Source organism: Phyllobates terribilis, unplaced genomic scaffold (assembly GCF_046119375.1).
Source record: "Phyllobates terribilis strain yellow unplaced genomic scaffold, ASM4611937v1 Scaffold_2__4_contigs__length_985480577, whole genome shotgun sequence".
In the NCBI taxonomy this organism is placed as follows: domain Eukaryota; kingdom Metazoa; phylum Chordata; class Amphibia; order Anura; family Dendrobatidae; genus Phyllobates; species Phyllobates terribilis.
The window spans coordinates 690,631,029-690,775,207 of NW_027362762.1; the positions used below are offsets into that span (position 1 = coordinate 690,631,029).

Consider the following 144,179-nt stretch of genomic DNA (forward strand, 5'->3'; position numbering starts at 1 on the left):
GTTTTCTAAATCTGCAGCATGTCACTTCTTTCAGCATTTTCGTAATCTGCAGCATGTCACTTCTTTCAGCGTTTTCTTAATCTGCAGCATGTCACTTCTTTCAGCGTTTTCTTAATCTGCAGCATGTCACTTCTTTCACCGTTTTCTAAATCTGCAGCATGTCACTTCTTTCAGGGTTTTCTTAATCTGCAGCATATCACTTCTTTCAGCGTTTTCTAAATCTGCAGCATGTCACTTCTTTCAGCGTTTTCTTAATCTGCAGCATGTCACTTCTTTCACCGTTTTCTTAATCTGCAGCATGTCACTTCTTTCACCGTTTTCTTAATCTGCAGCATGTCACTTCTTTCAGCGTTTTCTTAATCTGCAGCATGTCACTTCTTTCAGCGTTTTCTTAATATGCAGCATGTCACTTCTTTCAGCGTTTCCTAAATCTGCAGCATGTCACTTCTTTCAGCGTTTTCTAAATCAGCAGCATGTCACTTCTTTCAGCGTTTTCTAAATCTGCAGCATGTCATTTCTTTCAGCGTTTTCTAAATCTGCAGAATGTCACTTCTTTCAGCGTTTTCTAAATCTGCAGCATGTCACTTCTTTCAGCGTTTTCTAAATCTGCAGCATGTCACTTCTTTCAGCGTTTTCTAAATCTGCAGCATGTCACTTCTTTCAGCGTTTTCTTAATCTGCAGCATGTCACTCCTTTCACCGTTTTCTAAATCTGCAGCATGTCACTTCTTTCACCGTCCTCTGAATCTGCAGCATGTCACTTCTTTCACCGTCCTCTGAATCTGCAGCATGTCACTTCTTTCAGCGTTTTCTAAATCTGCAGCATGTCACTTCTTTCAGCGTTTTCTAAATCTGCAGCATGTCACTTCTTTCACCGTTTTCTAAATCTGCAGCATGTCACTTCTTTCACTGTCCTCTGAATCTGCAGCATGTCACTTCTTTCACCGTCCTCTGAATCTGCAGCATGTCACTTCTTTCACCGTCCTCTGATTCTGCAGCATGTCACTTCTTTCAGTGTTTTATAAATCTGCAGCATGTCACTTCTTTCAGCGTTTTCTAAATCTGCAGCATGTCACTTCTTTCAGCGTTTTCTAAATCTGCAGCATGTCACCTGTTTCAGCGTTTTCTAAATCTGCAGCATGTCACTTCTTTCAGCGTTTCCTAAATCTGCAGCATGTCACTTCTTTCAGCGTTTTCTAAATCAGCAGCATGTCACTTCTTTCAGCGTTTTCTAAATCTGCAGCATGTCACTTCTTTCAGCGTTTTCTAAATCTGCAGCATGTCACTTCTTTCAGCGTTTTCTAAATCTGCAGCATGTCACTTCTTTCAGCGTTTTCTAAATCTGCAGCATGTCACTTTCAGCGTTTTCTTAATCTGCAGCATGTCACTCCTTTCACCGTTTTCTAAATCTGCAGCATGTCACTTCTTTCACCGTCCTCTGAATCTGCAGCATGTCACTTCTTTCACCGTCCTCTGAATCTGCAGCATGTCACTTCTTTCAGCGTTTTCTAAATCTGCAGCATGTCACTTCTTTCAGCGTTTTCTAAATCTGCAGCATGTCACTTCTTTCAGCGTTTTCTAAATCTGCAGCATGTCACTTCTTTCAACGTTTTCTAAATCTGCAGCATGTCACTTCTTTCAGCATTTTCGTAATCTGCAGCATGTCACTTCTTTCAGCGTTTTCTTAATCTGCAGCATGTCACTTCTTTCACCGTTTTCTAAATCTGCAGCATGTCACTTGCTTCAGCGTTTTCTTAATCTGCAGCATGTCACTTTTTTCAGCGTTTTCTTAATCTGCAGCATGTCACTTCTTTCAGCGTTTTCTTAATCTGCAGCATGTCACTTCTTTCAGCGTTTTCTTAATCTGCAGCATGTCACTTCTTTCAGCGTTTTCTTAATCTGCAGCATGTCACTTCTTTCAGCGTTTTCTAAATCTGCAGCATGTCACTTCTTTCAGCGTTTTCTAAATCTGCAGCATGTCACTTCTTTCAGCGTTTTCTAAATCTGCAGCATGTCACTTCTTTCAACGTTTTCTAAATCTGCAGCATGTCACTTCTTTCAGCATTTTCGTAATCTGCAGCATGTCACTTCTTTCAGCGTTTTCTTAATCTGCAGCATGTCACTTCTTTCAGCGTTTTCTTAATCTGCAGCATGTCACTTCTTTCACCGTTTTCTAAATCTGCAGCATGTCACTTCTTTCAGCGTTTTCTTAATCTGCAGCATGTCACTTCTTTCAGCGTTTTCTAAATCTGCAGCATGTCACTTCTTTCAGCGTTTTCTTAATCTGCAGCATGTCACTTCTTTCACCGTTTTCTTAATCTGCAGCATGTCACTTCTTTCAGCGTTTTCTTAATCTGCAGCATGTCACTTCTTTCAGCGTTTTCTTAATCTGCAGCATGTCACTTCTTTCAGCGTTTTCTAAATCTGCAGCATGTCACTTCTTTCAGCGTTTTCTTAATCTGCAGCATGTCACTTCTTTCAGCGTTTTCTTAATCTGCAGCATGTCACTTCTTTCAGCGTTTTCTTAATCTGCAGCATGTCACTTCTTTCACCGTTTTCTTAATCTGCAGCATGTCACTTCTTTCAGCGTTTTCTTAATCTGCAGCATGTCACTTCTTTCAGCGTTTTCTTAATCTGCAGCATGTCACTTCTTTCAGCGTTTTCTTAATCTGCAGCATGTCACTTCTTTCAGCGTTTTCTAAATCTGCAGCATGTCACTTCTTTCACCGTTTTCTAAATCTGCAGCATGTCACTTCTTTCACCGTTTTCTAAATCTGCAGCATGTCACTTCTTTCAGCGTTTTCTTAATCTGCAGCATGTCACTTCTTTCACCGTCCTCTGAATCTGCAGCATGTCACTTCTTTCACCGTCCTCTGATTCTGCAGCATGTCACTTCTTTCAGTGTTTTCTAAATCTGCAGCATGTCACTTCTTTCAGCGTTTTCTAAATCTGCAGCATGTCACTTCTTTCAGCGTTTTCTAAATCTGCAGCATGTCACTTCTTTCAGCGTTTTCTAAATCTGCAGCATGTCACTTCTTTCAGCGTTTTCTAAATCTGCAGCATGTCACTAATTTCAGCGTTTTCTAAATCTGCAGCATGTCACTAATTTCAGCGTTTTCTAAATCTGCAGCATGTCACTTCTTTCACCGTCCTCTGAATCTGCAGCACGTCACTTCTTTCACCGTCCTCTGAATCTGCAGCATGTCACTTCTTTCAGTGTTTTCTAAATCTGCAGCATGTCACTTCTTTCACCGTCCTCTGAATCTGCAGCAAGTCACTTCTTTCACCGTCCTCTGATTCTGCAGCATGTCACTTCTTTCAGTGTTTTCTAAATCTGCAGCATGTCACTTCTTTCAGCGTTTTCTAAATCTGCAGCATGTCACTTCTTTCAGCGTTTTCTAAATCTGCAGCATGTCACTTCTTTCAGCGTTTTCTAAATCTGCAGCATGTCACTAATTTCAGCGTTTTCTAAATCTGCAGCATGTCACTTCTTTCACCGTCCTCTGAATCTGCAGCATGTCACTTCTTTCACCGTCCTCTGAATCTGCAGCATGTCACTACTTTCAGCGTTTTCTAAATCTGCAGCATGTCACTTCTTTCAGCGTTTTCTAAATCAGCAGCATGTCACTTCTTTCAGCGTTTTCTAAATCTGCAGCATGTCACTTCTTTCAGCGTTTTCTAAATCTGCAGCATGTCACTTCTTTCAGCGTTTTCTAAATCTGCAGCATGTCACTTCTTTCAGCGTTTTCTAAATCTGCAGCATGTCACTTCTTTCAGCGTTTTCTAAATCTGCAGCATGTCACTTCTTTCAGCGTTTTCTAAATCTGCAGCATGTCACTTCTTTCAGCGTTTTCTTAATCTGCAGCATGTCACTCCTTTCACCGTTTTCTAAATCTGCAGCATGTCACTTCTTTCACCGTCCTCTGAATCTGCAGCATGTCACTTCTTTCACCGTCCTCTGAATCTGCAGCATGTCACTTCTTTCAGCGTTTTCTAAATCTGCAGCATGTCACTTCTTTCAGCGTTTTCTAAATCTGCAGCATGTCACTTCTTTCAACGTTTTCTAAATCTGCAGCATGTCACTTCTTTCAGCATTTTCGTAATCTGCAGCATGTCACTTCTTTCAGCATTTTCGTAATCTGCAGCATGTCACTTCTTTCAGCGTTTTCTTAATCTGCAGCATGTCACTTCTTTCAGCGTTTTCTTAATCTGCAGCATGTCACTTCTTTCACCGTTTTCTAAATCTGCAGCATGTCACTTCTTTCAGCGTTTTCTTAATCTGCAGCATGTCACTTCTTTCAGCGTTTTCTAAATCTGCAGCATGTCACTTCTTTCAGCGTTTTCTTAATCTGCAGCATGTCACTTCTTTCACCGTTTTCTTAATCTGCAGCATGTCACTTCTTTCAGCGTTTTCTTAATCTGCAGCATGTCACTTCTTTCAGCGTTTTCTTAATCTGCAGCATGTCACTTCTTTCAGCGTTTTCTAAATCTGCAGCATGTCACTTCTTTCACCGTTTTCTAAATCTGCAGCATGTCACTTCTTTCACCGTTTTCTAAATCTGCAGCATGTCACTTCTTTCAGCGTTTTCTTAATCTGCAGCATGTCACTTCTTTCACCGTCCTCTGAATCTGCAGCATGTCACTTCTTTCACCGTCCTCTGATTCTGCAGCATGTCACTTCTTTCAGTGTTTTCTAAATCTGCAGCATGTCACTTCTTTCAGCGTTTTCTAAATCTGCAGCATGTCACTTCTTTCAGCGTTTTCTAAATCTGCAGCATGTCACCTGTTTCAGCGTTTTCTAAATCTGCAGCATGTCACTTCTTTCAGCGTTTTCTAAATCTGCAGCATGTCACTTCTTTCAGCGTTTCCTAAATCTGCAGCATGTCTCTTCTTTCAGCATTTTCTAAATCAGCAGCATGTCACTTCTTTCAGCGTTTTCTAAATCTGCAGCATGTCACTTCTTTCAGCGTTTTCTAAATCTGCAGCATGTCACTTCTTTCAGCGTTTTCTAAATCTGCAGCATGTCACTTCTTTCAGCGTTTTCTTAATCTGCAGCATGTCACTTCTTTCAGCGTTTTCTTAATCTGCAGCATGTCACTTCTTTCAGCGTTTTCTTAATCTGCAGCATGTCACTTCTTTCAGCGTTTTCTTAATCTGCAGCATGTCACTTCTTTCAGCGTTTTCTTAATCTGCAGCATGTCACTTCTTTCAGCGTTTTCTAAATCTGCAGCATGTCACTTCTTTCAGCGTTTTCTAAATCTGCAGCATGTCACTTCTTTCAGCGTTTTCTAAATCTGCAGCATGTCACTTCTTTCAACGTTTTCTAAATCTGCAGCATGTCACTTCTTTCAGCATTTTCGTAATCTGCAGCATGTCACTTCTTTCAGCGTTTTCTTAATCTGCAGCATGTCACTTCTTTCAGCGTTTTCTTAATCTGCAGCATGTCACTTCTTTCACCGTTTTCTAAATCTGCAGCATGTCACTTCTTTCAGCGTTTTCTTAATCTGCAGCATGTCACTTCTTTCAGCGTTTTCTAAATCTGCAGCATGTCACTTCTTTCAGCGTTTTCTTAATCTGCAGCATGTCACTTCTTTCACCGTTTTCTTAATCTGCAGCATGTCACTTCTTTCAGCGTTTTCTTAATCTGCAGCATGTCACTTCTTTCAGCGTTTTCTTAATCTGCAGCATGTCACTTCTTTCAGCGTTTTCTAAATCTGCAGCATGTCACTTCTTTCAGCGTTTTCTTAATCTGCAGCATGTCACTTCTTTCAGCGTTTTCTTAATCTGCAGCATGTCACTTCTTTCAGCGTTTTCTTAATCTGCAGCATGTCACTTCTTTCAGCGTTTTCTTAATCTGCAGCATGTCACTTCTTTCAGCGTTTTCTTAATCTGCAGCATGTCACTTCTTTCAGCGTTTTCTAAATCTGCAGCATGTCACTTCTTTCAGCGTTTTCTAAATCTGCAGCATGTCACTTCTTTCAGCGTTTTCTAAATCTGCAGCATGTCACTTCTTTCAACGTTTTCTAAATCTGCAGCATGTCACTTCTTTCAGCATTTTCGTAATCTGCAGCATGTCACTTCTTTCAGCGTTTTCTTAATCTGCAGCATGTCACTTCTTTCAGCGTTTTCTTAATCTGCAGCATGTCACTTCTTTCACCGTTTTCTAAATCTGCAGCATGTCACTTCTTTCAGCGTTTTCTTAATCTGCAGCATGTCACTTCTTTCAGCGTTTTCTAAATTTGCAGCATGTCACTTCTTTCAGCGTTTTCTTAATCTGCAGCATGTCACTTCTTTCACCGTTTTCTTAATCTGCAGCATGTCACTTCTTTCAGCGTTTTCTTAATCTGCAGCATGTCACTTCTTTCAGCGTTTTCTTAATCTGCAGCATGTCACTTCTTTCAGCGTTTTCTTAATCTGCAGCATGTCACTTCTTTCAGCGTTTTCTAAATCTGCAGCATGTCACTTCTTTCACCGTTTTCTAAATCTGCAGCATGTCACTTCTTTCACCGTTTTCTAAATCTGCAGCATGTCACTTCTTTCAGCGTTTTCTTAATCTGCAGCATGTCACTTCTTTCACCGTCCTCTGAATCTGCAGCATGTCACTTCTTTCACCGTCCTCTGATTCTGCAGCATGTCACTTCTTTCACCGTCCTCTGAATCTGCAGCACGTCACTTCTTTCACCGTCCTCTGAATCTGCAGCATGTCACTTCTTTCAGTGTTTTCTAAATCTGCAGCATGTCACTTCTTTCACCGTCCTCTGAATCTGCAGCATGTCACTTCTTTCACCGTCCTCTGATTCTGCAGCATGTCACTTCTTTCAGTGTTTTCTAAATCTGCAGCATGTCACTTCTTTCAGCGTTTTCTAAATCTGCAGCATGTCACTTCTTTCAGCGTTTTCTAAATCTGCAGCATGTCACTTCTTTCAGCGTTTTCTAAATCTGCAGCATGTCACTAATTTCAGCGTTTTCTAAATCTGCAGCATGTCCCTAATTTCAGCGTTTTCTAAATCTGCAGCATGTCACTTCTTTCACCGTCCTCTGAATCTGCAGCATGTCACTACTTTCAGCGTTTTCTAAATCTGCAGCATGTCACTTCTTTCAGCGTTTTCTAAATCTGCATGTCACTTCTTTCAGCGTTTTCTAAATCAGCAGCATGTCACTTCTTTCAGCGTTTTCTAAATCTGCAGCATGTCACTTCTTTCAGCGTTTTCTAAATCTGCAGCATGTCACTTCTTTCAGCGTTTTCTAAATCTGCAGCATGTCACTTCTTTCAGCGTTTTCTAAATCTGCAGCATGTCACTTCTTCAGCGTTTTCTAAATCTGCAGCATGTCACTTCTTTCAGCGTTTTCTTAATCTGCAGCATGTCACTCCTTTCACCGTTTTCTAAATCTGCAGCATGTCACTTCTTTCACCGTCCTCTGAATCTGCAGCATGTCACTTCTTTCACCGTCCTCTGAATCTGCAGCATGTCACTTCTTTCAGCGTTTTCTAAATCTGCAGCATGTCACTTCTTTCAGCGTTTTCTAAATCTGCAGCATGTCACTTCTTTCACCGTTTTCTTAATCTGCAGCATGTCACTTCTTTCAGCGTTTTCTTAATCTGCAGTATGTCACTTCTTTCAGCGTTTTCTTAATCTGCAGCATGTCACTTCTTTCAGCGTTTTCTAAATCTGCAGCATGTCACTTCTTTCACCGTTTTCTAAATCTGCAGCATGTCACTTCTTTCACCGTTTTCTAAATCTGCAGCATGTCACTTCTTTCAGCGTTTTCTTAATCTGCAGCATGTCACTTCTTTCACCGTCCTCTGAATCTGCAGCATGTCACTTCTTTCACCGTCCTCTGATTCTGCAGCATGTCACTTCTTTCAGTGTTTTCTAAATCTGCAGCATGTCACTTCTTTCAGCGTTTTCTAAATCTGCAGCATGTCACTTCTTTCAGCGTTTTCTAAATCTGCAGCATGTCACCTGTTTCAGCGTTTTCTAAATCTGCAGCATGTCACTTCTTTCAGCGTTTTCTAAATCTGCAGCATGTCACTTCTTTCAGCGTTTCCTAAATCTGCAGCATGTCTCTTCTTTCAGCATTTTCTAAATCAGCAGCATGTCACTTCTTTCAGCGTTTTCTAAATCTGCAGCATGTCACTTCTTTCAGCGTTTTCTAAATCTGCAGCATGTCACTTCTTTCAGCGTTTTCTAAATCTGCAGCATGTCACTTCTTTCAGCGTTTTCTTAATCTGCAGCATGTCACTTCTTTCAGCGTTTTCTTAATCTGCAGCATGTCACTTCTTTCAGCGTTTTCTTAATCTGCAGCATGTCACTTCTTTCAGCGTTTTCTTAATCTGCAGCATGTCACTTCTTTCAGCGTTTTCTTAATCTGCAGCATGTCACTTCTTTCAGCGTTTTCTAAATCTGCAGCATGTCACTTCTTTCAGCGTTTTCTAAATCTGCAGCATGTCACTTCTTTCAGCGTTTTCTAAATCTGCAGCATGTCACTTCTTTCAACGTTTTCTAAATCTGCAGCATGTCACTTCTTTCAGCATTTTCGTAATCTGCAGCATGTCACTTCTTTCAGCGTTTTCTTAATCTGCAGCATGTCACTTCTTTCAGCGTTTTCTTAATCTGCAGCATGTCACTTCTTTCACCGTTTTCTAAATCTGCAGCATGTCACTTCTTTCAGCGTTTTCTTAATCTGCAGCATGTCACTTCTTTCAGCGTTTTCTAAATCTGCAGCATGTCACTTCTTTCAGCGTTTTCTTAATCTGCAGCATGTCACTTCTTTCACCGTTTTCTTTATCTGCAGCATGTCACTTCTTTCAGCGTTTTCTTAATCTGCAGCATGTCACTTCTTTCAGCGTTTTCTTAATCTGCAGCATGTCACTTCTTTCAGCGTTTTCTAAATCTGCAGCATGTCACTTCTTTCAGCGTTTTCTTAATCTGCAGCATGTCACTTCTTTCAGCGTTTTCTTAATCTGCAGCATGTCACTTCTTTCAGCGTTTTCTTAATCTGCAGCATGTCACTTCTTTCAGCGTTTTCTTAATCTGCAGCATGTCACTTCTTTCAGCGTTTTCTTAATCTGCAGCATGTCACTTCTTTCAGCGTTTTCTAAATCTGCAGCATGTCACTTCTTTCAGCGTTTTCTAAATCTGCAGCATGTCACTTCTTTCAGCGTTTTCTAAATCTGCAGCATGTCACTTCTTTCAACGTTTTCTAAATCTGCAGCATGTCACTTCTTTCAGCATTTTCGTAATCTGCAGCATGTCACTTCTTTCAGCGTTTTCTTAATCTGCAGCATGTCACTTCTTTCAGCGTTTTCTTAATCTGCAGCATGTCACTTCTTTCACCGTTTTCTAAATCTGCAGCATGTCACTTCTTTCAGCGTTTTCTTAATCTGCAGCATGTCACTTCTTTCAGCGTTTTCTAAATTTGCAGCATGTCACTTCTTTCAGCGTTTTCTTAATCTGCAGCATGTCACTTCTTTCACCGTTTTCTTAATCTGCAGCATGTCACTTCTTTCAGCGTTTTCTTAATCTGCAGCATGTCACTTCTTTCAGCGTTTTCTTAATCTGCAGCATGTCACTTCTTTCAGCGTTTTCTTAATCTGCAGCATGTCACTTCTTTCAGCGTTTTCTTAATCTGCAGCATGTCACTTCTTTCAGCGTTTTCTTAATCTGCAGCATGTCACTTCTTTCAGCGTTTTCTAAATCTGCAGCATGTCACTTCTTTCACCGTTTTCTAAATCTGCAGCATGTCACTTCTTTCACCGTTTTCTAAATCTGCAGCATGTCACTTCTTTCAGCGTTTTCTTAATCTGCAGCATGTCACTTCTTTCACCGTCCTCTGAATCTGCAGCATGTCACTTCTTTCACCGTCCTCTGATTCTGCAGCATATCACTTCTTTCACCGTCCTCTGAATCTGCAGCACGTCACTTCTTTCACCGTCCTCTGAATCTGCAGCATGTCACTTCTTTCAGTGTTTTCTAAATCTGCAGCATGTCACTTCTTTCACCGTCCTCTGAATCTGCAGCATGTCACTTCTTTCACCGTCCTCTGATTCTGCAGCATGTCACTTCTTTCAGTGTTTTCTAAATCTGCAGCATGTCACTTCTTTCAGCGTTTTCTAAATCTGCAGCATGTCACTTCTTTCAGCGTTTTCTAAATCTGCAGCATGTCACTTCTTTCAGCGTTTTCTAAATCTGCAGCATGTCACTAATTTCAGCGTTTTCTAAATCTGCAGCATGTCCCTAATTTCAGCGTTTTCTAAATCTGCAGCATGTCACTTCTTTCACCGTCCTCTGAATCTGCAGCATGTCACTACTTTCAGCGTTTTCTAAATCTGCAGCATGTCACTTCTTTCAGCGTTTTCTAAATCTGCATGTCACTTCTTTCAGCGTTTTCTAAATCAGCAGCATGTCACTTCTTTCAGCGTTTTCTAAATCTGCAGCATGTCACTTCTTTCAGCGTTTTCTAAATCTGCAGCATGTCACTTCTTTCAGCGTTTTCTAAATCTGCAGCATGTCACTTCTTTCAGCGTTTTCTAAATCTGCAGCATGTCACTTCTTCAGCGTTTTCTAAATCTGCAGCATGTCACTTCTTTCAGCGTTTTCTTAATCTGCAGCATGTCACTCCTTTCACCGTTTTCTAAATCTGCAGCATGTCACTTCTTTCACCGTCCTCTGAATCTGCAGCATGTCACTTCTTTCACCGTCCTCTGAATCTGCAGCATGTCACTTCTTTCAGCGTTTTCTAAATCTGCAGCATGTCACTTCTTTCAGCGTTTTCTAAATCTGCAGCATGTCACTTCTTTCAACGTTTTCTAAATCTGCAGCATGTCACTTCTTTCAGCATTTTCGTAATCTGCAGCATGTCACTTCTTTCAGCGTTTTCTTAATCTGCAGCATGTCACTTCTTTCAGCGTTTTCTTAATCTGCAGCATGTCACTTCTTTCACCGTTTTCTAAATCTGCAGCATGTCACTTCTTTCAGCGTTTTCTTAATCTGCAGCATGTCACTTCTTTCAGCGTTTTCTAAATCTGCAGCATGTCACTTCTTTCAGCGTTTTCTTAATCTGCAGCATGTCACTTCTTTCACCGTTTTCTTAATCTGCAGCATGTCACTTCTTTCAGCGTTTTCTTAATCTGCAGCATGTCACTTCTTTCAGCGTTTTCTTAATCTGCAGCATGTCACTTCTTTCAGCGTTTTCTAAATCTGCAGCATGTCACTTCTTTCACCGTTTTCTAAATCTGCAGCATGTCACTTCTTTCACCGTTTTCTAAATCTGCAGCATGTCACTTCTTTCAGCGTTTTCTTAATCTGCAGCATGTCACTTCTTTCACCGTCCTCTGAATCTGCAGCATGTCACTTCTTTCACCGTCCTCTGATTCTGCAGCATGTCACTTCTTTCAGTGTTTTCTAAATCTGCAGCATGTCACTTCTTTCAGCGTTTTCGAAATCTGCAGCATGTCACTTCTTTCAGCGTTTTCTAAATCTGCAGCATGTCACTTCTTTCAGCGTTTTCTAAATCTGCAGCATGTCACTAATTTCAGCGTTTTCTAAATCTGCAGCATGTCCCTAATTTCAGCGTTTTCTAAATCTGCAGCATGTCACTTCTTTCACCGTCCTCTGAATCTGCAGCATGTCACTACTTTCAGCGTTTTCTAAATCTGCAGCATGTCACTTCTTTCAGCGTTTTCTAAATCTGCAGCATGTCACTTCTTTCACCGTCCTCTGAATCTGCAGCATGTCACTACTTTCAGCGTTTTCTAAATCTGCAGCATGTCACTTCTTTCAGCGTTTTCTAAATCTGCATGTCACTTCTTTCAGCGTTTTCTAAATCAGCAGCATGTCACTTCTTTCAGCGTTTTCTAAATCTGCAGCATGTCACTTCTTTCAGCGTTTTCTAAATCTGCAGCATGTCACTTCTTTCAGCGTTTTCTAAATCTGCAGCATGTCACTTCTTTCAGCGTTTTCTAAATCTGCAGCATGTCACTTCTTTCAGCGTTTTCTAAATCTGCAGCATGTCACTTCTTTCAGCGTTTTCTTAATCTGCAGCATGTCACTCCTTTCACCGTTTTCTAAATCTGCAGCATGTCACTTCTTTCACCGTCCTCTGAATCTGCAGCATGTCACTTCTTTCACCGTCCTCTGAATCTGCAGCATGTCACTTCTTTCAGCGTTTTCTAAATCTGCAGCATGTCACTTCTTTCAGCGTTTTCTAAATCTGCAGCATGTCACTTCTTTCAACGTTTTCTAAATCTGCAGCATGTCACTTCTTTCAGCATTTTCGTAATCTGCAGCATGTCACTTCTTTCAGCGTTTTCTTAATCTGCAGCATGTCACTTCTTTCAGCGTTTTCTTAATCTGCAGCATGTCACTTCTTTCAGCGTTTTCTAAATCTGCAGCATGTCACTTCTTTCAGCGTTTTCTTAATCTGCAGCATGTCACTTCTTTCAGCGTTTTCTAAATCTGCAGCATGTCACTTCTTTCAGCGTTTTCTTAATCTGCAGCATGTCACTTCTTTCACCGTTTTCTTAATCTGCAGCATGTCACTTCTTTCAGCGTTTTCTTAATCTGCAGCATGTCACTTCTTTCAGCGTTTTCTTAATCTGCAGCATGTCACTTCTTTCAGCGTTTTCTAAATCTGCAGCATGTCACTTCTTTCACCGTTTTCTAAATCTGCAGCATGTCACTTCTTTCACCGTTTTCTAAATCTGCAGCATGTCACTTCTTTCAGCGTTTTCTTAATCTGCAGCATGTCACTTCTTTCACCGTCCTCTGAATCTGCAGCATGTCACTTCTTTCACCGTCCTCTGATTCTGCAGCATGTCACTTCTTTCAGTGTTTTCTAAATCTGCAGCATGTCACTTCTTTCAGCGTTTTCGAAATCTGCAGCATGTCACTTCTTTCAGCGTTTTCTAAATCTGCAGCATGTCACTTCTTTCAGCGTTTTCTAAATCTGCAGCATGTCACTAATTTCAGCGTTTTCTAAATCTGCAGCATGTCACTAATTTCAGCGTTTTCTAAATCTGCAGCATGTCACTTCTTTCACCGTCCTCTGAATCTGCAGCACGTCACTTCTTTCACCGTCCTCTGAATCTGCAGCATGTCACTCCTTTCACCGTTTTCTAAATCTGCAGCATGTCACTTCTTTCACCGTCCTCTGAATCTGCAGCATGTCACTTCTTTCACCGTCCTCTGAATCTGCAGCATGTCACTTCTTTCAGCGTTTTCTAAATCTGCAGCATGTCACTTCTTTCAGCGTTTTCTAAATCTGCAGCATGTCACTTCTTTCAACGTTTTCTAAATCTGCAGCATGTCACTTCTTTCAGCATTTTCGTAATCTGCAGCATGTCACTTCTTTCAGCGTTTTCTTAATCTGCAGCATGTCACTTCTTTCAGCGTTTTCTTAATCTGCAGCATGTCACTTCTTTCAGCGTTTTCTAAATCTGCAGCATGTCACTTCTTTCAGCGTTTTCTTAATCTGCAGCATGTCACTTCTTTCAGCGTTTTCTAAATCTGCAGCATGTCACTTCTTTCAGCGTTTTCTTAATCTGCAGCATGTCACTTCTTTCACCAATTTCTTAATCTGCAGCATGTCACTTCTTTCAGCGTTTTCTTAATCTGCAGCATGTCACTTCTTTCAGCGTTTTCTTAATCTGCAGCATGTCACTTCTTTCAGCGTTTTCTAAATCTGCAGCATGTCACTTCTTTCACCGTTTTCTAAATCTGCAGCATGTCACTTCTTTCACCGTTTTCTAAATCTGCAGCATGTCACTTCTTTCAGCGTTTTCTTAATCTGCAGCACGTCACTTCTTTCACCGTCCTCTGAATCTGCAGCATGTCACTTCTTTCACCGTCCTCTGATTCTGCAGCATGTCACTTCTTTCAGTGTTTTCTAAATCTGCAGCATGTCACTTCTTTCAGCGTTTTCTAAATCTGCAGCATGTCACTTCTTTCAGCGTTTTCTAAATCTGCAGCATGTCACTTCTTTCAGCGTTTTCTAAATCTGCAGCATGTCACTTCTTTCAGCGTTTTCTAAATCTGCAGCATGTCACTAATTTCAGCGTTTTCTAAATCTGCAGCATGTCACTAATTTCAGCGTTTTCTAAATCTGCAGCATGTCACTTCTTTCAGCGTTTTCTAAATCTGCAGCATGTCACTTCTTTCACCGTTTTCTAAATCTGCAGCATGTCACTTCTTTCACCGTTTTCTAAATCTGCAGCATGTCACTTCTTTCAGCATTTTCGTAATCTGCAGCATGTCACTTCTTTCAGCGTTTTCTTAATCTGCAGCATGTCACTTCTTTCACCGTTTTCTAAATCTGCAGCATGTCACTTCTTTCAGCGTTTTCTTAATCTGCAGCATGTCACTTCTTTCAGCGTTTTCTAAATCTGCAGCATGTCACTTCTTTCACCGTTTTCTTAATCTGCAGCATGTCACTTCTTTGACCGTTTTCTAAATCTGCAGCATGTCACTTCTTTCACCGTTTTCTTAATCTGCAGCATGTCACTTCTTTCAGCGTTTTCTAAATCTGCAGCATGTCACTTCTTTCAGCGTTTTCTTAATCTGCAGCATGTCACTTCTTTCAGCGTTTTCTAAATCTGCACCATGTCACTTCTTTCAGCGTTTTCTTAATCTGCAGCATGTCACTTCTTTCAGCGTTTTCTTAATCTGCAGCATGTCACTTCTTTCAGCGTTTTCTTAATCTGCAGCATGTCACTTCTTTCAGCGTTTTCTTAATCTGCAGCATGTCACTTCTTTCATCGTTTTCTTAATCTGCAGCATGTCACTTCTTTCAGCGTTTTCTTAATCTGCAGCATGTCACTTCTTTCAGCGTTTTCTTAATCTGCAGCATGTCACTTCTTTCAGCGTTTTCTAAATCTGCAGCATGTCACTTCTTTCAGCGTTTTCTAAATCTGCAGCATGTCACTTCTTTCAGCGTTTTCTAAATCTGCAGCATGTCACTTCTTTCAGCGTTTTCTAAATCTGCAGCATGTCACTTCTTTCACCGTTTTCTAAATCTGCAGCATGTCACTTCTTTCACCGTTTTCTAAATCTGCAGCATGTCACTTCTTTCAGCGTTTTCTTAATCTGCAGCATGTCACTTCTTTCAGCGTTTTCTAAATCTGCAGCATGTCACTTCTTTCAGCGTTTTCTAAATCTGCAGCATGTCACTTCTTTCACCGTTTTCTAAATCTGCAGCATGTCACTTCTTTCAGCATTTTCGTAATCTGCAGCATGTCACTTCTTTCAGCGCTTTCTTAATCTGCAGCATGTCACTTCTTTCACCGTTTTCTAAATCTGCAGCATGTCACTTCTTTCAGCGTTTTCTTAATCTGCAGCATGTCACTTCTTTCAGCGTTTTCTAAATCTGCAGCATGTCACTTCTTTCAGCGTTTTCTAAATCTGCAGCATGTCACTTCTTTCACCGTTTTCTTAATCTGCAGCATGTCACTTCTTTGACCGTTTTCTAAATCTGCAGCATGTCACTTCTTTCAGCGTTTTCTTAATCTGCAGCATGTCACTTCTTTCAGCGTTTTCTAAATCTGCACCATGTCACTTCTTTCAGCGTTTTCTTAATCTGCAGCATGTCACTTCTTTCAGCGTTTTCTTAATCTGCAGCATGTCACTTCTTTCAGCGTTTTCTTAATCTGCAGCATGTCACTTCTTTCAGCGTTTTCTTAATCTGCAGCATGTCACTTCTTTCATCGTTTTCTTAATCTGCAGCATGTCACTTCTTTCAGCGTTTTCTTAATCTGCAGCATGTCACTTCTTTCAGCGTTTTCTTAATCTGCAGCATGTCACTTCTTTCAGCGTTTTCTAAATCTGCAGCATGTCACTTCTTTCAGCGTTTTCTAAATCTGCAGCATGTCACTTCTTTCAGCGTTTTCTAAATCTGCAGCATGTCACTTCTTTCACCGTTTTCTAAATCTGCAGCATGTCACTTCTTTCACCGTTTTCTAAATCTGCAGCATGTCACTTCTTTCAGCGTTTTCTTAATCTGCAGCATGTCACTTCTTTCAGCGTTTTCTAAATCTGCAGCATGTCACTTCTTTCAGCGTTTTCTTAATCTGCAGCATGTCACTTCTTTCAGCGTTTTCTAAATCTGCAGCATGTCACTTCTTTCAGCGTTTTCTAAATCTGCAGCATGTCACTTCTTTCAGCGTTTTCTAAATCTGCAGCATGTCACTTCTTTCACCGTTTTCTAAATCTGCAGCATGTCACTTCTTTCAGCATTTTCGTAATCTGCAGCATGTCACTTCTTTCAGCGTTTTCTTAATCTGCAGCATGTCACTTCTTTCACCGTTTTCTAAATCTGCAGCATGTCACTTCTTTCAGCGTTTTCTTAATCTGCAGCATGTCACTTCTTTCAGCGTTTTCTAAATCTGCAGCATGTCACTTCTTTCAGCGTTTTCTTAATCTGCAGCATGTCACTTCTTTCAGCGTTTTCTAAATCTGCAGCATGTCACTTCTTTCACCGTTTTCTTAATCTGCAGCATGTCACTTCTTTGACCGTTTTCTAAATCTGCAGCATGTCACTTCTTTCACCGTTTTCTTAATCTGCAGCATGTCACTTCTTTCAGCGTTTTCTAAATCTGCAGCATGTCACTTCTTTCAGCGTTTTCTAAATCTGCAGCATGTCACTTCTTTCAGCGTTTTCTAAATCTGCAGCATGTCACTAATTTCAGCGTTTTCTAAATCTGCAGCATGTCCCTAATTTCAGCGTTTTCTAAATCTGCAGCATGTCACTTCTTTCACCGTCCTCTGAATCTGCAGCATGTCACTACTTTCAGCGTTTTCTAAATCTGCAGCATGTCACTTCTTTCAGCGTTTCCTAAATCTGCAGCATGTCACTTCTTTCAGCGTTTTCTAAATCAGCAGCATGTCACTTCTTTCAGCGTTTTCTAAATCTGCAGCATGTCACTTCTTTCAGCGTTTTCTAAATCTGCAGCATGTCACTTCTTTCAGCGTTTTCTAAATCTGCAGCATGTCACTTCTTTCAGCGTTTTCTAAATCTGCAGCATGTCACTTCTTTCAGCGTTTTCTTAATCTGCAGCATGTCACTCCTTTCACCGTTTTCTAAATCTGCAGCATGTCACTTCTTTCACCGTCCTCTGAATCTGCAGCATGTCACTTCTTTCACCGTCCTCTGAATCTGCAGCATGTCACTTCTTTCACCGTTTTCTAAATCTGCAGCATGTCACTTCTTTCAGCGTTTTCTAAATCTGCAGCATGTCACTTCTTTCAGCGTTTTCTAAATCTGCAGCATGTCACTTCTTTCAGCGTTTTCTTAATCTGCAGCATGTCACTTCTTTCAGCATTTTCGTAATCTGCAGCATGTCACTTCTTTCAGCGTTTTCTTAATCTGCAGCATGTCACTTCTTTCACCGTTTTCTAAATCTGCAGCATGTCACTTCTTTCAGCGTTTTCTTAATCTGCAGCATGTCACTTCTTTCAGCGTTTTCTAAATCTGCAGCATGTCACTTCTTTCAGCGTTTTCTTAATCTGCAGCATGTCACTTCTTTCAGCGTTTTCTTAATCTGCAGCATGTCACTTCTTTCAGCGTTTTCTAAATCTGCACCATGTCACTTCTTTCAGCGTTTTCTTAATCTGCAGCATGTCACTTCTTTCAGCGTTTTCTTAATCTGCAGCATGTCACTTCTTTCAGCGTTTTCTTAATCTGCAGCATGTCACTTCTTTCAGCGTTTTCTTAATCTGCAGCATGTCACTTCTTTCATCGTTTTCTTAATCTGCAGCATGTCACTTCTTTCAGCGTTTTCTTAATCTGCAGCATGTCACTTCTTTCAGCGTTTTCTTAATCTGCAGCATGTCACTTCTTTCAGCGTTTTCTAAATCTGCAGCATGTCACTTCTTTCAGCGTTTTCTAAATCTGCAGCATGTCACTTCTTTCAGCGTTTTCTAAATCTGCAGCATGTCACTTCTTTCAGCGTTTTCTAAATCTGCAGCATGTCACTTCTTTCACCGTTTTCTAAATCTGCAGCATGTCACTTCTTTCACCGTTTTCTAAATCTGCAGCATGTCACTTCTTTCAGCGTTTTCTTAATCTGCAGCATGTCACTTCTTTCAGCGTTTTCTAAATCTGCAGCATGTCACTTCTTTCAGCGTTTTCTAAATCTGCAGCATGTCACTTCTTTCACCGTTTTCTAAATCTGCAGCATGTCACTTCTTTCAGCATTTTCGTAATCTGCAGCATGTCACTTCTTTCAGCGCTTTCTTAATCTGCAGCATGTCACTTCTTTCACCGTTTTCTAAATCTGCAGCATGTCACTTCTTTCAGCGTTTTCTTAATCTGCAGCATGTCACTTCTTTCAGCGTTTTCTAAATCTGCAGCATGTCACTTCTTTCAGCGTTTTCTAAATCTGCAGCATGTCACTTCTTTCACCGTTTTCTTAATCTGCAGCATGTCACTTCTTTCAGCGTTTTCTAAATCTGCAGCATGTCACTTCTTTCAGCGTTTTCTTAATCTGCAGCATGTCACTTCTTTCAGCGTTTTCTAAATCTGCACCATGTCACTTCTTTCAGCGTTTTCTTAATCTGCAGCATGTCACTTCTTTCAGCGTTTCTTAATCTGCAGCATGTCACTTCTTTCAGCGTTTTCTTAATCTGCAGCATGTCACTTCTTTCAGCGTTTTCTTAATCTGCAGCATGTCACTTCTTTCATCGGTTTTCTAATCTGCAGCATGTCACTTCTTTCAGCGTTTTCTTAATCTGCAGCATGTCACTTCTTTCAGCGTTTTCTTAATCTGCAGCATGTCACTTCTTTCAGCGTTTTCTAAATCTGCAGCATGTCACTTCTTTCAGCGTTTTCTAAATCTGCAGCATGTCACTTCTTTCAGCGTTTTCTAAATCTGCAGCATGTCCACTTCTTTCACCGTTTTCTAAATCTGCAGCATGTCACTTCTTTCACCGTTTTCTAAATCTGCAGCATGTCACTTCTTTCAGCGTTTTCTTAATCTGCAGCATGTCACTTCTTTCAGCGTTTTCTAAATCTGCAGCATGTCACTTCTTTCAGCGTTTTCTTAATCTGCAGCATGTCACTTCTTTCAGCGTTTTCTAAATCTGCAGCATGTCACTTCTTTCAGCGTTTTCTAAATCTGCAGCATGTCACTTCTTTCAGCGTTTTCTAAATCTGCAGCATGTCACTTCTTTCACCGTTTTCTAAATCTGCAGCATGTCACTTCTTTCAGCATTTTCGTAATCTGCAGCATGTCACTTCTTTCAGCGTTTTCTTAATCTGCAGCATGTCACTTCTTTCACCGTTTTCTAAATCTGCAGCATGTCACTTCTTTCAGCGTTTTCTTAATCTGCAGCATGTCACTTCTTTCAGCGTTTTCTAAATCTGCAGCATGTCACTTCTTTCAGCGTTTTCTTAATCTGCAGCATGTCACTTCTTTCAGCGTTTTCTAAATCTGCAGCATGTCACTTCTTTCACCGTTTTCTTAATCTGCAGCATGTCACTTCTTTGACCGTTTTCTAAATCTGCAGCATGTCACTTCTTTCACCGTTTTCTTAATCTGCAGCATGTCACTTCTTTCAGCGTTTTCTAAATCTGCAGCATGTCACTTCTTTCAGCGTTTTCTAAATCTGCAGCATGTCACTTCTTTCAGCGTTTTCTAAATCTGCAGCATGTCACTAATTTCAGCGTTTTCTAAATCTGCAGCATGTCCCTAATTTCAGCGTTTTCTAAATCTGCAGCATGTCACTTCTTTCACCGTCCTCTGAATCTGCAGCATGTCACTACTTTCAGCGTTTTCTAAATCTGCAGCATGTCACTTCTTTCAGCGTTTCCTAAATCTGCAGCATGTCACTTCTTTCAGCGTTTTCTAAATCAGCAGCATGTCACTTCTTTCAGCGTTTTCTAAATCTGCAGCATGTCACTTCTTTCAGCGTTTTCTAAATCTGCAGCATGTCACTTCTTTCAGCGTTTTCTAAATCTGCAGCATGTCACTTCTTTCAGCGTTTTCTAAATCTGCAGCATGTCACTTCTTTCAGCGTTTTCTTAATCTGCAGCATGTCACTCCTTTCACCGTTTTCTAAATCTGCAGCATGTCACTTCTTTCACCGTCCTCTGAATCTGCAGCATGTCACTTCTTTCACCGTCCTCTGAATCTGCAGCATGTCACTTCTTTCACCGTTTTCTAAATCTGCAGCATGTCACTTCTTTCAGCGTTTTCTAAATCTGCAGCATGTCACTTCTTTCAGCGTTTTCTAAATCTGCAGCATGTCACTTCTTTCAGCGTTTTCTTAATCTGCAGCATGTCACTTCTTTCAGCATTTTCGTAATCTGCAGCATGTCACTTCTTTCAGCGTTTTCTTAATCTGCAGCATGTCACTTCTTTCACCGTTTTCTAAATCTGCAGCATGTCACTTCTTTCAGCGTTTTCTTAATCTGCAGCATGTCACTTCTTTCAGCGTTTTCTAAATCTGCAGCATGTCACTTCTTTCAGCGTTTTCTTAATCTGCAGCATGTCACTTCTTTCAGCGTTTTCTAAATCTGCAGCATGTCACTTCTTTCACCGTTTTCTTAATCTGCAGCATGTCACTTCTTTGACCGTTTTCTAAATCTGCAGCATGTCACTTCTTTCACCGTTTTCTTAATCTGCAGCATGTCACTTCTTTCAGCGTTTTCTAAATCTGCAGCATGTCACTTCTTTCAGCGTTTTCTTAATCTGCAGCATGTCACTTCTTTCAGCGTTTTCTAAATCTGCACCATGTCACTTCTTTCAGCGTTTTCTTAATCTGCAGCATGTCACTTCTTTCAGCGTTTTCTTAATCTGCAGCATGTCACTTCTTTCAGCGTTTTCTTAATCTGCAGCATGTCACTTCTTTCAGCGTTTTCTTAATCTGCAGCATGTCACTTCTTTCATCGTTTTCTTAATCTGCAGCATGTCACTTCTTTCAGCGTTTTCTTAATCTGCAGCATGTCACTTCTTTCAGCGTTTTCTTAATCTGCAGCATGTCACTTCTTTCAGCGTTTTCTAAATCTGCAGCATGTCACTTCTTTCAGCGTTTTCTAAATCTGCAGCATGTCACTTCTTTCAGCGTTTTCTAAATCTGCAGCATGTCACTTCTTTCAGCGTTTTCTAAATCTGCAGCATGTCACTTCTTTCAGCGTTTTCTAAATCTGCAGCATGTCACTTCTTTCAGCGTTTTCTTAATCTGCAGCATGTCACTTCTTTCAGCGTTTTCTAAATCTGCAGCATGTCACTTCTTTCAGCGTTTTCTAAATCTGCAGCATGTCACTTCTTTCACCGTTTTCTAAATCTGCAGCATGTCACTTCTTTCAGCATTTTCGTAATCTGCAGCATGTCACTTCTTTCACCGTTTTCTAAATCTGCAGCATGTCACTTCTTTCAGCGTTTTCGTAATCTGCAGCATGTCACTTCTTTCAGCGTTTTCTTAATCTGCAGCATGTCACTTCTTTCACCGTTTTCTAAATCTGCAGCATGTCACTTCTTTCAGCGTTTTCTTAATCTGCAGCATGTCACTTCTTTCAGCGTTTTCTAAATCTGCAGCATGTCACTTCTTTCAGCGTTTTCTTAATCTGCAGCATGTCACTTCTTTCAGCGTTTTCTAAATCTGCAGCATGTCACTTCTTTCACCGTTTTCTTAATCTGCAGCATGTCACTTCTTTGACCGTTTTCTAAATCTGCAGCATGTCACTTCTTTCACCGTTTTCTTAATCTGCAGCATGTCACTTCTTTCACCGTTTTCTTAATCTGCAGCATGTCACTTCTTTCAGCGTTTTCTTAATCTGCAGCATGTCACTTCTTTCAGCGTTTTCTAAATCTGCACCATGTCACTTCTTTCAGCGTTTTCTTAATCTGCAGCATGTCACTTCTTTCAGCGTTTTCTTAATCTGCAGCATGTCACTTCTTTCAGCGTTTTCTTAATCTGCAGCATGTCACTTCTTTCATCGTTTTCTTAATCTGCAGCATGTCACTTCTTTCAGCGTTTTCTTAATCTGCAGCATGTCACTTCTTTCAGCGTTTTCTTAATCTGCAGCATGTCACTTCTTTCAGCGTTTTCTAAATCTGCAGCATGTCACTTCTTTCAGCGTTTTCTAAATCTGCAGCATGTCACTTCTTTCAGCGTTTTCTAAATCTGCAGCATGTCACTTCTTTCACCGTTTTCTAAATCTGCAGCATGTCACTTCTTTCACCGTTTTCTAAATCTGCAGCATGTCACTTCTTTCAGCGTTTTCTTAATCTGCAGCATGTCACTTCTTTCAGCGTTTTCTAAATCTGCAGCATGTCACTTCTTTCAGCGTTTTCTTAATCTGCAGCATGTCACTTCTTTCAGCGTTTTCTAAATCTGCAGCATGTCACTTCTTTCAGCGTTTTCTAAATCTGCAGCATGTCACTTCTTTCAGCGTTTTCTAAATCTGCAGCATGTCACTTCTTTCACCGTTTTCTAAATCTGCAGCATGTCACTTCTTTCAGCATTTTCGTAATCTGCAGCATGTCACTTCTTTCAGCGTTTTCTTAATCTGCAGCATGTCACTTCTTTCACCGTTTTCTAAATCTGCAGCATGTCACTTCTTTCAGCGTTTTCTTAATCTGCAGCATGTCACTTCTTTCAGCGTTTTCTAAATCTGCAGCATGTCACTTCTTTCAGCGTTTTCTTAATCTGCAGCATGTCACTTCTTTCAGCGTTTTCTAAATCTGCAGCATGTCACTTCTTTCACCGTTTTCTTAATCTGCAGCATGTCACTTCTTTGACCGTTTTCTAAATCTGCAGCATGTCACTTCTTTCACCGTTTTCTTAATCTGCAGCATGTCACTTCTTTCAGCGTTTTCTAAATCTGCAGCATGTCACTTCTTTCAGCGTTTTCTTAATCTGCAGCATGTCACTTCTTTCAGCGTTTTCTAAATCTGCATCATGTCACTTCTTTCAGCGTTTTCTTAATCTGCAGCATGTCACTTCTTTCAGCGTTTTCTTAATCTGCAGCATGTCACTTCTTTCAGCGTTTTCTTAATCTGCAGCATGTCACTTCTTTCAGCGTTTTCTTAATCTGCAGCATGTCACTTCTTTCAGCGTTTTCTTAATCTGCAGCATGTCACTTCTTTCAGCGTTTTCTAAATCTGCAGCATGTCACTTCTTTCAGCGTTTTCTAAATCTGCAGCATGTCACTTCTTTCACCGTTTTCTAAATCTGCAGCATGTCACTTCTTTCAGCGTTTTCGTAATCTGCAGCATGTCACTTCTTTCAGCGTTTTCTTAATCTGCAGCATGTCACTTCTTTCACCGTTTTCTAAATCTGCAGCATGTCACTTCTTTCAGCGTTTTCTTAATCTGCAGCATGTCACTTCTTTCAGCGTTTTCTAAATCTGCAGCATGTCACTTCTTTCAGCGTTTTCTTAATCTGCAGCATGTCACTTCTTTCAGCGTTTTCTAAATCTGCAGCATGTCACTTCTTTCACCGTTTTCTTAATCTGCAGCATGTCACTTCTTTGACCGTTTTCTAAATCTGCAGCATGTCACTTCTTTCACCGTTTTCTTAATCTGCAGCATGTCACTTCTTTCAGCGTTTTCTAAATCTGCAGCATGTCACTTCTTTCAGCGTTTTCTAAATCTGCACCATGTCACTTCTTTCAGCGTTTTCTTAATCTGCAGCATGTCACTTCTTTCAGCGTTTTCTTAATCTGCAGCATGTCACTTCTTTCAGCGTTTTCTTAATCTGCAGCATGTCACTTCTTTCAGCGTTTTCTTAATCTGCAGCATGTCACTTCTTTCAGCGTTTTCTTAATCTGCAGCATGTCACTTCTTTCAGCGTTTTCTTAATTTGCAGCATGTCACTTCTTTCAGCGTTTTCTTAATCTGCAGCATGTCACTTCTTTCAGCGTTTTCTTAATCTGCAGCATGTCACTTCTTTCAGCGTTTTCTTAATCTGCAGCATGTCACTTCTTTCAGCGTTTTCTAAATCTGCAGCATGTCACTTCTTTCAGCGTTTTCTAAATCTGCAGCATGTCACTTCTTTCACCGTTTTCTAAATCTGCAGCATGTCACTTCTTTCAGCGTTTTCGTAATCTGCAGCATGTCACTTCTTTCAGCGTTTTCTTAATCTGCAGCATGTCACTTCTTTCACCGTTTTCTAAATCTGCAGCATGTCACTTCTTTCAGCGTTTTCTTAATCTGCAGCATGTCACTTCTTTCAGCGTTTTCTAAATCTGCAGCATGTCACTTCTTTCAGCGTTTTCTTAATCTGCAGCATGTCACTTCTTTCAGCGTTTTCTAAATCTGCAGCATGTCACTTCTTTCACCGTTTTCTTAATCTGCAGCATGTCACTTCTTTGACCGTTTTCTAAATCTGCAGCATGTCACTTCTTTCACCGTTTTCTTAATCTGCAGCATGTCACTTCTTTCAGCGTTTTCTAAATCTGCAGCATGTCACTTCTTTCAGCGTTTTCTTAATCTGCAGCATGTCACTTCTTTCAGCGTTTTCTAAATCTGCATCATGTCACTTCTTTCAGCGTTTTCTTAATCTGCAGCATGTCACTTCTTTCAGCGTTTTCTTAATCTGCAGCATGTCACTTCTTTCAGCGTTTTCTTAATCTGCAGCATGTCACTTCTTTCAGCGTTTTCTTAATCTGCAGCATGTCACTTCTTTCAGCGTTTTCTTAATCTGCAGCATGTCACTTCTTTCAGCGTTTTCTAAATCTGCAGCATGTCACTTCTTTCAGCGTTTTCTAAATCTGCAGCATGTCACTTCTTTCACCGTTTTCTAAATCTGCAGCATGTCACTTCTTTCAGCATTTTCGTAATCTGCAGCATGTCACTTCTTTCAGCGTTTTCTTAATCTGCAGCATGTCACTTCTTTCACCGTTTTCTAAATCTGCAGCATGTCACTTCTTTCAGCGTTTTCTTAATCTGCAGCATGTCACTTCTTTCAGCGTTTTCTAAATCTGCAGCATGTCACTTCTTTCAGCGTTTTCTTAATCTGCAGCATGTCACTTCTTTCAGCGTTTTCTAAATCTGCAGCATGTCACTTCTTTCACCGTTTTCTTAATCTGCAGCATGTCACTTCTTTGACCGTTTTCTAAATCTGCAGCATGTCACTTCTTTCACCGTTTTCTTAATCTGCAGCATGTCACTTCTTTCAGCGTTTTCTAAATCTGCAGCATGTCACTTCTTTCAGCGTTTTCTAAATCTGCACCATGTCACTTCTTTCAGCGTTTTCTTAATCTGCAGCATGTCACTTCTTTCAGCGTTTTCTTAATCTGCAGCATGTCACTTCTTTCAGCGTTTTCTAAATCTGCAGCATGTCACTTCTTTCAGCGTTTTCTTAATCTGCAGCATGTCACTTCTTTCAGCGTTTTCTAAATCTGCATCATGTCACTTCTTTCAGCGTTTTCTTAATCTGCAGCATGTCACTTCTTTCAGCGTTTTCTTAATCTGCAGCATGTCACTTCTTTCAGCGTTTTCTTAATCTGCAGCATGTCACTTCTTTCAGCGTTTTCTTAATCTGCAGCATGTCACTTCTTTCAGCGTTTTCTTAATCTGCAGCATGTCACTTCTTTCAGCGTTTTCTAAATCTGCAGCATGTCACTTCTTTCAGCGTTTTCTAAATCTGCAGCATGTCACTTCTTTCACCGTTTTCTAAATCTGCAGCATGTCACTTCTTTCAGCATTTTCGTAATCTGCAGCATGTCACTTCTTTCAGCGTTTTCTTAATCTGCAGCATGTCACTTCTTTCACCGTTTTCTAAATCTGCAGCATGTCACTTCTTTCAGCGTTTTCTTAATCTGCAGCATGTCACTTCTTTCAGCGTTTTCTAAATCTGCAGCATGTCACTTCTTTCAGCGTTTTCTTAATCTGCAGCATGTCACTTCTTTCAGCGTTTTCTAAATCTGCAGCATGTCACTTCTTTCACCGTTTTCTTAATCTGCAGCATGTCACTTCTTTGACCGTTTTCTAAATCTGCAGCATGTCACTTCTTTCACCGTTTTCTTAATCTGCAGCATGTCACTTCTTTCAGCGTTTTCTAAATCTGCAGCATGTCACTTCTTTCAGCGTTTTCTAAATCTGCACCATGTCACTTCTTTCAGCGTTTTCTTAATCTGCAGCATGTCACTTCTTTCAGCGTTTTCTTAATCTGCAGCATGTCACTTCTTTCAGCGTTTTCTTAATCTGCAGCATGTCACTTCTTTCAGCGTTTTCTTAATCTGCAGCATGTCACTTCTTTCAGCGTTTTCTTAATTTGCAGCATGTCACTTCTTTCAGCGTTTTCTTAATCTGCAGCATGTCACTTCTTTCAGCGTTTTCTTAATCTGCAGCATGTCACTTCTTTCAGCGTTTTCTTAATCTGCAGCATGTCACTTCTTTCAACGTTTTTTTCGCCCATAGAAAGCATTAGAGAAAGAACGCAACGACGTTTGTGAAGTGTTTTTTTTTTGTGGTAAAACTAACTTTATTAAACATCTACTGTAGACAAAGCACAAATGTTATCTGCACCCATAAAAAGCTGCAAAAAACGCATTGCAAACGCTGCATGTGAACATAGCCGTATATATATTTTGCCTTTATACAATAGCTTCACCAAATTATTTTTGTGTCATCATATTCTGAGCACCATAAATTTCATATTTATTTTTTGTTCACATCGGACCTGTAGAAGGGCTTGTTTTCTGAGTGGCAGGGTGTAGTATTGGGGCACATATGAGGTGAAATAAAATAAATACAGCATGAGAGCAGCATTGTAATATGTTGGAGTTGAAGTACGTCCTAGCTCAGTAAGGGCTTTCTGTAGCGCAGTCACGTCTCCGCCCTGCAGTTTGTGGTGCCGCTCTCTTCCCTCCTCTCCGCGGCTTCACTGCAGCGATTTCCCGGCTCAGAACTACATTTCCCTGCGCCCCCTTCGGCCGTCCCGCGCATGCGTGTTTCGGGGTTGCTGTCCGCCTCACCCCCGGGCGCTGATGATAAAGGTTCCGTCCCATGGGCAGTGCTCTGCCTGTTGTTGTGTGGCTTGGTGGCCGGGTGCGGAGTGCGCGGGTGCAGGGCGCTTGCTGACCGGCAATGGAGGAAGGTGATCGCCGGCACAGCTCCTCCGGGGGCTCCGGCTCCCTGCAGCGGGAGTTAGGCCGAGGCTTCGCCCATTACAATAAGCATCTGGCCAGGCTGCACCAGAATCTGCGGGACACTAAGAAATTCTTCCGGGACATTAAGCAGACGTACAGCGGGGGCATCGGGGGACCGGAGGCCGATCTGACTGCCGGGGAGCTCGGTAAGGGCACAGGTGCTGGACGGTAGAGGAGTGCGCACACTGTGGCTGCTGGGGAACTACTAGTTCCAGGATGGCTGCGTCACCGATCGCGCCTGCAGCAACAAGTGTGTAATACGCGATCAGCACTGGCTATGGCGTGTGTGCCTGCCCTGTCCATCAGTTGTCAGTGCTCCAGTCTCCTCTGGTCCTGCGGAAGTGGCAAGCAGGGCATTGATGGCAGGGATCAGGTTGCAGTGGTATTTTGCATTGGATCTTACCTGTTGGCGAAGTTTGTGATATGGGCATTGCAGGTTCTTCATTGTGGTGGTCTGTGACCTATCCATTATAATGGCTGCATGTATGGGCTCAGGTAGTTTTCTGTGAAAAGTAAAAAATGACTGCTGATTTGTTATCCTGCACTGACACTCTGGTGGTCCTTGTGTACAGTGCCCCTCTACCGATTCAGCCAATTGCAGGTCTCTCTGGTCACATGCTGTCCATCCATCCATCACCCCTGAGGCCAGTGATTGGCTGCATCGGTCACATGCTGTACATGCATGCATCCATCACCCCCGAGGCCAGTGACTGGCTGCATCGGTCACATGCTGTACATGCATGCATCCATCACCCCCGAGGCCAGTGACTGGCTGCATCGGTCACATGCTGTACATGCATGCATCAATCACCCCCGAGGCCAGTGACTGGCTGCATCGGTCACATGCTGTACATGCATGCATCCATCACCCCGAGGCCAGTGGTTGGCTGCATTGGTCACATGCTGTATATACATCCATCACCCCCGACGAGGCCAGTGATTGGCTGCATCAGTTACATGCTGTACATGCATGCATGCATCCATCACCCCCGAGGCCAGTGATTGGCTGCATTGGTCACATGCTGTATATACATCCATCACCCCTGAGGCCAGTGATTGGCTGCATCGGTCATCTGCTTGTACATCGTCACAGCTGCCCATGGGTTCTAGTTGTTGAGTGAACTTTCCCATTAAGCAAACAGATTTTTGTCTGATTTCAGATCTAGATGTGATCTGCAAGGGTTTTACTGAGAGACAAAGCACGGGGCGTATGACAGATACTGAGAAACAAACAAAAAAGTGAAGTTGTCTCCAAAGTGATTTCTTGGAGACCAACCGCTGATATTACACAGCAGAACATACAGTGCTTACAAGCTCTTTTCAGTTGTTCTTGTAAGTTGTAAGCACTGTGTTGAATCTGGTCAGGATTGCTGGAGGGCACTGTTAATATCCTAATGGCTGCAGTGCGGTGTTGCAGTGGTGGTCGGTTTCCTAGGAAATGAGCTGAAAATAATATCTCGAACTCTACAAAATGTAATAAGGCGTGAACGCAAAAGTTATTACTTTTACAAGTATCTGCAAATATCCATATATGAAGATGCGGAAAAACCTCTTAAATAGGCTAGAGCTTTCACAAAAAATTGTAATATCTGCTACCAAGATCCTGATGGTTGACTGTCCATAGTAATGTGCTGTCTGGTGCTGGGCAGAGTGGATTTGTAGGCTCATATTAAGAACATCCTTTACTTTCAGACTCCTTCATGTGTCAGTTCTTTCTTGGCTCGTGGATGATCTAAACAAAACCCTACAGAATTCCAGCTGTTATGCCTTGCCATGGGAGCGATCGTGATGGCTAACTGTGTGTGTTTTAGGCGACTGTTTGCTCATCAACAACATTGACGTATAACACATTTGAGTAATTTTGCATTTACTTTTGGGGCTCATTGTGTCAGTTTTTCTCAGACAAGTTCTAGCCATATTACCAACAAAGTTCCACACATGGAATCCTGAAACTTGCTATCGGTTGTTTAACTCATATAACATATGCACATATTCTCTTCTCAAATAGGACACTAGTCCCCCAAGAAAAGACCTGAAGCGAGTATTTCAACCTTAAAATCAATACTTTATTAACATATATTAAAGATTAGATAAAACGAATCACAGTGCTTCACGAATACGAATGGGCGAATATTGGTATAAATCCTACTGATACTCAAGGTATATTATGTTTTGGTTTGCAACATAAAGTTCACAATTGTAACCTATTGCTGTCCCCACATAATACGATAAATTATGCAGTGATAATCACTATTACTTATGACATATTTCTGTCCCCACATAATAAAATAATTTGTGCAGTGGTGGTCACTATTGGTCAATGTGATATAACGTAAGAATTCAAGTGCTGTTAAATATACAAATTAAGGGACTACCACTGTTAGGGTTATGTACCCATGGGGAGGTGTCCTAAAGGGATAGAGCATGGAAACCAATTGTCCGCAACGAAGCAGCACAAAGGTGAAACCAAAAACTGAAGGGAACTAAATGAAATACCTGGATCAGTGAAATAATGCTGTCGCCCGTCCGTGACCCCGACGTACGTTTCGAATATTCTTCTTCAGGGAGTTGAAGTATGTTAGTCGTGTGGTGGTATATATATGTGGGCCCGATCTCAGATAAATGTGTACGCTGCTATTTCCGGTCCACTTTGACCTCAAATGACGCATGCGCACAAATGACAACCTCCCAACCGGAACTTCCGTTATTGGCCGGTGCAACACTTACACGCTTACAGGCACATTGGCCGAGTCATGAAGAATCCAGGAAGCGGCCCTCATGAGCATGCGTACCGGTCCAAGACAGGGTAAGTGTATTAAGAGTTCCTTATGAAGGTGCTTTGGACCATTGAATGGATAAAACCTGAACAATTGAAATGAGAGGTGCGAACACTGTGTATGCTGTGTGCTAGTGATAGGATAATTGGGTGACTGAAAGTAAAAATGTGTATGTGATGTGTGTGATGCATAACGTGACAGATATAGTCCTAATGTTCGAAACGTACGTCGGGGTCACGGACGGGCGACAGCATTATTTCACTTATCCAGGTATTTCATTTAGTTCCCTTCAGTTTTTGGTTTCACCTTTGTGCTGCTTCGTTGCGGACAATTGGTTTCCATGCTCTATCCCTTTAGGACACCTCCCCATGGGTACATAACCCTAACAGTGGTAGTCCCTTAATTTGTATATTTAACAGCACTTGAATTCTTACGTTATATCACATTGACCAATAGTGACCACCACTGCACAAATTATTTTATTATGTGGGGACAGAAATATGTCATAAGTAATAGTGATTATCACTGCATAATTTATCGTATTATGTGGGGACAGCAATAGGTTACAATTGTGAACTTTATGTTGCAAACCAAAACATAATATACCTTGAGTATCAGTAGGATTTATACCAATATTCGCCCATTCGTATTCGTGAAGCACTGTGATTCGTTTTATCTAATCTTTAATATATGTTAATAAAGTATTGATTTTAAGGTTGAAATACTCGCTTCAGGTCTTTTCTTGGGGGACTAGTGTCCTATTTGAGAAGAGAATATGTGCATAAGTTCTAGCCATAGTTTTGACAGATAGTCTATGGCATTGATCTCAAGTTCTATAATTAATAGGTACATGACCATGTACTCTTGGACCGAGTGGTCTGCACAAAATATCAGACATGTCCGATTTTGATCCCAAAATAAACCTGCCTTTTTTTTTTTTTTTTTTGATCATGCATTATACGTAGTTGTGAGATATGGCTGTTTTAATAAATATCCTACATTCATACATGCTATGGGGTCTACATTCTATTTTTTGGGACAGTCCCCTACACTACTTTCCTTTCTTCCAGTATACAGATGTCCAGCTACACGACCGTTTGAGTTGGGCGAGTGCTACCCGTGATTTTTGACGGATATATTATTTTTTTTTTTCCTAGGAACAAGAAACTGCCACTGAGAATCAGATGGCTCTCACTAATTCATGCTATGGGTCCGTGATCTCACTCTGATGCCATCCAAGTACAGTCTAAATTTGATGGACTGTCAGAATGCAGAAAGTGAAAAAATTATATATATTATATTATATTTTTTTTTCTCTTCACCGCTGAGAAAATCAGATCCCACTCTGATCAGTATAATCGGACCGATTTGGGGTCTCACCTGCTGTAATGCTCAGACTTGGTGGTTGCTTTCTTTGATTATTCACAAATTATATGACTAATAAAAGCCACTGTAAAGGCGTAGAGTAGAAGCCTTCAGCCATTGTCTCGCACAGAAAATAAATGTGAAATGGTCATTTCAAAAGCTGTGCTGACTTGCACATGTCCTGGATATCTGCCGCATCTGTTAATATGTAAAATTCTGCAGATTGGAAAGTAAGAACCGTCTGTATTCCAGACTTTCCTGGGGCTGGAGTCTCCTAGGTAGAATCCCATTATATATGGTTGCGATTACTATAGCGCTGCATGGCTCTTTGATTCCTTCGTCTTGTGATTCAGGGGCACGTGATGTGATCTGGGGTCTTGGGAGATTTTCTTGGTGATGTTTGTAGTGACCTAAAGGCCACTGATATTTGCAGCGTTCTGTTCTTCACGTTGTATCTCTTCTAAGTGAATTAAGTGGATCTTGTTGTTCAGAATCATGTGCTTCATCGCCACTGTCAATCCAACAAGATGAAAGGGCATCTAGACCGAACTGATAACAATGTGCTGCTGCGTCCTTTTATTACTTTCCCGAGGGCTCGCTCACACAAGTGTATTTATTGGATAGCCCTAAGCCCAATTTTACACTATGGGCCTGAAAACAAATTGCAGCATGCTGAGAGCGCATCCAAAAAGTCTATGGGTGCATGTGAAACATTGGACTGCACTCTAATGTCATCCGAGTGCAGTCTGACGTCTGTGGACTCAGACAATGGAGAAATTAAGTTCTCCGTCTTCTCTGCAACTGTGATCCGATTCTCACATGTAAGAGAATCGGATCAAACTCTGACAGTGTCATCCAAGTGACATTAGCATAATCGTCCGATTCTCTTGGATGAGCGAACATGCGCTTCTCTGACCCCGGCCTTAGAAATCAGACATGCAGTTTGGGGAGCCCTTCATGGGAATCTGTCACTGTTGTGGGCCACGTTGTCATACTGAGCCAATCCCAAAGGCCACAATGAAAATTTAAAAGGATTTCCCTCTGTGACATATATGGTATGTAGAAAGTGGATACCATAAGGCTGAGTGCCCACGATGCAGATTTAAATAGTTTCCGCGGCGGCATTGCATTAAAGTCGCTTGTTAAGATGTCTGCCATGTTTCCCAATGATAATCCGCTGTGCACATTCTGCGGATTATCATTGCAGAAATATCCGCAGCACAACCAATTTGGGCGCGATTTTGCGGCGAAATCGCACCCATTTGCTTGCATTGAACCGCATAACATCCACATGTATATGTGCTTACTTAATGCAGTTCAATGTGCGGATGGTACCCGGGTCTGGAGAAGAGGAGACTCTCATCCGACCCAGGTACCATCATACCTGCAAGTTAATAAAAAAATTATAAATTAAAAAAATAGAAAAAATGATTCATACTCGCCTCTCCGGCGGCCCCCGGTCTCCTTCCGGCTGTCAGGTGATGGTTGCGTGACCATCAGCTGACTAAATGACGTCACTGCAGGTCCTGGCAGTACACCGCGGGCCGCCGAGGAGAGAGGATCTCCACCGGGAGAAGACCGGTGGCCGCCGGAGAGGTGAGTATAAGGTGTGGTATTATTATTATTAATTTTTTTTTTTTTTTTTCTAATTCTTTTTACTTACACTAGATGCACAATCCATCCAGTTACATGGATTTATATAGTGTGACCAACTTGTCAAGCAGTTTCCAAATGATACTAAAATCGCTTGGAAAAGCACTTGAAAAAAACGCTTAAACGCTTCTCCCTGGCAGGAAAACGCATGTACAATCCGCATGCGTCTTTTTTCTGCCAAGGAGATGCAGAAATGCTCAGGAAAATTTCTTCATCATGGGCTCATAGCCTAAATGTTTGGTGGAAACACAGGAGTCCTAACTCCAACAATCACCACTGTAATGGTACATTCATACAGAATAGTTCTTTTGTTTTCACATTATTTGCAGCACTTATCTGGTGGGAAGCAATTTTAACATTATTTTGTAGTAAAATCCACTTCTAAATCCTTGCCAAAAAGCTGTGTGAATATACCATAGTGAGGAAAGTCATGAACACCCATGACTTTTATTAGGGCTTTTGTGCCTAACATTTTATATCTCCCATAATCTGCAGTGGAGAGAGTCAGACATGGAAGGTCACCTGTCCAATTCATCCTCCTTCCGAGAGTGCTAAACTGGTGATGAGACCCCATTCTCCTGTTGTATGATGTACCCAGAGATGTCTGCACCGTGCACTATTGGTGCCCGCGGCTCACCACTACTCTTGTGTGGCTGCTCACATAAAGGGAACCTGTCATCAGTGTTGTATTGGGGTGCCAAGGGTCCACCAGTAACCTACTCCAGGGCCCCACTTTTCAGCAACATGCAAATGTGACATTATCCTCAATCACACATTTCTATAACAATGAACTGGGTAGATTGGTAATTGAATAAGATGCTGCCTTTGTACATAGTGAATCAAGTATATAGTGCCTAGTACTGCTCAGAGGGTGGGGGCCCACCAGAGGATTCTCCTGTTGGCCAGGCCAAGCCTGCCTGTCAGACAAGCAGTTTTGTGTCCACTTGGTTGGGGGCCGCACAGAATGGCATTGCTGGCCGCTTATGCTTTTCTGGCAGCAGGTTGTGCACCTCTGCTGTAGGGGCAGTGACCTTGATTCCAGCGATGTGTCACTTACAGCAAATATCCCTGTATTTGTTTTCTTTTTTTGTAAAATCATTGTTTGCTACTGCAGATCTGTCCATTCTCTGAATGCTGAGCTCTGTATAACCCCGCCCACACCACTGATTAGAAGCTTTCTGCCTATGCACAGTGTGCACTGAAATCTGCCAAGCAATGGTGGGGGTTATACAGAGCTCATGAATATTGAGAACTACATGACAGCAGGTTTACTAGTAGTAACCTCTCGCTGATAAAACAGTGATTTTATCAAAATTACATCATGGAGTCCAGTAAGTGACACATCGCTGGAATCAGGATCTCTGCTCTACATTATGCTGCTTATAGATTAGGTGGGGAAAAAAAAAAAACTGGTGTCCTGGCATCTACACTTCTGGCAAGGATCTGACACAGAAGAGCACGCCCATTTCTGTGTTGGCGATATGTATGAAAAGGGCAGGCTTATTTAAATCGCTAAGCCAGTCCCCTTCTTTGTTAGTTTACATAGACAAGCTCAGCTATTAGCCTTTCCCTGTAAGCTTGTCCACAACACAGATGAGTGGAATGTCACTGTGTGTGTATATATATATATATATATATATATATATATATATATATATATATATATATATATATATATATATATATATATATATATATATATATATATATATATATATATATATATATATATATATATATATATATATATATATTTTTTAGCCTGGAGCCCTGCTATCATGGAAATGAGGAATTTCATGGTGATGAACAGTCCTAGAGGCTCTTCGTAATCCATTTGGCTAATTGATTGCTGCTCTTCCTTTCCACTGATCCCTTAGCCGGAGTGAGCTCTCCTAGGAATAATCCAATAATCGGGCAGTGTAAACAGGCTGCTGATCGCCCTACAATTCAGCACGTTCTTTGGGTGAAATAACTTTTTAAGTTTACTTAAAACAGGACATGTGCTGCCGAGAACAAGGAGTCAGTCTATGCACACAGACCATCGTATTATTGAAAGTCTTGGGCGCATGGAAATGCAATCGGCCTGTATAAGCGGGCTATTAACGACTGCTGATCGGCCACATAGAAGTCAGTCAGCGCTTGTATAATGGCTGCCATCAGCTAGTGTAAAACCACCCTAAGGCCACGTTCACACATTCAGTATTTGTAAGCCAAAACCAGGCGTGGAACAATCAGGGGAAAAGTATAATAGAAACACGTCACCCACTCCTGGGTTACCAATACTGAAGGTGTGAACGTGGCCTGAGGCTGGCTTCCAATGAGCTCTGGCATTCTCTGAGCCAGTCACGTCCTCTGTTTAGGAGGGTAAATGTATCGGTAAATCAGACGAGAATACTGCATGCTGAGTTTAGTGGGGGTTTTTTTTTTTTTTTACTCCTGCTAAGGACTGTCAGGGGATTTTCACATGGAGTTTTTAGGCACGAAAAATGCCCAAACCTCTTACAATACAAGCTTGTTTGTTTTCATGCTTTCCTCCATGCCTCTGTGGCAACCACATCAATATCTGACTTCTCCTTCTGTGGGCAGCATATAAGGCACTTAGAGTAGCTTTCCACATTCAGTTTTGGAGCAGAAAAGCAAAATTCTCTGATTGCTGAGCTCTGTACAACCCCTGCCCACACTGCTGCTGATTGGCAAATTTCTGCCTATGCACAGGGTACACAAAGTGGTGGGGTCAGGGTTGTATAGAGCTCATGAATATGCTTGAGCACCTGGCAGCAGGTTGCTATCTCTCTAGTGATAAATCAGTGTTTCATTAGAAGATTATCAACTACAGCAAGCAGCCCAGTAAGTGACACAGTGCTGGAATCGGGGTCCTGTTTCTATATTATGCTGTGGTGACAAACACCTGGTGAAAAACTAGCTTAAAAGCGTACTTGTATTTTCAGGTAACTTCTAAGAATAAGCTGATGTGCTCGTGATCATACCATTTCTGGCCATTATGTGAGCTAGTGGGTGGAAAGTGGCTAATATATTGTCTCCTATGCACAGCACACAGAGAGATGGATTCCTGTTCTTTCTCTGAAGGAAACAGGCAGATGTAGCACGGTGGACATTATTCAGCAGTGTGGCTGTGAGTCCGGCACAAGCAAAGTATTTTTTGGTGAAAGCTGTGGCACTATTTCTCTGTATCTGCTTGGTTTCACTGTGTGGAGTACTCGCCCTTCTCCATAGCCCAATAGGAGATGTAACCTAATGCCTCACACTGCTGGCAGTCTATCTTTTTACAATTGTCCTAGTATTTTCCACTTTTGTGGCATAAATATGATTTTTTATTTTTTTTTTTGGCTGCACTTGACCAAGCCTCCTCATAGCTAAGCCTCACCCCTGTTTCAAAAGTAATTAGTACATTTAAAAATATATTATTGTGAACAAGTGTTCCTAGGAATGCTCTTTTCACAACAGTCTTTGTGTAGATTGGCTGCCTCCGGCTTTCAGTCATTCAGTGCTCAGCTGGCTGTCAGTCAGTACCGGGGAGTGGTTACAGCTGCCACACCGGTATGACTGAAAGCCGGAGGCAGCCATTCAGTGCTCAGCTGGCTGTCAGTCAGTACCGGGGAGTGGTTACAGCTGCCACATCGGTATGACTGAAAGCCGGAGGCTGCTGGGATGAATAAAGTTCATGTCCTCCCATTAGTCGTCCTGCAGCTGCACGGTTTTAGAACACTATTGACCTCACATCTGCAGGTTGATGGCTTTTTTTTTTTTTTTTTTAAATGATTGGCTCATTTAAGTGACTGATCAGTAAATAGTTACTGATTGAAGGTCCTTTAGTGCCAGTGGTCAATCTGTGTAACCAAACCTTAAAATTCTCCAAAAAGTGCAAAATTTTAACACGTCTATGAATCTGAGGAGTTAGTGTCCACAGTGGTGTTTCCTGCACAGGGGCCTGTAGAAAAGCTCCATTACTTTGTATGGGACTGTGCTGTAATTCTCTGCAAAATGAGGCTGTGAGCGCTGCTGTGCTGATAAAGGCTTTGGTCCTTTTGTTTCCTGGGTCAGTGGGATCCCAGCGGGTCAGACCCCCTATCCATGATGATGTTATATAAGGTCCTGGTTTTTAGTTAAGATTTAAGTTGTTTTGATATATTTTGTCTATTTCTGATAGTACTAGACTCCTTTCCACCCTCCATCAGATAAGACAGTGGAAAATCTGTCTGGTTGGTTGCTATGACAGCGTAATGACTTCTCTGGTGTATTTATAGACGACTGGATAATATGATGGCTGCGCCTTGGATCACATTTCTCTGCTTAGTCTTGCACGATGCCTCCTTAGGCTAGGCTCACATTAATACAGAGCTGTACGTTGGGGTTAGTCGAAATTCCCCCAAAAAAACTATTCTGATGGGTATCCTGACAGAGCCCGACAGCCATTTACATGAATGAGTATGATGGAGTATACTCCATCTTGTGCATATCTGCAAATTTTATTTTGCTTGTATCGATCCATTAATTTCCACAGCACTTTACAGATATTATCATCCCTGACCCCATTGGGGCTCACAAATTTAAATTCCCTAAAGATATGTCATTGGAGTGTGGGATGAAACCCTCTCAGACATGGGGAGAACATGGGTACTCCTTGGTGGAATTTGAACCTGAAAGCAACAGAGATCACCACTGAGCCACCATGCTGCCCCAAGAAACAAACCCTGCCAGGATGGAGGCCATACTTTGCACATCAGCTCCATTCTCGTGAATGGCTGTGTCAGAGCTCCTGTCAGAATACAGCTTTTTTGGGGGGGGATTCTACCACAAAATCCAAGTTGTTGCTCTGCACAGATCAGTATATTAGACCTCGCTCACACGAGTGTATACATCAGACGAGAGCTAGCTGATGGTTTTATCGGATAGCACTGAGACCAATGTTCTGCGGGGCAGTGCAGATCTGCGATGCCCCCCCATACCGATTCGGCATGCGAAAAAAAACAAACGGCAGCACACTGCGACTTGCTGTGCAAATTGGATTGTGCACACCCATTCAAGTCTATGTGTATGTGGAGATCATGATGCACTCGGATGACATCTGAGTGCAGTCTGATTTCCACAGACTTGCAAGATGACGAAATCTTGTTTTCCATACCTGTGCTGCGGTTCTCTCATCTGAGAGAATCGGATCACACGAAGCTGACATTCTGAACAACCTCTGACAGAGTTTAATCGGCGTGTCGTTACCATAATCTCTCCGTTTCTCTCGCATGAGAGCATCTACGCTCTTATGACCCCAGCCTTATTGTGAACTTGGCTTTAGTTGTGGACTTTACATTTACCTTCTTCCATGGTCTTCCATTGCAAGAAATAAATGTACACTTTTTATTTTCAGGATGCTCTTGTGTTGGAGACCTTAGTGTGGACTAAGTAGTCACATTGTGCTCACTTATGCCCAAAAAATAAGTGTTTGGTGGAAATGTCAGGACGTTTCCAGGTGTATACAGTAAATGTGGTGGGAGCTTAGCCCCTTTGATTAGATGGAATTTGTTCTTGTTGTCCAGTGTCATCCATCGCGCTCCTGTGCAGACGCACTTCTCTGACCTACCAAGTACTGTAGTGCGCCTAGGATAGGCCAAAGAGCGCTCAAGACCCGAAGGTAAAGCCGGTGCATGTGCATTACAGTACATTGCTTTGCCCTGCGCAGGAGTGCTATGGGGGACACAGTGTGGATGATGTAGGACGCGTCATACATTTGCATCGGGGAAGGAGGACGTCAGTTGTAAGAAGAGAGGAGGCACCGGATCAAGATCAGAGACTCCCATCTGACAGGACCGCTCCATCTGAGTAGATTAAAAGGTCTTTTTTGTGCCTTGCAGAGCAGATTGGGGACATGCATACTAGTATGCTGTAACAGTGGGCTTACAGGTGCTTTTCTCTACTTTATAAAGGGGGAAAATCTGGTGACAGGTTTCCATTAAAGCATGGCATAACAAAAAAGACAAAAACTGTATCAAAAAGCGATAAAAACAAATGTTAAAAACCACTAGTAACCTAATTTACACAATAGGTGCAGAAATTCTGCAACGTCTAAAGCTGAGTGTGGGAACAGCCATAGGGTTTGTGTACAATCTGTCATAGCGGCTTGGGGCCATAGTTTTTGCCAGCTTTCTGGTGTACAGCTGCTTCCAATGCTGCGCAAAACTGTGTCCACTTCTAGCGTTTTCACATCAGTGTCTGCCAAAACACCACTTTTTGAAAAGTGGTAGGAGATGGGGAGAGTGGTCAAGTACAGCTGGCAAATTCATGTGAAGGGGGGAAAAAAAGTAGCATAAATGACACCAGAAGTGTACTTTAATCACTGACTGTAGTAGATTTCTTGTGGTGGCGTATGGCATTGGAAAAATTATCTAAATTCCGTAGTGTAGCGCCTCTTGCTATTATTCCAGTGGACTCTTTACCACGTGAGCATGCCAGGCTTGGTGAAACTGGTCCTGCTTGTGCCTTCTGTGCCGCCAGCTTGCCACATCTCATTTTATGCATTGAAAAATCCCCAGCATAGACGGACGTGCTGCAGCTTTATGCCACACTGCATACATCTGCGCAGCAGATTTCCATCTGTATCATGTGCATGAGATTTTCTACAATTTCACCTCCTCATAGTTTTCTGTGTCATGTATGAAGTGCTATAGACTTGGCCCAATGTGGACAGTCACTAGAAGACTTGCTGACTGCTAATACCTTTCTCATACTTTGGATAAAAGAAGAAAAATAAAAAGGTTGGTGCTGTTAGCCAGTTAAAAAGATTGCTCTGTGACAGCAATCAGTAATACTTTGGAATAATGCAGAAAAAGTATAATACAGAATGATCTTTTATTATCGACCTTGTGGATGGGCTAGAAAGTAGTGACATTTTTATCTGATGCCTGTACAACATGACAAACACATTGATAAGCTGGCAACAATGTGCCAATTGAAATGTGAAGTAATCCGCCTAGGCTGCAACAATCTTATTCCTGTATGTACAGACAAATCTGGCAGAAAAAATAATAAATTGATAGGTTCAATTCTGCAGCATTTCTCAAAAAAATCTAAAATGTGCATTTATTTATGCAGCGGTTTTTCCTGCTAAGGCGCATGTGTCAAACTCTGGACCATGCGCCAAATCTGGCCCGCAGGGTGATTATATTTGGCCTGCGACGCCAGGACCACCACCCCATGTGGGGCCATTATTCTGTATGAAGGACTTTGTGGGGTCCATTATTCTGTATGGAGAACTGTGAGGCCCATTATACTGTAAACTGGTTGGCCTGCAACTTTGTCCAAGTTTTTCATTTTGGCCCTCTGTGTGTTTTGCGTTTTGACATCCCTGTACTAAGGGCTCACTCACACTGACGCTTTTTCTCTCATGCAAGGTAATCGGGCAGGTGAGGTTAATGACACTTGGATCAAACTCTCAGGGTTTGAGCCAAGTGTCATCCGAGTGTGATCCGATTCTCTCACATGAGAACCAAAGCATGGGTGCGGAGAAGATGGAGAACTTAATTTCTCTATTGTCTCGGTAAGCTTACATCAGACTGCACTCCGATGTCATCCATTCCACTCACACTCATAGACTTGTATGGGTTCGCGTGATCCGGTTATCGGACGCATGCTGCGATTATTTTCACATGCCGAATGTCATGAGATATTTGCTGATCTGCACTGCCCCATAGTATAACATTGGGCAGATTGCTATCCGATTAAACATCACATAGCACTCGGCCATGTTATATGGCAGTGTGAGCGAGCCCTAAGAGACCCAAAAAAATTATATATATATATATATATATATATATATATATATATATATATATATATATATATATATATATATATATATATATATATATATATATATATATATATATATATATATATATATATATATATATATAATTTACAAGAATACATTTATTAATCTCTTCTAGTGTGTATTCATCTGCTTCTCCTCTTGCTGGCAGCTAATACATGTACAGTTTTGGCTTGGTGTTAGTCTGCAGAGCACTGATCAGGCCAGTTGCTTGTGTTCAGTGTTCCACATGTCACGCTGCTCAGCTTGTTTCTATAACCCGTGTATGAGATGACAGTCAAGCCGAGCATTTTGGGGAATTGGCTGCAGTTCTCCCCATGGTGTGGAACTTGAGAGCTTGGTGTAAAATCTTGTACATTGGTGGCAAAGCCTTACAATCAGGTGCACTTGTAGAACTGTGCGTTACACAATAGTTTTATATTTATGTATTTTTCAGGTCTCTTAAAAACCAAGGCTCTTAGAGTACACGTTCTGAATCGCATACGACGTAATTAATGTGATATTTCTCTGACTTCTATAGTTATGGCGTGTACCTCAGATATGTCGTCCCTTTATAATCGGTATGTGTCTAACCACTGATCTGACAATTTAAGTTCTCATTCACTGATTAGTTTGAAGTGGAGGCAGTACTAATCTGTCAGCAGGATTGTGCAGAGTAAACTACATACTCTGTTAGGATGGTGACATTACACTGATTAAAATGATACCTGGGTTGATGAAATCCATCCTGTTGTTCTTGTTTAATCTTTATTTGCAGTTTTCAGTTAATGATCTGCTCGTGCTCCGGGGCTTTATTTGGTGCTTTGTTCTCGTATTCATCCTTATGATCCTTCAGTACCTGCCTCCTATTTTAAATACTGCGCTTGCGCAGTTCATATTGTGGTCTTTTAAAAAAAAAAAAAAAAAAAAAGTACTTTAGCAAAAGGGCAGGTGCGCATGCGCCATATCATCTAACCACAAGCGATAGATGCTACTGTGCAAGCGCAGATGGAAGGGAAAAAAAAATTGGCTGCCGCAAAATGGCGGCTGTACAATAGCGCCAATAGATGCTACTGTGCAATGCGGTGATGCCATTTTGCTGCAACCAATTTTATTTTAATTTTTTTTAAAAAGACCACAATATGAACTGCACAAGTGCAATATTTCAAATAGGAGGCAGCTCACTGAGGGATCAGTGGCCTGTCATTCTGTCATTTTAAGCCCATAAGGATGAATGAGAACAGAGCACCAGAGAAAGCCCTGCCCCGGAGCAAGAGAATCTAATTGACTGAAAACTGCAAATACAGATTAAAGAAGTTGTCCAGTACTTTAGATTTGCCCCCCCCCCCCCCCCCCCTCCAAGGCCCCTGGGGATTTTTGTGACTAGTTTACGTTGCCGATACTGCCTGTGAGCGGGGCTATCCTTGGCCGCTCACAGGCATCACATGACCCCCGCTGACGTCACGACAAGTGAGGCGTGACTCAGCGCTGGGGTCCCTGCGGTGACTGCTGGGTTGTGGGCGGGGTTACCCCCCCCCCCCCCCCCGTGTCACACCCAGCATCCACCGCTTCTTTCCTAATGAATGGGGAGAGACAGAACGCGCGGTGGATGCTGGGTGTGACGTGGGGGGGGGTAACCTTGCCCTCAACCTGGCATCCACCGTGGAACCAGGAAGACAAAGACCCCCGGCTGCTGCCAGCACTTGTCGTGATGTCAGGGCCGGCTGCAGCCGGGGGTCACGTGATGCCTGTGAGCTGCCAGTGATAGCGCTGCAGTATCTGCAACGTAAGCTAATTACCCCCCCAATGTATCCCACCGGGGCCCCTAAGGATTTTTGTAATCTAGAGTACTGGACAACCCCTTTAAACCACAACTACTTCATCAACCCAGGTATCAGCGCCAAACTGACACTGCCTATAGTTTACTTGGCAAAATCCTGATGACAGGTTCGCTTTCACTGTGGTTTTGCTAAATGGCAACTCCTCAGCCACTATGTGCAGAGAACGCAGTATGTCTTTAAAGTGAAAAGCACGTGCTGCAGCATCACTCCCAGCTACCCCGCCATGCCTGGAAGACCTAAAGAGGACAGAGTACTAATTCTCTGATGCAGTTTCCACACTTCAGAATTGGTGGGGATCCCTTAGATTAGACCCTTACTGCTAAAGTGCTATTGCTCGCAGTATTCCTTAATTTTATAAGGGCTCGCTCACATTAACATATAATATGGAGGAGAACAATGTGATAAAACATCGCATTGCACTCTGACCAATGTTGGTAAATGAGTCGGTGCCTTTTCACGAGGTTTTTTTCAGCTTGGATCGGACTAAGAAAAAAAAAAAAAAAAAAAAAACGCAGCATGCTGCAATTGACTTGCATTGGCAAGTGCAATCCAATTCTTGCAGACAACCGGTGCGCGACAAAAATCGCACAGCAAACGAGCCATGCGTGTGCCATCTGATTTTTTTTTTTTTTTTTTTTTTTTTTTTTTTTTAACATTTCATCAGCCAAGTACAGTAAATTCACAGCCTGAACCATCAGAATAGATAGAAATAGGTCTGTGAGATTTGTGTGTTGTTTTCTGCACTTGTATTTAGCTAATAAATACATAGTAAAGAATGGCGTGGGGTCCCCCTTATTTTTTACTAAGCAGCTAAGGGAAAGCTGACAGCTGTGAGCTGGTGTTATCCTGGGAAGGGGCCAATATATCCATGGAGCTTCCCAGCCTATTAATAACTATGCACAGCTGTCTGCTTACACTTTGCTGGTTATTAGAAACAAAGAGGATCCCACTTTTTTTTTGGTCCCTTCCCTTTTTAATAACAGCAAAGGCTAAGCAGACAGCTACGGACTGATGTTAATAGGCTGGGAAGGGCCATAAACATTGGCTAGTAACACACCAGCTTTCAGCCGCCCCAGAAATTGCGCATCCATTTGGAGGTCCCAAGACTATCCTTGACTGTTAACATCCGGAGGCTTTGATGAGTGGTTGCCTGAACACATTGAGAGTACCATGAGAACCTGTGGCAGTGACTAGCAATGACGTCATTAAGGTTATCACAGGTCACAGCTGGCGGTTCTCATGGTAACCTGTGTTTGAGCCGGCTAGCTGTGAACTGCAGTAACCTTACGGATTTCACTGCAGTTCACAGCTGGCATCTCACAGAGGTCACCGTGAGAACCGCCGGCTGTGACCTACGGTAACCTTAATGACATCACTGCCGTAGGTTCTTGCGCTACTCTCAGTATGTTAAGGCGGCCATGGTGAGCAGTAACGTTACTGATGTCACCGCTCATCACAGCCTCCGGATGTAGCAGAGTCGGTGATATACAGACAGACCAAAAGTTTGGACACACCTCATTTTAAAGATTTTTCTGTATTTTCATGACTATGAAAATTGTATATTCACACTGAAGGCATCAAAACTATGAATTAACACATGTGGAATTATATACTTAACAAAAAAAGTGTGAAACAACTGAAAATATGTCTTATATTCTAGGTTCTTCAAAATAGCCACCTTTTGCTTTGATGACTGCTTTGCACACTCTTGGCATTCTCTTGATGAGCTTCAAGAGGTAGTCACCGGAAATGGTCTTCCAGCAATCTTGAAGGAGTTCCCAGAGATGCTTAGCACTTGTTGGCCCTTTTGCCTTCACTCTGCGGTCCAGCTCACCCCAAACCATATCGATTGGGTTCAGGTCTGGTGACTGTGGAGTATATAATTCCACATGTGTTAATTCATAGTTTTGATGCCTTCAGTGTGAATGTACAATTTTCATAGTTATGAAAATACAGAAAAATCTTTAAATGAGAAGGTGTGTCCAAACTTTTGGTCTGTAACATACATACATACATACATACATACATACATACATACATACATACATACATACATACATACATACATCTCAAAAATATAAAGCGAACACTCAAATAACACATCCTAGATCTGAATGAATGAAATATTCTCATTGAATTCTTTGTTCTGTACAAAGTTGAATGTGCTGACAACAAAATCACACAAAAATCATCAATGGAAATCAAATTTATTAACCAATGGAGGCCTGGATTTGGAGTCACCCCCAAAATTAAAGTGGAAAAACACACTACAGGCTGATCCAACTTTGATGTAATGTCCTTAAAACAAGTCAAAATGAGGCTGAGTATTGTGTGTGGCCTCCACGTGCCTGTATGACCTCCCCTACACCACCTGGGCATGCTCCTGATGAGGTTGCGGATGGTCTCCTGTGGGATCTCCTCCCAGACCTGGACTAAAGCATCCGCCAACTCCAGGACAGTCTGTGGTGCAACGTGACGTTGGTGGATGGAGGAAGACATGATGTCCCAGATGTGCTCAATCGGATTCTGGTCTGGGGAACGGGCGGGCCAGTCCATAGCTTCAATGCCTTCATCTTGCAGAAACTGCTGACACACTCCAGTCACATGAGGTCTGGCCTTGTCCTTCATTAAAAGGGAACACAGGGCCAACCGCACCAGCATATGGTCTCACAAGGGGTCTGAGGATCTCATCTCTGTACCTAATGGCAGTCTGGTGAGCACATGGAGGGCTGTGCCGCCCTCCAAAGAAATGCCACGTCTGTCACATGTGCTCATTGTGAACCTGCTTTCATCTGTGAAGGGCACAGGGCGCCAGTGGCGACTTTGCCAATTCTGGTGTTCTGTGGCAAATGGCAAGCGTCCTGCACAGTGTTGGGCTTTGAGCACAACCCCCATCTGTGGACGTCGGGCCCTCATACCACCCTCATGGAGTCGGTTTCTAACCGTTTGTGCAGACACATGCACAATTGTGGCCTGCTGGAGGTCATTTTGCAGGGCTCTGGCAGTGCTTCTCCTGTTCCTCCTTGCACAAAGGCGGAGGTAGCGGTCCTGCTGCTGGGTTGTTGCCCTCCTATGGCTCCCTCCACATCTCCTGGTGTCTGCTCCGTGCTCTGGACACTGTGCTGACAAACACAGGTACCCTTCTTGCCACAGCTCGCACTGATGTGCCATCCTGGATGAACTGCACTACCTGAGCAACTTCTGTGGGTTGTACTGTAGACACCGCCTCATGCTACTCTACCTCTAGGGGTGAGAGCCATGGCAAAATGAAAGTGACCAAAACAGCCAAAAAGGATAAGAACAGAGAAGTGGTCACCACCTGCAGAACCACTCCTTTTATAGGGGGCATCTTGCTAATTGCCTATCATTTCTACCTGTTGTCTGTTCCATTTGCACAACAGCAGGAGAATTGATTCACAATCCGTGTTGCTTCATAACTGGACAGGTAGATTTCACAGAAGTGTTATTGACTTGGAGTTACATTGTGTTTAAGTGTTTCCTTTCATTTTTTTTGAGCAGTGTATATATAATACTATGCTAATGTGAGCGAGCCCTTACACTTAGATAAACCTTCAGTTACTCGATTTGATTTTCTTGTTCCCTTCTATCCATGCTTTTCCCAAAAAGCCAAGAGTATGAATTCTATTGGGCCGTTTACATGTCCCTTTTTTTTTTTTTTTTTGATATGCCTGTCATGTTTCCAAACGCGATTAATCTGCAGATATAGGGCTAATCTGCAGGCCAATAGCGTTCCAATGCTGTCCAGCCAGCTTACTGAAAGCCTGGCTACTGTGAGGAGATGCACTTTTATTCCTCCCTTAAGGCATCCGCTTTCAGTCATACATGGGTGCCTGGCTATATCACCCTGAGACTTTGACAGTTCTCTCTGCACAGATGCGCTGCAGAGCGAGCAGTCAGTACCAGGGCATGCTTACAGCTGCCAGTCGCTGTGTTACTGAGCAGTGACTGCTGCTTCATGCCTGCCTCTGTTCCTCCCGGGAGCCACCAGCTTTCAGTCATAAAGTTCACAAGATCATTTCAAAAAAGAGTATTTTTCATATAGAACGTCATCCATATGATATATTGTATAGCATCAATTCACTACATTATACAAGGTTTCCTTTACTAATTGCATTGATGGTGAGTGTGTCCTCACTGATTAGTCCTATGTTCGGGTACTTGGTTTTTGCTCTTTTTCTGTGTTTCTTTATACTGTTTTGTAGGATACATCCCATCATTACCTTGCATATAAAGGGTTTGCTCCTAAAGAGGAGCAATGTCAAATTTGTGTAACAATCGGTGGTTGTTCCTGGTTGTCCCAATAATGGCTGATGCCAGGTCCTTCAGTGCAGGGAACCAGATTACAATAAAAATGCTGTGCTGTGGCAGCCTTCAGAGCAACGGGATGGGAGTGTAAAATTCCCATAAACCCTGCTGGTTGTGCTGATGCCTCTGCTGCAGGAATCAAGTGTCCAACTGCGATTTGCCGAAAGTTCATAAGGCTGTGTGTGCACAGTGGCTAAAAGAAGTAAGTTTTGGAAGATGTATGAATGATTTGTCATGGCAGCGGTAAAAAGATGATGACTCTATACCAAAAATTCAGCAGATACGCCGGTGTCTGTAAGACTCAATGTGCACTAGCCCTAAGGCTATGTCCGCACGTTGCGTTTTTGCAGCGTGGTTTTTTTTTTTTTTTTTAATGCACATTTTTCCTCTGATTTACAGTATCGGCAAAGTCTGAGATTTCAGAAATCTGATAACACAAACAAGTGTGTAGAAAGAGCTGCGTTTTTGCAAAATGCAGCATGTCACTTCTTTGAGTGTTTTTGCAGCGTTTTTCACCCATAGAAAGCAATGGGTAGTGCAAAAAAACACAGGTATATAAGGTTTTTTGGTGAAGTTGAATCAGATTTATTTATTTATTTTTTTTTGTTTAAATGTTACTTCTTTACTGCCAAGAGACAGTTTTGCATGCAGGGAAAAAAACGCAATGTGTGAACATAGCCTTAGGCATCAAAGCTTTTATGCCAGAATTCTGACCTAAAAAGCTTTGGAAACACACACACACACACACACACACACAACTGTGCGTCATGTGAGGCTGAGCTAAAATTTTGCGACTTTTTGGGTCTCATGCCATTTTTGCCCTGATCTGACAATATGGGAGGAGCTGTGGGGGGATGGGATGTGGTAACACTTTCTGATACGTTCCACAAATGTTACTCCAGTCCCACACACACCGGATTCAGTAACAGGCATGGACCTCTTGATGAATCAGGAGCGTCTGACTCAAGCAGCCCCTCATCAAAGGCCAGCATGAAAAACGCTGGTCTTGATGAATTGTGTTTTAAGACTTCCAACATGTACAGAAGGTGATATCATGAAAATGTATATGTGGAATGTACTAGTAAAACTTTGTGGTTTTCACTTTTTTTTCTTCTTCTACTGTGTTTTTACCTGTCTTCATCGTTCTTTTTGTAATGTGGAAAACAAGACTCCCCCCTCTTCCCCTTTATCCATTTCCATGACCGCTGCTGTTTGTGCGAAGCTTTTGGCATCCACAGTTGCTAAAAAGTATTTTCCTTTCCGGTTTCTCAGGAATTCTTTCATCCACGGAGGTTTGCTTTCCCGTACGCTGGCAAGAGAGCTTTGTAGAAGTACATGGCGATACTTCTGTGAGATTGGTAGTAAACATTAGGCAGCAGCGCCTGCGCCCACATACTGCCCTACGGGTGCTTGTTTCTGGGGCAATGAGTGGAGATCACGTGGAATACCTCTGGGGTCTTTCTGCTCTCTTATGGACAAAGAGGATGTTATCTGGGTCTTCTCTTCTGCAGAACACATTCCTAGACTTCTTTGTGATGTAATGTCTTTTTGGCTTTAGGTTATAGATTAATTCATAAGAGAGGAGTGGAGTTAATACTTAGTCTACAGCAGTAGATAAGCCTTTATTTAACAACCTTTTAATGGCTACTTCAATGGCAATGCATACAAACGGCTTCATTTAGTATGAGGACACTAATCTTTACAGCCCTCTATCCTTGGGTGAGGGGTTGAAAATCGTTTGCAGTTGTATTTTTTGTGATTATAAAACCATAGTAAATTGGGGCAAATATTACTGTAAAGGTCCAGTTACACTCGACGCACTTTGTTTAAATTTTATTTTACTCACTAAAGGCCCCGTCACACTAAGCGACGCTACAGCGATCCCGACAACGATACCACCTGTCAGGGATCGTTGCTGCGTCGCTATGTGGTCGCTGGTGAGATGTCAAACAGTCAGATCTTCCCAACGACACTAACGATGTGGCGACCCATAACGATCTGTGTAACGATGCACGCTTATGTGTTTGTGTCTGAGTCGTCAACAAGGTCGTTGGTAAGGTGTCAAACACAGCGATGCATGCTACCCAGCGGGGCCTCAACGATCAAAGAAATGTCCACACCATTCTGACACGACCAGCGATCTCACAGCAGGGCCTGGTCGCTGCTAAGTGTCAAACGTAGCGAGATCGCTACTGAGGTCGCTGTTGCGCCACAAAACTTGTGACTCAGCAGTGATCTCGCTTAGTGTGACGGGGGCTTTATACAGCACCATTAATTCCACAGCGCTTTAGACATTATCAGCACTGTCCCCATTGGAGTTCACAATCTACATTCCCTATCAGTATGTCTTTGGAGTGACCAATTAATAACTTGTTTACACAGACCAATCAGTATGCATAGGCTGCCATTGTTTTCGGCAGCCCAGGTCCCATGTACACAGGACGGTGCGTTGCTGGCAATGATTATCTTTTGTGCAAACCAAAAGATCATTTTGCTCCTTCATCATGTGATTGGCGCCTGTTTAGACTGCACAATCATCATGATGATCTGTGACTTTAGACTTCCATAATGGGACAGTGCTTCACATGTGGTGACGTGACTGAATGTGTGTGATTTACCTACATGCGATTGCGTGCCGACTAGTCTCCTCACACTTCTCTCGATTTGCTTCTATTGAGTCACGAGACTGTAAGTATGTAAATCGCACAGACTGGAATATAGGGGAATCTCCGCTGTCAAAATGTCATATAACAGAACCCATGTGTATGGTGTGGCATGAATGCCTCTACCCTCCATTGGTGCAGTTGGATAATTAGTTTACTATTTGCATAGGCTTTTATATCCAGAGCTTATAATACTGAATGTCGCGCATAAAAATTGGCTGTCTGGTTGTTATTGGCAACATCACATTCCTATCAGATCACGTCTTTTAGGCCATGGCCCCACTATCAGTATTTGATCAGTATTTTTTCTCAGGAGTTGGAGCCGAAACCAGGAGTGGATGATAAATGCAGAATTGGTGACTTGTTTCTATTATACCTTTTCTCTGATTGTTCCTCACCTGGTTTTGGCTCATACTCCTGAGAAAAAATACTGACCGAATACTGACCAAATACTGATAGTGGGGGCCATGGCCTTATGATAAAATCTGCTATGGTAAAATGAAAGTGGTCCCGTGATTGGTTGCTGCGGGAGATGCACCCTTTCGTAGGCCCTCTGTTCTGTCTGTGAAGCGGCAGTGTATTCCCACAGAACAGACTGGAGAAGACTAACTTGCTCTTAGCTCGGTTGCTCGGGGTTAATCCGTATTAAAATAACAAGCCTTCATACTTTAGTTAGGAGCAGTTTTCTATTTTCACATTTTTCTTAATTGTTCCAATTCCTGTTCAGGACATATTAGTTAGCCAAATTCTTAACGCTGCTGGTTAGCATGTGACTCTAGTTAGGATTTTATAACCTCATTACTAGGATTTAACCCTGCCAGCCCTAGACACTCAAAAAAAAAAAAACAACCAACCTTTTACATTTTGCTTCTGAGGCTGTGATTGTAATCTGAAGCAATGTTACACAAAAACTGCAGCATTAAAGGAAATCTGTCATCCAGTATCTGCAACCCCCATCTGAGAGCAGCATGATGAAGGGAATGATTCCAGCGATGTGTCACTTACTAGGCTGCTTGCTGCAGTCTTGATGAAATCCATTTTATCTACTGTAGATCTACCAGTTCTCTGAATGCTGTGTAAACCCCCCCCCCCCAAATCACCACTGATTTGCATATTTCTGCCTATGCACAGTGTACACAAAGCTGCCAATCAGTGGTGTGGGCAGGTTATACAAGGCTCATTAATATGGAGAACTGCCTGGCAGCAGGTTTACTAGTTATGACCTCCTGCTAGTTAAGACTGATTGTATGAAAAGTACAAGCAAGCAGCCCAGTAGGTGACACATTGCTGGACTCAGTCTGTCTATAAATTTTTCTAAAACCAGCAACCCTTTAAAAAATTTAGTATAATGAACCCTATTAACGAGTCTACATGGACATGCAGGCGATGGGAAGTTGAATAAAATTATATATCACACTGGTAATGCTCCTTTTCATTTAAAATAACCCCTGGAGGCAGATTCTTGGGGAGATCTATGTCCGGCCCATAGATCTTTCCAGCTCATTTAAATCTATAAGTAAAATGTGGTTTTCTCTAGAATAAGACATCAGATCGCAGATATCCAGGTATCATTTTATTCCGCTTCCTATGACTTACATGCTCGTACAGACTTGGGGGGAGTTGATCATATTGATGGATTCCCTTTAAAGTGCTAGGTACTTTTTGTCTTTGCACTTGAAACAATGCACCTTTGTTCATTTCATCTAAGATAACTTAGCCAGTGCTTTCACTTATTTTGTGAACCTTATTTCTTTCATTCTTGTACTTTTTTACTGATGGCTGGTGACCATGAGATGTACAAGGGGTTTTCCCCTGTTAGAGCTTGTTGTTCCAGTTAGTTTTCTTCATATAGTGACAATAGAACTCCGCTGCTCAATATAAACCTGAGCATTTCCGAGGGTTCCCATTATTTGACTACTGGTATCCAGAAAAGTCACGTGTATTGGGTTGAGGAATCCACAGCAGTTAAGAAAATGATCAACATGGAAACTCCACTATAATATATGTATAGACAAAAATATGGATGTTGAAGTTTTGCATTTTTTTTTTTTTTTTTTGTAATTTCTCTTTTCTTTAACTTGCAGGTCAGCTGAATTGCATGAGTTTTTCAAGACAAGAAGAAGACTACTTGAAGATGACTGTTCGCTGTCGGCCATGTCTGTTTGTCCTGGGACAGAACTGTGGTGCTAGAAGCAGATTGGTCAATGCACTTTTAGGGGATCATCTTTTACCAGTGGGTGGGTGTGGCGATCCAGAAACTTGCAAAAGAAGACGCATCCGCTTTAGGCATGGGCAAAGGACACTGGTCAGCTTGGCATTGCCGGAACAGTATGAACTAGTTCATCAATTAGTAGCCCATCAGGGCAAGTGGCACACCATTCCTGATGAAGACTTGGAGATACCAGAGGATGAGGAGGATCCTGCACACAGACTGGCAGAGCTTGAGGTGACTCTGCCGCATTCGTTGCTTCAGGTAGGTATCAGTCACTTATTTCTGGCAGCAGAATATGGTTAAAAATGAATTTGTTAAATAGCCAATTTCCAGACAACCATTCCTACAGTAAAAAGCTATCTTTGTGATTGGATGAAGAATAACATGCATCCAATATGGCAGAAAGGGACGGTAGGTCTTTCCATCCTAATCCTGCTGACTCTCTTCCAGAGGCTATGTGGAGTGTTAATCTGTCCTGGTTTTCTAGCATTTCATGGCTGTTGGTGATTGTGTATGAACCTCCGTATTTGTTAGGCCAGATAATTGGAATCAGAAACTTTTTTTTGAACAAACTGTAAAGTGATTTGTGCTGCCCAAACCGCAGGCAGCTTGATTCACAGCCTGGCTGCAGTTAGCTATATTTTTCTCTGAAATATTCCAGTGAGTCAGAGAAAAGCTACTTTGAAGATCAGCTGGTTATCATAGCCATGCACAATACTAGGCCTGCTCTGCCAGTCGGCTTATCAAAACACTGCTTCATGTGATTGACAGGTCTCTCCCCATATACTTGCAAGGGAGAGACCTGTCAATCACCTGTAGCTGCGCTGGGAAGAGCTGGGCAGGGGCGGAGCTGGACTGGTTTGCTCTCACTATGGTTCTCAATCAGATCTTCAAAGTAGATCTTCCCTGAAATGTTGAATCGTTTCAGAGAGTGATCGATCCGCCTGCGATTCATGCTGTCCACCTAACAGGTTCCCTTTAAACATGATTGTTCGCGAGAGGAATGAAACCCACTAAACTTAACTTGATTTTCAGCATTTTGGTTAGTTTTGTGGAACCCTGGTATGCATAAACTATATACTGCCTGTACTGATCCTCATTAGATGTAATGTATAGCCTGTACATACCAGGGTGTCTGTGCTGGCTGCAGTATTCATTAGATCAAAAAGGGGGATATGTGCCAACAGGCTGCTTGAAGCGGATAGATATTACACACTATCAGGAACGCTGTTGCAAAGCTTGCAGTGCGTATGAGCAAGTTATGCATGTTTATGTGAGAAGCGGGCCGGCCATGATGGAATGCTCTGCTCCGGAGGACTGCATGCATGTCTTCTATATATTAGAAGACTGCTGACATTGTTTTTAATATTCTCGATTTACAAAATTTAATCATGACCTGTATTCTAATCATGAGTGCCCCCCCACTTTTAACAAACGACTTGTAATGATGATGCTAAGGCCACTTCATGGGGGTCTGGCTATGCTAAGGGTGCACCGAGCTCCTGTGCTTGGTTTGAACAGTCAATTCCGTGTACATACATATGTGCTTTGCACCTACAGGTGCATCTCACTAGATTAGAATATCATCAAAAAGTTAATTTTTCAGTTCAATACAAAAAGTGAAACTCCTATATTATATAGAGTCATTACAGAGTGATCTATTTCAAGTGTTTATTTCTGTTAATGTTGATGATTATGGCTTACAGCCAATGAAAACACATTATCTCAGTAAATTAGAATAATTTAACAAAAAAACACCTGCAAAGGCTTCCTAAGCGTTTAAAAAGGCCTCTTAGTCTGTTTCAGTAGGCTCCACAATCATTGCTGACTTGACAGATGTCCAGAAGGCAGTCATTGACACACTCCACAAGGTCCCAGAGTCTGGAGGAAGAGTGGAGACGCACACAATTCACGCTGCTTGAGGTCTAGTGTGAAGTTTCCATAATCAGTGATGGTTTGAGGAGCCATGTCATCTGCTGGTGTAGATCCACTGTGTTTTATCAAGACCAAAGTCAGTGCAGCCGTCTACCAGGAAATTTTAGAGCATTTCATGCTTCCCTCTGCCGACAAGCTTTTTGGAGATGGAAATTTCATTCTCCAGCAGGATTTGGCACCTGTCCACACTGCCAAAAGTACCAATACCTGGTTTACAAACAACAGTATCACTGTGCTTGATTGGCCAGCAAACTCACCTGACCTTAACCCCATAGAGAATCTATTGGGTATTGTCAAGAGGAAGATGAGAGATAGAAGACCCAACAATGCAGATGAGCTGAAGGCTGCTATCAAAGCAACCTGGGCTTCCATAACACATCAGCAGTGCCACAGGCTGATCGCCTCCATGCCACGCCGCATTGATGCAGTAATTGATGCAAAAGGAGCCGACCAAGTATTGAGTGCATTTACTGAACATACATTGCAGTAGGCCAATATTTCGGATTTTAAAATCATTTTTGAAGCTGGTGTTATAAAGTATTCTAATTTACTGAGATAATGACTTTTGTGTTTTCATTGACTGTAAGCCATAATCATCAATACTAACAGACATAAACACTTGAAATGGATCAGTCTGTTTGTAATGACTCTATATAATGCGTTTCACTTTCTGTATTGAACGGAAATAAATAAACTTTTTGATGATATTCTAATTTTGTGAGAAGCACCTGTATCATCGCCCTCCTCTTCCTTGATTGACAGCTCTAATTTTTAGAGGGCCAGAGAAGGGTGTAGGTTGATGGAGGGGGGAAAAGTTGGTGAAAATGTCCACTGTTTGTTTAGCCACGATTGCCCTGAGGACCACATCTTAGTTTGAACAGACACCCTTTCACTGCCGATTGTACTGGATGACACTGGACTCTTCTCCAGTAGTTTACGTATAGCGCTCTTTGTATTAACTTTTTTCATATATCGAGCTGAAATGGCGACTTTTAACACACACATTTTAGACTGCTTTTCCCCCAACAGTATAATGACATACTGATGGTTTATTGCACACTGTTCTATCAACGGGTTCCCTTTAAATCAAAGCTGTGGTAAATTGGCAAAAAATCTGAATAGGACATGGATAAAGAAAACCAGCGAAATCTGAATATCATGACTTTCAGCAAGTCTAAATACGAATAGTGATATGACCTGTTTAAAATGAAAGGGGTACTAAATGTTAGAAACCACTTATAATTGATGAATGTGATCAAATGTTTTTTATTTTTTAGTCCATCCCTTACCTTCTTGTTTCCTCTGTTCCTCCTCCGTCCAGGCAGGACACAGTAAGCATACAGGCCCTGTTTTAATTTGGCTGTTCATCTAATGTTAGGTTCACACTTGGGCTAGCTATACACATTATATGGCTATCGGCCAAACAATGCTTTAGCTGATCAGGTGGTCGACAGCCGTCTCGGCCAACTCTCCATACGTAGGATCGCTTGCTCGTTAAAGCGCTATTGTGTTCCCTGTGAGAAAGGGAACAACTGACACGCCGGCCGATGGCACTATCTCAGGATGAACAATGTGGTCGTCAGTCTAAAATATCACATTCGTGATTAACCTCTCTCCCGACAAATAGTCGGCCAACGCCTCACTACACGTTGGACCAGGGGTCTGAAACTCTGCTGGGTATATGGGCTGTGGCGCACATTTATTTATTTATTTGTTTTTTATATATAGCTTGAGTCGTTACGAATGCGGCAATAAAAAAAGTGCATTTTTTTGCGTTCTTTAGTTTCTACATAACAGCATTTATTCATAGCAATTCTCACCAACATTTTTGAACTAATGTCCCCCATTATGCCGCAGGTTACATACACATTAAAAAAAAACAAAAAAAAAACAACCACCTGACCTCACTTTGTTCTTTCTTCCACAGCTGGGGCAGCGCATGGCAGTGGCGTCATGTCACCCGCAGCAGGTACTGACATCAGATGCTGGCCTCTGGCCGGTAGCTGGTATTGATAGTGCGGTGCAGAGAGCTGGTCTCCATGCCGTAATACATTTAGATTGAATGAATGTGCATCCATAGACGCATCTTCAATTGAAAAGAGGCGCTGGCAACGGCACCCCCTGAATGGGCCGTGATTGTCAGGGGAACTCCAGTGCCTGCATGCCCCAGGGGCTGCATGCAACCTGTAGGCAGCGTGTTAGAGACCCCCTGGATTAGACAGTCACCTGAACTTTCAGGATCCCCCAAAAAAAAAACAAGGTAGTGCCTCATCCAATGTTCTCATCACAATCTGGCCTCCTTCCTGGCAGTAGTTGTCTTTTAGACCTCAATGAAGTATTTGTCTTCTATACTTCTGTCCATAGCTGAAAAAGCCAAACAGTGACGCCGTCGGCTTCATTGAAGCAAGTGGCTACATCTTGACTCTGTCCTGGTTCCTCTAAAATTCCTGTTTTTCGGGGACTCCATGAAAGTGTGAGCTTATGTTTGTGTCCCTTGTCTTAATTCAGAATTACTGCATGGACTTTGGCTTATTTTCTTTATGCCAAAAATGTTAACTGGTATACTGTCTCTCCATGTCAAGGAGCTTGCAGTCTTTCCCATGCTTGTGATGGTCTCCTCCCTGCTCCCAGACAGAGGTCTCTTTTGTTCCCACAGGACTAATTTTATTCCCATAATATATTAGACGTAACTTATTGCTGCTTCGTTCCTGGGTTCATGTACAAATAAGCATACATGGGGTGAGAACAAGTTTGGATAGTCCAAGCTGAAATGTCATTTCTGGGAAGAGGATGCCTACTGTTGTGGTAGAGAACCACACTAAGGAGCCGTAAGGCCCTTTACGCTACCGTACATCTGCATGGAGTAGTATGCATTTTATAAAAAGATATATATTTTTAGCGTCATCTTAGCTGTAAGAATCGTTAGTATTCACAAACCTGAAAAACTGTGTCAAATGCTCTTCAAATATACCGTAATTCCTATTTTCCACATGGACATAGAAGAAATCTGCATTCTTGAGACCTTTCTTTTTTTTTTTTTTTTTTTGCAAAATCGGACACCTGTCCTCTTTTTACTGCCATTAAGGGTGCTAATTACCCATACAAATCTATGGGTCCCTGAAAAATTGTGGTCAGCACACGGATGTGTATAGTCTTTGTGCTGTCATTAATTAACCTTGTAATGGATTCTCCCCATACTCTTGAATGAGACAAGGAAAATCCTTAGATAAACGCATATAGTCAGCATATAGTTTTGATAGTCAAGTAACAGAAAGTTTCCAAAATCTAGTAGGTTTTATTTAAATCTGAAATACCAAACAGACAAACGCAGCAAAAAGAAATGTATGTAATGAGTCACAATGAAAAAGGGCAAGTAACCTAATTTAGCAAATTGGTGCAAAAAAATCCAGTTGGCAACTGGAGTACATTTCTATCTAAGCTTTTGCCACTTTTATGGCCTAAATATGATGAGTTTGTTGTCCTGGCTTAGCCACACCACTCCTAACAAAGCTGTACCATAATGTTTGGAAAGTGGACAAACTGTTTGAATGGTCACCCCAACTAGAAGTATCTAGACTGACACCCCCTTCAGTTAATGGTCATACCATGTAAGAATCTCCTAAAGTTTCCAGTATAACACACCAATAGAAGTCTTTTTAACCTAGTATCAGAAGGTCAAATATTGCATCAGCCGCTAATACATTAAGGCCCCGTCACACTTACCGATGCAGCAGTGATCCCGACAACGATACGACCTGTCAGGGATCGTTGCTGCATCGCTATGTGGTCACTGGTGAGATGTCAAACAGGCAGGCTCACCAACGATCAGGGGAGAAGCGACATCGTGGAAAGAATCTTTCCATCCACGATGTCCTGCTCCTGGTTACCAGCCTGCTGAAGCAGGAGCAGGCTGGTAACTATGGTAAACATCGGGTTACTAGGGGCACACGCGCTCCTAGTAACCCGTTGTTTATCATGGTTACCACTCTGCTACAGTGAGCGGGAGGTTACCGCTCACTTTAGCAGGCTCGTAACCATGATAAACAACGGGTTACTAAGTGCGCGTGTGCCCCTAGTAACCCGATGTTTACCATAGTTACCAGCCTGATCGCTGCTCCCGCTGGTCACACACAGCAATGTGTGCTGACCAGCCGGAGAGCAACGACCAAAAAATGGTCCAGGACACTTTGCAGCGATCAGCGACCTCACAGCAGGGGCCTGATCGTTGCAAAGTGTCACACATAGCGACATCGCTGGTGAGGTCGCTGTTGCGTCACCAAAACCGTGACACAGCAGCGATCTCGCTATGTGAGACTAGGGCTTTAGACCCAACAGGGGAGCACTTAATCCAACCCCCACCATCCCCCATTGTTCCCCAAATTTCATGTTTTTCACGTACATTGTAAAAGAATAACATAACATTCAGGACTAATTTACTCATAGGTGAATGCTGCTGGGTTGGAGGACCTGGGGGACCTGACAGGTTCCCTTTAAGGGAATATAGTCGTTAACCTCTTTCCTAATAATTATGCCCAGGTATTTACATCTATTAACCACTGGAATACTGAAATAATTCCTAGGGGGATCTTTTACAGGAAGCATGGCAAGTTTTGACTTGTTAATGGATAGTCTAGAGTGAGAAACCCCCAAATTTTCCTATTTCCACTATGATGGCGAGAGAGTGAAGTCTTTATTCCTTGATCAAAACGTCTGATATGCAACTAGTTTCAGACGGTTGTCTTTTGAGTATATTGTCCCGGTCCTACATGCTAGATGTGAGTCCTGTGTCTTTTCAGAATGCTGCAGCTTCTATGAACGTCTATGTACTAGCGCAGCTTTATTCCTGTAGCACTTTACCCATCTACAGCTCATGGGTTCTCTTCTCCTTTGTCCTAACACACTGTTGTCTCCTGAAGTCTGCCTGGGTAGTCTCCTCTCTTTAAATGGATACACATCCGCTGTAATTCACCCACTGCAGACCAACATGTGTACTTTTAATAGGGTTCTACTGTGATACAATATAACCTTTGTGATCTGCCCTCCCTGATGACTTGGATGCTTTCTTCACACTTTTGCACCACAGATCAACCTCTTTTTCCCCTTCCCACTGCCATCTCCAACACTGGGAGATGGGAGGGAAAGAGCAGAGAAATCTGAAATCCCCAGGGGCAGTATCCTGTCAAATCTTTGTCAAGCGGCTGAACCATGTTGTGGGAAAACGGTAAGACCACTTTCATTAAAGGGCGTCTTACAGCATAGAATGATTGTGCAAACCAAGCACAAGTGCTCAGTGCACCCTTCGTGTGGTCAAACAGTGCAGTGAGCCTTCCCAGTTACTTGTTTTTTTTATCTATCTCTGGCTGTATAAATCCAGAGCTGTCAAAGAGGGAGTGGGAGGATGTGTGGTGATAGGGAAGGAAAACAAGCAGGTCTGAAGGTGTACTGGCAATACAAAGGATGCACCGAGCACATGTACTTGGTTTGAACAGTCATTCTGGGCTGATAGAATCAACTTTGATGTGGGCTGAACCCCACCCCCCGAATTCATAGGAACTGGCCCGTCAATTTGTGTCGCGGCTTCGTGGCTCTTCCCCCTACACATCACTCCCCTCTACCGATTGAAAATACAGTCAGACATGCATGTGTATGAGGGGACAGGAGAGATGACTATTGTTTGGACAAGCTTTAGGTTGACCTCTTTCTAAAATTTTATGGGCTCCTTTTACACAAATTCTATGACCAAATGGTAGGAAACTTTAATAAAGAATATTTAGAAAGTTGATTTCTTTTTTTTATATAGGCAGCAAATGAAGCATACAAATTCAGTGCAAGTTGTATAGTCTATAAGGGCTCTTTCACACGTCTCCGGTACAAGTGGTGATAGTTTCCACACATACCGGAGACACTGACACATGAAGACCCAGTCGAATGGGTCTGTGCACCTCAGTGTGTTTCCACGGACCATGTGCTCTACACGGAGACAAGTCCGTGTTTTTGCAGATACTCGGTCCGCAAAATATGTCAGCCGTGTGTCATCAGTGTGACACATACCGGCGCCTGGGAATCAGCACTACAGTTAATGCTGTTCCCAAGCGCCGGGTGCTGAACACTGTCCTCATCATGGTTTCCTGCCGGCCCTGCTATCCGCACCAGGAGGGACTTTGAGGGTAGTGGTAGTCTTCTCTCGCAGTGTCCCCACCTGTAAAAATAAGAATAAAATAATAAAAACTCATGTACTTACATCTCCTAGGTGTCCCCCGCTGTATCCATGCGACCGCTGCTGCTTGGGAGAATGAGCTGCTCTGGAGTCGCTCGTTCTTCCCTGCTCCTCGGCAGCAGTCGTATGGATTACAGTGGGTGACACCTAGGAGAGGTGAGTACATGGATTTTATTTTTACAGGTGGGGACACCAGGAGCAGACTACCACTACTGTTATCATTGTCCCTGCTGGTGGTGATTGCAGCGCCGGGAAGGAACCATAAGGGCAGCGTTCAGCACCGGCGCTTGGGAACAGAGCTAACTATAGCACTGATTCCCAGCCGCCTGTCCATCTGATCCTGATGTGGCACACGGTTGACATACGGGACACGGATATCTCCCGTACCGGAGATATGCAGATGTGTGAAACCAGTCTAAGGTACATTTCCACTCTGTGTATAACCGTATCCTGTGGTAAAAATGTGCAGTGTAATTTGACACGTGCTTCAGGATTTACAATGCATGCATGCAAAAAAGATACACATTCTCCACAAAGACATGACTTCAGATTTGTTTTGTTTCCTTTTTTTTTTTTTTTTTCTCCCCACTGTAAATTCCATTATATGGCGACATGCCCTTTGATAAAAATATAACTATTACCCTATTATATTATCTATCAACACTAAAGTGTAACTTTTTTGGAGAAACTAATACCTGCTAATGAACCTTCAGAAGGAGGCCTGACTATGGTCGCCTCTCTGTATTCACCCGATGAACGAGCAAAACTCTTGTTCGTCAGGTGCCATGATTTTTATGCTAGCATGATATTCCATGCACAAAGGATGATTTTTATTAGTGCTTGTCCTGTGCGCATGCAATGTTCATAGTCCTGTCTGAATGGGCAAGTAAACGACCACCGATGGGCTTGTATATAGCCCTTCAGAAATCGTTTTAAGGGTTATTACCAGCTTCATAAATGAGTATCGTCTGATAGTTCTTGTAAATGCAATCCATTTTGCAACTTGCTGCTTTTTAAAAAAATTTCAGCCATTCTTAAATGTAAATATCATGTATTTTTTATTTTTCAGCTGGTTACTTTGGAGATATTCTATTGTCTAGCAGAGGTAGTCTAAACACAGCATTTACAAACTCTCTTCTGTTGAGCTTGTAAGCACTGCTTTGAAGCTGGCCAGGTCGCGGGAGTGCACTTCTCTCCTAATCCTGCCCACCTTCAGCTCAGTACTTACAGGTTAGACGGCAGCAGTGGTCCTTTTCCTAGGGAACGCACTGTAAAGGGGAAAAATGAAGGATACAAGTTTGCAGCTGTTCATGAGATATTAAAGAAGTCCATCACAAAAGGTTTTGTTTTAATGCCCAACTATGAGGGTGGGGGAGGATCTGTGGTCTGTGGCATCCATGTGCCATGTGTGTTTTTAACATTGCAAAGTATAGGAGAAGCTTTGTAACTTTCATTCATTCTTTATCCATTCCAGATGACACACGGATGGAAACACTGCCACCGGTACCGGTTTTATACGGACGTATGCAGGAGGCCGCACCATTAATTTTACAGCCAATAAAGACATTATCATCTGTCCCCTTAGGGAATTTAGATTAAGGCCCAATCATTAGGTCTTTGGAGTGTGGGAGGAAACCGGAGAACCCGGAGGAAACCCACGTAAACATGGGGAGAGCATACAAACTCCTTACAGATGTTGTCCTTGGTGCTAACCACTGAGCCATCGTGTTGCCCAATATTGTTCTATGTTGATTTGTGTAAGGATTTGCCTCTGGTCCTGGTAAAGAAAATACATGTGATCTGTCTGTGACTTGCACAAATAAAACAGTAAAAATATTTTACTACAAAGTAACAAACTCAGCTGAGCAGCATCTACATATGTGTAGACTTTCCCATCAGGCATACTTCACATGCTAGAGAGCTGAAGTTCTGGGAAAAAAATCACAGTGAACTTGTTACTCAGAACGGTTTCTGCATCTTCTCCTGCTGCTTTTGATGGCTCTTTGCTTCTCCCTTTTCAGTAGGGTTTTGTTTTTGAGTTCTGGTTTCCTCCTTGTATAACGGTCCTGAGTCTGACTCATCAGTCCCGTCTCTCGCTCTCATGCGATCCCCCGCCCTTCCCTTCCCCCGGCCCAGAAGACATTTCCTTTTGGGAAGTTGCAAAGTGGCGCAATGCGTTTTTGATATTACAGCAACATTTGTGCAGCTTTTTACATTCAACTTTTATCTTTGGAATTGTTAAATATATTAACAGAAGGAAAAAAATATGGTTTTAGGCTAAATTTTTACATAGTTTTACAAATGATCAACGTGCAAGACTTCTTAAATTGCTAACTATTTTCTATATCTGTCACCAGGTTTTTGCTACCTTACAGTCCTGCTCCTTGTTATTGGCACCCATTAAATTTAAGTAAATAATGTGGAATATCTCCTGGAAAAAAAAAATGAATCAAGTGAAGCTTTTTATTTTTTATTTTTATCTTTTGTATATAGGGCACTCGTGTTAAATACAAAAGAGCAAATGATAAACAATTTTAAAGCAAACACTGGTATTGGCACCTTTTACATTAATTTAGTATGGAAACACATTTTAACTCGCCTGTGGTAAATCTCAAGAGATTCACCTGTGATTTAGGCTATGTGCCCACGATGCAGAAATGCTGTGAATTTTTCCTGAGCATTTCTGCATCTCCCTGGCAGAAAAAAACGCATGCAGATTGTCCATGCGTTTCCCTGCCATGGACATGCGGATGTGAAGCGTTCTTCACTTGCATTTCCGCATGCGGGTTGACAAGCTCTTTCCAAGTGATTTTAGCATCACTTGGAAAGTGCTTGACAACTTGGTCACGCTATATAAATCCATGCAACCGGCATAGATTTATATAGTGTGATCCGACAGAATGTAAAAATAAATATATACTTACCCTCCGATGGCCCCCGCAGTCTTGCTTCACCGTCCCGGCTGCCGGCAGCGGTGGATTGAAGGACCTGCCGACGTCAGCGTCGCGTGACCCGTCACATGACTCTGATGTCAGCGCAGGTCCTTCATTCCATCGTGAAGTGCCGGGAAGCAAGAAGGAGCGCACCGTGGGCCGCCGGAAGGTAAGTATATATATATATATATATATATATATATATATATATATATATATATATATATATATATATATATATATATATATATATATATATATATATATATATATATATATATATATAATATTATAATAAATATATATATATATATAATATTATAATAAATATATATATATAATATTATAATAAATATATATATATAATATTATAATAAATATATATATATAATATTATAATAAATATATATATATAATATTATAATAAATATATATATATAATTATAATAAATATATATATAATATTATAATAAATATATATATAATATTATAATAAATATATATATATAATTATAATAAATATATATATATAATTATAATAAATATATATATATAATTATAATAAATATATATATATAATTATAATAAATATATATATATAATTATAATAAATATATATATTATAATTATAATAAATATATATATTATAATTATAATAAATATATATATTATAATTATAATAAATATATATATATATTATAATAAATATATATATATATATATTATAATAAATATATATATATATATATTATAATAAATATATATATATATATATTATAATAAATATATATATATATATATATATTATAATAAATATATATATATATATATATATTATAATAAATATATATATATATTATAATATATATTTTACAGCTTTTGTAATGGTACCTGGGTGTGGATGAGACTCTCCTCTCCTCTACACCCGGGTACCATCCGCACATTAGAACGCACCAATTACGCAAGTACAGATGCAGTCTTCAGAATTGGCGCGTTCTAATGCAAGTCCATGGCGGTGAAAACACTGCGCTTCCGCAAAATAATTGGTAGTGCTGCATTTTTTTCCGCAATGATAATCCGCAGCGGAAATTTCCGCAGCATGTGCACAGCACATGCGGATTATCATTGGGGACCATGGCAGACCTTCTACCATGAGTTCTTAAGCGTTTCTGCAGCTTTTTTGCCGCTGCGGAAACTCTTAAAAAACGCATCGTGGGCACACAGCCTAAAGGGAATCTGTCACCACTTTGGAGTGATCAGACCTCTACTTTGGGCATACAGGGTATAGAAAAGTAAATCTATACCTACCTGTATGGCCCATAGTAGAGGTTTGATTGCAGGGAAAAGCGCTTTAATCAATTTTATTTTGTACAGGCTTGGCGTCTGGGGGACGCCAAGCAATCCCCGCCTATATGCTTATTATTCCCCCCAAATCTTTGCCTAAATGCTTAATCATATCCCCCCCCTTCCCCTGCACGTCACAGGGCCCTGTGACAGGTCCAGTGCTCCCTCACTCCCGGGCATGCGCAAAGTGCCGCTCACATAGAGCTCTTTGCTTCATCCCGGCCCCGTCTGCCTGTGCCCTGCGCCGAAGGTTTCTATTGCACCGGGGAAGGGGGGGGGGGTCACTGTCACTTGCCTGTGTAATAGAACCCTGCAGCGCAGTTCACAGGCAGACGGGGCCAGGATGAAGCAAAGCGCGCTCTGTGAGCGGCGCTTTGCGCATGCCCGGGAGTGAGGGAGCACTGGACCTGTTACGTGCAGGGGAAGGGGGGATATGATTAAGCATTTAGGCAAAGATTTGGGGGGAATAATAAGCATATAGGCGGGGATTGTGTGGCGTCCCCCGGACGCCAAGCCTGTACAAAATAAAATTGATTAAAGCGCTTTTCCCTGCAATCAAACCTCTACTATGGGCCATACAGGTAGGTATAGATTTACTTTTCTATACCCTGTATGCCCATAGTAGAGGTCTCATAACTCCAAAGTGGTGACAGATTCCCTCTAATTGTTGGTGCCCATGTGAGATGAATTGGCCAATGAATGATGACTTCAGTGTTTTAAACAGCCACATGGTAGGCCCTGTTCCTTTGTCATAATGGTGAAGACAAAGGCACTGCATTAGGACCTCAGAACTGTTATTAGCAGCCACAAGATTTCCAAAGGGTATAAGGCCATCTCCAAAGACCTTGGTATCAGGGCTGTAGAGTCTGTATCCATTTTGGTGGAGTCGAAATCTGAGTCTGTATAAAATGGACTGACTCCAACTCCTATAATATATAATAAATTGAGTACAGTAGTTCAATGCAGTTCGTGGAGAATATTTTTTTCAGAAGAATTTGAGGAAGTTATGAAATGTCCTATTCCTGATCTAAGGGTCTAGACTTTTAGCTGAGATGAATCTGTGCTACAGTAAATTTATCACTTAAACATGAGCCATGTATGTCGGAGTCTGAGGTTTGGCTTTCCGACTCCACAGCCCTGCTTGGTATCCCAGTTTCAACAGTGCACAATATTATTAACAAGTTTGCCAAGCATGGAACCGTCAAGAACCTCCCTGGACGTGGGGGAAAGAGGAAAATTGACAAGAGATGTCTTCAAAGGTTGGTGCGAATGGTGGAAAACACCATGTCAAACATCCAAAGACCTGAAGGCCAACCTGGAACAGTCTGGAGTCATGGTTTCAACAAGTGGCATACGCCGCACACTAACCAAGCAGAGCTTTATGGGCGAAGGCCAAGGAAGAAACCATTGCTGAAGAAAAGGCATAAAAAGGAACGACTGATCTTTGCCAAAGAGTACCTTGACAAACCACAACCCTTCTGGGAAAATGTTCTGGGGACAGAAGAAAAAAAAATGGAGCTTTTTGGCAATGCAAAGCAACTGTTTGTTTACGGACGACGCAATGAAGCTTATAGGGAAAAGGACACCTTACCAACAGTTAAGCATGGTGGAGGATCCATAATGCTGTGGGGTTGCTTTGCTGTGTCTGATACTGAAGGCCTTTACTGTATCACAGGAATAATGAAATCAGAGAATTATCAAGAGATTTTAGAGCGAAATGTCCTACCAAGTGTAAGAAAACTTGGTTTGAGTTGAAGATCATGGGTCCTCTAGCAAGACCCAAAGCGCACATCCGAAAGTACACAGGAATGGTTGAAAGAAAAAAACAGACTATTTTAAAATGGCCAGCAATGAGTCCTGACCTCCATCCTATTGAAAATCTTTGGGGTGAGCTGAAATCTGCCATTGGGAAAAAGAACCCTACAAACATTCAAGAGCTTGAACAAAATGCAAAAGAAAAGAGTGGGAGAAAATTCCAGCTGAGAAGTGCAAAAAGCTTATAGATGGCTACAAGAAACATTTGGAGACTGTCATCAATGCCAAAGGGTGTGAAACCAAGTATTAATTAGGGGTGCCTTTATGGCTGCACACGCTGTTTATTCTGTTTCTGCTTTGTTTTTCAACTTCCATGTTTCAATTTCAATGTTTTATTGTTGTATTACTTTGGACCACTAATTAAAAAATCTTGAGGATGTAACTTTGGTACATTTCCATTTATTTCTGAAGATATTGTATAGTCTATGAAAAAATGAATGGGTGCCAATAATGGTCAGCAGCACAGATCAGCATAATATAGGGAAAGATTCCACTTATGTGTCACTTTATATCACAACTGCAGCACCTATTAGAGTTCTTAGCTTTCTGAGCTCTGCTACATCTAAACCCACCGACACCACCGCATTCTGTATATATTGAATATTGACCGTGAGCTGCTATTCGATTCAATGCTGGGGGTGTGATGGACCAGGATGCATGTGGGAAGTTAGTCCGGCCGCGATAATCTCCTGCTGATAAAACACTTAGGCTATGTGGCCACGATGCAGAAATGCTCTGGATTTTTCCTGAGCGTTTCTGCATCTCCTCTGGCAGAAAAAAACGCATGTGGATTGTACATGTGGATTGTACATGCGGATTGTACATGCGTTTTCCTGCCAGGGACATGCGGATGTGAAGCGTTCTTAACTTGCATTTCCGCATGCGGGTTGACAAGCGCTTTCCAAGCAGTTTTAGCATCACTTGGAAAGTGCTTAACAACTTGGTCACACTATATAAATCCATGTAACCGGCATGGATTTATATACTGTGACCGAGAGAATGTGAAAAAATTAAAAATAAGCCTATACTTACCTTCTGATGGCCCCCGCAGATTGCGGTACACTGAAGGACCTGCCGACGTCAGCGTCGCGTGACCCGTCACATGACTATGACATCAGCGCAGGTCCTTCAGTCCATCGCGATTTGCCGGCAAGTGAGGAGGAGCGCACCGCGGGCCATCAGAAGGTAAGAATATATTTATTTATCTTTTATTTTATCCTTCTTTTTTTTTTTTTTTTTTACAGGTTCTATGGTACCCGGGTCCCATCCGCACATTGAACCGCATGGATTCCGCATCTACATATGTAGTGATGCGTAATCCATGCGATCTAATGCAAGTCAATGGCGGCGAAAACGCAGCACTGCTGCGTTTTTTTCCACAATGATAATCCGCAGCGGAAATTTCCGCAGCATGTGCGGATTATCATTGGGGGACATGGCAGACCTTCTACCATGCGTTTTTGCCGCTGCGGAAACGCTTAAACGCATCGTGGGCACACAGCCTTAAAATATTGAAACAGCACACAGACTAAGTGACACATCTCTCAATGTCTCAACCCCTACCACATGTTGCCCTCAGATTATATAGCAAAAACCTGCCGACAGATTGCCTTTAACGTATCTGTGTACGTACATGTAGATTATATTGTGTTTCTATGCCTGACTGAACAGACTTGTTCAGGGGGGGGGGGGAACACTCAAGAAGAAATCAAATTAACTCTGTTTGTCATTGCAGTCTATGGCCCAATTGGCAGTTTGTCTGAATCCTGTTTTTAGGGGCATTCGGAGGGAGTTGCAGAAATGTAGTGTGAACAGAGCCTAAGGATTTATTGTGCAGTAGTTCTGAAACTTGTTGGGGTATTTTGGATCTCCTAAACTTTTCCATAATTATTATTGACTAAGCTTTTATGCGCGGTTTGCCTTGCATTTTTAAAAAGATGCTAGCCAAAGTGTGAGACGTGTCTTTTGTGAGGCTGGCATATATCCAGCATAGCTTTCGCTTGTTAATCGAGTGAGACCTACAAGACAGATAAGATGATGGTTCTGATTCCTTATTCATTGCCAGATTGCTCTAAATGCAGAGTGCTGCTTCCTTCCTCTTATTTTTTTTATTTTTTCTTAATCTGTTACTCTGGGTTTTATTAATCAGGTCTGTAAGCAGAGCATAAGTGTTATAATAAAAAAAAAATCATATGGCAGAATGGAGTACATTTTGTGCATAAAATGTACAGAAAGTCTTAAGAATAAAACAAATCACCTTTGACCTTATTGCTGATCTTGCATTCAACTTCTGAATGCTGCTGCTCTTTGTGTACTTGCATGCAGTGATTCTCTACTTGCACCTGACCGCTGCAGCCAATCGCTGGTCTCTGGTGATGTTGGCATGTACAGCACCAGATCTGAGACCAGTGATCAGTTCCCTGTAGGTATCATATTAAATCTGGAAAAAAGAGTGTCTAAGAACACATACGGTGTCACTGGAAATCAAGAATGCCTCTAAAAACATGATCATAGGGAACGGATAAGCAATGTGACAAGTCAGATAAATATTAAAAATATGCTAATTTTATTGATTACATATATAAAATAGACATGACATACACCAATATAAAACATGGGTGGGAACAGCCAATCTTGAGTGACAAATATCTACAATATAGTTATAGCCTTAAAAAGGCTTCAAATACATAAGGTATAATATCTGAATATACATACAGATAAATAGTGAATGCCACCAATAGAGAGGTGCATATATGGCAAAAAGTCTTCATACACATGAATAAATGTAGTGGATGTGAAAGTACTGCCTATCCGTGTATGCTAAAGGGATTCAAATCTTACCATAGCAAGAAATCGATTGGAGTATATAGCCAGTTACCAATAAAGTGTCAATGCATAATAGCAGCAAATGATAATGTAAAGTGCAGAAACCAATGATGGATAATCATGTAGTAGGGAATAGAAACAAGTAGTCAGCCAGATTTCTACCTGTATGGGGCTTTCATCAACGTGGATGGGTACTCTGTCAGCCAGGCATACCTCTGCCCCAACGCACGTTTCGTGAGTACTTCCTCAGGGGGCATGAGGGATGCCTGGCTGAGGAAGTATTCTCTCACATGAGGTACCCATGTTTTATATTTGTGTATGTCATGTCTACTTTATATGTAATCAATAAAATTAGCATCTTTTTAATATTTATCTGAGTTGCCAATTTGCTTATCTAGTCCCTATGATTAGGGTTTTTAGAGGCACTTTTTTTGATTTCCCCCTGTAGGGATAATGTCACATATAGGTGAATCTCACTAAATTAGAATATCATCAAAAAGTTAATTTATTTCAGTTCTTCAATACAAAAAGTGAAACTCATTATATAGTCATTACAAACAGAGAGATCTATTTCAAGTGTTTTTCTGTTAATGTTGATGATTATGGCTTGCTGCCAATGAAAACACATTATCTCAGTAAATTAGAATAATTAACAAAAAACACCTGCAAAGGCTTCCTAAGCATTTAAAAAGGTCCCTTAGTCTATTTTAGTAGGCTCCACAATCATGGGGAAGACTGCTGACTTGACAGATGTCCAGAAGGCAGACATTGACACACTCCGCAAGGTCCCAGAGTTCCAATTTTCATTTGGAAATCAAGGTCCCAGAGTCTGGAGGAAGAGTGGAGAGGCCACAATCCAAGCTGCTTGAGGTCTAGTGTGAAGTTTCCACAATCGGTGATGGTTTGGGGAGCCATGTCATCTGCTGGTGTAGGTCCACTGTGTTTGATCAAGACCAAAGTCAGCGCAGCCATCTACCAGGAAATTTTAGAGCACTTCATGCTTCCCTCTGCCGACAAGCTTTTTGGAGATGGAAATTTCATTCTCCAGCAGGACTTGGCACCTGTCCACACTGCCAAAAGTACCAATACCTGGTATAAAAACAACAGTATCACTGTTCTTGATTGGCAGCAAACTCGCCTGACCTTAACCCCATAGAGAATCTATGGGGTATTGTCAAGAGGAACATGAGACACCAGACCCAACAATGCAGACGAGCTGAAGGCTGCAATCAAAGCAACCTGGGCTTCCATAACACCTCAGCAGTGCCACAGGCTGATCGCCTCCATGCCACGCCGCATTGATGCAGTAATTGATGCAAAAGCAGCCCTGACCAAGTAATGAGTGCATTTACTGAACATACATTTTAGTAGGCCAACATTTTGGATTTTAAACATTTTATAAAGTATTCTAATTTACTGAGACAATGTGTTTTCATTGGCTGTAAGCCATAATCATCAACATTAACAGAAATAAGCACTTGAATTAGATCACTGTTTGTAATGACTCTATATAATGAGTTTCCCTTTTTGTATTGAAGAACTTAAATTAACTTTTTGATATTCTAATTTAGTGAGATGCACCTGTATATTCATATGACCGCTGCAGACAATCACTGGTCTCACGGTTCTTGTCATACTTGCAAGCATTATCTGTTTAGGCCTGTTAATGGTACATTACAGGAAAGTAATTGCTGATCTCCACCAACCTGCTGTTAACCCAATTTTCTAAAATCCGAAATGTTTTAAAGAGATTTATGTCAGCTAGGTTACCGGAGTCTGAGGCCTGTTGGGGTTCATATGCCAAAGCAGCTGGCTTCACTTCAGATTTTGCTGTCCGGCTGAAACCTTTTATAAACCTTTTAAGGAATTAGTATGAACCAGACGGCCATGTTTGCAGATTTCTAATTTTAATTTAAACTTTCCCTTTTTCCTCTTACAGGATGTTGACATTGTGGTTACCCCTTGTCGTGGCTCCCAACCTGTGACAACTACCCTTGAAGACTACATTGACCATGTGCAGTCAGTGGTTGCTTATGCCATAAGTGAGGACCTCCTATCTACCCCGGATGAAGAGGAGCTTACAGATATTAAGGCAAAGTACAAAGTCCCCATCTTCTTTATTCGAACAACTCCTAAGGACAAACTGATAACTAGCTCAGACAGTGGGCTTTCAGCACTACACGAGCAGATGACTGAACTTGGCTATATAAAGAGAGGTGTATGTAGCTGTGGAGCCGCAGGGTCTGGTAGTCCAGCCCCTAATGTTCTGGTTGAACAATTTGACAAGTTGCGTCTACTCAGCAGTTTCTCCCGGCAAGTGCTGCAGATGCACTTAGTTGACGCAGCAATGGTTCTTAACATGGTTCACAGCCGTTGTTTGGAATTATTCATCAATACAGCGTTTGATATGAGGAGAGATCTTCAAATTACACCGAAGAGACTAGAGTACACACGGCAGAAGGAGAGCGAGCTGTACGAATCTCTCATGGGGATCGCTGATCGCAAGCAAGAAGAACTGAAGGACATGATTGTGGAAACCCTAAACAGCATGAGGGAGCAACTCCTGGAGGATGCGGCCAACATGGAATTCAAAGGTTTGTGCCCAGTATGGTCTGTATGAAGTGTTGTAGATAATGCGGAATATATTCTAACCACAGGTTACGGTCAGCAGAATAACTGGATCCCAGAAAATATTAGCTGTTGCACCGCTATGTATACCATAAGCGATCAGACAATCACTGCTTCAAGTCCCCTATGGGGACGAATAAATACTGTAAAAATTGGAGGGAAAAAAAAATGTAATAATAAAAAAATAAGTTCAAATCACCCCCATTTTGCCCCATTAAAAATAAAACCATTTAAAAAGAATACATGTATTTGGTATTAATGTGTTCGTAAAAGTCCGATCTACCAAAATATAAAATTAATCCGATCGGCGTATTGAGAAAAAAAAAAAACAGAATTGCGTTTCTTTGGTCACTGCCACATTTTGTAATAAGAGGCTATCAAAACATTGTATCTTCCCCAAAGTAGTATCAGTAAAAAGCGTCATTTTGGGGTGCAAAAACAATAAGCCCTCACATAGGATTATATCTCAAAAATTGAAAAAACGTTACGGCTCTCTGAAAATGGCGACCTAAATTTATTTATACAAATTTCTTTCTTTTTCACCTCTGAAATAAAAAATAAAAAAATCATGTTTCATGTCGGCATACTCGTACTGACCTGGAGAATCACATTGTCAGGTCAGTTGTACCATATAGTAAACATGGTAAATAAAAACCTAAAAAAACAATTGTGGCATTGCACTTTCAACGCACTTGGAACTTTTTTTTCTCGCTTTTCAGTGCATCACTTAATAAGAAAATGAATGGTGTCCTTAAAAAGTACAACTAGTCCACACAAAACAAGCCCTCATACAGCTATGTGGATGGAAAAATAAAGTTATGGCTCATGGAAACGGGGAAGGCAAAAACGAAATAAAAAAAACAAAACCGAAAATAGCCCCATCAGGAAGTGGTTAAACAGTCATTCTGTGCTGACAAAAAAAGCACTCCGTGCACTTCTGGTGTGGCCAAAGATATATAAGTGCACCTTCCCACTGGTGTTTTCCTGCTCTCCCTCTGCCCTTCTCTAGTGCTGTATAGCCAGAACTTTCAAAACTTTGTATCAAAAAAGAGGGGGGTGGTGGAGATGGAGGGAAAACAAGTAGGTGGGAAAGGGCAAGAACTGTTTAGCCACACCAAGGGTGCACCAAGTGCTTGTACTTAATTTGGGAAAGTAATTTTCTGTGACAGATTTCCTACAACTCCTTAAATGTACAGAGCAAGTCAGTAGCAGGTGTATGGAGCCGACTCAAGGGGTGAGGTGTACCTGCAGGTAATGGCTGTGACACACATCCAGTACGTGCCTCTAACAGCCACCGAGCTCCGGAATTTTTATTTTTTATTTTCACTTTTTCCAGTACACTTTGGTGTCATTCAAAAGTACAACTTGTCCCACAAAAGACAAGTCCTCATACATCTGTAAACAGAAAATGAAAGTTATGGCTTCTAGAAGAAGGGGAAGAATAAATGAAAACTCATGAAATCCACTCATTCACTCACTCCTCCGCTTCCAGCCCCTAGGAACCAAACCTCGTTGGCTAAAAAACTAGGGGGGTGCCACAGCAATTGTAGCCTTAGACCCAAGCCACAGTGACCAAACCTCTCCAATTTGTTTGGGCATATTAAGTATTTTGTAGAAAATAATATATTTAACTAATCTGTTGGTAGGTTGAACACTCCTCCGCCATCTATATGGGCATGTAGGTCATAGAAAGCTGAATAAAATGATACTTTGATATCTGTGATCAGATCCATGGCCCTGAACAGCTCATTTACTTAGAACAAAAACCTGGATTTCTCGGAATAAGACATTGGATCGCAGATATTTTAACCCCTTAAGCCCCGGAGCATTTTCCGTTTTTGCATTTTCGTTTTTGCTCCCCTTGTTCCCAGAGCCATAGCGTTTTTATTTTTTGGTCAATATGGCCGTGTGAGGGCTTATTTTTTGCGGGACGAGTTGTACTTTTTAACGCCATTACTAGTTTTACCATATCCTGTACGGGAAAACGGGGAAAAAAATTCCAAGTGCAGTAAAATTGCAAAAAAAGTGCAATACCACAGTTGTTTTTTATTTATTTTTTTTTACCACGTTCACTGAATGCTAAAACTGACCTGCCCTTCTTATTCTCCAGGTCATTACGAGTTCATAGACACCAAACAGGTATAGGTTCTTTTATATTTAAGTGGTGAAAAAAAATTCCAAAATTTGGTTACAAAAATTTTTTTAAAAAAATAGCGCCATTTTCTAAGACCCGTAGCGTCTCCATTTTTCGTGATCTGGGGCTGGTTGATGGCTTATTTTTTGCGCACCGGGCTGACATTTTTATTGATAACATTTGGGGTAGATCCGATGTTTTGATCGCCCGTTATTGCATTTTATTGCAATTTTGCGGCGACCAAAAAACGTAATTCTGCCGTTTAGAATTTTTTTCTCGTTACGCCGTTTACCGATCGGATTAATTCTTTTTTTATATTGATAGATCGCGCGATTCTGAACGCGGCAATACCAAATATGTGTATGTGGGGTTTATTTTTTATTTTATTTTGAATGGGGCAAAAGGGGGGTGATTTAAACTTTTTATATTTTATTTTTTTTTTTATATTTTTAAAAACTTTTTTTTTTTTTTTTACTTTTTGCATGCTTCTATAGTCTCCATAGGAGACTAGAAGCAGCAACTATCCGATCGCCTCTGCTACATACAGGGGACGAGCAGGTCCCCTGCATGCAGCAGAAATGGTCCTGTGCTATGAGCGCCGACCACTAGGTGGCGCTCATAGCAACAAGATCATGACAACCACAGGCGTCTGCTGCAGACCCTGGGTTGTGATGCCCACCCATCGGCGACCCGCGATCACGTGACGGGGTCGCCGGTGGGCGGGGCTTATGACGCGCTACCCGGAAGCGCGCGTTAAATGCTGCTGTCAGAGATTGACAGCGGCATTTAACATGTTAACAGCCGCGGGTGGATCGCGATTCCACCCGCGGCTGTTGCGGGCACATGTCAGCTGTAAGAATCAGCTGACATGTGCTCCGTTCAGTGAGGGCTCAGCGCAGCAGCCCTCACTGAACGGAGGGATCGCAAATATGCGTACTAATACGTCCCCTGTATTTAAGGGGTTAATGGTATAATTTTAAACCTCAAAGGGTTATCCAATGAGCAGTACAATATTAACCCCTTAATGACCGGAGCATTTTCCCCTTTTTTTTTTTCTTTTCTCATTTTTTGTTTTTGTTTTGCTCCTTGTTCCCAGAGCCATAACTTTTTTATTTTTCTGTCAATATGGCCGTGTGAGGGCTTATTTTTTGCGGGACAAGTTGTACTTTTGAATATCACTGGTTTTACCATATCGTGTGAAATTGCAAAAAAAATGCAATTCCAGTTTGTTTGTTTTTTTTCTTACCACATTCACTGAATGCTAAAACTGACCTTATGCCATTATTATTCTCCAGGTCATTACGAGTTTGTAGACACCAAACATGTATAGTGTTTTTTTTTTTTTTTTTGTATTTTAGGCTGTGTGCCCACGATGCGTTTTTTTAAGCTTTTCCGCAGCGGCAAAAACGCTGCAGAAATGCTTAAAAAACGCATGGTAGAAGGCCTGCCATGTTCCCCAATGATAATCCGCATGTGCTGTGCACATGATGCGGAAATTTCCGCTGCGGATTATCATTGCAGAAAAAAACGCAGCACTACCAATTATTTTGCGGAAGCGCTGCGTTTTCGCCGCCATTGACTTGCATTAGATCGCATGGATTACGCATCACTTTATATGTAGATGCGCATTCCATGCGTTCTAATGAGCGGATGGTACCCGAGTCTGGAGAAGATGAGACTCTGCTCCGGACCCAGGTACCATAGAAACTGTAAAAAAAAAAAAAAAAAAAAGAATAAAATAAAAAATAAATATATACTTGCCTTCTGGCGGCCCCGCGCTGCGCTCCTCCTCTCATGCCGGCAGTACGCGATGTTCTGAAGGACCTGCGCTGACGTCATAGTCATGTGACGGGTCACGCGACGCTGACGTTGGCAGGTCCTTCAGTGTACCGCTGCCGGCAAGGGAGAGAACTGGGGGAAAGCAGGAAATTGGGGGCCATCAGAGGGCAAGTATATATTTATTTTTTATTTTTTACCATTCTTTCGGTCACATTATATAAATCCATGCCGGTTGCATGGATTTATATAGTGTGACCAAGTTGTCAAGCACTTTCCAAGTGATGCTAAAATCGCTTGGAAAGCGCTTGACAACCCGCATGCGGAAATGCATGTGAAGAACGCTTCACATCTGCATGTCCCTGGCAGGAAAACGCATGTACAATCCGCATGTACAATCCGCATGCGTTTTTTCTGCCAGGGAGATGCAGAAACGCTCAGGAAAAAATCCAGAGCATTTCTGTATCGTGGGCACATAGCCTAAGTGGTGGCAAAAAATCCAAAGTTTGCTTTAAAAAAAAAAAAAAAAAAAAAAAAAAAAGTCACCATTTTCCAAGACCCATAGTGCCTCCATTTTTCAGGATCTAGGGCCGGGTGAGGGCTTATTTTTTGCGCTGTGAGCTGACATTTTTACAGATGGGGCGATTATGAACGCGGCAATGCCAAATATCTGTATGTGGGTTGTTGTTGTTTTTTTATTGTTTTATTTTTGAATGGGGTGAAAGGGGGGTGATTTAAACTTTTTTTTTTTTTTTTTACACTATCTGCATTCTTCAATAGCCTCCATAGGAGACTATAAGCTGCAGTTATCTTATCCTTTCTGTTACACAGAGTTGATGAGCAGATCGCCTGTGTGTAGCAGAAATGCTCACTTGCTGTGAGCGCTGACCACTGGGCAGCGCTCATAGTAATCTAGACATGACGACAACCACAGGCGTCTGCTGCAGACCCTGGGCTGTCATGGCCACCCATCGGTGATCCGCGATCACGTGACTGGGTCACCGATGGGTGGAGTCAGTGACGCACTTCCCAAAAGCGCAAGTTAAATGCCAATGTCAGAGATTGACAGCAGCATTTAACCAGTTAATAGCCACGGGCGGATAGCGGAACATATCAGCTGATTCTTATCAGCTGAACCGGGGGTACTGACGTGCTGCATACTAATATGCTCCACATCGTAAAGGGGCTGTCCACTACTTGGACAACCACTTCTCATTCCTCATGTTTGGCCCTGTTAAAATATAAACCTCTGTACTCTCCTCCTGTGCCGGCGCCGTTCCAGCAGTGTCGGCACTCGCGTTCATGTCATATGAGTCCTGCACCCAATCAGCGCTGCCATCTCTGTCCCCACCTTCGGACGTATTCAACATCAGCAGGAAGTCAGGGCTGCGGCTGCTCTCTGATTTTCCTTTTGATGTTCGATTTGTCTGAAGGTGGGGACAGTGACGCTAGCGCTGATTGGGTGCAGGACTCATATGATAATAATAATGTTTATTTTTATAGCGCCAACATATTGCGCAGCACTTTACAAATTTTAGGGGGGACATATACAGACAATACAGAATAAGCATATCTCATATCGAAAGGAGTGAGGGCCCTGCTCGCAAGCTTAGTCTATGAATGGAACAACCTCACTTGGGCCCCGGGAAGGCGAGTACCGACACTGCTGGAACGGCACAGAAGGGGAGTATAAGTGTTTTTTTATTTTAATGGGACCATACATGAATGAGAAAGGGTTGTCTAAGTAGTAGTTTATAAATATAAAAGTATGTAGTTTTGAATGCAGATGAAATATGAATATAAGGCACATGTCGGGAAGGGATTAAAATTGTATTCAAAGGTGAATATAGGATATTTCACAGTTTACATACATGAGTGGTGCAGCGCACTATTGTTCATTTTCATTATGTGCGCAAGCCGGTAGTGGTAAAAACTTAACATGAAGCAATGAATAATCCGACTGATACACAAAAAATAGAATAACTATTGCATTGTGTGGTTATGGTGGCATGGAAATCAACCAGATTGCTCAAGTGGGAAACAGTTAATATTTCACAAGCTCCTCTATAGATCATAGACGTCTGAGAAGCTCCGGTCAATTTGGGTTGAAACGCCAGCAGCCACCCTCTGATGCCTCCTGGAAATGCTATCCTTGGTTTTTGTCATTGTTTGGGAGTTGGAATATTGTCTTTGCTGTATGAATAGCAGTTATTTCCTTGCTAGATCTAGGATTGATCCTGAAAGAAGTTTACCCATTACATTCTGATTTATTTAATTTATATGGGTTTTTCCACAAACAAAGTACATTTTAATCAATAAATCTTAGAGTAGTAATAAGTTCCCCAACTGGATGTTTAAAAAAATATATATAATTAATAATGTTCCTGTATTGAGAATCTTATAATTGTGCCCCTGCTGTGTACTGTGTAATGGTCGTGTCTGACCGTGTAGGAACATGGTCTGATCATACCACAGCTCCTGGGCTGGGGAGGAAGCAAAATAGAGTACATAGACATTACAGCTCAGGATCACAGCTGTGCTGTCTGTATACTTTTTTTTTTTTTTTTTCCCCCTCACCAGGAGCTGTGGTATGATCAGACCATGTTCCTGCACGGTCAGACACAGCCATTACACAGTACACAGCAGGGGCACATTTATAAGATTATCTCAGAACAGGGACCTTTTTTTTAAAAAATTTTTATTGTGGAATTTTATTAGTCCAAGATCTATTGATTTGAGTGAGCAGCCGCACAAAGAATTTTTCTCCTTTTAAGCTGCTGCTCCAGAAATCTTGCGAAGGCCACGGCCCCAGTATCAGTATTCGGTCAGTGGGAGCCAAAACCAGGTGAGGAAGAATCGGAGAAAAGGTATAAGGCTATGTGCCCACGATGCAGCAATGCTGCTGATTTTTTCCGCATCTCCCTGGTAGGAAAAACGCATGCAGATTTTACATGCGTTTTTCCTGCCAGGTAAAAGCGTTTGTCAAGCGTTCTTCACATGCATTTCTGCATGCGCTTTTCCAAGCGATTTTAGCATCACTTGGAAAAGTGCTTAACAACTTGTTCACATTATATAAATCCATGCAACTGGCATGGATTTATATAGTGTGACCAAGTAATAGTTAAAAAAAGAATAAAAATGGTAAAAAAAAAACAAAACATTATACTTGCCTTCCAATGGCCCCCGGTCTCCTGTACGATGCGTCCGGTCGCGTGACCTGTCACATGACTAAATGACGTCGCCGCAGGTCCTTTTAGACCATCGCGAGCTGTACAGGAGACCGGGGGCCATCGGAAGGTAAGTATAATGCTTATTTATTCGGTCGCCCATGACAGCACCACGTGAGAGAGAGGATCCGCCCATCAAGGACCGGAAACCTACAGGTTAAAAAGGGCGGCCCTCTCCTCCCGCCTCAGTTTAGGTTTCCTGTCCATGATGGGGGACCTCGCAGGCTTACCTGCAGAAGATGGACTCCTGTCCCAGAGAGGGCCACAGCAGGTGGTTGGAGCCGGTCCGTCCCGGTCCTCTGGAGATGCCACGGTAGGGCTCAGTGGGGCGCCTCCATGAGCGTTGCGGCGGGCGCGACATCGCCTCATGGGGGGGTAGATGTCCGCCAGGTGTGGGGCCGCTAGCGGGCTTCCTCCCCCCGCTACAGCTTGCAGGAGATCCAGGTCGCGCCGGCGGGGCACGTGTCAGGCGCGACCTTCTGACGTGACTTCCGGTGCGCCAGGCAGGAAGTCCCTGTGTCGTCACCGGAAGGGGCGGAGCTCGTTTGAATTTTGCGCGCGAGCAGCTGAACGCCGGGGGATTAAGGACCTGGCGGCGAGGAGCCCACCTGGAACCTACCTGGCCACCTGGGGAGGAAGACCAAGGAGCAGGTAACGCCCTCCTGGGAAAAAAAAAAAAAGGAACACACACCCACACATGGTACCGGTATGGCCAGTATATAAAGGGTCTGGTAACATACAGAGGTGCTTCCCAGCCCATTATTACAGTGTAAGCTATGGGAGATTCACAAGAGCTGTCACCTAGGCAACAACATCTGCTGCAGGAGCAGCCCTCTGGGGAGCCCTCACAACTAGTGGCGCAGCGCCATTCCCGGCTAGGGTCTGGTCGTACAGCTAGAAGAGCTACCACTAAGAGCAGGAAGGACGGTCCGGTGCGGCGTGATTCCTCGCCATGCATGCTGGATTCTTCTGCTTCTACGGTACCGAAGGTTCTGTGGGGTGAGTGGAATCTTCGTGAAAGTTCTACTAATGTTTCCTCCTTCTTTCTATCTATGACTTTCTTTTAGAGCAAGAAATGTTCCTCGAAATCCAAGCACAGAGTGTGCCTTATGCAGCTGTCCACTCCCTGATTCATATAGCAAGAGGTTATGCCAGCTTTGTATCAGCAAAATGATGTCTGAGGAAACCCCAGATTTTTCTCTAGGCCTAAGAACTTTAATAAGGGAAGAAATAGGCAAAGCATTGCAGGGTTCAGAGTCTGGGCATATTCCTCAAGAAACCCAGCCGGGTTCAGACTCTGAGCTATCGGTCGCTTCCTCCTCTGCCTTCTCTTCCTCTGTCAGTGAGCCAGATAGACAGTGCTTCCCCCTGAAGAAGGTCGATGCCCTAGTAAAAGCCGTCCGATCTACAATGGGGATAGTGGACTCGAGGGTAGAGAAGTCAGCTGAGGATGTTATGTTTGGTGGTCTGGGGCTAAAGAAAAGAAGGGTCTTTCCAGTAAATTCAAAGGTGAAAGACCTTATTGATAAGGAGTGGAGAAAGCCTGACAAGAAGGGTAGTGTTCCTCCATCCTTTAAAAGGAAATATCCATTTGATGATGCGATGTGTTCCTCCTGGTTAAAAGCACCCAAGCTGGATGTTGCTGTTACCAAAGCAGCGAAAAGAACTTCCCTCCCATTCGATGATATGGGTGCATTGAGAGACCCCCTAGACAGACGGGCTGATACTTTCCTGAAAGGGGCATGGGAGACAGCTGCGGGAGCACTGAGACCAACAGTAGCAGCTACCTGCACGTCCAGAGCCCTGATGGTGTGGCTTGAACAGATACAGTCAGTTGAAGGATGGGACTTCTAGGAATGACATTATTTCTTCCCTTCCACTGGTTCAGGGGGCGGCAGCTTTTCTTGCTGATGCATCTGTGGACTCGGTGAGGTTGGCAGCAAAGTCAGCAGCACTGTCAAATGCGGCTCGGCAAGCCTTGTGGAATAAAAGCTGGCCAGGGGATTTACAGACTAAGTCCAGACTGTGCACAATCCCGTGCGAAGGGGGAATACCTCTTTGGTCAGACCATGGAAGACTTATTGGAGAAAGCGGGGGACCCTAAGAGGGGGTTTCCATCAGTACCTCTACCCTTCTTTAAGAGATCGGTCCGGAAGAGGAAATTTTTCCGGAAGAGATATTTCAGGGAGCAAGACAAGTCTGACGAAAGGGGTCGAAAAGGTAGAGGTCTACTCTTTGGTCCTTCTCCAAAAATTGAGCAGAAGCCAGGGGATACACAATCAGCCCAGGTGGGAGGGAGATTGTCATTTTTTTGTCCCAGCTTGGGAACAGATTTCTCATAGTAATTGGATCTTGAGCCTGATTAAGTATGGTCTTAAATTTCAATTTAAAGCATTGCCTCACAAAAGGTTCATGGTTGTTCCCTCCAGTTCTTCCCCAGAACGCCAGGCTGCCCTCGTTTCGGAAGTACAAACCCTAATAAGAAAGCACGTCCTGATTGAGGTTCCGGAGGCTGAAAAGGGTCTTGGTTTCTACTCCCCGCTCTTCTTGGTTCCGAAACCGGATGGAAGTTTCAGGACAATCATAAATCTGAAATCCCTGAATAATTTCCTTAAAATACACACCTTTAAAATCTGTAATAAAGTTACTTTTTCCCCACTGCTATATGGTAGTGCTCGATCTAAAAAATGCATATTACCATATCCCAATTCATAGTGATTATCAGAAATACTTGAGGCTGGCCATTGAAATCGACGGGGTGGTTAAACACTTTCAATACACTGCACTCCCCTTCGGTTTAGCTATAGCCCCGCGGGTTTTTACTAAAGTAATGGCGGAAGTTATGGCCCATGTAAGAGAAAGGGACATTCTAATTATCCCTTACCTGGATGATCTCCTGATAGTGGGGAACTCGTTGGTTCAGTGCGGGACCCACCTGCAGGAGACCATGTCGGTCTTAAAGAGCTTGGGGTGGTTTCTAAATTTAGAAAAGTCTAGACTATCTCCACTCAAGGTACAACAATATCTGGGGGTCATATTAAATTCCAGGAAACAGCTATGTTGTCTTCCAGAAGAAAAAATTGATAGAATCCGGGAGTTGGTAGCACAATGTATGCGCAAACCTTCTAGGTCACTCCTTAAGGCCATGTCACTATTGGGAACCTTCACCTCCACCTTTCCTGCGGTTCGTTGGTCACAATTGCATTCAAGAGCTTTTCAGTGGGATGTGTTGTACAATAACGCAGCTTTAGAGGGGCATCTAGACCGTAAGTTTACGCTAGGTCCTCGTGCCATATGGTCCCTTCGTTGGTGGTTACGACAAGACAATCTTGCTAAAGGGGTTCCCTGGGAATGTAGTCCAACTGCAGTCTTGTCCACTGATGCAAGTGCTACAGGTTGGGGAGCTCACTTTGAAGGTAAATTAGTGCAGGGAACCTGGTCAAGCAGTGAGCGACAGTTGTCATCAAATGTTAAGGAGCTCCTGGCGGTGCAGCATGCATTCAACGAGTTCCTTATATATTTACAGGGCCAGCATGTCCGTATACTCTCGGACAATCCAGTCACGGTAGCTTACATAAACCACCAAGGGGGAACCCGCTCAAGAAACTTGATGAGGGTAGCGAACGCACTTCTGCTGAAAGCCGAAGATCATTGTCTCTCTCTTTCGGCTACTCATCTAAAAGGGAAGGAAAACATCACAGCGGATTTCCTCAGCCGTACTTCTGTAAAAGAGGGCGAGTGGTCCCTAAATACACAAATATTCTCCAGAATCGTAGAAATGTGGGGCCTTCCGACTGTGGACTTATTCGCAACAAGAGCCAATCGGAAAGTGGGAAATTTTTGTTCCTTAGACCCCAGAGAAGGACCCCTGGCAGTGGACGCCTTCATGGTTCCCTGGAGATTTCCTCTGGCATATGCCTTCCCTCCCATGATCCTGCTCCCAGCGGTGATAAGAAAGATCAAGGCAGACCAGGCCAGAGTGATACTCATATGCCCCTTTTGGCCCAAAAGACCGTGGTTCCCTTGTCTCCGGAAGATGTCCATATCAGATCCCTGGGTTCTTCCAGAGATTCCGGACCGCCTCACTCAAGGGCCACTTTCCCATCCTCCAGCCCCGAGTCTACATTTTACGGCGTGGAATTTGAGAGGGTGTTATTGACCAACAAAGGATTCCCCGCAAATGTAGTGAATACTCTCCTGGCTAGCAAAAAACCTGTTACCACCCGTATTTATGCCAGGACCTGGAGGAAGTTTCTGTCCTTTGCAGAAGTTAAGGTGGAGGAGGGGCCCCCTATTGGGAAAATTCTGGAATTTCTGAAGCGGGGCTTAGAATTGGGTCTCACTACCAGTACCTTGAAAGTACAGGTGTCGGCGTTGGGAGCTTTATTTTCCTCCAATATTGCAGATAACTATTGGATAGGCCCTTTTTATAAAAGCTTCCTTTAGGTGTAGACCCATTACCAAAGTAAAGAAGTCTCCCTGGGATTTGAATTTTGTCTTAGATGCCTTGACCAGTCCTCCTTTTGAGCCACTAGATTTAGTCTCCCCCAAAATTATTTTCCTAAAGACGGTCCTGTTAGTAGCCCTAACTTCAGCCAGGAGAGTTAGTGACCTACAGGCCCTTTCAATATGCCCTCCATTTACGCAAATTCTGGATGATAGGATTATATTAAAACCTGATCCAGCCTTTTTTCCTAAAGTGGCCACTCGATTCCATAGAACCCAGGAAATGGTTCTCCCGACTTTTTGCTTCCCGCCCAAAAATCAAAAGGAGGAGAGACTTCACACTTTAGACGTTAGGAGGTGCGTACTAAAGTACTTAGAAGTATCACGCGGCTTTAGAAAGGATAAGTCCCTATTTGTATGCTATCAGGGGGCTAGAAAGGGTTGTAAGGCCTCAAAGGCTACAATCGCTAGATGGATCAAGGAGGCCATTTCCCTCGCATACTCCTCAGGGGATAAAGAGATACCGGAGGGATTGAGGGCGCATTCTACCAGAGCGGTATCAACCTCCTGGGCGGAGAAGACAGGGCTTTCCTTTGAGGAAATTTGTAAGGCTGCCACTTGATCTTCTCCCTCTACTTTCTATAGGCACTATAGATTGGATCTGGGTGGCTCTGCAGATCTCGCTTTCGGGAGAGGGGTACTTCAAGCTGTGGTCCCTCCCTAATTTCCTTCGTCTCTGTAATTCTCTCACGTGGTGCGGTCATGGGCGACCGAATAAAGCCTTAGTTACTTACCGGTAACGGGATTTTTCGGAGCCCATGACAGCACCTTTATATTCCCTCCCTTCACTGGTGTTGTGCACTCCCGTAGATTTGATTTCTTTTTGTGCACCCTTGCGGGAAATTGATAAAAAGTAATGTACTTAATGTGATTATGTTTTGTCATAACTAACCTTGGCGGTACTCTCATGCTCTGTTAACTAAACTGAGGCGGGAGGAGAGGGCCGCCCTTTTTAACCTGTAGGTTTCCTGTCCTTGATGGGCGGATCCTCTCTCTCACGTGGTGCTGTCATGGGCTCCGAAAAATCCCGTTACCGGTAAGTAACTAAGGCTTTTTTTATTTAATAAATTCTCTTTTTTTTTTTAACAGGTTCTATGGTACTCGGGTCTGGATGAGAGTCTCCTCTTCTCCAGACCCGGGTACCATCCACACATTGAATCGCTTAATATCCACATGTGCACGTGTAGTCATGCAGATATTAAGCGATTCAATGGCGACAATTACGCTGCGTGTCCACAAAATTAATGGACATGCTGCGTATTTTTCCGCAATGATGATCCGCAGCGGAAATTTCCGCAGCATGTGCACAGCATATGCGGATTATGATTGGGGACCATGGGGCACATATTACCAAGCGTTTTTTAAGTGTTTTCGCTGCAGCAAAAAAAGCTTGAAAAACGCATAGTGGGCAATCAGCCTAATAGAAACAAGTCAACAATTCTGCTTTTATCACCCACTCCTGAGAAAAAATACTGATAGTGGGGCCGTGGCCTAAACAAGACAAACTCTATGAACATGCATATTAACCTTATATCTGCAAATAAATGTCGCGATGTGCCCGCTAAGGGGCCTTTTACTCAGAATCTGCTCAAAGCTGATTAGCCTAACCCCTCCAGCCCTGATTATCTACAGTGTGGGTGGGGAACCTTTTTTCTGCCAGGGGCCATTTGGATATTTATACCATCACTCGGAACCGCACAAAATTATCAACTTAAAAATGTCTCCTGCTATATTTAGTCAAACATTTGACAAGAAAAGGCAGACTGCATTAAATGGCTATTCTCCAGTTTGGAAGTTGTCCCTTATTCATGGTTGGATTTAAATTCTAGATTTGAGAATACAGTTCTAAGCGCACTCAGCCGTTGTCTACATGGCATGAAGAGAATCTGTGCAGTTGTGTGATATGATGCCAGCTTTCCCTTGGTACTCCTTAGTCTCCATTTTCGTTACATGTGTCAGTGGCATCCTCCATTGAAATGCATAAATTCTACAATCCTTGATAAGGGTGGAATAAATGCTACAGTTGGACATAAGCCAACCAAGAAAACTGTCAGGCGCAGCTACTTGATGGAGTTGCACCCATTTGTGGGAATCCCAGATAAGGAAGTAAGGCGGGAAAGAAATTGTAATATTGGTATAAGAGTCTAGGCAAGGTGACTTGGGAGCTTTTGAAAGGTAGTGTCTCATAGAAAGGGGGTTTTCCATAGTGTGTACAGGGAAGGGAGTTGGGGGAAGGATGTAAATTTTAATTATTTTCCAATTATTTTATGCAAGTGTATGGGTCAGTGAATGTCCAATGGGAGGGGGCAAATTTTAGAACCATGGTTGTATTTTAGGGTATCAAGCGTCCGATCTTAAATGCTCAGGGATTGCTAGTTGAGAGGGAACTTACCAGCAACTGCCTCTGTAAATTTGAGAGCAATAAAGTGACCCCTGCAGATATACCATTTTTATAAAGGTTGCCTTGTCCACTAGCCAGGTACGAATGTTTTTTTGGTTTGGTTTGGTTTGGTTTTTTTGGTGGTGGGTGGGGGTATTTCAGGTGGGCAAAATAACATGCAATGTGTTAGAGCCATGTCTGTAATTGTTGCTGGTGTTTTGATAATGTACTGACTCATCTGAAGTTAAGGATCTTCTTCATGCTCTTCTGTTTCTTCAGGTATCTCCATCCCTGAAAATGGCGAGCCTCTTGGAGTACAAGAAGTGAAAAACTGTATCTTTCAGATCAAAGACCTGATCATTTCACGACTTAACCAAGCTGTAGTGAACAAACTGATTAGCTCCGTGGATTATCTACGAGAGAGTTTCGTGGGGACACTAGAAAGATGTCTTCGAAGTCTAGAAAAGTCCCAGCAAGAATCTTCTTCACATGTTACAAGCAACCACCTGAAGCAGGTACGTTGCATTTGTAATTACCATGGATGTCTTGTTAGATGTAGACTTACTGGTTGCAGAAGGTGAAGCTTGTCTAAAACAACTGATTCCCACCCGTCGTGATTAAATATGCGACTGACAACTGACCAACGATGAATCTGCAAAAACACTAGTGCAAGCCCTCATCATCTCACACCTTGACTACTGCAACCTCCTGCTCTGTGGCCTCCCCTCTAACGCTCTCGCACCCCACCAATCTATTCTAAACTCTGCTGCCCGACTAATCCACCTGTTCCCCCGCTTTTCCCTGGTTTCTTCGCTCGGTCAATCCTTTCACTGGCTCCCTATTACCCAGAGACCCTAACCATGGCATACAAAGCCATCCACAACCTGTCTACCGGGAGAAAGTCACAGATGTATGGCGTACTTGCCTGCTTGCAACCTCCGATCCTCACAAGATCTCCTTCTCTACTGCCCTCTTATCTCCCCTTCCCACAATCGCATACAAGATTTCTCCCGTGCTCCCCCCCCCCCCCACACTCTGGAACTCTCTACGCCAACATATCAGACTCCCGCCTACCGTGGAAACCTTCAAAGGGAACCCGAAGACCCACCTCTTCCAACAAGCCTACAACCTGCAGTAACCCTCGCTCCACCATTCGCTGCACGACCTGCTCTACCCTCACCTACTATATCCTCACCCATCCCTTGTAGATTGTGAGCCCTTGCGAGTAGGGTCCTCTCTCCTCCTGTACCAGTCGCTGACTTGTATTGTTCAAGATTTATGGTAATTGTTTCTGCTATGTATACCCCCTTTTTCACATGTAAAGCGCCATGGAATAAATGGCGCTATAATAATGTCTACGGCAAAGTTAAAAGATCCTGTTGTGTATTTGGCAGCAGGCGGGGAGAAGCTGCCAGGGACACTCCTGTTCGACTAGTGTCCTGTGCGGCTCAGTCCTTTGATGGCTTTTATACGATGTTTGTCTCTGAAACATTGCAGGGTTTCAAATATTGAATAACCATAAACACCGGAGCAAATTACATCCAGTTTTTATAAGGAAGGCATACAGAAGAATTTTGTTAAAATAAATAATTTTTATTGAAGTGATTAAAAAATTCTTTCTAAAACATGAGATGCAGGTACTTCCACATTAGCAGATTCCAAACTTTGACAGACAATACAAATTAAAAACCAGGGACATGAAATTATATGTCAGATTCCACTACACTGAGTATATACACTGCTCAAAAAAATAAAGGGAACACTCAAATAACACATCCTAGATCTGAATGAATGAAATATTCTCATTGAATACTTTGTTCTGTACAAAGTTGTGTGTGCTGACAACAAAATCACACAAAAATCATCAATGGAAATCAAATTTATTAACCAATGGAGGCCTGGATTTGGAGTCACCCCCAAAATTAAAGTGGTCTCCTGTGGGATCTCCTCCCAGACCTGGACTAAAGCATCCGCCAACTCCTGGACAGTCTGTAGTGCAACGTAACGGTGGATGGAGCGAGACATGATGTCCCAGATGTGTTCAATCGGATTCAGGTCTGGGGAACGGGCGGGCCAGTCCGTAGCTTCAATGCCTTCATCTTGGAGGAACTGCTGACACTCCAGCCACATGAGGTTTGGCATTGTCCTGCATTAGGAGGAACCCAGGGCCAACCGCACCAGCATATTGCCTCACAAGGTGTCTAAGGATCTCCTCTCTGTATCTAATGGCAGTCAGGCTACCTCTGGCGAGCACATGGATGGCTGTGCGGGCCTCCAAAGAAATGCCACCCCACACCATTACTGACCCACTGCCAAACCGATCATGCTGAAGGATGTTGCAGGCAACAGATCGCTCGCCACGGCGTCTCCAGACTGTCACGTCTGTCACATGCTCAGTGTGAACCTGCTTTCATCTGTGAAGAGCACAGGGCACCAGTGGCGACTTTGCCAATCCTGGTGTTCTGTGGCAAATGCCAAGCGTCCTGCACGGTGTTGGGCTGTGAGCACAACCCCCATCTGTGGACGTCAGGCCCTCATACCACCCTCATGCAGTCGGTTTCTAACCATTTGTGCAGACACATGCACATTTGTGGCCTGCTGTAGGTCATTTTGCAGGGCTCTGGCAGTGTTCCTCCTTGCACAAAGGAGGAGGTAACGGTCCTGCTGCTGGGTTGTTGCCCTCCTATGTCTCCCTCCTCATCGCTTTGTATCTTCTCTGTGCTCTGGACACTGTGCTGACAGACACAGCTACCCTTCGTGCCACAGCTCACACTGATGTGCCATCCCGGGTGAACTGCACTACCTGAGCAACTTCTGTGGGTTGTACTGTAGACACCGCCTCATGCTACTCTACCTCTAGGGGTGAGAGCCATGGCAAAATGAAAGTGACCAAAACAGCCAAAAAGGATGTGAACAGAGAAATGGTCTGTGATCACCACCTGCAGAACCACTCCTTTTATAGGGGGCATCTTGCTAATTGCCTATCATTTCTACCTGTTGTCTGTTCCATTTCCACAACAGCGGGAGAAATTGATTCACAATCCGTGTTGCTTCATAACTGGACAGGTAGATTTCACAGAAGTGCTATTGACTTTGAGTTACATTGTGTTGTTTAAGTGTTCACTTTATTTTTTTGAGCAGTGTATTATTCAAGTATAGAAGAGTTCATATGGGGCTATTGCAATATTAACTAAGAAGGGATCAAATACTGTATTTTTCGGACTATAAGATGCACCTTTTTCCTCCAACATTTTGGAGTAAAGTGGGGGGTGCGTCTTCTAGACACACACACACACACACACACACACACACACACACACACACACACACACACACACACACACACACACACACACACACACACACACACACACACACACACGTACACGTGGGGGGAGCTGCAGCGGCAGGGCACAGGAGGCAGTAGACCTCTGCTGCATCCTACACTGTGCCCGCTGCTAAAGAAAATGAAAATGAATATGGGGAGCAGTGAATATTTATTTTCCTTAATAGCGTGCACACTGTAGTTGCAGCGCAGCTCCTGGTGTGTATGGCACCCCTCATCCATTTTCCTGGTATGATTGGCACCCCCTGATCCCATCAAGCTGCACACACAAAAAATAAACTATTTACTCCCCTCCTCTCTGCTCCTGCGCTGTGTTCTGCTCTGCTGCCAACAGGGATCTCACTGGGAGTTGCGCATGGCTTAACTGCCATGCGCCCTCACACTGAGATGCTGTGCCAGAATTGTCACTGCTCCCCACGCCGGGACTGTGTGTGTGGCAAGCAGTAACTATTCACTCTCCTTATTAGTGCGCACACTGTACCCGCAGCGCGGCTCCTGAGTGAGACCACGCATGTCTAGTTGTTCACATGATCGCATGTGTACAAATCTCTGGCACGAGAGAATCCTGGCAGCGTGCAGAGTGCACTGTGAGAATTCAAAAGTCTGCAGTCACATAGAATGACTGCAGACTCATTACAAACCTGAACAACCCATGTGAAATGTCAGCATCATAAAAACATTTACATCCGGGTACCTGATATACCTGATAGATGACATTGTCTCTGGAGTCTTTCTCTTTCTTTCCTTCCTCTTGTCCAGACTCCATGCTGAGTTTTCTCATCCACAGCCTGTCTCTGCAAACTTCTATCTTCTCCCCACGCGATGCCCTTAAAGATGGCAGAGTAATTATAATGCTCCTGAATAAAAATATCTGCCCTCCGCTGAGCCCCTGAATATATAATTGCCCCTCGCTATATTCCCTGCACAAAATATGACCCCCACATAGTCCCTCTTATGGTACATACTCTCCACACTGCCCTCTCCTTTCCATAGTGGACCCCCTCTTCACACTATCCTCACACTGTGTCCCCCTATAGGGCACAGTCTATACACTGTGCCCCCTTATTCATCGCACTCCCCCCTTAGCATACTGTCCCCTCCTGGCTGTCACCTTACACTGTCTCCTCAATTCCCCCCCACACACTACTCAGTTTCTATTCTGTGCCCACTCACACTTTTCTTCTGCCATACTGTCTCCTCACACTATTCCCCTCAATAGTCTCCTTACACGTTTCCCCCTACCTCTTCATATTTCCTCCTCACTCATCCCATACTGTTTTACGCACACATCACATCACCCTCTGCCACCATAATTCTCATAATGTGTCTGCACCCCCCCTCCCCTCCCCTATGTCCACACTGAATAAATATCCCTCCCATTCTGAATATTCGGTATCTTTAGCTCCATAACCACAGGAGCACTTGCCACCGCTGGTCTTCTGGGCGCCGGCGAGTGATGTCTGCAGCGTGATCACATGACCTGATCACGCTGCTGACGTCGTTCTAAGCCGACAGTCAGAGCTTCAATTGTACTCGCGTCTGAGTACAGTCACTGGGAGCCAGGCCGCTGCACGTTCTGTGAGTTGGCTGTTAGGTTGACAGCCAAATCAAAGAATGGCCGAATCCTGGTCCTGGGCGGCAGGATGCAGCTGCCGGGGAAGACACCTCGGGCCGCTGCATTAGCACTGCGCCCCCCTGCCGGCTGCGCCCATGGCACATGCCCCGGCTGCCCCTTTCCCTAGATACACCTCTGCCCTGATCCCATGTAACTACTGTCCTGGTGCTTACCTAGTCAAAGCTTCCTGGTCCTGACCTCGACACACTAGAGAGAACCTCTCAACCAGGGGGATTAAAGGGAAGCTGTAGTCTTAAAACAAAAACTCAATTTAAACAATAGGTCATTTTCTATGTACAACATGTGTAGTAAAAAAACAACAATTTAGTAATCTTTGAAATTTTTTACATTGTCCACTTGATCTTTTTTTTTTTTTTGTTTGTTTGTTTGTTTTTTAATACTTCATGTCCTTTCAGAATATGTTTTTGGCAAGACTTTTTTTTATTTTTTTATTTCATCGTAGGCAGGATCACAATGACAGGTAACAGCTCTATACACAGCTGATAACACACGATCCACCAATCACAAGAGGAGACCCTGCTCACCCCCTCCACAATGGAACACAAGGAAGTAGGAGTCTAAAAAAACCAAAGCGTCCAATGTGAAAATTGCAAAATTTCTTCTATATTTTTAATACATATTCTGATATTGAAAAACTAAAAAAATATAACACATACCTAATTTAAAAAATGGGTCATTTTCTGATAAGTTTTAATTTTTTATTATAATTGTGCAGTTACATTGTAATGATACCTGGTGGCAGGTGTAGTTTTCATCTAACCACATGGCAATTTGCTCTGCTTTCTTTATCACAGAAATGATGAGGATTGACTTATTCTCTGTAGAAAACCGATTTATAAAACTCCCCACTGTTCAGGTGATATTTTCTTTCGCACTGACTGGATGGAGCTGCTTAGTACATCACCATTCAAAGTCTAGTGGCCGCTGCCAGGTACTGAAGCACAGCTGCAACTCTTGAATAAAAGCTGTTCTGCAGCGGCCACTACACTTTGAATGGAGCTGTGCTCAGCATGTATTTTATAGCCGGAGCTGGTCAGCGGGGCCACCCGGTCTATCTTGTAGATGGGTCTTCAAATCCCCATGCCTTGATGGACAACCCCTTTTTAAGTATTAATTTAAAAACAAGTGATTTATTTAGTGAGTCAGTAATATTTCCTATTCTACCATCTGATGAATGATTTTAGGACACTGTGGTACATATCATTTAATTTTCATTATTCTTTGTCTTACCAGATACTGAACGCTGCATATCACGTGGAGGTCACGTTTAATTCTGGATCCACAGTCACCAGAATGGTGTGGGAGCAGATAGTCCAGGTGAGACAGACCCCTCATAAATAAGTCTTGACTCCTTCACTTGGCCTATAATACATAAGAAACCACAGGGAATTCACACTGGATTTTGCATATCTTAGATACAGAGGACTCAAAAACCAAAGAAAAAGCATAAATAAAAGAATTCACTTCACTTTTGAAGTAGAGAACATTGGAAGTGTTGGGTTAATAAGTATCTAACAATTACTATAAAGGGCTCATGCACACGACTGATTATAGTGCTATCTATGGTTTTCACAGCTAGCACTCATACCCATTATATTTTACGGGGCTTGGGAAGGTTCCTCAATAGCAACGAAACGTTCCCACTGCTACTATGACTACTTGTCAATAAACCACAGCTTATTTAACGAAGATTGGAGTGTTGCCTTTATCTACATGGACGTATGTATGTGTGTCCTAATTGCATTTGCTATAGTAATGACCTTTTTATTCCTTTTAGATAATACAGCGCATTACATGGGTGAGTCCACCATCCATAACCCCTGAATGGAAACGCAAGGTGGCTCAGGATGCCATCGAGAGCTTGAGTGCGTCTAAACTTGCAAAGCGAATCTGCAGCCAGTTTTGTAAGCGTCTCAAAAGCTCTCATGAAGCTTTTGCAGCATCCCTCAAGCAGGTGGGTATCAAACTGCAAGGATTGTCTTATGTGACTTGTCGATCTACGGTGCTGAGGCTGGATTTCTTTAATTGGGGGTGGGGGAGGGGTGCACTATTTTTGTTAGCAGCGCTGGGATCAGGAGCCGCTGCGGGTTTGAGGCTGCGTATTTATGCAGTGTCAAACCCGCAGCGTCCAGATGTTACAGCATAGTGGATGGATTTCTAGAAATCCCAAGTCCACTATGAGTATCTGGGCACCTGCGGATCACCCACAGAAACTGACATGCGGCGCACCTTTCAGACCACAGCATGTCAATTTTCTTGCAGGTCCGCTTGTGGACTTTCCCCATAGATTAACATCTATGAGGAAAGTCCGCATGTGAAAAAATATATTGCGCCACTCATTTGCATAATAAGGACGGACGCCAGGTGGCTATTCCGCAGCGGCTCCTGACCGTAGGCACGTAACATTGTTTTTCTGATTAAAACCCTGCTTTGCTTGGGTCTTGTACAGGGTGCTGAGCAGGGGAAACCTTCCTCTATGACGTCCAGAATGGTGTAAAGGGGCAAATGGACAGCAGCTGTCAATTTGGAAAAACGAATGTTTAAATTTGTGCGTTCATTGTATAAAAATGCCAATTTACATATCAATTTTAAATAATTTTACATTTACTTTATTCCATAATCAAATTCATAATTCTGAGGGTTACAGCACTGGTTTATAAACTTAATCTGCATTTTTTTTATACCATAATTTCTATTTCTTTCCACGTACACAAGTGGTACGAGTGTCATGTGTTTTGGATCAGTTTCATAAGTTCTTGATGGTAAAAAGTGATCTAAACTTGCCAGTTTTTCATCACTGATTTTTCATTCATGAATAAATGAATTATAAAGCTTCTATACATTCGCAATGTTAATCACATATATACCATATGATCTAATACTTATATAATCAATGCGCTGTCCATGGTTGAAGAATGGACTGGTCTGTGATTTTTTTTTTATGAACACAAGGTCCGCAAAAAAAACACTGACGTGAACAACCCCATAGACCATAAGGGCTCATACCCATTTGTGTGTGAAAAAAAATTCTGAGATCTGGACCGAAAAATCAGATGAGTGTCATGTGATGTTCATGCGAGGACAATATGATTTTTCACACCTAGCATCTGATTACAATGCGATTTTAACATTGGCTTACATAGAGGAATTCTCTGTCATTTACACACAGTTTTCCAAGAAAATAATATATTATATATGTATGTGTATAGATAGATAGATATAATATTTATCTATCTATCTATCTCTAGCAAGCATGAGGCGGTGTCTACAGTACAACCCCCCCACAGAAGTTGCTCAGGTAGTTCATCCAGGATGGCACATCAATGTGAGCTGTGGCAAGAAGGCTAGCTTCTTTCAGCACAGTGTCCAGAGCATGGAGCAGATACCAGGAGACAGGCCAGTACACCAGAAGAAGTGGAGGGGGCCGTAGGAGGGCAACAACCCAGCAGCAGGACCGCTACCTTCGCCTTTGTGCAAGGAGGAGCACTGCCGGAGCCCTGCAAAATGACCTCCAGTAGGTTACTAACATCCATGTGTCTGCTCAAACTGTCAGAAACAGATGCCATGAGGGTGGCATGAGTGCCCGACGTCGACAAGTGGGTGTTGTGCTTACAGCCCAACATCGTGCAGGGCGATTGGCATTTGCCAGAGAACACCAAGCTTGGCAGATTCGACATTGTCGCCATGTGCTCTTCACGGATAAGACCAGGTTCACACTGAGCATATGTGACAGTCTGGAAACACTGTGGAGAATGTTCTGCTGCCTGCAACATCCTCCAGCATGTCCGCTTTGGCAGTAAGTGGGTTAGTAATGGTGTGGGGAGGCACCGGGATGAGATCCTCATACCCATTGTGAGACCATATGCTGGTGCGGTTGGCCCTGTGTTCCTTCTGATGCATGCCAATGCAAGGCTTCATGTGGCTGAAGTGTGTCAGCAGTTCCTGCATGATGGAGGCATCGATGCTTTGGACTGGCCTGCCCATTACCCAGACCTGAAGCCAATTGAGAATATCTGGGACTATCAGAAAAAGGAAATATATGTGAAATATAAAAATATATTATATATGTGAGATATATATATTAGTTTGCATGTGTAGCTTGCTGTACATGCCATTTATTTAACTAAATTTAAAAAGGAAAATAATACTTTATTAACCAGCAGAGGGAAAGCGGACAGCTGGGTGCAGATGTTTATAGCCTGGGAAGAAGGTAATACCCATGGAGATTTCCAGGCTATTAGTATCAGTTCATAACTATACTTAGCTGTTACAGGTTATTGAAATGGGGACCTCCCCCCCCCCCCCCCAAAAAAAAATATATATATATTTTTTTTTTAAATTGACATGGGGTCCCCCTATTTTAACAACCAGCAAAGGTTAGGCAGACAGCTGGGGGCTGACATTAATAGCCTAGGAAGGACTACAAGCATCAGCTCTCAGCCGCCCCCGAAATGGCGCTTGTTTTTGGTTTTTTTTTGGGGGTCCCCCATTTGAATAACCAGTAAAGGCTAAGTATACAGCTGTGAGCTGATACTAATAGCCTGGAAACCTCCATGGGTATTACCCCCTTCCCAGGCTATAAACATTTGACCCCAGCTGTCTGCTTTCCCTCTGCTGGTTAATAATTTTATTTTATTGCTAAAATACATGTACAGTAAGCTACACATGCACTGCACTAATTATATATGTCACTGACCTCTTTCTATAATATCTGGTCCCGCTGTGATATTACTGTATGCAGATGATGAATTGTCGAGCTTTCAAGGAGATGGCTGTGTAAAAATCGGACGGTACTCGCAAGGTCCGAGTGCCCTGCGATTTCCTCCCCGTCCCCTTCCACAACCATTGCCTTGCATTGGCAAGTCTCGTCCGATATACATGGCAAATCGCTTTGTCAGCTGCCAATACAAGGCTGACTTGAACCCCCATCCCTATTACCCCACTTGCCGCTGTACCAGGGCACGTGGGAAGAGCGAGGCTAAGTGCCAGAATTGGCGCATCTTAGGGATGCACCATTTCTGGGGCCGCCGAGGGCTGGTATTAGCCTTGGAGGGGGCAGGATCCATCCATTTATTGAAAAAGCTTTGTAACCCTTACTACAGGGTTAGTAATGGGGCGTCTTATACACTGCTCAAAAAATATAAAGTGAACACTCGAATAACACATCCTAGATCTGAATGAATGAAATATTCTCATTGAATTCTTTGTTCTGTACAAAGTTGAATGTGCTGACAACAAAATCACACAAAAATCATCAATGGAAATCAAATTTATTAACCAATGGAGGCCTGGATTTGGAGTCACCCCCAAAATTAAAGTGGAAAAACACACTACAGGCTGATCCAACTTTGATGTAATGTCCTTAAAACAAGTCAAAATGAGGCTCAGTATTGTGTGTGGCCTCCACGTGCCTGTATGACCTCCCTACAACGCCTGGGCATGCTCCTGATGAGGTTGCGGATGGTATGCTGTGGGATTTCCTCCCAGACCTGGACTAAAGCATCCCCCAACTCCGGGACAGGATGTGGTGCAACGTGATGTTGGTGGATGGAGCGAGACATGATGTCCCAGATGTGCTCAATCGGATTCAGGTCTGGGGAACAGGCGGGCCAGTCCATAGGCTTCAATGCCTTCATCTTGCAGGAACTGCTGACACACTCCAGCCACGTGAGGTCTGGCATTGTCCTGAATTAGGAGGATCTCATCTCGGTAGCTAATGGCAGTCAAGCTACCTCTGACGAGCACATGGAGGGCTGTGCGGCTCTCCAAAGAAATGCCACCCCACACCATTACTGACCCACTGCCAAACCGGTCATGCTGAAGGATGTTGCAGGCAGCAGATCGCTCTCCACGGGGTCTCCAGACTGTCACGTCTGTCACATGTGCTCGGTGTGAACCTGCTTTAATCTGTGAAGAGCACAGGTAGCCAGTGGCGACTTTGCCAATCCTGGTGTTCTGAGACAAATGCCAAGCGTCCTGCACGGTGTTATCCGGTGAGCACAACCCCCATCTGTGGACGTCAGGCCCTCATACCACCCTCATGGAATCTGTTTCTAACAGTTTGTGCAGACACATGCACATTTGTGGCCTGCTGAAGGTCATTTTGCAGGGCTCTGGCTGTGCTCTTCCTGTTCCTCCTTACACAAAGGCGGAGGTAGCAGTCCTGCTGCTGGGTTGTTGCCCTCCTACAGCCCCCTCCACGTCTCCTGGTGTACTGGCCTGTCTCCTGGTAGCGCCTCCAGCCTCTGGACACTACGCTGACAAACACAGCAAACCTTCTTGCCACAGCTCGCATTGATGTGCTGTCCATCCTGGATGAGCTGCACTACCTGAGCAACTTCTGTGGGTTGTAGAGTCAGTTTTATGCTACCACGAGTGTGAAAGCACAACTAACATTCAAAAGTGACCAAAACATCAGCCAGAAAGCATTGGTACTCAGATGTGGTCTGTGGTCCCCACCTGCCGAACCACTCCTTTATTGAGGGTGTCTTGATAAATGCCAATAATTTCCATCTATTGTCTATTCCATTTGCACAACAGCATGTGAAATTGATTGTCAGTCAGTGTTGCTTCCTAAGTAGACAGTTTGATTTCACAGAAGTTTCATTTACTTGGAGTTATATTCTGTTTAAGTGTTCCCTTTATTTTTTTGAGCAGTGTAGACTCCTCTCCATTACTAACATGGGCTTCAAGTCAGCCACCAATGCAAGACTGACGTGAACCCCAACCTTATTACCCCACTTGCCACCTCTACACGACTGGCTAAGCACCAGACTTGGCGCATCTTATGGATGCGCTGTTTCTGGGACTATTGAGAGCTGATATTAGCTGTGGTGGGGGCCAGGATCCATGGCCCTTCCTTGGCTATTAATATCAGCCCGCAGCTGTCTGTTTAGCCTTTGCTGGTTAGATTTTATAGGGGGACCCTACATCAATTTTTTTCTGGGGTCCTCCTGTAATCTAGCCATTAAACACTAAGCAAACAGCTGTGAGCTGTTATTGATAGCCAGGGAACATCTTTGGCTAATGGCCTTTTCCCTGGCTAGTAATATCAGCCCCCAGCAGGTGGCTTTCCCTCTGCTGGTTATGAAAATTACGCAGGAGCCCACGCCATTTTTTTAAATTAAATTCATTTTCTTTCATTTACAAGCAATCCCATGCCCACTGTACTTGCTCTTGATGCTACGTAAACTTAACCTGCAGCATGTCAATTTCTGCAGATTTTGACCAATTGAAATGTCTTTACATGTGGTGGATCTACATGTACCATGTACTGACAAAACAAGTGCGACATTAGAATGCAGCATTTTGGACGCAGCGAAAATGCGCTGCGTCCAAAGCGCTGCTAGTTGCTGATTGTGGGGACGTAGTGGCTAACCAAACAGCTGCAAGCGGTTAATTGCCAGGGAACATGTTTGCCTAATGACCCCTTCCTAGGCTAAAAATAGCAGCCCTCATCTGCCCTAGAAATAACACTTCATATTTGAATGATATTAGGGCTAATGGTTTATGGAATTAGGTGTCACCAAGCCCTTGGCTTAGTGATGAAGCGGTGTCAACCAGACGCCCTTATTACTAAACCTGTAAGTTAAGAGTTAAATACACACACACACACACACACACACACACACACACACACACACACACACACACACACACACACACACACACACACACCCCCTGAGAATAAAACACTTTATTTGAAATACAACACACATTCTTTAATTATTTAAATTAACCAATATACTCACCCCAGGTCCGACGGTAATCCAAGGGTTAAAGCGATGCCCCATTTTTCTTTTTAAATATCTTTATTTGGGTCCAAAAAGCATTCATTGCTGTACAAAACGCATTAAAATCGTGGCAAAAAGTGCATTTTTGCTGCCAAGAGATGCAGAAATTTCTGCAACCAGATACTCAACATGTGCACATAGCCTAAGGAAACTTGAACCTGCAAATCACCTGTACTATATTGTGCAATACCACAGTATTTTCAATATAAAAAGTCAGTCTCCTATGAAGGCCCGCCTGCAGCTGGTCTTCACAAGAGCACAGTCATGGCAAGCACCCCACACCACTCACTAGAAGTGTCGCTGAGGTTTGCGGGAGATGCTGGCTATGTAATAAAGCCATAATCTCCTGAGCTGACCTCATATATGAAGAGATATGACCTGACTTTGGACAAAAAATATAAACTGGTAATAAAATGTATAAAAACAGATAATTTTGTTCTTAAACCAAAATCTACAATATGACATTTGAGGAGCTAAAGCTTGTTTTGGGCAGAAGTCTACCATTATGGAGTGCTGTGTGGATTGGGCAGAAGTCTACCATTATGGAGTGCTGTGTGGATTGGGCAGAAGTCTACCATTATGGAGTGCTGTGTGGATTGGGCAGAAGTCTACCATTATGGAGTGCTGTGTGGATTTTATCTACAGTTCCAATCAAAAGTTTAGACCAACCTGTTCATGCAGTAGTTTTACTTATTATTAGAATGTGCACATTGTAGATACAGACTAAAGACAGCAAAACCACTAAAGAACACACACAGTAAACACGTGAAACAAAATGTGTAAAATCCTAGATTCCTCAAAGTACTGCCTTTTTACTCTGATGGTTGTACACTACCTTGGCACTCTCTAAGGCCATGTTCACATATCCAGTATTTGGTGATTTTTTTTTTACCTCAGTATTTGTAAGCCAAAACCAGGAGTGGGTGATAAATACAGAAGTGGTGATGTGTTTCTATTATACTTTTCCTCTGATTATTCCACTCCTGGTTTTGGCTTACAAATACTCAACATGTACACGTGGCATAAAGCGGCTTTACCTGGAATGACTCTCTAACAGATGTTGTAGTAGTTCCCAGAGGTGCTGAGCAATTGTTGGCTGATTTGGCTTCACTCTGCATTCAGCTCGCCCCAATCCATCTCATTTGGGATAATATCGGGGTATGGTGGAGGCAATGTTATCTGAGGCAGCACTTCTTCACTCTTTCTTGGTCACACGGCCCTTGAAGGTGTGTTTTGAGTAATTTGTCCTGTTGCAACACAAATGATGGTGCCACCCAGTGAAAACCAAATAGGATGGCATGCTGTGGTAAATATGCTGGGTAAGTGTTACTTGAATTTGGAATAAATCACCAACCGTATCACTCACCAGCCAAGTACCCCCCTCCCCACCTGCAAACCATCGCATCTCCCCACCATGCTTCATGATGGACACCACACATGTAGAAACCATCCACTCTTCTTTTCTGAGTTTCACTAAGACATGGTGCTTAGTGACAAAAATCTCAACATTTTGATTCTTCAGACCGCAGTACAGATTTCCAGCTGATTTCATGTCCAATCCTTGTGTTACTTGGCCCAAACACGTCTCTTCTTGTTTGCAGTCCTTCTTTGTGAGAAGCAGGCCTTTTTATGGATGAATTTCTGCCCTATCCCCTGGACAGTTGATGTTGAAATGTGTCTGCTCCTTGTTGTCTATATCTTTTATGTTGACTGTTATGTGAGGTGCTGTTTTGCAGTTTTTGAGACTGACATCTCAGATGACCTAAGTCTGCAGCAGAGGTAATTCTTGGATTCCCTTTCTGCGGCAGTCCTCATGACAGCCAGTGTCATCATAGCGTTTGATGGTTTTCATGACTGCAGTTAAGGATACCTTCAAGGATCTAGCATTTTTCCAGATTGTCTGACCTTTAAATTTTTTTTTATTTTTTTTTTCTTAGTCTGGCTTGGAACAGTCCCTTGGAATAGGGCTCAGCATAGTATGGAACTGTGGCTCTGCAATACACATCTGATGGTTGCAAACCCTTTCTGCGCGCAGGTGATTCCACAAATGAACAGTTGACGAGCCATACCTGTTCATTGGAAGTCAGTCGTCTAGATCAGTGTTCCCCCAACTCCAGTCCTCAAGGCCCACCAACAGGTCATGTTTTCAGGATTTCCTTAATTCCATCACCTGTGCAATACTATCACCTGAACAATACTAAGGAAATCCTGAAAACATGACCTGTTGGTGGGCCTTGAGGACTGGAGTTGAGGAACCCTGGTCTAGATGACCACTTGATGAAGCTGCTTGAGTATGCCAAGAGTGTTTAAAGCTGTCATCAGAGTAAAAATGGGGCACTTTGAGGAATCTAGGGTTTACTCCATGTTTGGTTTTGTATCTGTTTTTTGTTTTGTGGTATGTTGCCCACAGTCTGAATCTTCAATGAGAACAAGGAAAACCACTGCATGGACAGGTGTCCAAACTGTTGACCGGAACTGCAAATAAAGGGTAAATTTTACTAAATTATCTATCTGCGGGATCTAATGTACATTGAAGGCCTTTAACGCCGAACAAGGTTGCAATTCTGTTCAATAAACCGTGAATGCTTGTACTTATTGATCGCAAGCTGAGATATTAAATAGGAAGATATTCTAACGCGGGTACACCTGTATGAAATCTAATTTTTTTTTTTCTTTTCTTCTGAATTGTTAGATGGCATAGTTACATTCTTCCAAATATAAAGCTTGTATGAAATTTTGCACAAAAAAAGTGTCTCAAAAATGTTATTTGTTTAATTAAAATGTTTGTCCAGATACTAAAAAGGAATTGCAATGGCATAAAAAGTGTTACTGGCTGATCCTCAGTGATCCCTTTCCAACATTTTGTGGGTCTCTGCTGGCTTCAGTTTCCAGAATTTGGCTAAGGCTATGTTCACACATTGCGTTTTTGATGAATTTATCTATGGGAATTTTTACCTGCGTTTTACAGTACCAGAAAAGCCAGTGAGATTTCAGAAATCTCATGCACACAGCTTGTTTTTTTTTGTCCTCAGTATTTTGTGCAAAACCTTGGGTTTTGCAAAATGCCAAATGTCTCTTATTTCAGCATTTTTCACCCATTGAAGGCAATGGATAGTGGAAAAAACGCGGGTATCAGGTTTTGCTGCGTGGTGTGTGTTTTTTTTTTTTTTTTTATAATGCCAAATATATATATTTACATTACATTTTTTGGCACTAAGCTTTATCAGCATGCACAAGAGACCAATGTATCCTGACAAAAATGCAGTAAAAACACAGCAAAATCTCAGGAAAACCTGCTTTTTTGAGGCAGTAACTTCACTTCCAAGAGAACAGGTTTTGCTGCAGCAAAAATGCAACGTGTGAACATAGCCTTAGGCTTCACTACTAATGTATCAACCAGCAAGTAGAGACCATCTGAAACCTTGGGGAGCATTGGATGACTATCACTATTCGTATCCTGCCATTAAATGCTTGACCACATACAGATGTCTATAAACCTTTATGTAAAATGGGAAAACCCATTTAAAGAAAGGTAACTTTAATTGCTAAGTAGGCTTCCTTTTTTTTCCCTCCTAATTTTGATATATTTTTTTCAGCTGGAGGTTGGTCACTGTGGCAGACTTGAAAAAACTGAAGATCTTTGGCTAAGGGTTCGTAAAGATCATGCCCCACGCCTGGCCCGACTGTCACTGGAAAGCAGATCTCTGCGGGATGTTTTACTATATGGTGAGAGGCCATGGGACTATTTCAACTTTTGGCCTACTAACTCCATACACGGCTAGACAATTATTTATTTGTAAATTTGCATATGACACGTTTTGGCTGCTTTCACACCACTGATGCTCCAGAGCTATGAGGCTATGAGGCTATTTTCATGGGTATTTGTCATCCATTTTTTAAAGGGAATATCATGCGTAACTCAATCTGTCCCTTTTTAGAAAACAGCTCATCACTACTATAGATCTCCAATACTAAAGAAATATTACCCATTATACATGCATATTCCAGATCCACATTACGTACCCTCTTGTGAGTCATTGCTTTGGTTGGTAGATCCTTGCTGCAAATCCTAAATCTGTGACTCCCTGTATAGCCGCACTACTGGCCAGTGGCTATGCCCCTAAATGCACTACAGCCCCATTCACTTGAACTATATTTTTCTTTTTTTTTTTTTTTTTTTTTTTTAAATCTGCAGGCAAGCCTAGACTGGGGCGAGAGCTGGGAAGGGGACAGTATGGTGTGGTCTACTTGTGTGATCATTGGGGAGGACATTTCCCTTGTGCATTGAAGTCTGTTGTACCTCCAGATGAGAAACACTGGAACGACCTTGCTCTGGAATTTCACTACATGCGGTAAGCTGGGTACAACCTTCACATGTAGATAAGCCCATACAAGTTTATGGAACTGATGGAGCAAGGCAAGTACAGTATTCGTCTATCACAGCCATCCAATATGACACAGAACGAATTCCGGTGATTTAAAGGATTTGAAGCACTTGGGCCCCTACGTATTTAGCAGCTATCTATCCTGGAATGTCCCTTTTTAAGCTGTCCTTTTTATTCTAAGGTTCATTATGGTAATGGAGATCAATAATAATTTTTGTTTTATTACTTAGTCCCTATTGAGGGGTGTGAACTTATGATGGGTTTTCCTCAGTGTTCCAGTACGTAGGCATATTATTAAAGTTGGGTTACAAGATGGTGCTGGATTCTTCTGCCATAGCAGTATATTAGCTGTTTGTATGAGTGAGGTCATGGGAACAGGCTTTATAAATGCTGTTATGAGAGACTGATGGCTGTATCTAAATGGTCAAATGCTGGCTATAAAACACAGCTGGCACCTGCTGGGTATGGAGTAGACTCAGATCCTGACTCTCTAAAGCTCCCCAAACGCGACAATGTTAAAAAAAAGATTTCCGTTTTATTCAAAATTAACTTGAAAATTTTACTTGACTGCTAAATATTATATAATTTGCAACCCTTTTATTGTCCTGGAAAAAAATCGTGTTTTTTTTTTTTTTTTTTGTCTCTAATCTTCTAGGTCACTCCCAAAACATGAGCGTCTAGTGGATTTACATGGTTCAGTGATTGATTACAGCTATGGCGGAGGCTCAAATATTGCAGTTTTGCTGATCACAGAACGTCTCCATAGAGACCTCTATGCAGGTCTTAAGGTGAGAGTAGGATTTGTGTGCTACACTTTCCGTCTAGATGGAGCTTGCTTTTGTGAAATGACGTTCAGGCTGAGAGATGGCCATTGAAAGAGACAGAAAAGGTATTCAAATGGACCTGTTAATATATAGGGTGAATTACAAGCAATGTTGCAGAGAGACTTGGAAATGAAGGAGCTATGAGCAATATAATGGTGAGCATGCAGCAAGAAAGCTGGTGTGTGATTAACTCTGATGTGGTGCCAATCCCCGACGTGCGTTTTACCTGCGTGCCTTCATCTGGGGGAGTTTCCCCCAATAAATTAACAGATGTATTATAATACTTTTTCTGCCTCTTTTAGAGACATGGTACTATCCTTTGGATTATATAGATAGATAGATAGATAGATAGATAGAGAGAGAGATTATATATATATATATATATATATTCACTCACTCAGTTACATAATTTTATGCTAGTTCTTTCTGCATGGTTTTTTTTTTTTTTTTCAAATCTAATCTGTACAGGAAATAAAATAATAAATCAGGGGTTGTGTGTATCATTAACAATAAAGACCTAAACCAAATGCAGTACAATAGGGGTTTATGCACATTTATTAATAGTGGCTGCCACACAGGGATTATAAAGGCAAAGCTCTTGGTGAAATTGGGAAGCTGAGAAATTCACAATTCTCAAACTTTCTAGAAGACTCAGGGCACACGCTATATGGTCTCAAATTTATTTGGTTGAGCATTTTTGTGAGTTTTTTTACCTCTGTGTTTGTAAGCCAAAACCAGGCGTGGAACAATCAGAGGAAAAGTATAATAGAAGCACGTCACCACTTCTGGATTTATCACTCATTCCTGGATTTGGCTTACAAATACGGAGGTAAAAAAAATCCCAAAATATTCAATGTGTGCACAAGGCCTAACTGTTTCACTGGTAAGAAAATATGTAATGTGTCTTGCCTTTAACCAACCCCATAGTGACCACCAATATGTCTTTTTACTGACCTGAGATATAAGAGAATAGCATCCATCCTACTGGTAAAAGTGGAGCAGCCGTCAGCTGTACACTATAGCTAAACAATGTCGCTTACTGGGGTGCTTGTTGTCATTTTGATAAAATCACGGTTTTATCTTCTGCAGATCTAGCAGTGCTCTGAATGCTGAGCTCTGTATAACCCCACCCAACCCCCTGATTTTTGTGTAGGGAGAAAGCTGCCAATCTGTGATGGGGCAGGGATATACAGAGCTCATGAATTAGGAGGACTACATGACAGCTGATAAAGTGATTTCATCTGAACTACAGCAAGAAGCCCATCGCTGAATCGGGGTCTCTGTCTCTACATTATGCTGCTCTCCATTAGGTGGCAAAAGGCTATCTGTCACCAGGATTTTGCCACCTAATCTGAGCGTAGCGTAATTTGAAGTGTTAGTCTGAGAAGAAGCATAGTCCCCCTTACAATTTTTTTCTAGATTTCTAGTCATTCTTGACACTTACTGTAATTTGAGAATACCAATTGGTGCTCATTCTTCACCTAGTCCCAATCTCATGCCTTTGTCCCCTATACAGCTCAATGCTACATGCTAGAGAATGAGACCATTTTGAGATGTTTCTTGCATGATTTTTGTTTGAACTATAACCCTAAGCAGCTGCCTGCTCCTTCCTAGCATTTCTCCTGCTATCTTTTCTTCCCAGGCTGGGCTTCCTCTGGAAACACGATTGCAAATTGCCTTAGATGTGGTGGAAGGCATCAGATTTCTACACAGCCAGGGCCTGGTCCACAGAGACATAAAGCTGAAGAATGTTCTGGTAAGAAGCTAGAAGTGCTGACATAATTTAATATTCTATACTGCAGTCTTAATTATTATTTTTTTTCCCTCGGGCCAATGTTAGGCTGGGCTCAGGTGGCCAGATTTCTTGTTCCTTTACAAACTGCAATGGCTGGCCGCACTGCAGGTCTCCTGACCGGAGCTCAACAGCCTCACATATACCTACGATGCTGTTTGGGACAGGAGGCCTGCAGTCCATCTGGGTATTAGTCCATATATAGAACATGAAATGGTCATGTGAGCCTAGCCTACTGAGGATTTTCACAATCATCCATACACATTCCTATAGTACAATGAATATAATCTGCCCACGGCATGGGCGGTCCGGCATCTTGCACAGATGCCATCACGATCTCCGAGAAGAACAGTTGGACAACATTGGTTAGGGTTTCCTCAATTCCTGAACCGGAACCCAACGGATCCAATATACTTCAATGAACAGTGGTAATTACAGAATTACATAGCTTGCTCAGATTAAATATCTAGTTAGCCTGATGGCTCAATAGCCTTTATTCAGTGTCCTGTCTGCTGGATAAATGTGTGCATTTGGTGACCAGATTTAAGATTTAGAAATGGATCAGGTCTTTCATGAGCAGGGCTGTGGAGTCTGTAAGCAAAGCCACCGACTCAGACTCCTCAATTTCCCTGACTTCTGACTCTGACTCCACAGCCCTCCCTCACTACTGAGCGTGTACATAAAGTGCAGCACAGATTCATCTCAACTAAAAGCCCAGATCCTTAGATCAGGAACAGAACGGACATTTATAGGACATTTCATAACTTTCCTAAATTGAACACCTTTGCAGCACATTCTGCATTGTACTACTGAACCAATTTATTATATATTTTAGGAGTCTGCGTTGGTCCATTTTATACCGACTCCATCAAAATGGACTCCGACTCCACAGCCCTGGTCGTGAGGCCAATGGTCGTCTGCATATTATGCACAGTGGCTTAGTGGTTAGCTTGCAGCCTTGCAGCGCTGGGGTCCTGGGCTCAATTCCCGCTAAGAACATCTGCAAGGAGTTAGTATGTTCTCCTCGGGTTTTCTGTGGGTTTCTTCCCACAGTCCTAAGACATACTGATAGGGAATTTAGATTGTGAGCCCCAATAGAGACACCGCTGTAGAATATGATGGCGCTATATAAGCAAAGTGTAATAAATAAAATAATATTGTGCTTTAATACTTTTACAGCTGGATAAACCGAACAGGGCAAAGATAACTGATCTGGGTTTCTGCAAGCCGGAGGCTATGATGTCTGGCAGCATTGTAGGAACTCCTATACATATGGCACCAGAACTCTTTTCAGGTAAACGTTTTTTTCATTTGTATATATGGAAATGTCTTTATGAAATCTTTTTTTTTTTTTTTTTTTTTTTTTTGCTGCAAATGAAGCTAACAATAGGGTTTTATTTTTAAATTGCATATATTATAGAATCCAATGAGATATCACAACAGAAATATCTTGAGTGAGAGTACTAAAAATTGTTTCTGCACCTATCGGGAGGAAAAGGGATCGTCCTTTCTTTCGTTCACAATTCTGAAAGGAAAAGACCATGGATTTAGCCTTCTTCATTATTTATGCGGCATGCTGACAGTCGAGTATTTCCCTTCTCCCATAACCTACAATGGTTATGGCAGCACTCATGCATGGTCGCATCTTTACTTCATCTTCTCTTTAACTAGATGATGACATGGCCATGCAGTGCACCATTAATGGTTACCTATTACCTTGGTCCTACCTGACACGCCACTACTTTCTAACATGGAAAATGCATATGAGCAGCTAACACTGTCAGGCATGGCTGTGACTGTATATTTGTGGGTCGTATATGGACACAAAGCCCAGGGTTGTGCTTTAATTGTATCCTGTAGTACTCCGTGTTATACACTGTATGCAATGTTTTCCCCTGACTTTCATAAGCCAGTTCTATGGAAGTGGTTTCCTATAAATTTACGTGATTCTCTTGATTTTATATTACAATATATTACAATTTTTTACCTTAGAGAATTTGAGTGTTTTCAAAGTCATATTCACATGACGTGTAAAGAAAAGTGGAGTTCAGCAAATGCTTTATATTTTTAGATGTATTCTGCCATGGATTTGTTGAAAGCCATGGCCTTATACCAATGTTGACTGCAAACCAAGTACCCCCAAAAAGGTCGTTTTCAGATATTCCACTGATGGTAATTACTTGTCAATTACTGGCCAATAATGAGCTGTGAAGCCCTGATAACATAATCTGTTGTGGTACATGGTACCTAAAGATCAACTTGCACATTCGCACGAAAGGTGATAGCATAGTATTGGATAACTGATCCGGTGCCAACGATCCCTGAATTCATAAATTAAAATAAATGAGCTGTGGAATCTGGAAAAAGGGATTTACTTAGAGAGAAACGCAATAACTAAATTTGAGAAACTGTGGGTGCTCTGGATTGAGGAAGCAGACATGGCTCCAAGAGAACTTTTTAGATAATGCCCAGAGCTCTAATTTTTAGGAAGAAGGAAGGCTCTGTGTCACACATGCTTTAACCATGTCTACACTGATTAGTTGCCTGGTTCTTTTTCTTCACTAGGAAAGTATGACAATTCAGTGGATGTATATGCATTTGGGATCCTGTTTTGGTATATTTGCTCAGGATCAGTGAAACTTCCAGAAGCCTTTGAAAGATGTGCAAATAAAGATCATCTATGGAATAATGTCAAAAGAGGTAAACTTCTGCTTGCAAAATAAATGTCATCACCATGTAGTATGCATAGGCCTTGCCGGACTCCTTTTGGTGTATGTACATGGGGAGACGATAACCTAGAGAAGATGTAGATTGCACCCCTTTTAGCATATTATAGGATAAATGTATCGCCCTTATTCTCCATCCACAGGTGCCCGTCCTGAGAGGCTTCCCGTATTTGATGATGAGTGTTGGAAGCTAATGGAGGCATGTTGGAATGGAGACCCCTCTCAACGGCCACTTCTGGGTATTGTGCAGCCTATGTTACTGGGTATCAAGGACAGACTTTGCCGCAGCCAGGAATCTAGCAAAAACCTGGAAGATTCAACCTGAAGACACAGCACCTCTGTAGGACTTGTGGATGTTTAGATGCTGCCTATTGACTCCTTGTACAGCAGGAAGGTGAAGGCTGCTTGTATGATCTGGCGTTGGCGTTCCTAGCCCGGTGCATGCTGTCTTACAGTAGAATGAAGCTATAGGATGGGCTACTCCATTTGCACACTTGTAGTCACTTTCTTTACCCTATTGACTCCAGCTGGTGGCTTTTGGGCAAACTTGCAATATCAGCCAGGCTACAATATGAAGGGGTTCTTGTTCATAGGATGTTGGTTCTGTTTACGGTGGGTGCTCGAAAGTTGTTACCATCTCCTGAGCGTGTTTTTATAGTGATTTGATTCTTATACCTTCCATGAAAAATCATTGTGTGGCCTTCCTGATTTAATATTACCAAATCCATTACTAAAACGAACACTATTGACTTGTACCTGAGATGTTCCCTTGAAGGACTATCCTACCTTCCTCCTTTGAAGACAACTTTCTGCCTAATTTGTAAGCCACTCCTCCACTATCGCAGTGCATTGTCCCATACTACACACAGTGGACTGGAAACCTGATTTGGATATTCTTCATTGTTTTCTGCATGCTTTGTGTTCTAGGTGATGCACATTTTAGATGCACTCCTTACTTTTTTTTTTTTTTTAATGTTTATCCAAATATTTTCATTTTAATTAACTTTTTGAAGGAGGGACTGGTATCTCCTCCCGACTAGTTATCCACTAAAACTTATATAATTATTTAAAAGAAAAATACAAAACTAAAAAAAAACCCTAATCATTTATAAAAGTTTTATGCCACATTCTGCTTTGATTCTACAAAGTTTTCAAGATCTACTGGCAATTAATGGAAATCCGCCATCACCTAACCTCTGGATGTGAACAGGTCATGTTTTAATTCATTGACAGCAATTAAATATTTTGATTAATAGGGAAGTGATACACAATTCATACACTGATGAGCTTTATTGACATGCCACCCTACATTTTTTTTATTGGTACATATAAGTATTTTTCAATGAGTTTTTCCCCCACGATGGTTTTAAGCCTTTCACTGTGCACCAAGGATCAGTACCATAGACTTGCTAATGTTTTCTGTGTGTAGTGCATCTGTTTACGTAGTAATGAAACACTATCTACCATGAGCAGTGACCATAGTGTACTGTCCCTTTAATGTACTGTACTTGTATTGCTCCTTTGCATTGTAACATACTTTTTTTTTTTCTTTTCCCTGAGGTAAACCAACATAAGTGAAGTGTATGATATGGCTAATATGGGCTCCTAGTTTTAAGATGTTTATTGGTCTCCAAACTCCGTATATTAATATTTTATTAAAAGTTAAAATAATAAACCGTGCCTTGCGAATGCGTTGTGTTCAGTTTCCACTTCTACCATTTTGTAATGCAGCATTGGTACAGAAGTAATCATGGACTGGAGGGTAGCCACTACCCTTGAGCTTCCGGGTAACATTCTCAGTAAGGGTGCATTCACACTTTGTAGTATAAATCTGCTTCCACATCCCCCTTCCAAAATGTAAGGGGATTCCTAGCAATTTGGGATGCCTCAAAAACATAAGGGGGAGGAATAATTGAACATTTTAAAGGTGTTCTCCAGCCTTATAATATTGATGTACCATTTTAGATGGCAGCAGCTCTCGCTTCTTCCGGGTGTCAATTTTGTCCAAAGGAAGTGAGAAGAAGGCAGCCGCTGATTGACTGCAAGGCACATGTGACATAATGTCAGGCAAGCCCCGGGAGACCAGGCGCCGATTTCGCAGAGTATAGGCTGTTTTTATTTTACACATGGTATTATATAGGAATTGTGAAGGGGTTGGATAAACCCCTTTTAATATTAGATTGATGCGAGTTGGTGGCAGAGCACCTGACACTCCCTGATCAGCTGCGATTATCTCCACCAGTGGCGGCATGTCAATATAGAATGGAGCCGCACAGTACACTTTGGATGCTATAAGGTGGCATGGAACGCTCAAGTGACCTGACAGATTCACTTTAAATTGACAGTCATGATGCAGTGCAACAGCATAAATTAAGGAATCCAGAAAATTTTGATAAGGGGTTAAATTGGTTGTTTGGACTGCCTGTTTGAGATCTCCTTTTAGAATCTGTCACCAGGGTCTTGCTACCCCATCTGAGAGCAGTATCATGTAGGGGCAGAGACCTGGATTCCTGCGACGTGCCACTTACTGGGCTGCGTGTTGTAATTTATTTTTTTTAATTCCAAATCTAAAATCACTTTTTTTTTCTGCAGATCTACCAGTGCTTTCAATACCAAGCTCTGTAGAACACTGCCCACAGAAGGTTGGCATTCAGTGGCGGGGGTGGGTTTATACAAAGCTCATGAATACCGTGGACCAAATGGCAGATGGTTTTAGTCCTCTAGATTAATCCCATGCTGATACAGCAAAGTTATCAAAACTACAGCAAGCAGCCAGTAGGTGACATGTTGTTGTAATCAGTTTCTCTGTATATAATGAGATTTTAAAATTTGCAACAGGTCAATTGCTCTTGCAGTAAATGTGCTATATTTGCAAAATTTCCCACTAGACTTGAATGAGATGAGGAAATTCTGCATGTAAAAAAAAAATAAAATACCCAGGCATTATTACATTTCTGCTGTGGACATGTAATAAAAATGCATGCAGTCTGCACAACTTTATCAATAAAGTATTTTTTAACCAAGCCTAATAACAGGAAGATTCCAAAAAAGCAGTTTTATTTATAGCCTGACATACTAAAAAAATAAATAAAAATGGAAAGAAAAAGCACAAGTAACCTAATGAAGCTAACTTGGTACAGAAATGCTGCAAAAAATCTGCAACCTCAAATCCCACCAGATTCTCATCAGTGACCCTTTTAGCATAAAGGCAGCTCTACACATTAGATGGGTGTCAGCTGAACAATGCTTTGGCCGATCATTTGTCTTGCAGTTATCTTGGTCGTCTATCCCATACACAGGAGCGTTCCTGTGTTCTCTATGAAAAAGCTGCCAACAGACCTCTCTGCCAGTGACTTGTCTCCGGCAAAAGAAAAACAATTGATAGTCCGAAATGTTTAAACCATAATATCTCATAACCTAAGAATGGCAGTTTGGAATTAGTACACTCTAATTAAATTAGTGAAGGTATGAAATTGGTCAGCCCTTGAGTTGATCAGGTATTGTTCACAGTGTGAAAGTAAACAGTGTCCTACAAACTCAATGCTCTGCCAATGTCCTAGGTAAACTATACCTGACCAATTCACCTCCCCCTGCTGTTACATTTGTAACTGTGTATTTTTTCATGAACTCATATGAACTTTTTTGTTCAGAATAGTCACTATTTTTTCAGACCCAAATTTTTTTTCACTAAATAATTTAATCAAATTGCCATTTTTTCCAAAAATATTATGGTTTCACATATATCTTGCATTGTTGACCTGTGTTCATGCTTCTGTGGTGCAAACTAACCTAAACTTTGGAATCCTGAAAACCACAGCAAAAAACACCGCAAAACCTGCTTTTTGTAAGTAGCTGCTTTACTGCCAAGAGAGCAGGTATTGCCTGCAGAAAAAATGTAGCAGAAAAAACATAGCAAAAACACAACGTGTGAACATGGCCTTATGTCGGCTGGTTTGGGCTAATGTGCACGGGGGGGCCTTAAGATTTACTTGTATAAAAAGTGGGACGACAAATGGTGTACACAACACTCCCTTAGGCCTCATTCACACGTCCATGTTGCACATACGTGTTGTATCCGTTTTTGTATTTTCATGGATACATATTTTACTCCCTTTTATATAGCGCCATTAATTCCACAGCGCTTTAGAAACCCCCTCATTGCTGTCCCCATTGGGGCTCTAATCTATGGTGCTAATTTGCATGTCTGTTTTTTCACGGATCGTGTGTCCATGCAACTAATGGAGACATGTCCATTTTTATTTTTTTTCTCTTTCCCCATGACGGCACCACGGAGAGAGGGGATCCGCCCTTCAAGGACAGGAAACCTACAGATAAAAAGGGCGGCACCTCTCTCCCGCATCAGTTGGTTTCCTGTCCTTGACAGGGACCTACGGATGAAATCCTGAAGAAAGAAGATTTTACTTACCAGGCCCGACCAGTCCGGCTCAGGCAGCGGGGGTTCCCTGCCTCGGCTGGTGCGGTGTCCTGAAGCGCCACAGCTGGGGTCAGCGGGCCTCTAGGGTGGCAGGGAGACGCGAAGCAAGCCGCGGTCTCCTGTGGCGTCGGGCCCAGGCGGTAAGTATAGAAGGCTCAGGGCTCGGGTTGGCCTGAGCCCTGGGTCAGGGTCTGGGCCTTGTGCAGCGCGCGCCCCGCATGCTTGCCGGATAGCGATTCGGCGTTTGGGCTCGCGCGCGCGCCGGGGGAGGCGCCTGGAAGTGACGCGGCCGCAGGAGCGGCGAATTCAAACGCGCGCGCGGGAAAGGCCTAACATGGAGGACACAGCGGTGTCCTGGCCAGAGGGGGGCGCTCCCCACAGCGGTGTTGGAGGGGGAGGGGGCGGTCACCTGCATAGCTTAAATTGCCAGGGAAGTAAAGGGAAAATTCTTCCTGGCATACGTGAAAATCAGCAGTATGAGTGACCAGGAGCCCCAGGAGGTGCAGTCCCTGCGCCCCCACTCACCATCTCCATCACCATCGCCTCAGAGGAAACGCACGAAAGGACCCTCCAACGGCCCTCCGCGTCAACATAATCAAGGTGACGGAGGAAGCGGTCGGTCCGGCAGGTCTTCTCAGCGTGGCAAAGATTCCGGCACGGCATCAGCCTCGGCGAAAGACCCAGCTACCAGAGCAGGTTCCTCTTCGGTATTCCCTCTCTCTCTTTCGTATAGACGGTAAGTGATCTTCGTGAAAGTTCACTTGTAATTTTGACCCTTCCCCCTCTCTTTTCTTCTTAGGGAAGGAAGAGCACGGGGAAGTTTAAAAACAGGGCCTGCGCACTTTGCGCAGCAGATCTACCCACCACATGGCAAAAGAGACTATGTAGCTCATGCATCGAGCAAACCATCTGTGAGGAGACCCCTAAGTTTGCTACCGAGCTCAGATCCCTGATAAAATCACAAGTCGAAGATACCTTCAAATCCTTCCAAAAGGGGGGGAAGAAGCATAAAAAAACTAGGCACCTTTCCCCGGAGTCAGAGTCTAGTAAATCAGATGAGGAAGTTGCGGGGTCTGAATCATCCTGTTCATCATCTGCTTCCTCATCTTCAGAGGACGGTGGTCGTAACTGTTTCCCTATAGACGGAACAGATAGCTTAATCAAAGCAGTTAGGGCCACCATGGGGTTTGTAGACCCTCATCCCAAAAAGTCCATCCAAGACATAATGTTTAGTGGCTTAGGTCAGAAAAGAAAGAGATCCTTCCCTCTTAATGATCAGATTCACGACCTGATTAAGAGAGAATGGAAGAAGCCAGAGAGAAAAGGGTTGTTGACCCCAAAAAGGAAATACCCCTTTGAGGACCCTGTATGCTCTTTCTGGAATAAAGCGCCAAAAATTGACGTGGCGGTAGCCAAAGCCTCTAAAAAATATTCCCTGCCGTTTGAAGACATGGGGGTACTTAAAGACCCTATGGACAAAAAAGCGGACTCCTTTCTGAAAGGAGCCTGGGAAGCGGCAGGGGGGGGTTAAAACCGGCAGTGGCAGCCACTTGCACAGCCAGATCCTTGATAGTTTGGCTGGACCAGCTGGAATCTCAGCTAAAAGACAAGGCTTCAAGGGAGGATATTATAGGGACCATCCCTGTGATGAAAGGCGCAGCGGCTTTTCTGGCAGACGCCTCAGCCGACTCCGTCAGACTGGCAGCCAGAGCAGGGAGTTTTTCAAATGCAGCTAGACGGGCCCTATGGCTCAAATGCTGGCCAGGCGACCTCCAAACGAAATCCAAACTGTGCTCCATCCCGTGTGAAGGAGAATTTTTGTTCGGACCTACCCTGGATGACATCCTGGATAAAGCCGGGGATGACAAAACTATTCCCGGTCCTCTCCGGTTCATCATTCAGGAAGGGTTTTCGGAGCAAAAAATTCATGCGAAAGAGGCCCCCCAAAGATCAGGACAGGTGGGAAGATAGGAGACAGAAGAAAGCCAAGGGGTTTATGTTCAACAGGCCCCTTAGTGACAGCAAGAAGCCCGCCCAATGAAACGCAGCCCCAGGTGGGGGGAAGGCTGCTCCATTTCCTCCCAGCCTGGGAAAAGATTTCAAATGTGGGCTGGATTTTGGGCCTGATGAGATCTGGGCTAAAACTCCAGTTCCTCTCCACTCCCCGAGGAAATTTCACAGTAACCCCCGTAAGGTCCTCAGCGGTAGAACAGTTGGCTCTAGAACAGGAAGTCCTAGACCTAGTGGACAGAGCAGTCCTGCAGGAGGTCCCAGCTCAGGAAGCAGGCGAGGGGTTTTACTCCCCACTATTCCTCAGGAGAAAACTGGATGGTACACTCAGGACTATCGTGAACCTGAAGAAATTAAACAAGTTTCTAAATATACAACCTTTCAAGATGGAGTCAATAAAAACTTGTGTGAAATTACTGTTTCCAGGCTGTTTCATGACTGTCTTAGACCTAAAAGACGCCTACTATCATGTCCCCATTCACAGGGACTACCAGAAATTCCTGAGGGTAGCCATACCAATAAGGGGCACAATCAGACACTTCCAGTATGGGGCCCTTCCCTTCGGGTTAGCAATAGCCCCCAGAGTCTTCACGAAAGTGATGTCGGAAGTCATGGCTCATCTGAGGGAGAGGAACATCCTGATGGTCCCATACCTGGACGATCTACTGGTTATAGGCAACTCGTTCAGCCACTGCAAAGACCAGCTAGCAGTAGTCATGGATTCTTTGACAAGTTTGGGATGGCTTCTAAATCTAAAAAAAATCCAGAGTGGAGCCAGTTCAGCTACAGGAATACTTAGGTATCCTGTTAGATTCAAGAAGTCAGGAATGCCGTCTTCCGGAAGAGAAAGTCCAAAATATGATAGCCCGTGTGTCCTATGTGAGGAAGCATCCGGTTATGACACTAAGGGGAGCAATGTCCCTCCTCGGTTCTATGACTGCCTGCATCCCGGGTGTCCGCTGGGCTCAGTTGCACACCAGGGTCTTACAATGGGAGATTTTGAGGGCGGAAAAATCTCTAAGAGGGCACTTAGAAGGGCGACTGACCTTATCCTCAAAAACTTTACTTTCCCTAACATGGTGGACAAAGAAAGAAAGAAAATCTAGGCAGGGGCGTCCCATGGACAATACCGTCACACCAGATTCTGGCGACAGATGCAAGCCCCAGGGGGTGGGGGGCTCATCTAGACGACCGAGTGGCTCAGGGAGTCTGGGCAAAGGGGGTGGAAGGTTCTTCCTCCAACATGAAAGAACTTCTGGCGGTGAAGTATGGCCTCTTGGAATTTCTAAACGTGTTAAAGGGTTACCACGTGAGAGTGTTCTCGGACAACCGAGTAGTGGTGGCATATCTAAATCACCAGGGGGGTACCCGGTCCATCTCCCTTCTTCAGGCGTCAAGCTCCATCCTCCACGTAGCAGAGAGGAATCTAGAGTCCTTATCAGCTCTGCACATAAAAGGGTCAATGAACGTCACGGCGGACTTCCTAAGCCGTACCCATTTGAGACAGGGCGAATGGGAGTTGAACCAGCTAGTGTTCAAAAAAAATCACGAGGGCTTGGGGAATCCCATGTATAGACCTATTCGCCAACTGGAAAAACAAAAAGGTGGACACGTTTTGCTCGATCGACCCCAGGGGGAACCCAGTAGCACTAGACGCTTTTTTGATTCCATGGGGCCACCAGCTAGTATATGCCTTTCCTCCGATTGCTCTCATTCCGGCAGTTCTGAGGAAGATCCGGGAAGACGAGGCGAATGCGATCCTGATCGCCCCTTTCTGGCCAAGAAGGCCTTGGTTTTCCTGGCTGAGGATCATGTCCGTCTCCGACCCCTAGGTCCTTCCCGAAGTTCCGGACCTGCTGTCTCAGGGTCCAGTACTACACCCGCAGGTAACAAACCTGCACTTGACAGCTTGGAATTTGAGAGGTCACTCGAGGGAAAAGGGTTTTCCCCCAATCTAATCTCTATCTTGCTGCAGAGTAGGAAACCTGTAACTACTAGGCTCTACGGGAAAACTTGGAAGAAATTCCTTTCCTTTGCAGGTACGGATATAGTAGGGGAGGCCCCCGTGGTTACCATTCTGGAGTTCCTTCAGAAGGGGTTGGAACTGGGGTTGGCCACGAGCACGCTGAAGGTTCAGGTGGCAGCTCTGGGAGCCCTGTATAACTGCAACCTGGCAAGGGATAGATGGGTCTCCAGGTTCATCAGAGCATGTCATAGATCCAGGCCCATCCCATCCCGGAAGGCTCCTCCGTGGGATTTAAATCTTGTTCTTTCAGCCCCGACCAGAGGCCCCTTTGAACCTCTAGGGGAAGCGTCCCTTAAAATCTTGTCCCTTAAGACGTCCCTTCTGGTAGCCCTCACCTCGGCTCGCCGCATTAGTGATATCCAAGCACTATCCGCAGGACCCCCTTTTACACAAATACTAGACGACAGAGTGACGCTTAGGACCGACCCTGCGTACCTTCCTAAGGTGGGATCCCTTTTTCACAGGTCACAGGAGGTTACCCTCCCTTCCTTCTGCGCAGCCCCAAAAAACAAGGGGGAAGAGGCCCTTCACACCTTGGACGTCAGGAGGTGCATTATGCAATATTTAGAGGCCACACGGGAGTGTAGGAAGGACAGGGCTCTTTTTGTGTGCTTCCAGGGATCTCGGAAGGGACAGAAAGCTTCCAAAGGAACCCTGGCAAGGTGGATAAGGGAAGCCATTTCCCTGGCTTATTCCTCAAGCGGGGAAACAGCGCCGGTGGGCTTAAGGGCGCACTCGACAAGGGCAGTGGCAGCCTCCTGGGCGGAGAAGGCCGGAGCTTCAATCGAACAGATATGTAGAGCGGCGACCTGGTCTTCTCCTCCTCTCGGTGCTCTGTAAACCAACTGATGCGGGAGAGAGGTGCCGCCCTTTTTATCTGTAGGTTTCCTGTCCTTGAAGGGCGGATCCCCTCTCTCCGTGGTGCCGTCATGGGTTCCGAGAAATTTCGTTACCGGTAAGTAACTACTCTTTTTCTGGTATCAAGGATTAAAAGGGCCAATACCAATCTAAGGGTCTGTGAAAAACACATACAGCAGGCATCCGTGTGCTGACCGTATTTGGCACTGCAAAAGAGAGAAGCTTTGTAATTTACTTACTTATCCATCCTTGAAAAACACTGACACACTGATGGTCGAGACCGGCACACGGACCATACACTGACGACACACTGATCCAAAACGCAGATGACACCGGGACTATTTTTTTCACATACCCCCAGGGGGTGGCTTGCATTAGACATTTTGTGTATGTATTTCCAGCTCGCTATTTAACCTCTCGTTATGGGGTCTTTTTGACAGTGTTATTGATTTTGTTTCTGATGAAAAAACAGACCTTGCAAATAGAGGTTGGATGTTATTTTAACTTAATGTTTAAAGTATCTGAATTGCAGATATAGTGACTTACTTTAATATTATGGTCACTTTTTGTACCCTTAGGCTATGTGCCCACAAAGCAGAAATGCTCCGGATTTTTTCTGCTTCTCCCTGGCAGGAAAAACGCATGCGGATTTTACATGTGTTTTTCCTGCCAGGTAGAAGCATTTGTCAAGCTTTTTTGCATGCATTTCTGCATGTGGGTTGACAAGTGCTTTCCAAGCGATTTTAGCATCACTTGGAAAGTGCTTGACAACTTGGTCACACTATATAAATCCATACAACCGGCATAGATTTATATAGTGTGACCAAGTTAATAGTTAAAAAAAGAAATAAAAATAAATATACTCACCTCACCTTCTGAAGGCCCCCGGTCTCCTTCTCCGGTGCATCCGGTGTCTTGGGCGGCTCGCGGTGGTGTAAAAGGACCTTCCATGACGTCATTTAGTCATATGACAGGTAACCTGTTGGGCCCTGTGCACACGTTAAGTATTTGGTCAGTATTTTTACCTCAGTATTTATAAGACCAAACCAGGAGTGGGTGATAAATACAGAAGTGGTGACGTGTTTCTATTATACTTTTCCTCTGATTTGTTCCATGCCTGGTTTACAAATACGAAGGTAAAAAAACTCACAAAATACTCAACGTGTGCATGTGGCCTAAAGGCACGTAACTTGCATTAGGAGTGGAAATTCAGCAAGCAAAAAAAAAACAACAAAAAACGCACGTGTGTTTCCGCAGCGGAAACGCTTCAAAAATGCATGTAATCCGCACCGAAAGATGTCAATAAAATTTTGTCAAACAGGATGTATCAAAAACAAAGCGGCTTTATTTAAAACATGATCTATCAATAAGACAACATCCACATAAAAAAAAAAAAAAAAAAAGTGGTAAAAATACACTCAAGAACGCAAGTAAGGCTACGTTTCCACGATGAGCTTTTGGTGCATTTTTGAGGTTTTCAGATTTTCTGCACCTATTTAAATGAGGTTACTTGTGTTTTTATCACTGTTTTTGGTCTCTGGTGTGTCATGCTGTATGGATGAATTGTGCTTTTCCTGCGCTGCTGATATACTCTCAAGGAGAAGATTGTAAGGCGATTAATTCATAAAGAATTGTTTATTGATGGGTTACAAAGTCAACGCTTTTCAAAGTCATCCAAAACTTCTTCCTCAGGACATAACCTCAGGTTAGGAACTTATCCAAATCTGCATACTGTCCAATTTAAGGTTATGACTACACCTATGTATTGGCCTTACCAATATTAAAGGGGTTTCCCATGAACAAACGTTAGTTTTAATAATTCTGTGTCTGACCATATACAGAACATGGTCTGATCATACCACAGCTCCTGGGCAGCAAAAGAGTATACAGACATTACAGCAGGGAATTGCAGCTGATTCGTTCTATGAGGTAAAATATGGTTTAAAAACAGGCAGGGAAATGCTTTACCTCACAAAAAGAATCCGCTGTGATCCCCATATTCTGTCTGTATACTCTCTTCCTCTACCCTCCTGGCCCAGGAGCTGTGGTATGAGCAGACCGTGTTCCTGCACCATTTGATGGCCACAAATGTTTTTCTTGTGAATTTCTATAATACGAATTCAACAAAATCCAGATTGTAGGAAGATATAACAGAGCGGTTTATAACAATGGTCCTCGCATGCATTTTACATGTCGTTGTTAGAACCAGCTTTTTGTCTTATGCATATAGTTTATCATTTAGGAGATTGGCTTTTTTCCCATTATATAAATCTCTACATGTTTTGTATATATCATTTTATAAGAGAGGGATACAAAAGTACAGTCTACTTTCTTGAATACATCTATTTACTCACATTACCATTTTTATTCCTTTCTGAATGCTAAACCTGATGTACCAAGCACAAGCGCACCCACATATCTTTTATACACTCCGGGACATGGGAATTGCAAAAATGGCAAATCCTGAAAAGTAGATTTATCAGAATTGCTTATTTCATCAGAAGATGACTTGTGTCCGCTGTGTCCTTGACAGAATGAAGGATACTGTAGTTCTTTTACTGCTCTGAAACCTTATTTCATTACTCCAGCATTTAGTGTTCAGAGCCGGAATAATATGGTCTCTGTAGTGGCAGTATTGTAGCTCCATTCTCATTGCAGTGAATGTGATCGGAGCTGCAGTACCCGGAATGGCCACTACATGGTGTAGAAAGCTGTTCTCTTCCAGCTCTTTACAGCTTGTCCGTCCTGCTCCCTTTGATAAGTATGAGTGTCGGGTGTCTGTCCCACATGTTCTGATATAGATGACCCAAGTACTGGACAACCTGTTTAGAGTTAACTTGCTAAACGTAAAATTACAATTCATGGTTTGAGCATCATGGCGGAATTTGTTTGCAAATTTGTCCTACACATTTGTTTCAATAGGGCAATATTTAAAGAAGCACTCCTCCTACCATCAAAGTTTTTATCCTCTTAATAAATTGCAATTATCCTATTATCTGGCACTGTGTACTTAGAATTGCTCATTTTGCCCTTCTACCCAGTTAATTCGTCTCTTTTCCATTAGGTCTATGACATCATGTGATTAAAAACTGACTAGCTAAATCTTTCTAACGTCTATGTAGAAACAAGAGGTCAATTTTCCCTGTGTGAGTCATAAGGCGCTGCAAAAGTCCCTGGCATGGGGGATGGGGAGCAGCTGGGTCAGGAGTTGAAGAGGGGAATGATTTTTAGCAGGGAAAAGAGACTTCCTGTTTCTACATAGCACAGAGAAAAGAGAACAATTAGCTGGGTAGGAAGGCAAAGCAAGCAATTGTAAGTAAAAAGTGCTATATAACATGACTGCAATATGTTAAGAGGATAAAAACTTTAATGGGAGTGCTACTTTGAACAGAAGAGGCTTTTTTTTCGTGAATATGACACAATTTGAAATGGCGACTTCTAAGGTGCCAACTCTATAATCAGTCTCCCCATATCTAGGACCATAGTATCAGCCACACTTCTGTATTTATAGGTTTAAAACAAAGCAGATGTAGCAATAATTAATATACATTCCTATTTGACTTCTGCTATGGAATAAAAATGGCAATACAATCCTATTTATTTAATTATTTTTAATTTTAGATTTGTACAGCAAGCAGTGGGCCTCATTTATTAAAACCATCTAATAGTTTGCATTGCTCATTTCAATCAATCACAGGACAGGCTTCATTTTTTCCAGACATTTATCAAATGAAAGCTGAGCCCTAACTGGTTTCCTTGTGCTTGAGGGCCAGACACTGTTATAATAAATGAGGCCTGTATGAGCCCATTTTGTGCTTTGAATTTCCATGTGTTCCTCAAACTCTTCTCTAGAACACTAAAACTCTTCCTGTAAATGTGTATTTTATGAGAATCTGTCACTAGTTATTTTTATATATGTATTAATGTAAAATATTAGACTACAGTGTATTGTGCAATTTACCATTAAACTCTTTAGATTACGGCTTTGTATTTTTTTTTTTGGGGGGGGGGGGGTGGAATTTGGCAATAAAAATGTGTTTATGTATGAAGTCTATTTTCAATTTGTAAATCCATTAACCCTTTTGACAGCTTTGTGGACAGATTGCACTTCTGGTCTGTAAGGCCACGGCCCCACTATCAGTATTTGATCAGTATTCAGTCAGTATTTTTTCTCAGGGGTGGGAGCCAAAACCAGGAGTGGGTGATAAATGCAGAATTGGTGACTTGTTTCTATTATACCTTTTCTCTGATTGTCCCTCACCTGATTTTGGCTCATACTCCTGAGAAAAATACTGACCAAATACTGATAATGGGGCCGTGGCCTTTGTGTGAAACTTTGCCCTGCTACCATACAATTTAATTCTTAGGCCTACACCATGAGGAATCAAAATCTGCACAACTAGAGACCACAATCATGTTGTGGCTGTTGCATATTTAATAAAGTGCAAGAAGGAACGCCTAGAAAAAAAAAAGGTTTAATATGTTGGAGCACATTCTCCGTTTGACAGTTTTTGGGTTTTTTATTCTTGGCCTACCTATTTGGCAGAAGTTTGGTGCAAGTATGTGTGCAAAGACCTCAAGGCCACGTTCACATGTTCAGTATTTGATCAGTATTACACATCAGTATTTGTAAGCCAAAACCAGGAGTGGAACACTCAGAGGAAAAGTATAATAGAAACACGTCACCACTTCTTCTGTATTTATCACCCACTCCTGGCTTTTGGCTTACACATACGAGGTAAAAAACTGACCAAATACTCAGCGTGTGCACGTTGCCCAACCAATCAAAGTCAAAGGGTGGAAGCGCTTACTAGAGCACTGCTTTCCTAGATAGGTGAACTTCAGCTAGGCAAAAGACTGTGCTCCACTGAGTATATACTGTATGTACCTACATTTTAGGGTTTGGTGGCCGTCTTGGTATCCGGACCCCTGCTGATCAAAGCTTTTGACATCTCTGACATGTCAAAAGTTTTATGAAAGCGCAGTTATACTTTTATCATTGTGTTCAAAGTTAGATACCAAGTATATTTCCGAAGTAGACCATTAAACAATAGAAATCATGAACACCTCCATGCTAGTTTGCATCAACATTGATTTAAATGGTTATTCCATATTCCTACTTAATTTCTGTTGTACTGCTACATTTCCTAATGAAAATAAAGCACAATTATGCTATTCATTCATTCTTTTTACCTTGATGTATGCTTTTCGCACACTATGGTATGGCTGTACAAGGTTCATGTGGGCGTAATGCTGCCCCCTGTCAATTAAGAGGCGCTGTGAGTCCTCCCAGTGCACCTTAGTTGATGGGCAGAGTACCACCCTTGTGGTTTGTCTGCTCCCAACGCTGTATAGAAAAGCTCCAGAACTAGTGCACATGGCTGGAGCCTCCCTATACCAGTTCAGCTTGCTACAGAGCAGGTGTGAACACTGCTGATAACCTGTCCAGAACAGCATCAAGAGGCAGGAAATGCAATGCACAAGCATAGTCACAACTGTCCCTGTGAAATGATTGCTGCATCCATTGGATACAAGAAGACGACATAGATGGGGGCACCCATGGTGAATGCAAAAGCACAATCTCCATACAAGAGCTTTGAAATATAATTCTATTGGCTAAGTACCTTGCATGTAAGTTTCTTATATCATAGGAGCTTACAATCGGTAATGTGCCTTTTAAGCAACAAAAATCCAGAATATTTGCATATATGCATAATTATGTCAAAATTTAGGTTGTTTCAGTTAATTCATAAATCATGATCAGTTTAATTCTGTCCTTTTTATAGCCAAGAAAGAAGGTGATCTCCACTTGGCTGCTTTATTAACTTTCCCACAGTAGTGTAGAATTAAACCAATTGATGGGTGTTGGTTCCTGGGGGGTTGTTACTCAGAAGCATGACATGTGATAGTTGGAGCTGTTTCTTGGGCATGTCATTTATGTCGAGAAGTTGACTCCAGAGTTTTTTTTTTTACTAGAGGGTAGATCCAATGATTAACATGAATATCCCCTTAAAAGTTAAAACTTATTATATTGATTAAAAAGAACATCCCAACAAAAACCCGTGGGGTCATTATTCTGTATGGAGGACTATGTGAGGCCAATTATACTGTGCGGAGGGTTGTATGGGAATCAGTTATGAAAAAATGCAGGCGTGCAGTAGAGTCTTATCCAATATTATTGGTACAGAAGTATTAAAAACTGCTCACCTAGTAGGGTTGTGTGGGACACAACACTTATAAAGCCTGGACTCCAAATGCTGCAGGAACGTTTTTTGGCTAATGGCCCCATCCCTGGCTACTGATATCAGCTCCCAGCGGTTGGCTTTCCCTCTGCTGGTTATGAAAATGACGCAGGAGCCCACGCCATTTTTTTAAATTTTAGGCTATGTGCCCACGATCCGGACATAGCAGCGCTTTGGATGCAGCATATTTTTGCTGGGTCCAAAAACGCTGCGTTCTCTTGAACGCAGGTAAATCCGCATGTGTTCACTGAACCATGCGGATTTACCACATTCCATACATTCTAGTGGTCAAATTTCTGTTGCGAAGACTAGCAACTCCGCAAGAGCGATTGACATGCTGCGGTCCTGAAATGCTGCTGTTTGCCCCTTGCCTGCTCTCTGTTGGCCCCTGCCTGCTCTCTGTGGTTGTTTTTTCTAAACTAAAACCTCAGTATTCAGGTTAAATTGCAGTGTTGCCACTTTGTGGTAAATAAGTGGGTTTTGGGTTGCAGTTTGGGCACTCTGTCTCTACAATTGCCCTCACAGTCCCCTGATCTGAACATCATTGAAAATCTGTGGCTAGACCTCAAAATAGCAGTGCATACAAGATGACCCAGAAATCTCACAGAACTGGAAGAATTTTCCAAGGCAGAATGGATGAAAATCCCTCAAAGAAGAATTGAAAGACTCTTGGCTGGCTACAAAAAGCATTTACAAGCTGTGGTATTTTCAAAAGTAGGCGCTACTAGGTACTAGCCATGCAGGATGCCCAAACTTTTGCATGTGCTCATTTTCCTTTTTATAATTTTTAAAATGTAAAAGATAAAAATATATAATTTTTATTTGCCTAAAATACAAAGGAAATGTGTCATCTTTAACTTTAGGCCTTTTAGAGATAATTTCTTTGTTAAGTTGCTTAACTGTTTACAATAACAGTAATTTTGACCAGGGGTGCCCAAACTTTTACATGCCACTGTACGTCATTGGTTGGCAATTGTAAAGGGTGCTGTCAGCAACAGATCTTGATGATTTGCATGTCCAAGTTGAAACTTTTCCTTCTTAGTGTTGTAATTTCAAAATTGGTCTTTTAATTTCAAAATGAAAAAAAAAAATAGTTGCATTAGGCCTAATACTAAAATATAGAGTTGTTGCTAAACATTTTTTTGTCTTATAATACAAATAAAACTGCTAAATATTGCAGAAAATCTTTGTGTGTTTCAGAAGACGGTCAATCATGTCCTCACTCTCCCTCATTGCTTTGTGTCTGGTTGTAAGACAACTGGCTGCAGGACAATCCTCCCTGTTGTCTTTTCTGTAGTAGCATAGTGCGGCGTGGGGCAGTAGCCGCCGGCGAGGCACTTGTTTTCTCCTGTTACACCCCGGCGCTCTACATGAAAGAGTGGGTCCTGGCTAGGTGTTGGCGCTGTGAGGGCCTTGCTGCCGTGCAGGTCGCCTGTAGCCGATGATGTTGGCTGTCCAGGACCATAGGTTTCAGTGTTCAATAAAGGAGACTTACGTTCTAAAACAGTCTTTACTGAACGGTAACTTGGTAAGGGGTATATACAAGGGATAGCGGGTACAAAGTCCTATGGACCTTTCTTTCACAGTGTAACGCATCTTCACACACGCACCGGGTCAGACTGGGGTGTCTGGGGCCCACCCTACCGCTATATGCAAATACCTGTTAGCCGTTATCTCTGTTATAGTGAAGCAGCAGGTGGAATGTCTGGCCACAGAAACATTCATTCTCTTTGGGGCTTCCAGAACAAAACAAGCGCAGCGCTCGCAGCTACTGAGGGAATGAATGGATCAGTGGTTAAGTCTCACATGCCGCTCCAGTCTAATGGGGGATAAAAGCTCCACATTCTGCCGATTGGGTCCCAGCAGTCGGACCCCCTCCAATCAATACATTATCACTTATCCTGTGGAGAGGTGATTACTTTTCCTCAGCGGAGAACACCTGTAAGTGCATCTCTGCCGCTGTGTTCCAAGTATTTAATCTCTAAAGAAATAAAGAATCTTCTCCTAATTAATATCAGAGAGAACAAATGACAGCCATACACAACACAATCCACTATGCCAACACCAATAGTACCACATACAAGGGAGAAATACTGCCACACCGTGACCAGACCACATATTACCACCACATAGTGACCGAATAATACCACATACAAGGAAGAAATACCGTCATACTGTGACCAGACCACATATTTCCAGCATATAGTGACCAAGTGATACTACATACAAGGGACAAATATCATCACACCATGACCAGGCAACACATTACCACCACATAATAATCGAATAATACCACATACAAGGGACAAATACTGCCACACCATGACCAGACCACATATTACCACCACATAGTGACCGAATAATACCACATACAAGGAAGAAATACCGTCATACTGTGAACAGACCACATATTTCCAGCATATAGTGACCAAGTGATACTACATACAAGGGACAAATATCATCACACCATGACCAGGCAACACATTACCACCACATAATGATCGAATAATACCACATACAAGGGACAAATACTGCCACACCATGACCAGACCACATATTACCACCACATAGTGTCCGAAGAATACCACATACAAACATTATACATAGGAGCTCTGTATATAGTGTACAGGCAATACAGGGATCAGCAGTGACATTATACACAGGAGCTCTGTATATAGGGTATAGTATGCGTGACATGTAATACACTGACTCACCAGTGACGTCTCTAGGTGAAGTCCTTCATCTTTGCTTTTCTTCTTCATCTGGCACAGACCGCCATTACTTCTTCCATCCAGGACTCGCCTCTGCAGAAATAACACATAGTTATCAATAGCGGATGGCTTCTAGAGCACATTCCCAACTTTTTCCCCAACTTCTACAGTACGTCAGATGAATAAAAAAAAAGACGCAGTGCCGCCCTGCAGAGTAACACGACCTCCCTTTCTGTCCCCCCCCCCCCACGAAAAACAGTTTCCTAAAAAGTAAATTATATTACTGTAGTAATAATGACCCTAATTGGACCTTAAGAAGTAATTATGTTCCCCAATTGCCACCATAAACTAATAATGTATGTTCTTTAGGGTTGAGCGAGTATGTTCTGTCTGAGTATGCTCGGGCCGAGCTCCGAGTATTTATAGCTGCTCGGTGATATGGTTGAATCGCTCCCGTGTGCATGATTTGCGACTATTTGACAGCTTTATTACATGGGAGGAATGTGAAAGAAATAGACATTCCTCACATGTAGTAAAACTGTCAAACAGTTGCAAATCATGCACACGGGAGCGATTTAACCTTATCACCGAGCAGCTGTAAATACTCGGAGCTCGGCCCATGCGTACTCGGCGAAAGGGTTAATAGAACATACTCGCTCAACACTAATTTGTTCTTCAATCTGGCCCACAAACAGTAATTAAGTACCTCATCCTGGCCCTCTTTATTTAATAATGTGCACCAACGTGGCCCCCTATGTCTCTTGTCCAGCCTCGCCCCATATCTGCATCCTGGTCCCCAGATATCCATACTGGCCCACATATGTCCTTTGTCCTGACTCCCCCATAAATCCATCCTGGCCCCCATATGTCCCTTGTCCTGGCTCCCCCCATAGAGCCATCCTTGCCCCCATATCCCTTGTCCTGCTTCCCCCTTATAAAGCCATCCGGGCCCCCATATGTCCATTGTCCTGGCCCCCCCATATATCCATGTGGGCCACCATATCCCTTGTTGTGCCCCCCATATAGCCATCCTGGCCTCCATATGTCCATTGTCTTGGCACCCCCATATACCCATCCTGGCCCCCATATCCCTTGTCCTGCTCCCCATATATCTATGCTGGGCCCCATATCCCTTGTCCTGGCCCCACATATAGCACTCCTGGCTCCCCCTTATATCCATGCTAGCCCTCCCATATATCCATGCTGGCCCCCATGTCCCTTGTCCTGCCCTCACATATAACCATCCTGGCCCACTTATCCTGCCCCCCCCATATATCCATGCTGGCCCCCATATCCCTTGTCCTGCCCCCATATATATCAATGCCGGCCCTCATGTCCCTTGTCCTGCCCCCACATATAACCATCCCGGCCCCCATGTCGATTGTCCTGCCCCCACATATAACCATCCTGGACCCCCATATATCAATGCTGGCCTCCATATCCCTTGTCCGGACCCTTCATATATCCATGCTGGCCCCCATATCCCTTGTCCTGCCCCCACATATTACTGTCCTGTCCCCCCCATATATACATGCTGGCCCCCATATTTCTTGTCCTGCCCCCCATATATCCATGATGGCCCCCATATCCATTGTCCTGCCCCCACATATAGCAACCCTGGCCCCCCATATATCCATGCTGGCCCCATATCCCTTGTCCAGCCCCTTCATATAGCCGTCCTGCCCCCTTCCATATATCCATGCTGGCCCCATATCCCTTGTCCTGCCCCTTCATATAGCCATTCCGCCCCCCTTCCATATATCCATGCCGGCCCCATATCCCTTGTCCTGCCCCTTCATATAGCCATCCTGCCCCCCTTCCATATATCCATGCTGGCCTAATATCCCTTGTCGTCCCCCCATATATCCATGCTGGCCACCCATATCAATGCTGGCCCCCATATCCCTTGTCCTGCCCCCCATATCTCCATGCTGGCCCTCATATCGCAATCCTGGACCCCATATCCCTTGTCCTGCCTCCACATATAGCAATCCTGGCCACCCATATATCCATGCTGGCCCCATATCCCTTTTCCTGCCCCCACATATAACCATCCTGGCCCCCATATATCAATGCTGGCCCACATATCCCTTGTCCTACCCCCCATATATCCATGCTGGCCCCCATATCCCTTGTCCTGCCCCCACATATAACCATCCTGGCCCCCCATATTTCCATGCTGGCCACCCATATATCAATGCTGGCCCCCATATCCCTTGTCCGGACCCTTCATATATCCATGCTGGCCCCCATATCCCTTATCCTGCCCTCACATATAGCCATCCTGTCCGCCCCATATATCCATGCTGGCCCCCATATCCCTTGTCCTGCCCCCACATATAGCAATCCTGGCCCCTCATATATCCATGCTGGCCCCATATCCCTTGTCCTGTCCCTTTATATAGCCATCCTGCCCACCTTCGATATATCCAGCCTGGCGTCCATATCCCTTTCCCTACCCCTTCATATAGCCATCCTGCCCCCCTTCCATATATCCATGCTGGCCCCCATATCTCTTGTCCTGCCCCTCATATATCCATGCTGGCCCCCATATCCATTGTCCTACCCCCACATACAGCAACCCTGGCTCCCCATATATTCATGCTGGCCCCATATCCCTTGTCCTGCCCCCACATATAACCATCCTGGCCCCCCATATTTCCATGCTGGCCACCCATATATCAATGCTGGCCCCCATATCCCTTGTCCTGCCCCCCATATCTCCATGCTGGCCCTCATATCGCAATCCTGGACCCCCATATTTCCATGCTGGCCACCCATATATCAATGCTGGCCCCCATATCCCTTGTCCTGCCCCCCATATCTCCATGCTGGCCCTCATATCGCAATCCTGGACCCCATATCCCTTGTCCTGCCTCCACATATAGCAATCCTGGCCACCCATATATCCATGCTGGCCCCATATCCCTTGTCATGCCCCTTCATATAGCCATCCTGCCCCCTTCCATATATCCATGCTGGCCCCATATCCCTTTTCCTGCCCCCACATATAACCATCCTGGCCCCCATATATCAATGCTGGCCCACATATCCCTTGTCCTGCCCCCCATATATCCATGCTGGCCCCCATATCCCTTGTCCTGCCCCCACATATAACCATCCTGGCCCCCCATATATCAATGCTGGCCCCCATATCCCTTGTCCGGACCCTTCATATATCCATGCTGGCCCCCATATCCCTTATCCTGCCCTCACATATAGCCATCCTGTCCGCCCCATATATCCATGCTGGCCCCCATATCCCTTGTCCTGCCCCCACATATAGCAATCCTGGCCCCTCATATATCCATGCTGGCCCCATATCCCTTGTCCTGTCCCTTTATATAGCCATCCTGCCCACCTTCGATATATCCAGCCTGGCGTCCATATCCCTTTCCCTACCCCTTCATATAGCCATCCTGCCCCCCTTCCATATATCCATGCTGGCCCCCATATCTCTTGTCCTGCCCCTCATATATCCATGCTGGCCCCCATATCCATTGTCCTACCCCCACATATAGCAACCCTGGCTCCCCATATATTCATGCTGGCCCCATATCCCTTGTCCTGACCCTTCATATAGCCATCCAGCCCCCCTTCCATATATCCATGCTGGCCCCATATCCCTTGTCCTGCCCCCACATATAACCATCCTGGCCCCCCATATATCAATGCTGGCCCTCATATCCCTTGTCCTGCCCCCATATATAACCATCCTGTCCCCACCATATATCCATGCTGGCCCTAATATCCTGCCCCTTCATATAGCCATCCTGTCCCCACCATATATCCATGCTGGCCCTAATATCCTGCCCCTTCATATAGCCATCCTGCCCCCCATATATCCATTCTGGCCCCCAAATTGCAATCCAGGCCCCCCATATATCCATGCTGGCCCCATATCCCTTGTTCTGCCAACACATATAGCAATTCTGTCACCCCATATATCCATGCCCCCCATATATCCATGCTGGCCCCATATCCCTTGTTCTGCCAACACATATAGCAATTCTGTCACCCCATATATCCACGCTGGCCCCATATCCCTTGACCTGCCCCTTCATATAGCCATCCTGCCCCCCTTCCATATATCCATGCTGGCCCCCATATCCCTTTTCCTGCCCCTTCATATAGCCATCCTGCCCCCCTTCCATATATCCATGCTGGCCCCATATCCCTTGTCCTGCCCCCACATATAACCAACCTGGCCCCCCCATATATCAATGTTGGCCCCCATATCCCTTGTCCTGCCCCCCATATATCAATGCTGGCCCTCATATCGCAATCCTGGACCCCATATATCCATGCTGACCCCATACTCCTTGTCTTGCCCCCACATATAGCAATCCTGCGCCCCCCCCATATATCCATGCAGGCCCTCATATCCCTTTTCCTGCCCCTTCATATAGCCATCCTGCCCCCCTTACATACAGTACAGACCAAAAGTTTGGACACACCTTCTCATTTAAAGATTTTTCTGTATTTTCCTGACTATAAAAATTGTACATTCACACTGAAGGCATCAAAACTATGAAATAACACATGTGGAATTATATACTTAACAAAAAAGTGTGAAACAACTGAAAATATTTCTTATATTCTAGGTTCTTCAAAGTAGCCACCTTTTGCTTTGATGACTGCTTTGCACACTCTTGGCATTCTCTTGATGAGCTTCAAGAGGTAGTCACCGGAAATGGTTTTCACTTCACAGGTGTGCCCTGTCAGGTTTAATAAGTGGGATTTCTTGCCTTATAAATGGGGTTGGGACCATCAGTTGTGTTGTGCAGAAGTCTGGTGGATACACAGCTGATAGTCCTACTGAATAGACTGTTAGAATTTGTATTATGGCAAGAAAAAAGCAGCTAAGTAAAGAAAAACGAGTGACCATCATTACGTTAAGAAATGAAGGTCAGTCAGTGTGAAAAATTGGGAAAACTTTGAAAGTGTCCCCAAGTGCAGTTGCAAAAACCATCAAGCGCTACAAAGAAACTGGCTCACATGAGGACCGCCCCAGGAAAGGAAGACCAAGAGTTACCTCTGCTTCTGAGGATAAGTTTATCCGAGTCACCAGCCTCGGAAATCACTGGTTAACAGCAGCTCAGATTAGAAACGTCTCTACAACAACTGTTAAGAGGAAACTTTGTGCAGCAGGCCTTCATGGTAAAAATAGCTGCTAGGAAACCACTGCTAAGGACAGGCAACAAGCAGAAGAGACTTGTTTGGGCTAAAGAACACAAGGAATGGACATTAGACCAGTGGAAATCTGTGCTTTGGTCTGAGGAGTCCAAATTTGAGATCTTTGGTTCCAACCACCATGTTTTTGTGCGACGCAGAAAAGGTGAATGGATGGACTCTACATGCCTGGTTCCCACCGTGAAGCATGGAGGAGGAGGTGTGATGGTGTGGGGGTGCTTTGCTGGTGACACTGTTGGGGATTTCTTCAAAATTGAAGGCATACTGAACCAGCATGGCTACCACAGCATCTTGCAGTGGCATGCTATTCCATCCGGTTTGCGTTTAGTTGGACCATCATTTATTTTTCAACAGGACAATGACCCCAAACACACCTCCAGGCTGTGTAAGGGCTATTTGACCAAGAAGGAGAGTGATGGGGTGCTACGCCAGATGACCTGGCCTCCACAGTCACCAGACCTGAACCCAATCGAGATGGTTTGGGGTGAGCTGGACCACAGAGTGAAGGCAAAAGGGCCAACAAGTGCTGAGCAATAGCATCTCTGGGAACTCCCTCAAGATTGTTGGAAGACCATTTCCAGTGACTACCTCTTGAAGCTCATCAAGAGAATGCCAAGAGTGTGCAAAGCAGTCATTAAAGCAAAAGGTGGCTACTTTGAAGAACCTAGAATATAAGACATATTTTCAGTTGTTTCACACTTTTTTGTTAAGTATATAATTCCACTTGTGTTAATTTATTGTCTTGATGCCTTCAGTGTGAATGTACAATTTTCATAGTCATGAAAATACAGAAAAAATCTTTAAATGAGGTGTGTCCAAACTTTTGGTCTGTACTGTATATCTATGCTGGCCCCAATATCCTGCCCCTTTATATAGCCATCCTGACCCCATATATCCATTCTGGCCCCAATATCCCTGGTCCTGACAACACATCTAGCAATCCTGCCCCCCCCATATATCCATGCTGGCCCCATATCCCTTGTCCAGCCCCTTCATATAGCCATCCTGCCCCCCTTCCATATATCCATGCTGGCCCCATATCCCTTTTCCTGCCCCTTCATATAGCCATCCTGCCCCCCTTCCATATATCCATGCTGGCCCCCATATCCCTTTTCCTGTCCCTTCATATAGCCATCCTGCACCCCCTTCCATATGTCCATGCTATCTCCCATATCCCTTTTCCTGCCCTTTCATATAGCCATCCTGCCCCCTTTCCATATATCCATGCTGGCTCCCATATCCTGCCCCTTCATATAGCCATCCTGCCCCCTTCAATATATCCATGATGGCCCCATATCCATTGTCCTGCCCCAACATATAGCAATCCTAGCCCCCAATTTGTCCATGCTGGCCCCATATCCCTTGTCCTGCCCGGTCATAGAGCCATCCTGCCCCCTTCCATATATCCATGCTGGCCTCATATCCCTTGTCCTGCCCCCACATATAACTATCCTGCCCCCCCCCCCCATATATCCATGCTGGCCACCCATATATCAATGTTGGCCCCCATATCCCTTGTCCTCCCCCCATATATCAATGCTGGCCCCCATATATCAATGCTGGCCCTCATATCGCAATCCTGGACCTCATACCCCTTGTCTTGCCCCCACATATAGCAATCCTGCCCCCCCCATATATCCATGTTGGCCCTATATCCCTTGTCCTGCCCCCACATATAGCCATCCTGCCCCTTTTCCATATATCCATGCTGGCCCCCATGTCCCTTTTCCTGCCCCTTCATGTAGCCATCCTGCCCCTTTCCATATATCCATGCTGGCCCCATATCCCTTGTCCTGTCCCTACATATAGCAATCCTAGCCACCCATATATCCATGCTGGCCTCCATATCCCTTGTCCTGCCCCCTATATATCCATGCTGGCCCCCATATCCCTTGACCTGCCCCCACATATAGTCATCCTGTCCCCCTCATATATCCATGCTGGCCCCCATATCGCAAATCTTGGCCCCCCATATATCCATGCTGGCCCCATGTCCCTTGTCCTACCCCCACATATAGCAATCCTGGCCCTCTATATGTCCATGCTGGCCTCCATATCCCTTGTCCTGCCCCCCATATATCCATGCTGGCCCCCATGGCGGGTCCTTGAATAGAATGATGTGTCACAAGAAACCCTGACCTTGCTAAATGCCGATGGTAATGGGCCTAAACAGGACTGAGTTTGTGGCACTGTGGGACTAGTGGGGGTCCAGAGTAGTAGAGCCAAGGTGCCAGTAGTGGAAGAAATAGGACGTGGAACTGCTGAGCAGATGGAGAGACTTGTTGATCAGGATTGTGGCGACAAGCTAGGCTGTGAGAAAGTAGGTAAAAACAGTGTGCTTCACCGTCGATGGAGTAGACTACAGTGGAAGGATACTGTGTGTGCAGGGTCGGACTGGGGTGGCGGGGTATCGGGGAATTGCCCAGTGGGCCCTTCCTGCAGACGAGAGAGGGGAAGAAAAAGAAGTAAAAAAAAAAAAAAAAGCCTGTGGTTTTTAGGGGCATGGGCCCTTTAAAAGCGCAGACAGAGTATGTGCAGGGACACACGCACGCAGCATTCATTACCTGAACGGCCGCGTTGCACGTCCCGATGAACACTGACTATCTGGCGTCGCCAGCGTATGACGTCACTGTTATGCGCCAGTTGCGACAGACGGACTCAAGTCAGCTTGCCAGCCTCTGCTAGACTAGGCACATGTTCTACTCATGAAAACCATGGATAAAACACATGCATGAAAAATGGATGTCTGAATGAAGCCATACACTGAGTATGTAAACTAATAATGAAACATTGGTTGCCTTCTGACTCATATATGATTTTATTACAAAAAGTATAAAAAAAGAGGGGTATAATTAAAAACATTTCCAAAACAATAGGACCCATGGAACCTTGGACTGGTGTTAGAGACCCTCCTACACCTCAGGCTGGATTCGCTCGACCGCATGCAAAATTGTCAATTGTTCATCTGTGTGCCATCTATATGTCCGTTTTTTTATATCAACAATTTAATAAATAAATGGCAAAATACAGTTTTAAAAATGCATGACATACAGATGGTGACCTGTATATGATCCGTTTCTTTTTTGTAGTCATTAAATTATAATGGGACAGTCTGGTTTACATACGGATCAAAGTAGCACATGTTGTGATTCTTTATATGCGGACAATCCGTGTGTAAAAAAAAAAAGTCACTTGCATTGGTCAGTGCGCTGGATGTATGATACCCTCTTTGCATAGGGACAGAACATGGACTGATAACATGTGGGTATGAACAAGCACTAAGGATGGGACAAGAGTGAGCTGACTGCAGAGATCATTATAAGGTAAGTATATGATGTATAACCCCTGGTCATAACTCCTAAATTGCTTGTTAAAGGGGTATTCTCAAGCTTGAAAGTTATCCCTTATCCATTGGGGGTCTGACTGCTGGGACCACCACCCATCCTGAGAACTAATGAGACCCAAGTGAATGGAGTTGTGGTCCATCATGCGCACACGGCTCCATTCACTTGGCTGTCAGGATTGGTGGCGGTCCCAGCAGTCGCCCCCCCAGCGATCAGGAACTTATTTCACGGATAGCGGATAACTTTCAAACTTGAGAATAGCCCTTTAAGTTATATAATAATTACTATTGGGATCAATACGTGGCCATACTTGTATTATGGCGTTATGGGGGGGGGGGGGTGGATGGCAAGGGGGGTTGTTACTGTATAGGAAATCTATGCAAAAAAAAAAGTTTAAAATTTTCCTGATTAAAAAAGAGTTGCAGTCATTAGGGGGTTAAGCAGTCTTCCCGGGTACATACTGGACAGGTGGGGGAAAGGATACACTTGTTGCTCTAGTCTAGTCATGTGACAGCCTCCAGTGGAGTTACTGAATGTAGAAAGTACCAGCAGCATCTGTAACCCTGGACCAGAACTACCCTCCATCCTTCGCCAGCACAGAGTCCTCCAGAGACAAGCAGCGGGAAGGAGCTACTGTAGACTGAACCATCGGTGAATACGTCTGACTGGTGCGCGGGTAGCAGGTGTAGTCCCAGCACCCCCACAGTGAGGCGTGTGGTTCGGCCCACAGAGCTCCCCTGTAGTCGCGGAGTGGCAGTCTCAGCGCGGAGAGATCCGTTGTGGCTGGCAGTCTGCACTCTGCAGTAGTGACACGGCCGGCTGGGAGAAGCCATACAGCCTGCGCGGAAGGATGTGGGGTAAGGACTATTTTTTTGCATACTTCATTCTGTATATGGAGAGATGTGAAGCCAGATCTTATCATTGAGTCTAATTTCCCTAGAACAGTCAGTGGTGCGAAACCCCGAGAATCTTATCACATCTTAATAATGGAGGATGAGGCACACTGCATGAGCCAAGGTATTTAGAAAAGTTTGCACTTGTCTGCGCTATTCCATGTGATTGCACATAAAACCTGCACTAAACAAATACAACTAATCAGAGCCATCCAGAGCATTGTCAGCAGATGGGCAGTGATGGTTCCTCATGGAGGGGATGCAGGCAGATCTGTAACCAGGGCACTGTGTAGACATAGCAGAAACTGGCGCAAAATACATCTGGAGTCACCATGCTGAACTTGGTTTCCTATGCGGCAATTTTTTTTCTGTTTTGTACAGGTATAACAACAAAAATCCCAACAAAGAACAATGCAGCGAGGAGCCCTGATGGGAATACCCTTAAAAGCAGCTACATTATAAAACTGGCACAAAAATGGGCGTTATTGAAAGGGTTAAATGATTCTGGGCCACTGATTTACACCACCAGTGATGCCCTACATCAAATTCAGGTCACTCCAGCCTGGCCCAAATGGGTTCTGGGCATCAAAGCAGACAAATAGCCAATGCTCCCAGATCTGAATAAGGAACTGGTGTCTTTACTCCAAGCGGATCGGCAGGGATCACTACTATAGATGGAGAATGTGAAATGTCAGAATAATACTAGAGATGATGATTTATTTCTCTCATCATGTTCCCGTGGCTCTGAATTTTCCATACACAAAGTTAGTCTTTGCTCGTCTCTAAAGGGAACGTGTCACATGCTGAATGTGCAGGATGAGATGGAGTCTGGCTGTGTGACTGCAGCCATATTACATCTACAGCACTTCAGAGTAAACACACCTGTAAGGCCACTGACTGGTTTAAGGCAACTTTTCCCTGCCCAAAAGGAGCAAGAAAGAGATCTTAGCAAAGACAAGGTGCTAATATACCAGCCCCAAATACAGGGGAATTAAGATATATTAAAAAAAAGTATATTTTAAAAATGTACCCCAATGTTCTTTTACAACTTTATGGAGGGCACAATGCATGAAATACATGAGAGAATAAATAAAAAAATAAAAATCAAGAAACATTTTTTTTTTTTTTAAAAAGCTACTGCTAGTGTAAATTGCTGTTACTAGCCTCATCCCTTGCAAAAAAGCCATTGTTATGAAGAAGGGAACGAAATGTAAAATGTGTTTTAGTGGTCCTTTATTGTCATAAATAATAAATGTAAAAAACAGTGTACTATCTCACCCCCACCCCCCAAAATCGCCTGGTTTCAGCAAAAAAAAAAAAGAAAAGAATGCATTCTAATGAAAATAACTTAAACTTTAGGCCCCATGGATCACAAAAAAAAATCTACAAAACTTATTTGAATATCTGAACGAGAAAAAAAATTGTACGGCTCCAAAATGAAAATAAGTAATCAGGTTTTTACCACCTAATCTGATGGTAGTATCATGAAGTGGCAGAGACCCTGATTCCAGCGATCTGTCACTTACTGAGCTGCTTGCTAAAGATTTAAAAAAAATCATTATTTTATCAGCCGGAGATTATCAGAAGAGGACTAGTAAACCTGCTGCCAGTGCACACAGGAAGCTGCCAGTCAGTGGTGTGGGTGAGGTTATACAGAGCTCAGCGATCAGAGAATTGGAAGATCAACAGCAGATAGAACTGTGATTTAAGCAAAAGTTCAGCAAGAAACCCAGTAAGTGATACATCGCTGGAATCAATGTCTCAGATTCCATTTAAAACCACATGCACAGGGGAAAAAAATGAAACTGTGCCTGGTCTTGAACTAGTTAATAAAACTGCTCCCGAAATGTTTTCGGATGTGTAAAATAACAAAAACAGCAAGTTGTAGCAGAGGAGAGTCAGCGCTGTACCCAGGGAGCATAAGTGCCTGCTGTGTTTTGTTAGTTCTTTTATATAAAAGCGTCTGGTGAGCAAATCCACCTGCCCCTCACTACCTCTAAAGCAGGTGGATTTGTGGATTGTGATGAACTATTAGTCTGCACAGGGCCCATGTACTGTCCTTGTACAGGGTCTATATATTTTCTTGTACAGGGCCCTTTCCTAAGTCAACTCCTGGGCAGAGTATTGGTGATTCTCCTCTAGTGTGATCAGCTATTACTCAATGACTCCAGAACAATGCTGAAGTTGGTTTCTTATTCAGCATTTTTTTTCTTCTGTATTTTACAGGTTTAACAGCAAAAAAAAATAAAATACAATGCAGTGAGCTGCCCTGATGTGAATACTCTTAAAAGCAGCTGCAAAAATTAAAAACACTGGCACAAAAATGGGCATCAAAGAGAGCACAGAAGGGCGTTTTGAAAGGGTTAATTGACTTTGGGCCACTGATCTCACAATGCAGACACACAGATAGTGATGCCCCGCATCAAATTCAAGTCACTCCAGCCTTTGCCCACTTTGATGCCAGTTCTGATGCCCAGAACCCTTTTATTCGAGGCTGCAATGATCTGAATTTGATGCAGGGCATTACTATCTGTGTATTGGTGGCGTGAGATCAGTTGCCCAAAGTCATTTAACCCCTTAAAAAACAGTTACTTTTTAAAATCTGTAAAAAAAAAAGGCTATTTGCCCACTTTGATGCCAGTTCTGATGCCCAGAACCTGTTTGGGCCAGGCTGAAGTGACCTGAATTTGATGCGGGGCATCACTATCTATGTAATGGTTATGTGATATCAGTGACCCAAAGTCATTTAACCTCTTAAAGCACCACTCTAGCATTTGTTTGTTTTTCAATACTGGAGTGGCGCTTTAAATGTAAGTCCCCTGCTCCCAGTCATATACTCACCCTGCAGCGTCTTCACCATTTTTCAGCACCGCTTCGGTCCTGCGACGCCATCTTGACTGGCCAGAAGTCAGAAGTTACATCACAATCTTTCAGTGCAAGTCTATGAGAGCCACAATGAGGGTCTCATAGACTTGTATTGTAAAGTGATCTCTGGCACGCTCCATGAAACACTGGAGCAGCCGGCAGGTCACTTTTTGCCGGAGACCGACCAAGGCGATGCTGGAAAACAATGAAGGCGGCGGCAGGTGAGTATAAGACGGGCAAGGGAATTACATTGAAAGCACCACTCCAGTGGTGCAATAAAAAAAAAACGCTGGAGTGGTGCTTTAAGTCTATTGGTGCGCAATAAAAGTCGGATCCCATACGGATCAACAGTATAGTTTCTGATTTTTACTAACATAGGGAACTGTATTTGATCTTGTAAATATTAATGACTGCTGAAGTATAATTACAGATAACAATGCAGATGAAAATCAGATGATTTTTTTTTATAAACTCGTATGATCTATTGTGGTATAGATAAAGGCTGCGTGCCCACGTTGCGTATTACAAGCGTATATTCTGCGGAATTTCCGCAGCGTAAACGCTTGTAAAACGCATGTATATCCGCACCCCATGGTCCCCAATGGCATTCCGCAATGTCAATGCCCATGCTGCGGATTTTTCCGCAGCATGTTCATTAATTTTGCGTTTCCACATGCGGATGGTCCCCAAGTCTGGAGGAGAGGAGACTCTCATCCAGACCTGGGTACCAAAGAACCTGTAAAAAAAAAGAATAAAATAAAGTTTATACTTATCTTCTGATGTCTTCCCGGTGTTTTCCCGCCGTCGTGAGGTGTGTGAAGGACCTGCCACGTCATTGAGTCATGTGACCCATCACATGACTCAATGACGTCACCGAAGGTCCTGCACACAACAGCGTGAGCCGCTCAAGACTCCGGACGGGGCAGAGAATGCATTGGAAAGTGAGTATAAACTTTATTTTTTTTATTTTTTACCATTCTGATTCTTTTTTTTTTAACTATTACTTGGTCACACTATATAAATCCATGCCGGTTGCATGGATTTATATAGTGTGAACAAGTTGTCAAGCACTTTCCAAGTGATGCTTGAATCACTTGGAAAAGCACTTGATAACCCGCATGCGGAAATGCATGCAAAGACGCCTCACAAAAGCTTCGACCTGGCGGGAAAACCGCATGTAAAATCCGCATGAGATTTTCCCGACAGGGAGAAGCGTAAAAAATATGCTTCATTTCCGCAACGTGGGCACATAGCCAAACACCTCTGTCTATAGATCCTAGCTACTAACCACAGGGCCCGCACATCTGGGTAGTAAGCTAGGGAGAACTGGGTCCCAGACAACTGGCTATGCCCCTGGGATCTTGCTTGTAGGACAGTTTACATTTTTTTTTTTACAACTTGAAAATCACAAATGTCTCTCTTGCAGGTAGAAGGTCGGTCTCAGGGAAGAACAATGGTAAGATTGCATATATCACTTTAATGCCTGGCATATTGGTGGAAAACCGACCATGTAGCTTTTAGTAAAAGGAAACGCCTCTGACTTTGGATTCAGTCAACTATTTTGCATGAGCAAAGCCTAGTTGTAGGATTCCCTTTCCACTATCTTGTTAAACTGTGGATCCTCCTAAGGCCATGGCCCCACTATCAGTATTTGGTCAGTATTTTTCTCAGGAGTGGGAGCCCAAACCAGGTGAGGAACAATCAGAGAAAAGGTATAATAGAAACAAGTCACCAATTCTGCATTTATCACCCACTCCTGGTTTTGGCTCCAACTCCTGAGAAAAATACTGACCAAATACTGATCAAATACGGATAGTGGGGCCGTGGCCATAGACTATTTAACTCAGATGCGAGAATGATAATTTGCAAAATGACATTCAATAATCAGCCAAAGTAGGGATTTCCAGTAAGTATGGCTCCAGGTGAGTTGTGATCTGTATCTGTGTGTGTGTGTATGGTGTATTTCTGTGCATCTCATCTACATGCCTGCGGAGGTTGTATGATTAAAGAGAGTTTGCCCCCTTGACCTGGATTTTTTACACCTTTGAGTGTTTCCTTGCCTGTCCCTCCCTTTTACCCCATCCCTTCTCCCTTTTTTCCTTACTGTCTTCTTCTCTTTCTCTACTAAATTAAGACTTGGATTCAGGAACATGGCTTATGTTTATTTGCAACCACAGGTCTCGGTTTGAAATATTGTCTTTATATACCATTGACGTGTTTGGATGGTGGGGCATTGTCCAGGTTGTACGGTTTCCCTGTTTTACTCACTAAATAAAGAATTTAAAATATGAAATCTGTCACCAGGGTTTTGCTAGGTAATCTGAGGGCAGCATGATGTAGGGGCTGAGATCCTGATTCCAGTGATGTGTTTCTTAATGGTCTGGTTGCTGTTATTTTGATAAAACCACAGTTTGCAGATCTAGCAGTTCTCTGAATGCTGAGCTCTGTATAACTTGCCCACACCACTGATCGGAAGCTTTCTGTGTACACTGTGCATAGGCAGAAAGCTGCTAATGATTAGTTGGGACCGGGTTACACAGAGGAGGAGGACTTCATGGCACAAGACAACTACATCGCAGACTTGCACACCGCAAATATGACTGCCCTTGGGCATAGGATCAACCGCAGCCGGTGCCCCTAGGCTTGCCAGTTCTCCGCTGTGGGAGGAGTTGGGTGCCATCTTCTCCCCGTCACTGCACACCCAGTGTCCTGCTGGGAGCGGTGACAGGGTAGAGGCAGCACATACAGGTCGGGTAGTGACAGCATGCTGGGGTCACAGTGGTGAGTACAGGTCGGCAGCCTGACATTGTACTACTAACACCAGGCTACCGAGCTGTTGTCACCACTGAAAGAAGTTACCTGCTCTGAATGAGGAGAGTAGTGCTGCCGCTGTGACCTCTTCCAGCAGTGAGAGCAGCTCAGTAGCCTGTTACCAGTAGTACAATGTCAGGCTGCCTACCACCGCTCACCACCGCTGTCACACCAATGTTCAGAGCACAGCAGTGTAACTATGACGCTGCTGTGCTCGCATACTGAATGAGCAGAGCCGAGTCAGTGACAACACCTCATTCAGGTGTCTGTGTGTCTAGGGACGTCTGCAAAGCGCATCAGAAGTCAGCAGTAAAGCCTCATTCAGACGTCCCTGCATTACAGACATCTGAATGAGGCGTTAAATTCACTGAGCAGAACCGTGCGTCTCACCCCATCACGTGTGATGCGGTCCGCTGGGCCGCGCGTCTCACCCCATCACGTGTGATGCGGTCCGCTGGGCCGCGCGTCTCACCCCATCACGTGTGATGCGGTCCGCTGGGCCGCGCGTCTCACCCCATCACGTGTGATGCGGTCCGCTGGGCCGCGCGTCTCACCCCATCACGTGTGATGCGGTCCGCTGGGCCGCGCGTCTCACCCCATCACGTGTGATGCGGTCCGCTGGGCCGCGCGTCTCACCCCATCACGTGTGATGCGGTCCGCTGGGCCGCGCGTCTCACCCCATCACGTGTGATGCGGTCCGCTGGGCCGCGCGTCTCACCCCATCACGTGTGATGCGGTCCGCTGGACCGCGCGTCTCACCCCATCACGTGTGATGCGGTCCGCTGGCCTGTGCGTCTCACCCCATCACGTGTGATACTGTCCGCTGGCCCGTGCGTCTCGCCCCATCAAGTGTGATACGGTCCACTGGGCCATGCGTCTAACCTCATCCTGTGTGATACAGTCCATGTATCCAACCCCATCCTTTTTGATTGTATCACATGATAGGATTAGGTACTCTGTGGGGCTTGTATTTAACCACATCATGTAACACACTCCACTAAACCCTGTACCTAATCCCATTTTGTGTGAAACAGTGTGTATCTAATCCCATTTTGTGATACAGCTCGCGTGTCTAATCCCAGCAAGGGTAAAGATTGCATATCTAATCCCAGTGCATGAAACAGTGTGTATTTAATTCCAGTACATGATACGGTCTGCTGAGCCGTGCATCTAATCCCATCGTGTGATACAGTCTGCGTATCTAATTCCAGCTCATGAAACAGTCTGCATATCTGATCCCAGTGAGGGATATATAGTACTCGTATCTAATCCTGGTGTGTGATGCACTCCGCTTATCTAATCCCAGCAAGGTATAAAGTCTGTGTATCTAATCCCAGCACATGATACAGTCCGCTGAGCTGTGTATCTAATCCCAGTGCGATATAGTCCACATATCTAATGCAAGTGTATGATACAGTCCGCATATCTTATACCGGCGTGTGATACAGTCCACATATACAGGGTGGTCCAAAAGTAGGTGGCTAGAAAATAATATTTATTTTGATTTATATATAAAATTATATTTACTAACACAAGCATAACATTGACAATTACATTTTATTCTGAACAATAATACAAAAGCCCTTACATTTTATCAACGCAGGTGCTCAAACTCTTTTCCATTACAATTTGCACAGCTTTGAAGTCTGCCTCTTACGCTTCGACAAATTTTTTTGCACAAGTCTCTTTGGGTATTAATTTCTTGAAATGCATCTCTTATGTAATTTTTCAAATCACTGACACTTTTTGGTTTTCGACTATAAACTTTGTCCTTGAGTACTCCCCAAAAGAAAAAATCCATTGGGGTCAAGTCTGGTGAACGTGCCGGCCAATCAAGTGGGCCTCTTCGGCCAATCCATTTATTAGGAAATGTTTCATCAAGATACTCGCGGACTACTCTTGAATAATGTGGAGGGGCCCCATCTTGTTGGAAATAAAGGTCATTTGAATTAGGCTGTTGCTGTAACTGGGGAACAACTTGATTCATTAGAATTTCGAGATACTTATCTCCTGTGACTGTTCCATCAAAAGATATTGGTCCTAAAACACCAAAACTTGAAATACCACCCCAAACATTGACACCAGGCTCATTTAGTTGTTGCTCTAATGTTAAATGCATGTTCTCATTATACCAGTAAATACAATTATGTCTGTTAATATGGCCGGAGAATTTGAAAGAAGCTTCATCACTCCACATAATGTTATCTAAAATTACTGGATTTTCTTCAATTTCGTTAAGCATAATCTCACTAAATTGCAGCCGTCTGTCTGGATCATCCTCCAATAAACCATGAGTTAGATGTGGACGATAAGCTTTCCACCCAATAGATTTCAGGATTCGCATGATAGAAGCACGTGAAATTCCCAATTCCAAAGAGGCTCTTCTGGTGGACTTGTGAGGAATGAAAATACAGTCCGCATTTCTAATTCCACCAGGGAGAAACAGTCCACGTATCTAATTCCAGCAATGGATGCTGTCCGTGGATGTAATCCCAGCGCATGATACAGTCTGCGTATCTAATCCCACTGCGTGATTCTTTATTCTCAGAGCGGTGACTGAACCAGCGCCGCCCTCGTGACTGACTGAAACCTGAACGCTGCCGGGGGAATAAAGTTCATTTTCTCCCCGCAGCGTTCGGCTACTTGCAGGCATCGGGCAGATTAGTAACGCTATTAACCTGCAGATTAACGCCATATCTGCGAGTTAATAGCATTTATTCTTGTGACAGGTTCCCTTTAAATAACCACATTTCATTTAATGGCCGGTTTAACCCCTTTACCATCTTGGATTTTTCCGTTTTTGTTTTTTGCTCCCTGTCTTCC

The 144,179-nt window shown here is 43.2% G+C and overlaps 1 protein-coding gene across 1 annotated transcript; it reads left to right on the forward strand.

Moving 5' to 3' along the window:
* The first annotated feature begins 26,861 nt into the window (after nt 1-26,861).
* Nucleotides 26,862-109,648, forward strand: DSTYK (dual serine/threonine and tyrosine protein kinase). The gene is made up of 13 exons (XM_073666990.1): nt 26,862-27,235; nt 51,618-52,006; nt 70,755-71,409; nt 85,746-85,981; nt 91,682-91,765; nt 92,226-92,402; nt 101,838-101,967; nt 102,437-102,593; nt 103,282-103,414; nt 105,093-105,206; nt 106,422-106,536; nt 107,808-107,942; nt 108,112-109,648. Exons 1-13 carry the CDS (start codon nt 27,028-27,030, stop codon nt 108,291-108,293), a joined length of 2,715 nt encoding a protein of 904 aa, XP_073523091.1. The 5' UTR covers nt 26,862-27,027; the 3' UTR covers nt 108,294-109,648.
* Nucleotides 109,649-144,179: the final 34,531 nt, after the last annotated feature.

What these genes read in the sequence shown, in the direction of transcription:
- DSTYK (XM_073666990.1), top strand. Translation starts at nt 27,028, where the DNA reads ATGGAGGAAGGTGATCGCCGGCACAGCTCCTCCGGGGGCTCCGGCTCC. An exon ending in GGCCAACATGGAATTCAAAG is followed by an intron (nt 71,410 to 85,745) that starts GTTTGTGCCCAG and finishes CTGTTTCTTCAG; the next exon opens with GTATCTCCATCCCTGAAAAT. An exon ending in ACCTCTATGCAGGTCTTAAG is followed by an intron (nt 103,415 to 105,092) that starts GTGAGAGTAGGA and finishes TTTTCTTCCCAG; the next exon opens with GCTGGGCTTCCTCTGGAAAC.